We start from the raw sequence: 144,179 nt of genomic DNA, 5'->3' as shown, positions 1-144,179 counted from the left end.
AATAGTCAAATGACACATCAAATTAGTAGTTTTTTCATACCATGTTTCAACCTCTGCCTGACTTACAAAGCCTGACATTTGATAATACAAATGTACCTTAAGTGCATTTTCTTAAAAGTAATTGTTTCTATGAAAGCATAACATTTTGACCCTTGAGTAGTTGTCTTTGTAAGAATCAGACAAATTCTGTATTCTTTAATATCTGATACATCCTTAAAAAAGTTACAGATTTTAACTTTCGCTATTAAGTTTCCTATAAGTCTATATGATGAAATGTATAATTATTCATCCCAACCTGTCTACTCTTGGGAGACAATCCACATTGAAACGACTCGGCTATTTCCGCGAGACTAAAAAAGTTTTCTTGTAGAACGACAAAGCCCGAGTAGTTCCGAAAACTTGAAGTTGTACGCCTTGGGGTGCGTTTATGGTTCTAGTTTGAATCCCTGCAGTTGTTCTTTAGTAACTATCGTTCAATAGTTGTTAAGTTTAAAAATCAAGAAAATTTCTGTTTCCTTTCACACAGTTCTGTAAAACATGTGCACTGACCAACGTGGGTGAATATATTCGCCAATTAACTAGAAAAATATTGAATTCCTTCCTGTATTATTTGAGACCACAATCAGTCAATAATGTGTCGCACAGTATTTAAAGGACAAAATTAACTTTTTCGGCGGCTTGTATTTTGTTTGTACAAGTAGATTTCATTTTAACACATTCCACTTTTGGTATATAAAAAGAACTAAGTAATTCTTACATAATATCCATTTGTGTCAAATAGAGTTATTGTGAAATTTTGAGAGCAGTTAATACCCCTTTTCCTATCCATGTTTGTTAATATTTGAACATATATGTAATCCACTGCATTTTATAATCCTTTAAATTTGCATGGTTACATATCTGTCAAAACAGTTTGGTTTACATATTGTAATAAGGGACAGTTCGGAAATCCGATAGTTAAGGTACGGACGCCGTATTGTACTTGCCAGACTTTCAATTGGAATATTTCCGTTGGTTTTGTATGGAAAGCCATATGTAGTTGTGAACTTGAATTACAAAATTGTATGCTATTTTTCTGAAATTCGGACTACAGATAATGACATTTTGTGGATACCACATTGTAGTATGTTTTGAAACCTTTGCAGTGTATTCTATTCAATAGAACATTTAACTTATGATTGTGTTTTTCGTTTTAACCTCTACTGCTAGTTTCCCCGCAGTTCTACATTGCGTTTAAACCTCTACCGCTAGTTTCCCCGCAGTTCTACATTGCGTTTAAACCTCTACTGCTAGTTTCCCCGCAGTTCTACATTGCGTTTTAACCTCTACCGCTAGTTTCCCCGCAGTTCTACATTGCGTTTAAACCTCTACCGCTAGTTTCCCCGCAGTTTTACATTGCGTTTAAACCTCTACCGCTAGTTTCCCCTACATTGCGTTTAAACCTCTACCGCTAGTTTCCCCGCAGTTCTACATTGCGTTTAAACCTCTACCGCTAGTTTCCCCGCAGTTTTACATTGCGTTTAAACCTCTACCGCTAGTTTCCCCGCAGTTCTACATTGCGTTTAAACCTCTACCGCTAGTTTCCCCGCAGTTCTACATTGCGTTTAAACCTCTACCGCTAGTTTCCCCGCAGTTCTACATTGCGTTTAAACCTCTACCGCTAGTTTCCCCGCAGTTTTACATTGCGTTTAAACCTCTACCGCTAGTTTCTCCGCAGTTTTACATTGCGTTAAATGCGCCGATAGCGTTGAACCCCGGAAGTTATGAGATATTTATAAGTATTCTAAAAACTTTATTATCCGCTGATGATAATTTGTTCTTTCTGTATTTCCAAAGAAAAAAAGACTTAAAATTATTTATAACGGGATTAGGACTTTCACCTCTAGTAAAATCACACATCCAAACAATATTGTTTCATTTCATTTCGTTTTTATTTTGTTTCGCAAAGTGTAATCTTTACATTTTTAGGAATTTTTCTTTGACAATCAATCATGAAAATATAATTTCAATCGTATATTGTAAAAACGGGCAATGTATTTATACGAAATAATTAATTCGATACATTTTAATATTCATCCGCCAGATTTCTATCGCGGTGGAAGCACTTTTAAGGTGGTTATCAACCGGAAGTCATTTTGATCGACATTAGATTGTTAAAAGCCTGAGAAGTCACATGACTTCCGATTAAAAATTGTCCAGTGCAATTTTATCATAACCGCACACTGTTATCATAGATTCTTTGGGTTATTTGTATTAGGAAACGTAGTTTGACCAATACTATTGACAATCCTGACACATGAAAAGATTGCGAGAGTCTGAAGTACTTATCTTTAGAAGTAAAAACCCCCTTTTTACGAAAAATGTGATTTTGAGCAGTAACAAAATCAACGTTTACTTTTTCTGCTTTTATTTTTGTCGGTAATTTTCAATACTCGACAACGCCAAGGTGAGAATGATGCGTTCGGCTACATGCGAATGGAATCTGATGTAAGCAACAGGTGAAACTACAATTTTGACTCTATATCATTAGCACATGATTACAATAATCTATGGTGACATCTATGGAACGCCTAAACTGTCTGATGAGATAAACATTTGTTTACGTGTTGTCAATTTTATATTACTTGCTGTGGTTTTATTATTACATGTGGTCATTTTGTATTTACGTTATGTAGGAACATCTTTACATTATGTCGTTTTGTCTTTACGTTCTACCAACGATCCGGTGTAATTTCAAATCAGTCCGTAAAAGGCAAAATAGACGTCACAACGCCGATGCCGATTAGAAAAATGCTGAACGAAATATACTTGGGTAGTCTATCCAGTCATCCGAGAGTGTTTATTCTATAGTAAAAATCGCTTATTTGTTATGTACGTTCAATATTATCACAATTGATACACCTGGGACTCTGTTGATGATTTGTGGCGATTTTCGTAGTCAGAATATATTTTTTGAATTCCAAAAAACATGGGAATTTCGACTCCGCAAAAATTTGCATAAATTCGAATCTACAAGTTATTGCGTGACTAAATTTATTTTCTACATTAATAAACCACCAAAACTAATTTTCAAGAAAAAAGATAAATCCACATAACGTAAAATATATGTTGACATAACGTAATCATAAAACAATAGAACGTAAAGACGAAATGGCAGAACGTAAAGACAAAACGGCATAATGTAAAGATGTTCCTACATAACGTAAATACAAAATGACCACATGTAATTATAAAACCACAGCAAGTATTATAAAATTGACAACACGTAAACAAATGTGTATCTCATTAGACAGTTTAGGCGTTCCATAGACTTCCCCTCATACATCGCGTCATTTACGTCATGGTATCATATTAAGCCATGAAAAAAAGACGCTTGTCGTAATTAAATTCACACTCGCCACAAATCAATTTATTCCAGTAGGTCTTTATATCGTTGTTTTTGATTGTTGGCAGTAGTCCGAAGGTTTGTGTAGTTCTATTTGAAATGGGTGAGTGGAACCATGACCTGTTTTCTTGTTTTGAAGATAGCAAGACATGTATTATTGCATATGTTATTCCTTGTTACATTTTTGGTAAAAATGCCGAAAAAGTAGATGAGAGCTGTGCTTTATGCAGTCTTGCTTTTGTTGTTCCTGGTCTAAATTTATTCGCTGTGACGAAAATCAGAGGATTAATTCGTGAAATGAGTGGCATTGAAGGAGGTTGCCATAGTGACACGATAGTCTGGAGCTTCTGTGGGTTGTGTGCCCTTGTCCAAGAAGCACGACAGGTGGAGTGGAATAGAGAAGGACAACTCATGGTTCGAGAATAAGGAGAACCTTTTTGGTATCCGCGTACAGCACGTAGGTGATTGATTTTGGAGGAACATGGCTACTCGTGTTGCAAGTGTCTGTTGATGTTGTTTCCGGTTTTGACATAACATGTATATATTAACAGATTTTATTGTTTGCGAAATCAATTTACAAAATTACCTATTGAATATGACTTTCTAATTTATCTCTCCATGTTGTATACTTGTTTCACTGGGGAAAGTATTGGATAATTTTTAACTCAAATTTGTTTGCAAGCATATGTTTGTGAATGTACAATGTATTTTTCTTATATTTTTTATATTTTTATTTATTGCAAGCACATTTCAAACTACTAAACCAAACAAACATGTACATGTACATGAACAATGAACAATGTACCTGTATGTAATTAACAGGTAAAGTTAAAATTTTTATTTGAAAATCTACATTGTTGATTAATGGGAGGAATATTGATTCATAACTTTTTTCTTTCCATGGCTGATTAAAAAAAGATGATTGTTTTGCTCAAGAGTAATCAAGAGAACCAATGTTGTAGCGGTAATCAAAGAGTAATCAAGGGAACCAAGGTTATAGCGGTAATCAAAGAGTAATCAAGGGAACTAAGGTTATAGCGGTAATCAAAGAGTAATCAAGGGAACCAAGGTTATAGCGGTAATCAAAGAGTAATCAAGGGAACAAAGGTTATAGCGGTAATCAAAAAATGTAATCCAGGGACAAAGACCAGACATGGAAGAGTAATCAAGGGAACCAAGGTTATAGCAGTAATCAAAAGAATGTAATCCAGGGACAAAGACCAGACATGGAAGAGTAATCAAGGGAACCAAGGTTATAGCGTTAATCAAAAGAATGTAATCCAGGGACAAAGACCAGACATGGAAAAGTAATCAAGGGAACCAAGGTTATAGCAGTAATCAAAAGAATGTAATCCAGGGACAAAGACCAGACATGGAAGAGTAATCAAGGGAACCAAGGTTATAGCAGTAATCAAAAGAATGTAATCCAGGGACAAAGACCAGACATGGAAGAGTAATCAAGGGAACCAAGGTTATAGCGTTAATCAAAAGAATGTAATCAAGGGACAAAGACCTGACATGGAAGAGTAATCAAGGGAACCAAGGTTATAGCGTTAATCAAAAGAATGTAATCAAGGGACAAAGACCAGACATGGAAGAGTAATCAAGGGAACCAAGGTTATAGCGTTAATCAAAAGAATGTAATCCAGGGACAAAGACCAGACATGGAAGAGTAATCAAGGGAACCAAGGTTATAGCGTTAATCAAAAGAATGTAATCCAGGGACAAAGACCAGACATGGAAGAGTAATCAAGGGAACCAAGGTTATAGTGGTAATCAAAAGAATGTAATCCAGGGACCAAGACCAGACATGGAAGAGTAATCAAGGGGACCAAGGTTATAGCGTTAATCAAAAGAATGTAATCCAGGGACAAAGACCAGACATGGAAGAGTAATCAAGGGAACCAAGGTTATAGCGTTAATCAAAAGAATGTAATCCAGGGACAAAGACCAGACATGGAAGAGTAATCAAGGGAACCAAGGTTATAGCGTTAATCAAAAGAATGTAATCAAGGGACAAAGACCAGACATGGAAAACAGACATACACAACAAAGAACATAAAGTAACTAAAATAATTTGGAATAGCTTTAAGAAAACAATCCCAGTTCCCCGACCTCAAAATGACTAAAGGACGGGAAAACTTTACTTTCTCTTGAAATATCGTTTAATTCAGAAATAATTCTTGGGAATATGGTGTTGTTCTTGTTTACACGTGGACTGGGTCTTTATATCCGATTATTTTATACTGAGCGATGGCGAGGTATGAACTACGAATATAAAGGCCAACTAGTGCATAAATGAATACAACATCATACTAACATGAATTATTTCTATTCTAATGTGACATAAAAAAAGACTATTTCTGTATCTGAATCGCCCAGGGGCAGATACATGTATATCGTTTGATGTTCGTAGGCAGTCACATTGGAAACTCCTTGACATCTTTAGAACTTTAAAGCTATCAAGCTTAAGGAAGTAAAATGTTTAAATGGGTGTTGCTTAGCTAAACTCTTGACATTCGGATGTTAGCGAGATGAAGATCATCAACGGAATATCCCGACCGGGATTTATCTTAGTGATCATCCACCGAGATAACTATAGGTTGCACAAAAATGATACGTCAACGTAGGTAATTTCATGTCAATTTGGGGAGATGAAACTCTTTACACATGTACATGTAGAAACTCAGGCAAGCAGGTGATATTGCACGTAGGAATTCCGGCAAGCAGGTGATATTGCACGACTGACTACGGCTGTTTACATTCACTATAAAGAAACATTATATGGCAAAATTATTAGAATCGGGCCAATATCAATTTTTCAATATATAATATGTAGTCGGAAAAAAGTTTCATGTTTTGAATTACGAGTAAATAACATCGTAAGAAATTGTGTTGAGTTCTATAGAGAAAATTCAATGTTTTATCGCGGAAAAACAAATGGTAGCATGCAATATGATGTTTTGTGGAGTACTTAAAAGAGTAGCCTCGGTCAATATCTCCTTAAAGTGTATCATAAAATATAATATGCCATACACTGGACTGCTATATTTGTATAATATCGAATGCACTGAGCTGCCATAATTGTATAAAATGGTTGGAGCTGGTTAAATGTGACAAACCTGAAGGATGCTTGTTTTTTTTTAATACGACCGCAAAAAATGCGGTCGTAATATTGGTATGGCGCTGTCTTTGTCGTTCGTGTCGTGGTCGTCCGTCGACACTTTGTTTTCTTGCGATAACTATTAAAATACATTAAAAGCATAGGAATGATACTGTTTCACAATATTCTATACCACAAGAACAGACTCGCAATGATTTTTTTTTTGGGGGGGGGGGTTAAAAACTTGAATTTTTCTGGAATAAGTGGCCAAAAAGGATCAGATACATGCATTTCCCTAACTTACTTATTTTTGGTCTGATTTTGTGATTGGATTCCTTATGAAAATGCCTGCATTTGTCAATCATATTTCAGATACCTCTTACAGTTTTCGATGTTATATGGTGTCAGTCAAGTGGGCTATATCCCCCCCCCCCCAAAAAAAAAAAAAAAAAAAAAATAATTTTTGGTCCAGTTTATAAAAAAAAATATTGCATTCCTTGAAAATCTCTGACTGCCTTGGTCAATCAGATTTCAGATATCTCTTACGGTTTTCCAGTAATAAGTGGTCAAAGGGGTCACACCCGAAAAAATCAACATTTTTATTTCTGTTCTCATTTCGTAAATTTTTAATTTAATTTCAAATTTTGTGCTATATTGTATCCAAACTAGTTGTTGTGTCCATAATGAATTTGTAAAAAAACTAATACTAATAAGTGTCCACATTTGCTCCAACTGTTCTTGGTTTGACCACTGCGGTCGTATCACGCTTCGCCCGGCGAAACTCCTTTTTTTAAATTAGGGAGACTATAAAAAACAGTTGTTGAGTGTATTAAATGGACATATCATTTCAAAACCAATGGACGCAGTATTTGACTCCGGTAGATTTGACAATTGCGGTCCTTTTGCCTCTCACGAAATATCACTTTCATTAACAGAACATCATTAACACACATCAAAGAAACGCTTCATTGTCTGTAAATCATCATGCCTTGTATTAGTTATCATATTGATCAGTAAACAGGTAAATTTGTTTTATTTTATAAAATCGTTGCGATGGCAACATGAAGGAACCATAAATTGGTAAAACCGATAAAACGTAGCTTTTACCTGATCTACGTATTGCACAAAATCTAGTCCGTGTAAATTTACAGGGTAATCCCATTTTACAAATCGGTCATTGTGAAATATGCGGCGTACAATTTCACCACATTTGCATTTCTTTTCTCACAATAGGGTCATTTTACCTGGTACAAGTGCGTGTCATATAAATGTAAGAATGTTTCATTTTTATCAAAGTTTTCTCCGCCAATGAAAAGACGTGATATCGAAACTTTTAACTATATACTTATGACTATCTGAGTTGGCGTGTGATAACACACCTAGCCACGGCTTGAATTAGTTACAGTTTGGGAGCTTGCATTTTTACTTAATCCTCAATATGGGCGAATGGCAGCATGGTCTTTTTGGATGCTTTGATGATTGCAAAACATGCATCATCGCATATATCGTACCATGTTACGTGTTCGGTAAAAATGCAGAGAGAGTTGGAGAAAGTTGCTTGATGTGTGCCCTGGCCTTATATGTGCCGTTTCTAAATTTGTATGCTGTTACGAAAATAAGAGGATTAATTCGAGAAAAAAGAGGTATCGAAGGGAGCTGCTTTAATGACTTGATAATGTGGTGGTGTTGTGGTATTTGTGCACTTGTCCAAGAAGCTCAGGAAGTTGGCTGGGACCAGGGAGGTCAGCTCATGGCTAGAGAGTAGACACAGAAAGGTAAAGATTCAACTAATTCAAGCTGTGAAGAGAGGAGATACAAATATATAACTGACATTTGTTGCGAAGCTCATAATAGCTTCTCGATTTCTGCGAGCGTCATTAGTTGCTTCTTTCTCTTTATTCACTTCTTAGCTATAAACATGAAACTTCTTAGCATTTTAAAAACTGATCAAAATGCAGTAACCATGGCTTCATTTAGTTTCTAAAGATGCATGTGCAGTGGTATGATTTTTATGAATCAAATTATTTTCTATCAATAAATTTATATAGTTACAAAACTGAACATTAAGCAAAGTGTTGCTTGTTTAAAACGTGTCTACTTGGATAATCGTTCAATTTTGGACGACTCCTTGTATGAAACTATCATCTATAAGATTGATTGCTTTCTAAAGTAATGCATTTATACTTAGCGCGATTTTAGTCAAAGAAATTGGACACCCTTATCACATATTACAAGTAACCGGAGCGTACACATTTTAATTTATTTAGAAAATACAATGAATGATAAACCGGTTTTTGCAGTAAATTTAATGCGGTCATCCATACTGATGGAATGCGAGACGACATTATCATGGGAGTGACCCATTTAATTGTTGTTATTTGTTTACGATTTATCAACCTGGCCTAGGCGTGACGACGACCTAAGAGGTCAGTTCAGTGCCCGAGAAAAGCACAATGTAATTATATATTATACACGTATGATTATGATAGTTGTTGTTGTAGTAACTAAAGGATAATGGAAGAAAATATAACATTTATTATTGTTTCCTGCTACCCTATCTACCATAGTTTTGTGTGTCTATTCTTTACATTTTATGGTCATTTTGGCCCAAACGCTGTTAAAGTTCAGATTGTTTCCCGATTAACTCCATAATAAATGTTGTGAAAAATGAAATAATTTCCCTACTACCTATCCTATTTTTTTGTCTTGTTGAAATGTGGATCCGGTATTAATGTGTCAAAACGTACGATAATTCCTGGAAACATAAGTATAAGATATTGAGAAATATATATTTGGCTTTCATGATTAATTTATGTAATCCATGACGTACTATATGTCATAAGGGGGTTGAATAACACCCAAATAGTCACGAGTGATATTTTCGACTTATAAATGATTATCGTAGAATACATTGATGCATTTCATTGATCTACAAAGTTTTCTATTAATTAAACTGAGTTTTTTTTCACAACTGCGTGAGTATTTTACACGTGACATGTGAGCACAGGAACTTGCTCTCTCTATAAAATATGCACCCCAATACGCTCCCATTATCGTCGTGAAATTAGGAACGCACAAAATAATTTCCATTGATCCATGTTTTCTTAATCATAATCTTTACAACTATTCCTACGTTTAAAGAAAGGAAGCGAACAATAACTATTGACAAATCACAAATGCATTGATTGCTGTGCCTGTTGTTAAAGTCAATATACTTAATAAAAAGTGGCATTTTCATTTAAAAGTGAGCTCGAGATATTTAGCATACCTATCCCAAATGAAATCTACTGTAGTGACGTTTGTCGTGCAGCGCTTGAACGATCTAGAATGCTTGATTGAGGATGTAAAGAAACTCAATTATTTCTTTCAATCGTCCAATGAAATTTCTCTCCATTAAAACATATTTCATATATTAGAGCATTTGTATTCGACATCTTTAAGTTTACCAACCCACCGTTCGATAACAAAATTACCAACATCTCTTAAACAAGATGGGTGAATGGCAAAATGGTCTGTTTGGATGTTTCAACGATTGTAAAACATGCATTATTGCATACTTTGTGCCGTGTTTCGTGTTTGGTAAAAATGCTGAAAGAGTAGGTGAAAGTTGTGTCATGTGCGGGTTGGCCATCATGGTTCCCTTCCTAAATTTCTATGCAGCCACAAAAATCAGAGGAAAGATTCGTGAAGCAAAGGGAATAGAGGGCAGTTGTTTTATGGACCTCGTTATCTGGTGGCTTTGTGGTATATGTGCCTTGGTTCAAGAAGCCCAAGAAATAGGCTGGGACCAAGGGGGACAGGAAATGGTACGAGAATGAGGAAGGACGAAGGTAAATGTTTGTCTTTTCTTTGCTTCTTTTCTTTTCTGTTTTTCGTTTTGGTTCATAATTTTGATACTCGGGTTACGAGATCCTTAAAAGGTGAGGACTACTTTTGATCAGGGTTTTAATTGTGTTTCAATGTAAATACAGTTTGTTTGCCTGAAACTGTTTCTGGCTTTGTCTATATTTATTCATTTGGTATGAAGCTAAAACTTAAATTGAACCACCAATATATACTTTGCCTTACATTTCGATTTGATAATGGACAAACTTATTTATCAGTTTTACGAACACATCTTCAAATATTTACATTAAACTTACTTGATTATTTATTTTACTATGTTCAATCTTTCAAAGGTCAAGTTGTTCGATTTACAAATTTTCATAATACGAGGTTAGGTTTAAACTTTAAACTTCGTTGCTTAAATGGGTATTCAAGCTTCGAAAAGGCTATGTTCTGTCGTGATAACAGAAAGTTATCATTTAATAAGATATTGATATAGTTCATCTCTCAGGTTGAACCGGCGTGTGTTGTGTCATAGGTCATGATGGATAATTCATGTACACGTTTTACATTTTCATAAGATTTTGCATTAGGATATAGGACAGTAAGATAAATACATGTATATTGTGTAACCAATTACTATTCTATAAAATAACATGTATGTACTTGGTTAAGCTGATACAGAAGTAGATTTTACAGATGTATTTTGATTTTCTTTTTTCGGAAGTTATGAAAATTTGTAACAATATTCACTGGGGGGTACCTGTTCGTGACTAGGGGAAGTTATACAAGTACATGCATTTTTTTGTATTATTACTATGTGTTACTTGCTGGTTTACAAATTTTAAGTTGTCATTTTCGAGATTTCTTCTTCCATTATGTAGCTAATATGACATATATATATACACGTTTTTCTTTACACTCATACTGCGTTTCACTATAAACCTATGATTTGACGATTAAACAAGTAATGCTGCATAACACATTCATTGTCAGAAAACGTAAAAACAGCGTTGCCAAACCAGTTTTCCAATAAACCGCCTTTAATGGTTTCATGTCAGTTATAAAGATGGCTAAGCTCTACATGGAGTGTCAACATAAATTTATTAAGTTTATAGGTAATAAAATAAGAGTTTGATAAACTAAATAAACAGTTCGATTTTTCCCAGCGATTGAAGTATCCTGAAACTTCAAAATTATTAGCCTAGCCTAGTAAACAACACTGTTTCCAATAGCAACGCGGTAAACATCCCAATGTAGTCAAGTGCAATGTTTCGGATCGAATTTTTTCATCGATTATTTGCTTTAATTATTATTTGCCATTTAATGTACTTGTTGTATTTATCAAAAAGTTTTTTTTTAATATTTTTTTTTAAATTTTTAATCTAAGGAAAAATATAACTTATTGTCTTTATTCCTATTTTGTCTATTTAGATGTGCTGTCTAATCGAGATAGCTTTAGTCACAAACATATACATGTATACTAGTATACTAGTAGCAGGTTCATTTGGCACTATACTTTTCTCCCTTAAAAGTTTTATTAATGTATCAGCTCGTAAAAACCAAAAAAATATATCATAATTTCAGATTGTTCGAACATGGTGGGCTTAGATCTGAGAACTGAACGAGGGACTGTATTAATGATAATAAGCGGCAATCCAATGGCTGTGACTCTATTTGAGTACGACCATGAACAAACCATTCAGATTCTGTTTCAACTCTACGTTTTAACTGGTTCATTTATTGAATTTTGAGGGGAAATTATTTCATTTTTATACAATCAAATTTTAAAAATGTTTTCTTTGAGGCAGTTTGAAGTTTCCAGCCGAAAACAATTTTGCCCAAGAGATATATACATGTAGATGTTTTTTTTTCACTTTAATCAATTGGAAGAATATTAAACAGTTAAAAGTACTGCTCTGTTTAAGAATCAGGCGAAATGTTTATTAGGTGTTGCACATGAAGAAGAAAAAAATGCAGAGATTTTAATGCATCATTAAAGTATTTATACCTCATAAACTCAAGAAATAACCATCAAAGTGTTTATAATGTTTGCCTTTTTAAGATATTGAAAGGTCAAAGTTAGTTAAAACGCGCTATGGAAAAACGGTGTGGAATATTCCCGCACTTTTGCCTACGTCTATTTGTAAGCAGTCAGAAAATGTCTACATCACAGATACTTCCGAATAAATTTAAATAGCTTTACAGTTATTTTCTACATTCATTGAATATATTTGAGACAAAAATAGACTAAATTGAGAACAATGATGCCCTCCCCCCATTACCTGATTATTATGTAGAATGGTGCTTAAAGCGCTAATGTCCACGCTCTTAAAAACCTATTGTACCATTGTTTGAAAACTTCCACAAAATGTCAATGAAAAGTCTTTATCTTTTTAAATATTTACAATAACCACCATTTGAAGGTTTTGAATCACAATCAATTATACAAATTATCATATACATCTTTTTAATCAGGTGCCTTTTAAAATTTGTAAAACATTAATATTTATTCACAACGAGTCAATATTTTAAGCTGCTTCTGGTATGTTAGAAGTTAAATATTGGCTGAGAGTTGACTCTGTGTTTACTGAAAAGTAATTCTTATTATCACGAAAGTCTTATTACGTGACGTGCCGCTACTGGTGATGTCGCAACTATCGGAACTGGGGGTGCGGGCGGTTGGTTCGGGAGAGGTGGCTGAAATTCCGCTTTTATGGAAAAAAAATGTTAATTTTGTGCGAATTATGGACAAAAATGAGAAAATCATAGTAGCTGTAGTCCCCTCTTTTAATACATTTTATATAGCCCCCCTCCCTTTTAGTAGATTTTGGATCAGCATCCGTGTCATCTTCAAACATTTCCCTTTAATCTGTAAAGGTCAACTTAATTGATATTAACCCTATCTACAATATATTACGGTTATTAATTCAAATTTAACAAGATGCCTTGAGTGTCTCTAAGGTAACAATATTTAAATTTAAAGATAACTTGAAACCCTGTCAAAATTTAAAATGACAGGTGTTTTACCTGAATGATCTACTTCCACGATGTGACTTGGATATATATTCCTCTGTTAAGTGGGCCGGAACTCTTATTTTTAATTTACTTGCTTCGGTGAAAGTGATACCCAGCTTGCATCTTTGTTTTCGTTTAATCATGCGACTTAAAGCTAAGGAAGATACTTCACCTTAAACTTTCACACTTCAAAATGGTTTAATATTCGCCACTTGTACATTATAAATATTCTGCATTTGTCTTGAATTTTGAGTCTCCTACATTTTGCAGATTCTATTAATTCAATAATATATTATTTCAATAGGGTTATTTTGTTCTTTTTATGTATGGGTATAAGAGATAACATTTTGCTATATAGTCCTTATAATTTTTAGTGCAAGAAAAAAATATTTACGCTTAATCTTTTGATGTGCTGAATCATGAAAATAATTACGAAATATAAGACTGATCCTCTAGTGTTCTAGCAACCATAGTCCGATTTGAATGCATTTGTGATAAAAATCATTATTGTATTAGTCAAACCGTGTGTTTGGAATGGATATGGTCAGTAGATCAAGAAAGTTAGAGAGGTGGTTCGGGCTATGGTGCTCATTTTTGTCAAAACTTTGCACTCACAAAAAAATAAACAATTTCCAACACACAGTTAGGCGTGGGGTCTAGCCCCGGACCCCCGAACTATTTTACGATATCACACAGGCCTAATTTAGATCTTCGTCTAACAGTCCATTTCAAATAATATCATATAACTGCAATGACAATCGCCCAACATAACAAAGGGAAAAGTTCTAATCTGAGAGATGTTTAGAGACTAGTTCGTGTTTATGCCCTTGTTAAACCTCGTTTTAAATGCAGGACAATATGTTCACGAACCATACACTGTATATTTACCTTAGTGCCAAGGTTAGTGTGTAGATTTTGCCTTTCAATAATAGCAAATGATTATTGGTTAAAACAAGTATTGAATTACTAAATCGTTAATGATTGCTCTTTGGATTTCATGTTGATAGCCAATGAAATGCCTTTATACCGAGGGTATAAAAATGTCGGGCTTTGTCATTTTGGACCCACTAGATTTTGAAGTTCTAATATAAAAACATTTAAAACATTTAAAAAAATCAAATTCAAAAATGGGTGAATGGAAGAATGGGCTGTTTGGATGTTTCGGTGATATTAAAACCTGTGTCATCACATATTTCGTGCCATGTTATGTGTTTGGCAAAAATGCAGAGAAAGTTGGCGCTGGAAGTTGTATTGCTTGCGCGCTAGCTCTATACGTGCCCGGTTTGAATATTTGGGCAGTGACAAAAGTTAGAGGACTGATTCGAGAGAAAAGGGGCATTGAAGGAAGTTGTTGCAATGACTTGTTGATATGGTGGTTCTGTGGTCTGTGTGCTTTGATACAAGAAGCAACTGAGGTCGAATGGGATGTTCCCGGACAGCTGATGGCTAGAGAATAAATCAGTTAGAGGTACACATGTATTTTCTATTATTCACAGTTCGGATGTACATGTATTTTACGAAATTGGATGGTTACATGTTCTAAAAAGTTAATGATACTCGCTTAGTACATTTGTATACGAGCCAAGTGTCCTGTTCAGAAACACAAATATAAGTGTTCCTTTCCCAACAGTGAACAAAAATCATATTTAGATCAAATGAGTTCACTTAAGTTTCGTATTAATTTCAATTTCTATTAGAAAAAATGAATCATAATAAACTTCACTGCTTTTCTTTGGTTTATATTCCCTCCGGGTGTTTCACAGAATGATGAATGAATAATTCAAAAGCCTTTAAATATTAGATACTTCCATCAATATACATCACTGTATGAACCTGACATTTCCAAATACTATGACAAAATATCTACAGTATTTAATATTAAGCACTGAGGAATATATTTGAACGTTGTCCGAAATTCCGTTATAGAAGAAACATGTAAATAATTCATATTTTAATTTCATTATTGCGTTGGGTAAGTCTTGGTTTCCAAGATAACAAAATAATAAGCAAACCATTATGTATAAAAAAGAGGATCTAAAATAGATTCAAATGTATTTAAGAACCAGTCCACATTAATTGCAGACTCTGCAAATAGTAATGTGATTCATGGTATAGAAAAGTCACCGAACAAATGATGCATTTTTCAATCTACATATGCTACATAAGACTCACAGAAGATTGTGCATATAGAAAAAATGTCGCGTTTTTTTCACAAAAGAATTGCCTTGCATAATTAAAACTACATTCACAAGACAAGACCTCGTTTCATGAATGCTTTTATAAGAGTTAACTTGTGCTTTACTCAATAACCCTTTTTCATATTTATGGAATGCAAGCCATTTTAGCAGGTATTTCAGTTATATGTTATACATTTTGTATATACGTAACCCACCAGCTCACGACAACGTGGTTGGCAGTATTATTGGGGAAAGGAAGAACAGTAAACATTTTTCTTAGAAAATTAAACTATTTTCACTTCGGTAAGTATCTAAATGGTTTGAAACAATTTTTCTTAAAAAGTATCCAAGTACCTACCACAGCTTCAATAAATCAAATATTTGAATTTGAAGTCTACTTTTGTCATTTGCTCCAATCGGACAGTAAACCAGTATGTCGAGTTGGAGAGTTATTTCCCCCTGTAAAACCTAGATTTCTGCTTCCTATTAACAGTTGATTGACTTTCATTTTGCAGTGGCGTAGGAATTGATGATAAATTTAGAAAAATAGATTTAGTAACGTAAATGTGTCTAAATGTATGAAATCTTATTACAAAAAATAAAGTACCATAGAATAAAAGGGTGCAATATATGCTATGTTATACGAGGGCAGAGGAAAAGAAATGAATTTGTAAGTCTCTCTACGCAAGAAATATACTCTGTCCTATGAGTTTACAATTTCACTGTTCCGATCTTTTCATCATTGCAACACCTTTTTCGAGCATAGACAATCCCGAACGAAAGTACATTTTATTGGTCGAGTAATTTTTTTTTTAACGTGAAATGTTTATCGGGGATATCACGAAAAACAATGAAGAACCGATTACCTATCGCAGTTTTATTTATTATTAATGCGCATGTATGTAATAGATGATAATAAAATGAAACATTTTTAAAAATCAATTTCCAGCCAGACAAGTTTGAATTTGCACGTCATTTTTGGGGGTAGACTCCACTCTTTTCCAATTTCCCGTTGTCTCCATCCCTTATCCCGGTCTTAATATTATTTTCATAGTCCCTATCCTATTCCTCATACCTATACTCTCGACCAATTTCCCATCCCCATACTCTTCCATGGAAACGCAAGTCACCTGATCGCAATTTTGTTTCCCAATTGGCCAAACACTGTTAACTTAGTGGCGTTCGAAAAAAACTGTATCGAAAATTAAAATTGTGTGCCATGTGTTATTTCCTAAATGAAATGTAGAAAATTATAAGTAAAAGGAAAAACATTTACTGCGTCGGCTATCCATTTTAAAGATAGTAATTGTTTATAATTACCACACGAGATAAAATACTCGACATATTTACAGTTAACTTGAATATAACTGGAAAATTTATATATAAATATATACTGCTAAGCAAGTAAAGAGGTGATGGGTTAGGCTTTAAAGTGATCATTGATAACACGTCATTTCCGAAGGGGTTTGCACCAATATAAAAGGCTTGAAACAGAGCCTGTCCCGGATTTAAATTCGATTCAATCTGTTTCAGTGTAATCAGCAGGAAATTGGCATAAAAAGTAAAATGGGAGAGTGGAAAAATGGATTATTCGGTTGCTTTAGTGATATGAAAACCTGCGTTTTTGCATATTTTGTACCCTGTTTCGTTTTCGGTAAAACTGCAGAAAAAATTGGAGCCGGAAGTTGTATTCAATGTGCTCTGGCTATGTACGTGCCTATTTTAAATATCTGGGCATGTATAAAAGTTAGAGGCATGGTTCGTGAACAGAGTGGAATAGAGGGAAGCTGCTGTAATGACTTTATCTTTAAGGCGTTGTGTCCAATCTGCACATTAGTACAAGAAGCAAATGAAGTCGACTGGAATAATTCTGGTCAAGCAATGGCAAGGGAATAGGTTGACTTTCAGGTACATTTAACCTAGGAATATCAAAATAATCATGATTTAGAAACTCTGAAATCTAGAAGTTAAAGGCTGCCTTGAAATACTAAAATTTTAAATTAATTTGGGCCCAGTTTCATACGAAATCTCAATTTGAGATTCCTTCGAACTTTTTGTTATCTCAACCTTTGACAAAACATCACTTGAAGTTGAAGATGTGAGGAAAACACAAGAATTAGAGGGAAATCTTACTTTGAGTTTTTTCTTCTAAAATAAAACTTATTGAATTAATGTATGCGTAGACACATACTTTTTTAATATAACCTAATTGTCTGGCACATGTCAAATCTAGAATCATTCATTAAAATTTAATCTCTTCACTACAAAAAGCTTAAACATTTTTGCAAGAGTAAATTGCCTATTTCGTAGAAGAGGAAAGATTGTCTAAAGCGTAGTAGAGGGAAGATTGTAAAATGTGAAAAAATGTCGGCAGTTTCTAATCGAAAGGCAAAAAAAAATGCATAAAAAGTTACATAATACCAGTAAGTGGATTTACCTTTGTCCTAAATTGAAAGTAGTGACTACTCGACAAAATGTGTCAATGATCGTTTTTCATATTCACGGAATGCAAGCCATTTTAGCAACTTTTTCAAAATGACGTAACTCACCAGCACACAACCACCTGGTTGCCGGTCTCACTGGGGAAAGGGACACAGTAAACATTTTTCTTAGAAACTTGAATTACTATTATCACTTCGGTAAGTACCGGAATGATTTAAAAGTAACCAAGTACTTACCGCGGCTTTAGTAAATTGAGTATTTTAATTTGAAGTCTATTGTTTTCCATTGCATTTCCAATTTGACAGTAAACCAATATGTCGGATGACAAATTTGTAGAAAGTTACCCCTCTTTGGTTAAAATCTTAAAAATGAAGCTAAAGTCGGGAATATGAAAAAGGACTATTTGCACCATTCGGTATGAAATTTGTCTATGATAAAAAGTGCGTCAAGATTAGCCTCAGAGTAATTGAAACCGTTGAGTTTGATTTAAGGACGGACGGAATAGAAAATAAGCACAAATCTGAGAACTCAGTCTATTATGTGCGAGTTCACGTACGTAATCGTGTATTTTTGTTTGAATAATAAGAGTAAGCTTGTTGTTGACACAGGTTCCGATTCAGGTACTGGGGCTAGTTACAAGACTATATATAAGCACATTAGCACGCCCCGATATTTATGAATATTCATTGCCAGTTGCTTAATCTGGTTCCTAAACTGGTTCTCTGGTCAATGTCAAAAACGACCGACAGAGCGCTACAACGTACCTCTTTCAAAATATACCATACACATGTCTATGTGTGTTTTGCTTGTATTAGAACGGGAAGTTTACATTAAAAGATACACCGATCGTTTAGCATTGAATTTATATAATATTACCCAGTTTCCGATTCAAACACGGGATCGACTATAAAAAGTCATATATATTATCAGGAGCCCGATATCTATACAAAGTCATTCGGGTCATCACGGTTACGAAAGAGTACGCAATCATATCAAGGGAACCAAGATTTTAGCGGTAGTCACCCGATTTTAGAGCATGTCGCATTCGTATCATTTAGGATGTTGAAAGGAAGCCAAAATCAGTGACAGTGAATATTTGACGATTAGCGACTTTTAACACTTCAGTCTTTGATTTTATTAACGTAAACGTATCCGATACCGATTCAATTTCCGATTATTTAGAACCCTCGAACCGCCACATAGATAAGACAAACTTGAACGTAGAAATAAAGCCATAACCTAGTTATTTTGTATTCTGAAACACTATCATGGATACTTACTTGTTGGACTTCCTATATATTTGATTTTATGCTGCTTGAAACACGTTATTTGCATAAGTTTTCATTTTTATAAACTTTTGAACAACGATTTAGTGTATTAAGCGTCAGTCTCTGTCTGTAAGAAACAGGCAGTTGATTTGACTATTTGCACCATCAGAATCAAGAATAAAAGACAAAATTTTCCATATCATTTAGAAAATTGAGGACTGGTATAATTTCATTGAATGCACGAAAAATGAACATTTCAAGGGCAGATAACTCTGTCAAAATCCTCATTTTTCTTACATTCTATTGAATATTTTCTAAGCAAATATTGTGGTGCAGAGATCAAATAATTGTCATTTCAAATATAGAGAAAAATGTATCGTCAGATCGGTGGGGTTTTGACATACATGTTTCTGATTTTCTCCATTTTGCCCGATTCTTATAAAAACTTACATAAACGTATTCAGTACATACTTGTAGGTTTGCTGAGATAACTTTTTTGTGGTATAGATGATCATTTACTTATTAAGCCTCAATGCTCATAACCGAGTTGATCAATTGTGCCGAACACTTCTCGTATTAAGGCCCGGGACATGTTTGGACGGGTTAGTTTTTTGTCATAGAGACATATCAGTTAAGAAACCTAATCAAGTCCTTTAAACCAATAAAACTTGATTTGATCTTCATTGTATTTATAAATAAAGCCAATCTTCATGACCTCAAATATAAATTTTTACGTTTATCGGACTGTTAACAAAATCAAACAAAGACTAGCTGGTTGTCAAGGGAAACATAGAAAACATCCTTGTGTAGGCAAGCAGTGATCAAGTTTACCTATTTATAAATGAAAAGCACACTTTCAATGAACGTTACTCAATATGTACTGGTAACTCATATGCAATACTAGTATATGTTTGATATTACAAAGTATTTAGGTTGCTAGTCAACGCATTGGTAGAGGGTAAATTTTGGGGATACATTGTATTTTTAAAACATCCAATTACGTTCAGTGACTTTTTGGCGACATTGAAGACATGGCAAGTCATGAAAGTTGGTAGGATATTTAGTATAGTTTGACGCACCAAGTTACACCTGTTTTACTACTATAATTGTGAATGTATCTAATTTTGGGATGGTTTAGTTGAGCAATTAAAAGGCGAAAACAAAAAAGAACTTGCGAAAAACCTTTGTTTACAGTACCTTGTTGTATTCAATATAAACATACTTTGAGCAAACGTTCAGTGTTCGAAAATGCAAACTTTATGTACTGTAAGTCAACAAAAAGGTATTTACTTTTATTTTATTTCAGTATTAGGCTTGTTTTTTAAGATCAACGATTTTGTTGTTTATTTCTTACAAAAATCTTAAAGTAAACGCTTCTATCAAAAACTTCATAAATTTTAACATGCCCTGCACAACTGTCAGTCAGTTTGTAGTGGGTATTTTCTTTAACTATCAGAAACAAATATCAAGTCTTAGAAAACAATAGCTAACAAAACAAAATGAACAATACAAATTATATAATATTTCAGCCAAATAAGAACAAAGCGTTTCGATAGTACTATATTGGATAAAGGCATGTATGTTAAAACGAAAGTTTTCTTCCGTCGTTTGATGACGAATTAAGCACATGACGTTTATTATTATTTTTTTTTTTTTCATTTTCAACTTTGTTTTTATTTTTGTTTAGTTTTGTTTTGTTTTTATTTTGAATGAACAACAGAGCTGCTCTGGTCGCTGTGTAAGACTACATACACAAACATGTTGTTTGACAATTAAACTACTTCCGGTTTTTAGGCCTTTGCTACTATGATATAAAATAAATGGAATATTAACGATTTAGAGGTCGTTGAACTGTTAGTAGGTCATTAATACAAATATGACAAATATCGTCAATATGTAAATTGTTTGGTTTTCAGGTTTAAACCCTCCGTAAATATGTTTTAGTGGCTGCATGGACACTTGATCGGTTTAAGGTTTCTAACCTTGAGATTTAAGTAGCACTCTTTATAAAAATTAGGCTGGTTTTGATTCTTGTATGTCAATATCCTACCAACTTCACATTTATTGTTTATACAGAAGCTGTTACAAATCACATAACCAGTCTCAGTTTGTCATTCGGTGCATTGTTGAACTTTTTATATAAAAAAATATTTAGATGCAAAATTTATCGTTTTTAATTTAGTTGATTTAAGCGGGAGATGAATGCATGGCTTTCTCAAAAATACAGATCTAAATACAGAAATGACGATTGTTACGTAATTATATGGAATATGTAGACCGAAAAAGCCGGTATCGTTTTTGTGGCGGGTTTCCCAGCACCGTCATCCTCCCAAGTCAGGCTTTTGAGTCCGCCCTCGCTCCTTCAAACCCCTGACATCACTCATTCACATTTAGCGGGTATCGCCCAGCCAATTCCGATTGGTTGCTTCTCCGGGTGCGAAGCACCAGTGAAAATTGATTTGACATAAAATATCCGTGGAAAGTAAACAATGATACGAGTAACTGATAATTGTAAGATGTCACAAATGATTCAATATGACCAAAAAATGATAACTATAGATTCTGTTTAGAGTCTTAAGCGAAAAAAATGACGTTATGTGTATGTAGCCATTTTGTAAGTTATATCGAAGAGTTTCTATTACGAGTGACTAGTACTTTAACCAATATTGAAGACAACTCAATATTTGTTCCTTGTTTATTGAAGAAGGAATAGGGAACTTTTGCTATAAATAGGTTAATCTTTTAAGACACAATGTGTGTTAGATTACTGTAGTGTAAGTAGTGGGTAAATTAATGACACACATATGTACTATATACATGTACATGTGTAGCATTGTAATGTCACATGAACCTCAGACAAATTGTATTTAAGGACTTCTCATGCTTGCTGTTCGTTGAACATTGGTGGTATGTACACATTGGTGGTATGTACACATTTGTACTACACATCATGTAGTGATAAATTAAATGACTATACATGTACAAGTACTTTTGTAAAAGATTATAAACAATAGAGTTTCGAAAACCCTAAATAGTCATTTGCATCCTACAATGATTAAAAATAACTTTTGGGTCAACCAGAAATTTCAATATTGAAGGTTGACACTGAACAAGTTTCACAATAAAGAAAATATGAAAATATGTGTGTTTAAATTGATTAAATGGAGAATTTGTAAGTACAGTTAAATTTTACGATTCCAGATGAGAGCTTTATTATTGGTTTCAAAAAGCCCTATGATCTTCAATATAAAAAAGAATGTCTTTCAAGCTGAACCTGGCTTAAGGAAATATGTACTTGCAATTTTTCTTTTAGAAAGTTACGATAGATCGCGAGGTCAATGGAAGAGATATTAAATTTCTTTATGGTAGTATTATCATCTTTCCTTTTTTTTCTCTTTTCAGATCAACTGCAATCCTTGAATCTGCATAACTCTACAGCACTGGTGGAAAATTATATAAATTGACGTTCTTATCTGTGATATTTAACAATCTATTCGATTTCTATTTTTGGAACCTTAAAAAATTAGTGTATATTTTGATTGGGATTTGAATAGCCTACCTTGATTGGATTACGCATATTTTGATGCAATCGAACACACCCTCCTTTCTGACTTCTATAAGGATTGTATGGGATTTTAAGGCAACTCTGTCCGTATAGTATTTTTTTATATTTCTTACTATACTGTTTTTATTTTGTAATTAACAAAAAATTAAAATATTTGTTTTTTATAACTTTATTGCTTTGTTTGAAAGCGAATCCGCATTAATTTAGATTTAGTTCAAGGACATACAAAATAAGCTTGCTTATGTTTCCTTTGTATCATAGTTTTATTGATATTACGTAGATATGTAAATCGGAAATTTACAACAAAAGCAAACAAGGGAAATGTCATATCCGTGAGTAACACAAATGATTAAAGAGTGCACTTCATCGACACGGAAACAGATACTTAAACAATTTACCAATATCTACATGCAAAACAAAAGTTTGAAAAGGCAGAATTTTCAAGGCAAGGCAAGCCACAAAAAATGATAAAAAAAAAGGCGGGAAGATAGAAAGAATGTATTTTTTAATGCTGCATTTACGAATGAAAAAAAATAATACACCAGTATTTTAATTGTTTTAGAAATATGAAAATTTCTTTAGATAATCTGATCTTTAAAAAAAATATCGCAAACATTAAAGATCTAAGTAATCTCGTCATCAGTTCGCTGATTAGTGTTATATTATTTGAATTGAAATTCAAAACTATACATACATATACATCTAACGTCATCTTTACAAAATAAGGACAACCGAAAGATAAGAAGAATCGGTTATATATCCACATACCATAAAGCAATTATGGTCAAACCTACAGAGTTCACTGGCTTCTTAGATTTGTGCCAAATTTTGCAGTTGTATCATTATGATAGCAATTTCTTCCAAAATGATGAACTTCTATGAAATATTTTCTATCGAAAACACACAAGCATATAAATTGGTTTGCAAAGCTTCAATTTCTACAAAAGAAACGAGTTTCTGTAAAATATGTTGTGTTCCATACATATGTAGCCAGTTCGTAATAGCGACCAAAAAAAGAATTACCAACAAAGCAATTGCATTTTACAGTAAAATACCAAAAATCAGTCAAACAGAAGGGACCCACTATTATATACTAACCTGTATATAAATACATATTATTGCATATTTTATATTGTGCCCAAACCCAGCTTGGCCTAGTAGACATCATCCAGTTGACATACGGCGTACAATGTTATATGTCATGAAGTTCAATTTATTGTTACTGGTATGTAGGACACGATTTTCGAAAATGATTCCGTGCATTAATCAATGTTCTTTTGTGTTATTTTAATAATAAAAAAAACATGTCTTTTTATTATTTTGATATAAATGTTCCCATACCAGTATGTTAAAATTTCATAATGCGTGTTTTGATATTTCGAATCCGACACATATTTTGAATTAAAAATTCATGGCAATGAATAAATGTCTAGTGAGTATAATTGGAGTAAACGTTGACAAGAGAGAAATGAATTTTTACCAATTTGAAAATAAAAGGGAAAAAAGACATCGAACATTGAGTTTCAACAAAAACACTAAAAAACATGAGCAAACAAGATCAAAGCATGAGATTCATCTGTTTATTAAAAATGCTGCGTCATTGTAGATTCTGCGTTCTTTTTTTTAGTTTTAACAATGGTGATTTATACAAAATGTATACATTACATAGTTTGTGAAAAAACTCAAAGGGGACAAATAATCTGTACATGTACTTTCGAGTTATGTATTAAATACGTATTACGTACAAATGGGTCTTGACAGCTGGAAAAACACATTACGAACACAACAGGTCACAAACACACGAGCTGACAATGAGATCGAGATTTAAATGGACATGGTTGTGTAATTACGTTTAATATTTCATGTCAACGAACTCGAGGTTACAAATGAATTTATCGGTTATTGTGGAATTCAAAGAAACATCTTTGTGGACTCTTGTAAACTGCAATCGACAAGTATATTCTTAGCAACATGTAGTTAGTCGTTTTTTGAGTAAAATTGAATATCACTTCTTTGTTCTTGAAAACGACTTTTTAAGTGGCCTGTTGAAATATATTAACTCGACTTCTTTGGTACACAAGTCTAAGGCAGAGTAAGTGCGCCATAATTAAAACAGGAAGACTTGTTTTTATTCAATTACAAATTATGCGTGAACAAAACAACAGGAAGATATGAATTTATCAGCATCCTTTCGGAAAACCACAAACTACATGAATGTCGATCTTTAATTAAAAAAAAAATAATCCCTCCGAACTAATAGAGGGTACAAGCGATGATAAAAGTCAGAGAACAAAACCGTGATAAAAATGGCCTTTGCCCAATACAGTACCAGTGTTTGGAATTAAGGACGTCCGCTTGTCCCATTTTGGATTTTTCTTGGTCAGATTTTCGGGATCACCGGGTTTTACCCCAATAAATGCTTTAATTTTGTTCTTGTCCATTGACCCTGTGCTTTTTCTCTCATGTCATTAAATACATCGTTCTGATTCATGTGACAAAATATTTTCAAATTCTAGTTATTTTTTTTTATGGTTTAAAGAAGGTTGAAAGCGTGCTAATGCATTTCAAGGAAAAATCAAGAGGAGTCCGTTTTCCCGTTAAATTTTCAATGTCTTATATCTCGGAAACAAGATCATAAACACACAATTTTATTTAGTATTTTGTTCTCAAGACATTTTTTTTGTCTATAAATTTATACCAAATGATTAGAAAGCTTGTTTTTTTAAATAGCGCAGCGAACATCCTTAAGTTGTCCATGACTTTTATCAAAGACATTGACCCAGCAATCAACACAACCATCCCTACGACAAGTTTAAAAAAGACTTCGTTCTAACCCCTATTTGCACCGAGTTTATCTTAGCGGTTTCAAAATAGAAGATCAAAGGATTAATCGCAATTAGGATCATTATGTTGAATATCAAAACAGAAGTGGTTAAGTCATTCGTTTAAAATAAATAACAAACAAAATGAACTTTATATCAGCTACCATGTGAAATAGTAAAAAAATATGTTTATGAATCGATCAGTAATGTTGTTTTGTTATTTTCTTGAATCTGGAACATAGAAAGAATGGAGTTGTGGGTCTAGACTTGTTGCCATTGGTTACATTGTTAATCATACATGATCTGTTGCTTTTCTGACGTACTCAATTGTATGCAACAAAATAAAAAAAACACTGTGCATTGCAGATATCCAGAAATAGACCTCAGAAAAATCCCTAATATAAGAGATTGTGGGAAAGACTGTTGACCGCAATAACGTTGAACTGTAGATTATCTTTTTGTCAAAGTGCCCATTGTGTCGCCTTGGTATTTTAGTTAAGCAAATGTTTGCTGCTCGTCACGCGAGACGTCTGTAATAGTCTTATTGATTACTTCAGGAGTTTATTGTAGTAACAAGAATCTGTTGTTTTGATGTCACTAAGCTACTGAACATCTGTTTATAGAAACATAGTAAACAAAATGACTGATGTGACAGAAAAGCGATTTGTTGGGTATATTATTCCAAATATAGAGCATTACTGTAGTATTATAATACTATGCTCGAACGGTTATTATAAAATAGTACTTCCAAGTGTCTTTGTATAGAACACTTTAAAGTGTAATGAATACAACTGAATAGTAATTACTTTTTATCTAAAATCTGTCCTGGTTCCTTATTTGCATTTAAACATATGAAATATATTACTGATTAAGTAATACATACTATCAAACGAACCGAAGATATTCAATTTCCACTACTATAATTAGCATGAAACAAATCCCTATTACAACGTAACCGTTAAGTTTACTTTGAAGATAGGTAAATTCAAAGCCGGATCCAGACATTTTGAAAATGAAGAGTACCAACTGGGGTTCCTGAAAAAAGAGTTGTACTAAGCATTATTTTCCATTTTTTGGGTCAATTTTACATATGAAAAGGACACATTTTTAAAGAAAATGGAGGGGTGCCAACCCCCACCATCCCTACACCTGCCTCTGGACCCGCCGCTGAAATTATGTTTTAAAAACAAGTTTTAGTGGATTTTTGAAAATCGAAGGTGTTATTGCCAAACAGATTTCTAAATAAATTACTGACTGACTAATTCTCACTGGCCATATTGTAATTTTAATGAAGCAAAACGTAGTCTATGATATTTCTATTTGCAGTTAAACATTTCATTATCATATAATGTATTTATTGTGGCTACATTTCATGTACAGGTATATATGCACGTATCAGATAGATCTTCGCTTATTATTCAATTTAATCTCGGTAATCGGACCTACAGTCGATAGTATGTTTTAAGTGCCTAGAAACGCGAGGTCGTGTTGTAGCAGCATCACAAACAAACCACCAAGTTGAAGGAGAATGAACTTCGCGAGGGTCAGTATTGCAATATATAAGGTTCGTGCAAAATGAAAATAAAAAAAAAAACAAACCAGAACAAACAGATTACGTCAGATAATGTCACGAAGAAATGGCTAAACTAAATGAAGAATTATACTGTTTTGTCCAAAAGTCGAAATAACATTTGATTATTGTAAAATCCATATTCAGCGAGTTTTGAAATAAATAATACAATATTATAGCGTAAGGTTTTACCATATTGGCTTAGTTATTGGTCCGAGGCTATAAATATTGGACTGAGGCGTAGCCAAAGTTTCATATTGCTAGTCGAGGACCAATAACTCAGCCAATATAGAAATACTTACGCAATTATACCTTTATTGACTAACTTGTCGGATACGTCATATATGAAGTTTAACCAGGCCAATATGACGTATTGTACAGGTAAAGGCCGTATTGGACGACTAAATCCCGTACTGGCGCTCTTTAGTATTTTGTAGTGTATTGGCATTTTTTATGATAGCTTGGCTAATAATCGAAAGTTAGTCGATAATAACTTTTATTTTTGAATTATCAATTAAGTTAAAAATTGTACGCTTTGGCAAGAAATGTAACAATAGAAGCCGAATAACAGTAAAAGAACTTTTTTTTAAAATTCTATTCAACACCCGGGAGTGTAAGACCAGAAGCATTGTGAATATACTTTCGAACGTTTGTTAACTAATTAGTGACACGAGGCATTCCGAATAAATTATAATAGTTAAATGTTTTTTCAGTTGTGCCACTTATTTAGACGGAATGATATTTAATACTTTAATCTCACAGTGGTGAGACATATGACACTTTTGTAAGACATTGTTAAGTATGTAAATAAAAACGACAAGCACATTTTAACAGTGGAATGTTCGCATTCATCGGAAAAACCTAGTAATGCTCACAATGAACACAATATTAATTTTCAGCTTTTTTTTCTAATTTGGAACAATTTTTAAAAATTCCTCTAGGTGACTATACAATACAATATGTAATTAGCACGAACGAAACAAGACTAGATTAGTTAAATGTAAAATCATTAAGCCGTGGTAGACTTTATGTCACTGCATCCATAAATTTTGAAGTATACTTGGTTGAAAATAGATTATTTGTGGGCGTTATTTGGTTAGATGTGAAGATGAATCGACCATGTAATATTCTCTACTTGACATTTTCAAGGACTTGAATTTTTAAACAATCAGCTATTTTAATTACTGAACCAGTTATCTATTGACTTACTATACAACTATATATGCAATTGCAAGACCCTTCGAATTGTCTGTTCATTAAAATATCTTATTCTTTTGATATTAAACAAACATCGGAATTTTTCCACACAGAGGTATCCCTATCAGGTTTCACATATTAAAAGGCAAAATAACGACATAAAATATTTCTACGTGTACACGTGTGATAGGGCAGTGGTTAGACATGCTTGATGAAATAATGTTAGTCGTTGATAAGGGGAGTAAAGTGTATGGACATTTTGAGACTTTATAACTGATATTTCATCATATGAACTATTGATTAAATTAATGTGGGGACAACAGATAATAAAGCACATAATAACCATTTGTACAAATCAAAAAGGTGGTACATGTACATATGACATACACAGATACCTAAACAACCATTAAGATGACAAAGGTGCATGAGGAAAATGGTAGTTGTACAGGTTCATTTACAATTAAGAGGGTAATATCAATAAATAAATGACAAATTAAGTAGCGGTCTTTGTAAGAATCATGCAAAATATGTAAAATGCAATACACCCCCCCCCAAAAAAAAGGCTACATATTTTTATTTTTGTAATTAAGTTGTTTTATGGGTCTATACTATGAAATGTGTAATTATTTATTCAAATCTGCCTGCTCTTAGGAGATAATCCACATTGGAAATCTAGTAGATTCTATTGTATTTGAGTGCCATTTACAGAGTTACCTCCCTTAATTTTGAAATATACAATGCATTATATATAATTTTTATCTCCTACGAGCACGGGTAAAATGAAAAACCACATGTTTATTTCTGTTTACTATAACATTTCAAACAAAATATCAAAAATAAAAATATGTAGGCTTTTTACCTATGAATCACATTTTGCATGATCCTTAGCTGGAGTGCTACTTGAAAGGGATGAAATAAACATAATGAATCAATGATAACATAGACATGAACAGGGGGTTTGACCAATACATAATTGTTTTACATAATAGTTAGTATATATAGGGAGATAGGGAACTTTAAGGAAATATTAAAAAGACAACTTAGAGAGAACTTAGAGATTCAAGTTCAAGAGGGTTCGCCCTCAAGAAGGGAGTCTTCTAACTCTTTCGCTCTTCTTATTGTTTATACGTTGCTGTTGTATTGTGATTGCTGATAAAAAGTACCAGTCGTACGTCTGCTTATTGATCATGGCCATGGAAGATAGCAGTAACAGATTTTTATTCTGTTATACACGTAGACCTATAGTAGAGTGAATATGTAAACCTTCTTGGTTTCGTGGTAATATTGCTAAATTATTAGGGCATATCAGTGCAAATGGAATCTACACTTGCTTGCTTAACACGAAACCACAAACCCTCTTGAGAGCAATAAGGTCGTGTAACTAAGAAGCTGAACAAAAAACAAAAAAAAATGTATTATTACATGGATTGGTCAGTGGTTGCTATTCTCACTTATCCCTTCAAAAAATATTTAAAGCAAAACGTTACTCATGCTTCCATAAAACAGTCACTTTCTGGATCCTCTGCTTCCCAAATGCAGAGGACTGCAGCTCAAACACCAGTAATGTTATACAGATGATGAGAAGGATACGAAATCTCTCCCTTTTAAGTAAATTGATCAATTGAGTTGTGTCAACAGTCTTTTAAAAATCAGTGTTCGTGTCTCAGAAGAAAACGAACAAATGATAGCCTGGTACTTCTCTTTTTATCCTTGTTTCCCCTATAAAAGTCTCTGGATCTGCTCTTGTGCTGTAATTTACTGTCCCTTACTTTAAGAGGTCGGTACTTCATGTGCTCCACATATATTTAAAGAACATTGACACAGCAGCGGTGGGCCCACGCAAAGATAGTAAAGATTAAAAAGGGTACGCTGTTATTAGTAAACCTGAAATTACAAAATTTTCCCAAAAAGGGGTCCAATCCCAGTAACCAATACCCATGATCCACCTATTCACAGTAATAGTAAAATTCATTAACACGCATGTTCTTTTATGTCTTTATTTTTAAAACACCCGCAATATTATTGCACAATCGTAAATATACTAAAATATATTAAAATGACGTCATGGTCCAATTCACCCACTCAAAGGTTAAGATCGGAAAACCCATTATCTGTACTAGATTTGTGTAGAAAAATGTATGAAATCGAAGTCAAGTTTTACGTTAGTCATAAAACGCCCATAAATTATTCATTTCACTTTATTATAAAAGGCTGTTTAAGGATCTTTAAAGCGTGTTTTCCCCGTTTTTTTAACAGTATGTTTATAGCACAATTTCCCTTTTAACGATGTTCTTATTTCAAATACAATATGTATATGCTTGTTAGAGACTTAAATACCGACGCATGTATAAATGGTGGAGAGAAAAACTAGTGAAAACTTGGTGATCATAACGTAAAATTTTTAAGGAGATATATAGCTAAATATAAACATGTATATACCATATTTATGAACCGAGGCAAAGTTAACATATAATAAACGAATGAAAGTACGCTACAGTAATGTAGTAATGGGGTATACTGCAGAGATGTGTCCACCTTCTTAATTCAAACTCCAAAGTTAAAATAAAACTATACAAGAATACGCATCAAGCTATTATGTAGTGAAAACCGATCAAGACAGAAAGTGATTGTTTCCAGTTATTTTAAGGAGCGGCCATGTGCTTATAATGATGAAGATTATGATCGAATTGTTTACATTCCATTTGATTATTTTTTTGTCGTATTTTGTTGTTTTCCGATTCGATTTTTTTGTAAAGGGGCCTATTTCTCCCCTGAAGCTATTTGTTTTCCGCAATAACGTTTTTTTTTCTTTTCAAATTTTATAATAAAGGTCCCAAAAGATCACTTATAAATATAGCACTTAATTGGGGATTGAAATTGTTTTGTTTGGTTCAAGCAGGTATAAACTCACGTAAATGAACCAAAATTGATAAAAGCAGGTTGGTTTTACATTAGTGAGTTGCGGGGGGGGGGGGGGTCCCCAATCAAAATCAACTAGCACTTAACTTCCATAAGGTACAGTGCAGACTTTTAGCCAAATAACAAGTGAGAGAAGTGCTATCGCCATGTAAAAACTGTTTCTAGGAGGGTGACATTGATCATTGATAGTTAGTGCATATATTCCATAGATCTGCAGTAAATTGTACAATATATCTATATCATAACTCAACGGTAGTGTGAGAAATATACACCGAGGCATGATATTGAAAATAAGATATTCATGGATTTATGAAAATGAAAGTTCAAGCACCTACTCCATAGAACTGTACACATCGTAACTCGTCTGTGGAATTGAGAAATCTACATCATGGCGGATTACAAAAAAAAAGGAAAAATATGTCTGTTTAGGGTTTCATACCTTAAAAAATGAGTACGTAGCCATTTCTTTTTTTTACAATATTTTTTTTTCCACATTGACATATCGCGTCATGTGAATCTTCAAGATTTTAGCAAATAAAAAAATACATTGTTTGCGAGTCTGACAAAATGTCCATAAAATGCTAGGCAAAGTTAGGTAGGGAAATCTTATTCACATATTTTTTTTCATTTGGCCTTAATATGGTATTGAATGTATCTGAAATTAAAGCACACTGGTTTTTAAATGAAATGTATTAATAATAAGGTTCGCTTTTATTAAAGTTGCACTTGCATGAATAAATGTTAATGTATGCAAATATTTCAAAGGAAAAAATAGACGTTAGACAGTAGCAACAATACAAATATTATGAAACCAAGGTCTAAAGTGCGTAATCTCAAAGGGTTTGATTTGTTAAAATGTCACATCATTGGATTTAAAATCCTTTACACTTCAAAAAAACCGCACAAATGAACAATATATCTTCATGGACAAAAGAAAGATTTATCGTTACGACTACTGAAATATAAGACATGTTTATTGTGTAATGAGAACCCTTTTGTCAATCTGTCTTGTATTGTATCATGGCGATTGATTTCTTATCATCGGGTATGGGCGTACCTTACGTCTGTTTTAAGTCGATGCTCATGCTTAAACACTGAAATGTTGAGTGTGCATACATATGTCCTTAAAACATGTCAGCACTCTCATGCATACTTTTCTCGACAGATTCAGATACAGTTTACGGCTATGAATTGTAGACAGAGTAATCAAGGGAACCAAAAATTTTAGAGGAAATCAAAAGAATGTAATCCAGGGACAAGAACCAGACAATGTCATGGAAAATAGACAAAATCACAACAAAGAACATAAAGTAACTAAACTAATACATACAAAGTAACAAAAGTAAAAACTGGGAGCATGGACAAGGTGCACCGGAAGGGTAAGCGTACTCTGCTTTTCTAAAACCACCCACCGAGTTGCTCATAAAAAGTCGTCCGGGGTAGACGAAAAAGGAAAGAAAAACTATGACACGTTGAATAAATCAGTTTTCATGGTACATGATACACCGTAACGATCCACGAGTTCATTATGACGACCATAAAACTTCCGTAGTTCTGACTTCAATCTTGTAGCAACATAACTCTGTTTCAGAAGTCTGATTGTAAGAAGTCCAGCGTAATTACGGCAAGCTCTGGCATAATGTATGAGTTGTGATATGAAAACTAAGTTCGGAAATCCACAATATCGTTTAATTTTGTTCGAGTTACATATGTTGTGTACAAGTTGAAATTTTGTACAATTTGCCGCATGCGCAAAAGTATTGTACATGTTGCAACTTGTATGATCCGAACATACAAGTTGCAATCTGTACAACTATCTCTGTACATGTTGAAACTTGTACAAGATGTGAATCATTATCATGAAATTGGTTGTAATTTGTACATTTTTCTAAATGTTTAAGTCTCAAAATATACCTATTAGAGAATGCAAAAGTGTGAAATTGATATAATTAATAAACACAAACGTTACAAAATGTAATAAATTGATGACAAATCATAAACATTCACAACCTATCAATAATGGTTGTTCTACTTTATTCTTATGGCATTTACACCCCCCTCCACATTACCACTGCGCTTCTTACAATGACAATAGAAACACCATTGTCCTCTACTCACAACCTCTCTCGAACTGCATTCAACATTATAAACCACAACTGCATTCAGTTTCATACCATCTGAAACTTTGATCTGTGACCACATTCATTACAACACCTTCAATGTGTCTCTGATCACCCGGTGCTTTATCAATTGATGGGATTGAGATGATTACGTTACCACAAACGCTTAAGAAACACATACATGTATAAATACTTTTTCTTTGTTTTTGGGTTTTTTTTTGTGCGAGGGGGTGGGATGGGGATGATGTTTGGGTAACTGATATTTTATATGAATTTGTGACATTCACCGAGGCGAACCCTGCCACTATTTATTCAATTGCTCAATTCAGGTGAAAACAACGTAAAATTCGTGTGAAAATCGAGTGAAATAAATTTGCCTGTATCAAGTCTTGGATCTAGCGTTCATTTTTAAAACTTTATAATCACAGGAAACAGTCATCTTTAAATTTGGATGTGATTTTTCAGTTGTCGATTGGTTCTAGGAAACGCAAAATGAACGATGTACCAGAAAGATCTCACATACAGAAATTCGTGTTCTGATAAAAATACGGCTACATCTATTTATAAACATCAATATTTAACCATAACGAACTGACTACTAGTATTCGCAAGAAGACGTTTATCGTACTGGTGCACCTGGTCCATGCTCCAAATTTTTAGTGGAGACCGGGTTGCTCATTAATTAGAATTTTTTTCTTTGTACGTCTTTTTTTTTTTTGGTTATCTCACGTTCTTTGTTGTGTGTATGTGTGTTTTCCCAGTCTTGTCGTTATCCATTTATTTTTTTTATTACCGTTCGAATCGATTCTGGTTCCCTTGATTTCCGTTCCAATTATTATTCGTCGATTTACGATGACTTTTATATATAGCTTAAAAACTTTAAAACTAATATGTAAATACTTGAATGTAGTTTACTCATGTGAATCTACTTCAGATCCCACAGACTTAGTAAAATTTCTACTTAACTCTTATATTTCTGTTTCCGTTGGAACACTCACATGATAAAATAAGTATAGATAACGCCGGCGTTGACAAAGTACCAGTCAAAGTAAATTTCAGGCGCTGCCGATGGTAGATGAGATTCCCTTCGCAAAAACGATGCTTTCTAATTATCGACATAGTTTCACCTAACTATAGCCATTTCTGTATACAGATCTGTATTAAACAGAGAACCTTAAGTTTATCAATTTCTTAAATCAACCAAGCCAAGAACGATAACTCTATAAACTATAAACGCGCTAATAGGAAAAGTGCGTGAAACAACGGAATGACAAATTTAAGATGTAGAAATACAAGTAAAACGTATGGTTTTTGAAAAACATGCTTCATCCCGTCCGGTATTTATAAAGACTTCAATCACATTACTTTTCAACTGTGTGTCTACATTTGAGGAAGTACGTACTACAAGTACACTTAAATGAAAGCATCGTACTCTTAACGACATTGACACACTTAAAGCTCATTTCAATATTCTTATATGTGTGAAGAACAATAAGTAGGGTTAATCTCGTGATATTACCAATTGTTGTACTTAGTCATATTTATTTTTGGACGAACTTTGTCATCGTCAAATCAACAAAATGCATCAAACAGACTAACAAACAAGCTATAATGTAATTAAACAGTATAAGTAACTAAATAACACTGTAAATAACTAACAGTGTAAGTAACTAAATAACTAACAGTGTAACTAACTAACTAAACAGTATAAGTAACTAAATAACACTGTAAATAACTAACTAACTAACTAACTAACTAACTAAAAAACTAACTAACTAACAGTGTAACTAACTAACTAAACAGTATAAGTAACTAAATAACACTGTAAATAATTAACACACCAACTAACTAACTAACTAACAAACTAAAAAACTAACTAACTAACTAACAGTGTAACTAACTAACTAAACAGTATAAGTAACTAAATAACACTGTAAATAACTAACTAACTAACTAACTAACTAACTAACTAACTAACTAACAGTGTAACTAACTAACTAAACAGTATCAGTAACTAAATAACACTGTAAATAACTAACACATTAACTAACTAACTAACTAACTAACTAAAAAAACTAACTAACTAACTAACTAACAGTGTAACTAACTAACTAAACAGTATAAGTAACTAAATAACACTGTAAATAACTAAGACACTAACTAATTAAAAAACTAACTAACTAACAGTGTAACTAACTAACTAAACAGTATAAGTAACTAAATAACACTGTAAATAACTAACTAACTAACTAACTAACTAACTAACTAACTAACAGTGTAACTAACTAACAGTATAACTAACTAAATAACACTGTAAATAACTAACTAACTAACAGTGTAACTAACTAACTAACTAACTAACAGTGTAACTAACTAACAGTATAACTAACTAAATAACACTGTAAATAACTAACTAACTAACTAACAGTGTAACTAACTAACTAACTAACAGTGTAACTAGCTAACTAACTAACTAACTAACTAACTAACTAACAGTGTAAGTAACTAAATAACACTGTAATTAACTAACTAACTAACTAACAGTGTAACTAACTAACTAAACAGTATAACTAACTAAATAACACTGTAAATAACTAACTAACTAACTAACAGTGTAACTAACTAACTAACAGTGTAACTAGCTAACTAACTAACTAACTAACAGTGTAACTAACTAACAGTATAACTAACTAAATAACACTGTAAATAACTAACTAACTAACTAACAGTGTAACTAACTAACTAACTAACTAACAGTGTAACTAACAGTATAACTAACTAAATAACACTGTAAATAACTAACTAACTAACTAACAGTGTAACTAACTAACTAACTAACAGTGTAACTAACTAACAGTATAACTAACTAAATAACATTGTAAATAACTAACTAACTAACTAACAGTGTAACTAACTAACTAACTAACAGTGTAACTAGCTAACTAACTAACTAAATAACACTGTAATTAACTAACTAACTAACTAACAGTGTAACTAACTAACAGTGTAACTAACTAACAATGTAACTAACTAACAATGTAACTTACTCACAGTGTAACTAACAAACTAACTAACTAACTAACAGTGTAACTAACTAACTAACTAACTAATTAACTAACAGTGTAACAAACAAACTAAATATGACTATGTAGAACTAACCCCATAAAGGATACAAAACACAACAAACCAGCTACCTAACAGTGTAACAAACAAACTAAATATGACTATGTAAAACTAACCCCCTAAAGGAAACAAAACACAACAAACCAAAACAAAATTGAAGATCAGAAAAACAAACGACAAATCTTACAAATATGATATGTTTCAACTGACAGCACATAGACTGACAGAACATAGACTGACAGAACAATGTTTTGAGAAACAAAACAAAAAAAGTTTGGTGGTGATTTATGTAGGGTTGACATGATGATTGAGAAATCAATGACTAGACTAGAGTGTAGTACATTCAATTTACTCTAATATAGAAAAATGACGCAAACTGAAAAGAAATAAAACGTAGGTCTGAACAACAGCTGTCATTAATTCTAACCACACCAAATATGTTTACAAACTGTCGGGAGAATCAGAGCGCTCACGTTTTAACCAGATTATATTTTGAGAGCTACAGGTACAGCTACAGTATAGATCTATGGTCAATCAATGGAGTTAGGGGTTAAAGAGGAATAACTCTAGAATTACACGCATAATTGTAATAATATCACTGTGGTTTATTAATTTGGAAAGCACCCAAAATTGTTCTTTTTAACTTATTTTCATAATGTGATTTTCTTGTCATAACACTGAATTTCTGGACATAAGAAAACATTATAAGATATCTCATAAATTTAAGTTTATAAGATGTTATGGTTAAAAAATCAATGCCTGCATATCTTCAGTTTATACTGAAATGACGTCTGACAAACAGCTAATATATTCAACTAATAAACACCTATTTCAGTGTTTTTTCCTTCCAAATGCAATCATGTGAAAACGTGGTTAGAAAATATATTCTTAGGATTCATTTTTATCTTCTGATCTTGTGTTGTGATATAATTATCAATTGCATACAAGATTTATGTATTATCCTTACATTTCAGTCTTGTCTGATAAGCTGGAAAGGCAAATTACTTTGTCTGTAAGATGAGCACCATTTCAATATTTTAGAAATAATAGATGAAATTTTAATATTTTATTGTTTTCATATAAGAAGCTTAATTGCTTCTTCTATACTAAAGTGTTGTATGCATATGAGAAGGCTGGGGAACACTGTTAATTAGTTGATTGATAGTCATTTTGTCAAGGATTGATTGATATTCATTTTGTCAAGGAAGGCTATTTATAACCTGAACTTGACTTAGAGATCGTCGGCAAGTGGGATTCAAACGGAAGTGGATATTGCCACATGGAACTACCTAAATATTCCGCGGTCTGTTCTCTTTACCCTCCCCTTTTCCACCTTGCAAATTTACATTAGTATATCGCTCCGCCGCCGATCAATATGTGATGCTTTATTTTTCGTAAGAGATGGAAGTATTATGACATCAAAGCTTTTGTAATATTTGTTGAATTGCAATACTTCTACGATTATGTGCTTATTTTAAACTATTTTAATTTTGTTTTAGCGAGCAGGACTATTTTTTCTAATTGACCTGACGCAGGTCAAACACGGTACCTCCAATAACCGATAACATTATGGTGTCGGAAGGACAAGTGATTAATTTCAAAGTACTGATGCCATATTGATTATTACACTTTCGTTAGGTATCTAGAAAGTGCTAGAAAAAAAACCTTATTTGCAAGTGTGGGTTTTTGGATGGCGGAAGTTTTTAATGGCGGATTTTTTTTTATCTGCAATGTACACTCTTTGAGTTGTTAGTATATTGTTAATGTATACCATTACAAGATGGGTCCTGTAGGTTTGAAAGTGTTAGTTGTTTGTCAATCTTACCAAGGAGTTAAATATAGACTACTATCATGACTGTAAAAATCTATTGCGGATGTCGGGAGCTTCTAATAACGGATTTTCGGAGCTGCAATGTACGTTTTTTGTGATGTACAAAAAACGTAAGATTAGTATAGTTTTAATGTTTATGATTATAGTGAGGGTGCAGGGGGAAGGGGTGAAATCCCTCCTTTGTATGGGAAAATTTTAATTTTCATGTGTAAAATTGACAAAAATGGCAAATAATGTCCTAGCACCCCATTTTTCTGAGGAACCCAAGCTGCCACCCCTCATTTTCAAAGTTTGTGGATCCGCCTCTGCCAGATGGGTCCTGAAGGTTTGAGAAAGTGTTCTAGTGTTTGTAAATTACAGGTATTTTTGTGAACAATGTTTCATAAAAAATATTTTACATATGCTAAGGGTTTTCAAGTTGTTCTATATTTTAACACATTGTACTGTTAAATACATGTGAATCCTATATATATCATGTGTGTTTGATTTGATCCCAGGAATTTAAAATGCAAGCAATGTGTACATGTACATAAATAAACATACAAATGTACATATAGCAAACAATATGAAGTATTTAATCTAGAAAATAAATATTTGAATCATGGAATTGTTTAATTAATATGATTTCGAAAGCAGAAACATAAACAATGTCTGTTTCAAAGGTAAGAATGAAAGGCAATGTAATTAAAATTAGATCTTAATTGCTCCCCCTTTTTTCTATGTCACATGAAGTCATGCGACAAAAGAAAAGGGGGAGCAATTAAAATTTAATCTGAATTAGATTGGGATGAAATGAAGCCATGTGGCATATTTATCACATTCAGTAGTTGATCTTGATCTGTCAAAAAAAAGGGATATCTAGTAAAAATTAGGTATTTATATGTAGCCAAACAAAGTTTAGAGCATAAAGAGTCGCCGCTTATGACATTGCTGCTGAAAATTTTCCTAAATACGTTAAAAACGATTTATTTACATTTTTATTGTATTAGAAATTGCCCCATTCTCAAATTTTCAATCATTATCACTGTGGCTGACCTGTGATTTAAACACCCTATATCACACCCCTAAGCCTAGACCTATATTGCATATCTTATATCACACCCCTAGACCTATATTGCATATCCTATATCACACCCCTAGACCTATATTGCATACCCTAAATCACAAGCCTAGACCTATTTCGCGTACCCCTAGACCTATATTGCACACTGTACAAATGTATATCACACCCCTAGACCTATATGGCATACTGTATATCACACCCTTAGACCTACATGTATATTGCATACCCTATAGCACACCACTGGACTATATCGACCCTTAGTCAGACATAATATGCACATCATATACTGCATATCCCTCCCCTAGACCTACATATATATATGGCATACCCTATATTACACCCCTAGAACTATATGGCATACCATATACCACACCCTTACACCTACCGGGTATATGGCATACCATATACCACATCCCTAGGCCTATATGGCATACCATAAAGCACACCCCTAGACATATATGGCATACCATATATCACACCCCTAAACCTATATTGCATACCGTATATCACCCTGCGACCAGTAGCCCTAAGTGGGTTGACATAGGAGTCTTTTGTTGAAACCGCATGTGATACAGATTTTGGCATGGAATATTCAATATGAAATGTACATGTGTATTGTATCCATATACATGTAAGTCATAATTGATTATCAATATGGTTCTTTTTAGTGCATTGTCAAGATATACATTTAGAATGCAGATCTTAAAGTTAGATACAGGATTTTCACGACACATGAAGGACACTGTCAATTAGGTTAGAAATTCTATTTCCATAAAAAATTGAAAATAAGATGGATATCAAGGCACCCAAAAGTAGACCTTTCCTAAGAGCTGATTTTCAGGGACATTCATACATGTACAATGTATTAGGTAAGTGAAGGTATACATAAGTTTGTTCATATACTTCCAATGTACATAATGATTTAAAATTTCCAGAACTGGTGATCGGTCTACTGTAAACATTGCTAGTGTAGAACAGTTGTCATATGTTTGCAGTTTACTTTTGTATGTCTGTGAACAGGAAATTTATACTGAAAACTTCAAAAATACATGTGCATGTACTCTAACTATGGTTACTGGCATATGCAGTACAGCATTAGTTAAAGATTTCATACATGAAATTATGATATTTGTAATATAATAATACATGTATCAAATTTGTTATTTACTTTACAGTGTGACATTAATTGCTCATAATTAAATCAACATACAGGGATGGATCCAGATATTTTGAAATGGAGGGTCCAGACATCATTATACATCGTCAGTTAACTAGAAACCATACATGGGAGAAGCCCTAAAGCAATATCGTTAGTAAACTTTTCAGTTGCTGTATTTAGAAGTTTTGTCTTGTACATGAAATGGCTTTAATTTATTGTTTTAAACTCACCACTTCAAACCACTTTAATGATCTTCTTGGTTATGAGGGGATGTTGTTTTAACAATGACAGGAAAAAAGTAACTTATTTTACTCGTACTTATGTTACTGTTATTGACAGTTATTGAAACAAAGATGTGCTCATGAAGTACACTGTACTACATTTTCGTAAAGTTTGTTCTGTTTTATTTAAGATAAATTTGAATTATTTTAGAGAAAGAAGTGTTTATTTTTTCTTAATTAAGACACGTGATAGAGATATTTTAAGAATAACATTTCAGAACACTAAAATATAATATATATTTATTGTATTAACTTTTTATAATGTAGGACAGAAATTATAATGCTACAGAAATACTGTTCGCTAAATTTCAATCAACCAGTACTGACTAGATGGCTTAAAAACCAGTAAAAACCTGGGACAATGATAACCACCCAACCTCTTGCCTGATTTTGCACACAGTTATATGTACATGTAACATTTCTCATCAAGAGGAGGTTTCTGTACTTCCATATGATGTGGCTAAAATACATGTATATTTTCATGCATTTACATATCTTAACATTTTGCGATCATCAAAGGCATTGTTATCATCTTTTCCTTGATTTCTTTTCAGTGATAATCCCTTTTAAAGTTTCACTAGATGTAGTGAGAAGAAAGCAAAAGCAAAATGGACTATTTCATGATTCTCAAGTGCAGGTACATGTCAACATCTCTTAATAAAAACTACAAATATGAAGTCTGATTTCGTAGCACTTATTTGTTGGCAAAACATAGGAGTTACTTGTATTTTAATATAATACATATTGGAGAAACAATCATGCAGAAAAAAATGAAAGAACTGCACATAAATTATTGAAGGCAGACAGGTATAAAACACTCTGCTTCAGCACAATAATGTTTTGGAAAGTAGAAAAGATGGATTTATATTCAAAGTGCATTTGTTATTATAAAGAAAGGCAAAATATTTCCTGTATTCACATCATCTCTTTATCCTTGACTTTCCATCTTTATCGAAATCTTAAATTGCTAAAATATATGAGGTACAACCAAAGTTTTTTTTAGTTTAAAGATTTTTAAACTGCATAGTAGTTTTGATAACAAGAGTTTGTATCCTTGTTTGAATTGAAAAATTCCTAGAGAAAGGTAATTATTTATTGTAAAAAAGTGTACAGTTTTGACATTTTCAACTCAGGGTCTAATCTACACAACAATGATAACGACAAGCTTTAGTTAATTTTGTTTGAAAACTAACAATATTGACATATTTGTTCATTTCATCTATTATAAATCACTGTCAAAGAGAGCACAAACAAGGAGAAGTTTTTTTGCTCATTTTTCCCTTTAGATTAGGTGCTTGGTCAACCTAGCTCCCCTAGTTCACATGATTCATTTCTACTTCATGCTTCTCCAACCCGAAATTTCAAAGTGTGGATTTTTTCTTTCTTTGAAAATCCATATAATAGTGATAGTCAGTGATTCACAGTGGAGATCATATTTTTGAAGAAATGCTGGTTTAGGTGTAAAGTGTCAAGAAATTTGAGGACATAAACGTACAAAGCCAGAAATACCAAAAAACAATAAAAGAAAAGAAGATCCATAAATGCATTAATAAACAAGAGTATTGATATGCATTTCATTAAAACAGATGGTGCTCTTGACTAAGTTTTTATCGTTTTTTTAGCTTGCAATTTGGTTACATGAATATTTATGATGTCTTCCTTGACTCTGTGCCTCAGCACTTCGATTTGCAAATGCTATATTACATTTTTAGTTGATAATAAATTTTCAAATAGATGTACTGGTGTTTTATTATTTGGTTACACAGAAACCTAAACAAGCTTGCTTTAATGGGGGTATTACCCCCTTTTCAAGTCCAAAGTACAATTTTACTTTTTGGTAAAGTCCAAATTCCATGAAATTTGATGTACAAAGAACGACTGTCTTGAAATGTTAAGCCCATGGACATGTGTGCCTGTCTAAAGTACACTCTAAAAATGACCCAAATCCCAAGTCCAAAAAAGGGGGATTCCCTCTTCAATGTTTTGTGTTTGAAATGAATAACTATAGATATTCTAATTAAGGGTTTACCTTGAGGTAAAAAAGCGAAGATTAGTTTTATGCGATTCAGAAGGCACGGGTTGGACCATAAATAATTTATGAATCAATATTTTATTTTATTTGGCCTGATGTATAATTTGATAATTTGAAAATTTGATAAAAGCTGATTTGTAGGCAGTAGTATAGTACAATGGTCGCAAACACTGTGTACAAGATGTTTTTGACGAGATTTATGACTAACAGTATGCATGTATGTAACATTTACAAATACCTTTAACTTTTGGGTATTTTCTACAATTTTAAGATGGTTTTGTGTGGAAGGGAAGTGGCCACAAAGTGAGTCTATTGACTCAAGATATAATTTTACGCGAGTTAAAACTGACAATTATACACAAAATATTTGAAGCACGAGAGTCAACAAGCATGTGGCCATTGTTGAAAGTGTGAAAAATTGCAAAAAATTTGGTGTTTCCAGCTTTTTTCTACAGATTTTCCCAATCTCAGCCAAGTTTGAAGGGCATATATGACTGTCTATGTTCAAATTATTACCATCAACCAATCAAATCAACTATAAAACACATTAAAGAGCTGGAGAAACAACATTAAATTTTGTTCATGTAAATTTTGTTTTTGAGGCCAAATTTTGCCTTTACCGAACCAACTTCATTATCTTTTTGCGATCAGTTCTTGATATTTTGATAGTAACGTACAATAAATACATGGATTGTTAAATAATTTTGTGTTGGTATGTGAAAAGAGAGAAATTAATGACGAAGAAGACTAAACAATTCAGAAGATATTTCATATGAGTGTTAAAGAGGACTAGCCTGGTTAAATATATTTCATTTTGTTTTTAATTTTAATTATTTAAACAGTAACTTCTGTGAGTTTCAACAAAAGGAAACCAATTCATTTCGTGGATATCACATTTTTGAATGTCGTCACATTGTAAACAAATGGAAATACTCGTGTTCAACGAAAACGGTTTGTGCTGTATGTGGTAAAAATTATCCTTTAAAATAAAAACTGGTTGATGTTTGCGCTGTATGTGGTAAGATTTTCCTTTAAAATAAAAACTGGTTGATATTTGAGCTGTATGTGGTAAAATTATCCTTTAAAATAGAAACTGGTTGATGTTCGAGCTGTATGTGGTAAAGGTTATCCTTTAAAATAGGAACTGTTGATGTTTGAGCTGTGTTACAGAGTTGGCTTCAACTCGGGGAACTTGTAGAGCGAGTTAGCATTCAACGAAATACTATTTTCAACTTCTCGATTTTATTTTTTTATTGCGCCATCATTTACGCACTCAAATCATCAACAACATAAATTATGTACAACACGTTCCGACACCATAAAAATACGGATTTACTAAAATGTATTTATCACGGAGCTGGACAGTCATATTCTTACTTAAAATTAAATAGTATAATTCAGAAGAAAATATAGATGAAAATGGATGAACTTACAAAAAGCATGTGCAAAAATATATATTTTACATCCCCCGCCGAAACAAAAAAAATATATCATTTTTTTTAACATTGAAAACAACAAAATCTGTCTTCTTCTGCAAGGTTTCTACTCCAACCATCTCACATGTATACTAGTATTCAAGAGACTATATTGCGGAAACTTATCATGTAGCACACTATAGAATTTTAAAACAATGTAGTTAATCTTTGCAGTCATATGATGCCATTTGGCCGTATCCTCCTTTCCGCCCTTGTGTGTACTCATCATTTTCACTAATTGAAAAAGTAGTGTATTTCTATGAATTATTCATAAATAATTCGTATATTCATTATTTGTTTGCAGACTAGATTTATATAAGTATTGTCTCAAGACAATTGAGAGCAGGGTTGTTTTTTTTTTTATCGTAATGCGTTTGTGTTGTGTCGATACCGCCGCCATCCTCGGCTTGGACCAGTCGTATACTTGTCCACCCTACCCTGGATATCAGATGGTCTATCCACCCCATCCAGGATATCAAATGATCTGTCCACCCCACCCAGGATATCAAATGGTCTATCCACCCCACCCAGGATATCAAATGGTCTATTCATGACATTTATAGTTTTGTGCTTAAAATAAGTTTCCACAATCTGTTTGTGGACCATTCGATATCCTGGGTGGGGTGAATAGACCATTCGATATCCTTTGTGGGGTGAATAGACAATTTGATATGCTGGGTGGGGTAGATAGACCATTCGATATCCTTTGGTGGGGTGAATAGACCATTCGATATCCTGGGTGTGGTGGATAGACCATTCGATATCCTTGGTGGGGTGAATAGACCGTTCGATATCCTTGGTGGGGTAAATAAACCATTCGATATCCTGGTTGGGGTGAATAGACCATTCGATATCGTTGATGGGATGAATAGACCATTCGATATCGTTGATGGGGTGAATAGACCATTCGATATCCTGGGTGGGGTGGATAGACCATTCGATATCCTTTGGTGGGGTGAATAGACCATTCGATATCCTGGGTGTGGTGGATAGACCATTCGATATCCTTGGTGGGGTGAATAGATCATTCGATATCCTGGGTGGGGTGAATGGACCATTTGATATCCTTCGGTGGGAGTGTTGATTTTGTTGATTTTGTTGTTAAAACATCTGGCCATATTTTAAAAAAAAGTAATAATTTGGCCAGCATTTAGAGTAAAAACATAAACAATTACATATACAGGGAAAAAAGATGCAGCAAACAAATTATTGTATCATTGGCACTTGGGACAGGAGACTCTACTAGTATATGAAAAAAAAACTCTTTGCTTCGTAAATTTTTACGTTTGTCGGTGCCTAAGCAGAAATCTTAAAACACGCAGGAAATAAGACCTTTAATTATTATTTTCATTAAATAATGCAATTTTGTAAATTTAGTCGAAAATGCCGATATAGTTTTTGTAATCATTTTGAGAAAAATCTTGTAACAAAATTCAAGATTAAAAAAAGTCTATTGATCAGGCTCCGGCACATATTTGTAACATAATGTACCAATGACATTTAAGTCTGTCGGATTTTTCACCAATAAACGTGACAATAATATTGCAATCGACAATGCTTTTAAATATTTTTTTCTGTGTGTTTTCCTTTTGGTTTCTTTAAATTTGTGTTGCTGTTCAAGTCTTTAGTGTTTAACCTATTTGTTCCAAGTTTGACTGTTGGGATCCGGTTATCGCTAAATTAATGGTTTCTTTTAATTTCACATTAAAATAACTCCATTTTTCACAGTTATGGTTTGTTGTCTAATCCCCCCTATTCCACTTACTTCTCTACTCATTCACCTACACAGAACATATATTCACTATCATCATTGGTAGCCTATGGAGCTAATATATAGATAAGGTGACCATTGCATCTTCATTCGTGCAGAGGCTGTTTAGCGTTGGTAACATCCATGGCTTGGACATTTTGAATATATTATTTGCTATTTGTATTCTGGTATTAAACAAAAAAGAAAAAAAAAAAAAAAAAAAAAAAAAAAAAAAAAAAAAAAAAACAAACAAAACAAAACAAAACAAAAACAAAAACAAATTGGTATTTTTCCCGGTTACTTGGTGCTCCTTATTTTTCCCCATCTTGAATTTTCCTTGTCCATATCTTATAAATAGGGACACTTGGTTACAGTAACTGTTGAGATTAGAGTACTATTTCAAAGATAGTGTAGTAAATCGGGAAGCATTTATATGTCTGCGGATGAGATTTTTATTTGTCTTTTTATTTATTTTTTGTAAGATGTAACATTTGTTTATTGTCGTTTCATTATAATCAGAGGAATCTATAGGCGGTATGGATGTTTTCATTATAACGACTATTAGAATTATTTTCTGTAGAATGATTGATTGATAATTGTTTAACGTTTAATGGCAGATATTTAATGCATTTTTGACCAGCTTTGTATTAGTCCCGACACACTGAACCGGATTTTTATTGTGTTAGCCACAGAAGCAACAGCCCGCAAGTAGATCTGCCATCCCACTGGGATGACTTCGAGCCATCCATTCGTCCCTCTGTCCCCTTAAGGCTAAAAACCACTAATTCCACTTTCCATAGGCTTCTATGCTAATTTCACAATATTCAATGGCTTCTCTGGACTTTACCTTAACTTTAACCTGCAGAGGACTATATATCAGCATGATTCTACATATGTCAGCTCACAATCCTCAGAATGGCATGTGGGGTTAGCAGACTTGCAGTGCAGTACTGGTCACCGGAAGTGAAGGGTCTATAAATAGCATGGGAAATCCCAGTGTTTTCACAAGATAGGGGTATATTTAAAAATCATTATGGAGATTAGGCTTAAAATCACAAGAAGCAAAATGCACCTATAAAATGTACAGAAATGTTTTTCCTTTCAGAAACTGTTTAAATTTTTTAAATAAGATGAGAACTTTTTTCACAGCACTATGAGGAACAGGGGTAATTTCTGCGTAGGACTATTTTTGCGTACGTTCTAAATGCTCATTGGTTGAATTGGTGGTCTGTAACCTAAACAGTCACTTTTTGTCTTAGAAAAAATAAATAACTATACAGGTATCTTCCTACACACATACTGAATGCATTTGCAAAGTTTCAGTGAAATGTGACAAGCACTTTTTTAAATATTTGATTTTTAAATATAGGGTAACCAAGTTGTGCGAGCAAGAAAGTGACAATATTCTACCATACTTAAATGCATTAAATATTTGCAAAGAACTTTTTCTGACTTTTCAAATAAAAAATATCAATCACAACTTGTTTTTTAACAATATTAATGAAGAAATAGTTTTAAAAGTAATCATTTTCTGAGAAATTGGTCTATTTTTAAAAAATTATTTCTGACATGCCTCCCCCTTTTTCTTGATCACATATCAAAAATCCTAAATCTTTAAATTTTCACAAAAGGTGATATATTTGGCTTTAAATTTGTAAATACAGTGTTTTCACATTAAAACACGACCAGTAAAGGGCACCTAAAGCAAAAAAAGTACTCAATAATGGATTTTCCATGTTGCCATAGGGGAATGCTGATATGGCCTTAACCGCAGTAATGAAAGTGAGTTTTTCCTCATTTCTAACCTAATTTTTGCTCAAATCTACACAAAACTTGATTTCAAGTGCTTATTACCACCATATTTAGGTAAATATAGCCCTCAAAGTTTAATATTTGATATTTTTACTAAATTTTCTACACTTTTTACAAGATAGGACATAAAAATCAGCCAAAAAGACCAATTTTCAATAATTTGGACCTATAACTTAAAAAAATGCATATTTTGAAGGATTTTTGTAGTGTATTCCTCTCATGGCAAAGTTAACAAGATCTTCAAGTAGTTTAAAGCTATTTCAAAAAACTTTTCATTTTGCCATGGCTTCTACTTAAGGCTAAAAACCACTAATTCCACTTTCCATAGGCTTCTATGCTAATTTCACAATATTCAATGGCTTCTCTGGACTTTACCTTAACTTTAACCTGCAGAGGACTATATATCAGCATGATTCTACATATGTCAGCTCACAATCCTCAGAATGGCATGTGGGGTTAGCAGACTTGCAGTGCAGTACTGGTCACCGGAAGTGAAGGGTCTATAAATAGCATGGGAAATCCCAGTGTTTTCACAAGATAGGGGTATATTTAAAAATCATTATGGAGATTAGGCTTCACATCACAAGAAGCAAAATGCACCTATAAAATGTACAGAAATGTTTTTCCTTTCAGAAGCTGTTTAAATTTTTTAAATAAGATGAGAACTTTTTTCACAGCACTATGAGGAACAGGGGTAATTTCTGCGTAGGACTATTTTTGCGTACGTTCTAAATGCTCATTGGTTGAATTGGTGGTCTGTAACCTTAAATACCTCGTGCTTGGCGCAAAATATTTAAGTCTTTGGTTTCTTTGAAGCAGAAAGAACCTAACAACAGGGACAATAACCTCTAAATTTGCTAAGCAAACAGGATGTTACCTGCTATGTCGTGCTAAGAATGTCCCTACTACATTAATAGTTTTCAGTAGCTAAATGAGGAACGTGAAAAGGGAAACACGGGACAAGTCATCAAGCAAATGCAGTTACATACCAAATACATGTATCTATTAATCCCACCCAAAAGAAGCTAATTAAGAAATCCATTACCAATCTTATTAGTTGAGTGCATGTATAGAAACCCTTACTTTTTATATGAGGTTATAACAATTCCTCTTTACCCTTGGGTCAGTAGGAGCTTACAATGCGAAGGGAAACGAATACCATGATGAGTATAACAAGATATAGTGAATATGTTAAAGAGACAACAACCCCATCGAAATGAAAAAAAATGTCTACTCATTCAAATCTGAGTTTTGGTAAAGCTTGTACTGCGTTTGTCTCATAGGCACATTACCACATTTCTGTAGTTGACAGTGAATCAAGAACATATAACACATTATATCAATATAATTTTACAAATTTATTATGAATCTGAAGCATAACGGGATCTCCACTTCATTTAAAGCTGTTTAAAATGTCACACCAACACTGACCAACCATATCCAGACACACCATGATAAGTTATTATTGCTTGATTTTTTTTACAATGAGCATGTATTTTTAATACAGTAAATTTACTTGTACAAGTAGAAGAAAACAGTGTAAACCTCATGTATTTGAATCTTAACCAGAATTATTTCCAAATTTTCAGTCACTTGTCTTTATCAGACAATTATGTCAGATAATGCAGATTAGACTGATCCAGTACCCTCTGGTCATGTACTGAAAAAAAAAATGGAAATCAATGGAGCGCCTCCCTTCTTTGGTAAATTGGCTGCCCTCTTTCAGGATTTCTGGATTCACCACTGCAGATCTGACAAACTTTAGAACTTGACATTTGATAAGACAGGTTGATGGAAAGACTAGTATGATAGTATCAACAGTAGGACTAGGAATCAAAGAATGTCCTAGACTTTAGATAAAACAGGCTTCATGTAAATATACAGAGAACCCAGATTAAACTGGCTCCTGATCAAACCTGACACATGTTTAAATCAGTGGTTATCTAATCTTATTTCAATATACATTTAACCCTGATTAAACTGGACCTCTGTCTTAACCAGAAGCGATCTGATGTCATTTATTTTAGTTAAATTATGTGTTGTTTCAAAGTTCACAGGGAATTTGAGTAAGAAAAATTTCACTATACAAACATAAATATTTTGGCCACTATTGGAAAAAATAAAATTATAAGCCAACCACAATGAAACATCAAATCACAAGTGGCAGATAACAAGTACCTGATTGGGGATATATTTAAAAAACACTACAAAAACATGACTGTGGTTCCTTCATTACAACCACATGAAAGGGGAATAACTCACAATAAGGAGGAACAAATTCCTACTTCAAAATAGTATAATAAGTGAATCTGTTGTTTTTATTAATACAGTAGAACCTGTCTAAACCAAACCCATTTTGAACTTTAAAGTTGGTTTGCGTTAAGACAGTTACTTTCTTTATCAAGGTTTAAAATATATACTAACTAATATAAGGAACTTATAAGTGTCTGTTTTAGACTGGTTTTTAGATTACTCAGGGTTTGATTTACACAGGTTTTTAGATTACGCACGGCTTCTTTTAGACAGGTTTCACTATTTTCATGGTATTTGGAAGAAATAGCATAAACGTCAAAGGGGACATAGCCTATGGTTTAATTTTCAAATTTAAAAAAAATTCTTTAATGAAGAGTTATATCCCCTTAATTAACAAATTAAAAAGAATAAATGTCAGATATTGACAAATATCACATTTGTAACAAAAACTGAAAATGAGATATTTATGAATAACAGTAAACAATGCATAATCATTACATTTTAATATTTTAATGGTCTTTTGAAGACCAAATCAACAAAATAACAAGTCATTAAGTAGCAATCTATACTATATATAATAAAACCAGTAAAATTTGTTGATATGGACAAATATGACTGATATGAACACTATATACAAAATAGAGATCTATAAAAAGCAAATATCAAAATATGTAAAGCATTATGCATGTTATAAATATGACAAATTCTGCTTCAAACTAAACACAGAAGGAATTGTTGTAAATCTGAAAGAGCTAAAGGAGCACTAGGTTTAAAATTAGTTTTGTACAAATAAGAAAAATAATTTATAGCATCAGCTGTAATCAAACTTTCAATTCACAAATACATGAAATACTTAACCTGCCCTATGTAAAGAACTTTCTTTCCCAATAATACAAAATAACATTGATATGCATATTACTTTTCTACATGTATGTTGTTAAATATCAGTCTCTTTAAGAATCAGGCAGTAGATGTAACATAGTATGAAATAATCCAGCATTTTGACAATATAATATGACAAATCAAGGAATAATCTCATTTTCCATATCATTTGTGTGAAATAAGTTGGAATTTCATTGAAATGCACTGATTTCAAGGGGCAGGTAACCCTTTCAATACCTTAACTTTCTTACAATCTGGTGGAGTTTTCCAGTATTTTCAGTAATGCTGAGATCAAATTGTGGTGTTTCAAACAGAGAAGAAATTCTTGAGTAGAAAATCCCAGGGTTGGTTGGTTTTTTACATGAATGTTTCTGATTTTTTTTCCGGATTCTTATAAAGATTTGTATTTAAAAATTGACATGTACCTGATTAAATAACAAATGTGGATAAAATGCTTTGTACATTGATATGTCAAAATAAAAGCTCATATTTATTTGATATGACAACAATAAAGTTTGGACAAATTTCTTGATATATTAAGTGAATGCCATACAATTTAAAAATCAGCTTATGACACCACTTAAAGAATATTAAAAACCAACAGTGTTTCAGGTCCAGCCCTTAAAAGGTTTTATTTGACAGTAAAATAGGCAAAAATGCCATCAAAATAGCAATTTTTTCTGAAAATATAAGTTGCAAGGACAATGTGGTGGTTGGGCACCAAGCATTTCCATGCTCTGCATCCTGTTGCAATTACAAGGGATAAAATTTGGTGCATAAATGTGTTGGTAAAGTTTCTCCATTATTTATTATTTAAGACTGAAGTTTTCTGGGGGAAATCTATAAATTTATAAACAGGGATAGATGGCTCAATGTAATTCATAAATAAGTGAGTTTTGCTCATTTTAACCCTTGCACAAAAATTAACAAACAGGGGAACCCTGGTCCTCCAAACAACACCACTCTATCAAAGGTTTACTATGGGTAAATATCTATCAGTGGGAAGTTTTGGCATCAGTACAATTTATCATTCACAAGTGAATGCTAATATGATGTTTGATTTCTAAAACAGGCAACTATATATATGGTCCCTATGAGATTCGTAGATAAAAAATCAAGGTCAAACTCTCAAAAAAGTTGTAAAATCATTGTACAACCCTTACGATCAGTTTCAAATTTACAACTTTTTGAGTAAAACCATCACTGAAAATTTTGTGCACATATAACAGTGTAAATAAAAAAATAATATTAGACAGATCAACAAATAATCTAAAAGATTTAAATTTAATAATTGCAGTAACCAGTGTGCAATGAAAGACGTTCCTCTAACAGTGAAATTTCGTCAGTAATTGTCCGACATTCCTCGTCTAATTTAGTGTATTCTCCCTCCAAGTGTTTTCTGTCTAAATCTCTCACTGATTGGTCCTTTTGATTTCTAACTGAAATCCTGAAAAAAATAGTTTTTTTTATAAATTGTATTTCCCTAAAAAGTGACTATGTAAAAAGAATCCTGCTTGACATATAAAGTGGGTTCACATTGAAACTGCAAGCACATACAAAGAAAGATAACTCAAACCTGTAAAGGCTTAAGGTCTCAGTTTTAATATTCCCATAGAATTCTAAAGTGCAGTGCATATTTTTAGAATTTTTTTAATATTATGTAAATTGATTCAATAAAACTTTCACTTAGATAGCATTTTTTTAGGAAACATGAACAAATAATTTCCTGCAAAAAAGTAGGGTGAGTCCATGAAGATCGGACAGAAAAGTAGTCTTGAACTATAAATAGCCATATTCACTTTTGTTTTGCACCCATCAAACCAATCTTTTCAGTGGAATATTTTTATGCTATAATGTTAGATTTTCTTAACAAAAATTTTGTCATCTTATAGTGTTATGTTTGCTCAATATATAAATCATTGTTTATATCTTTTGACAAAACACTAGTTTGTAAAGAGCAAAAAGAAAATGCACTACATTTTTATACCCTCCATGTTATGATGTATATCTATGCACATCTACATATGACAATATCATACATTATGTAGTTTCATACAAAATCATCTCCAATATACAAATAGAGTCAAACCTATAGTCTTCAAGCCCTAGACAATATTGGTATGCACAAAATGTTAATACAATGTATTTCTAAAAAAATGTATTTCAACTAATGCTTCCAAGCTTGACCATCCTAATTCAACAGAATTTCAATCATACCTTGTTTTCTTTAACTCTACTAGATGAGTTCTAAGTTGTTCTATTTTACACAGGAGTGCTTTAGGACTTCCATCTAGATCTTCCAAAATTGATTCAGACTCAAAAATTGCACTATCACACTGGTCCCTTGATTTAGGGTCAACAGTCAAATGAGTATTGATATGAGAGTGTCCATTGGTCCATTCAAAATTGGTACTGGTATTTGATTGGTAGCAAGTTTGAACAGAAAAATTTGATTGGTTTATCACAGTCTGGGTAAAATCATAACTTGATGATGATTGGTTGAAAATCTGTACTGGAATATTTGATTGGTCAGACACACTTTTGGCACTTGTATGGTTTTCATACCCATCATCTTTATGGTCAGAAGTATCAATGGCTTGAACTATTGAACAAAAGTCTTCAAGGGGGCTAACTTGGATATCAGTCCCCTGGCTTAGTGTCTCAATATTTTCACTTATGGAATGTAATTCACGATCGTGGTGGGTTTTACGCTCAAGTGAATTGTTTTCTGAGCAAACCGCACTATCAGTTTCATCATTATCTCCTACATCTGCATCAAAATGACTATTGATGTTGTTAATTTTTTGCAAAATGTCAGCAAACATGCTGTCACCTTCAGAACTATATTCACCTTTAGATGAATTATCTCCCTTTTCAGAAATGTCCTGTTCTGAAAATGTGAAGACTTGATCTGGTCCCTTGTTAGTATCATCTGATTTTGGCTCGTGACACAATCGAGATGCATCAGGTACAGATCCAGAAGAACTTTTCCTTCGAACTTGAGAATACAGATCACCAGTTATCTCCCCTGGAATCTTTGGCTCATTAGACATTGTCTCCTCCTGAATTTTAGGTTCCTCTGGAGTAAATGGAATTTGATTGTCAGATACAAGGGTCAAATCTGAGGTCAAATCGAATGCCGAATCTTCATTTTCCTCACTGGATGCCTTTTGCTTTTGGTACTCTAGGTTCTAAAAATTATAAAATTTACAAATGTAACAAAATTTTGTGGCAAAATAGAAAAATGAGGACATTTTTAGGTGTCTAATCATATAATACCTTACTAGAGGCATTTGTATGGTTTCTATTCATGTCATACCTAAAAAATATAAAAAGAAATTTACAATTTTATACTATCACAGTTTAACCTGATCAATTATGAGGCTCATTTGATGCTGCTTTGAAATAAATAAAGAGTATCTAAGAATATTCTAATTTACACCTCCCATTTCCTTAAGATTAATTTTCCTCTAAGACAATACTTGGATTATTTTTGTAAAAGGACGTTCTAAATATCTTACTACTATATCTTCCTTTCATTTTTATTTTTTGGAAAACCTAAAATATTAAACATAAATTTTGCAAATATTCATTTTGTAAAATGAAAAAAAAAAAAAATCTTCAAATTTCTCAACAGGAGGAGGTAAAATATAATTATGTATAATGGTTTATCAAGTTTGAAGATGAAACTGATATGCCTTTCTAAGGGAAGAATTGCAGGTGTGTATCCAGAATTTAAAAAAAAAGGGTAGCTTACAGGCTTTCGTGTACACACTTCTGTTCAAATTTTGCAGGAAACTAACAAATTCTTAACAAAAACAAGAATCTCCCAGGAGCCAGAATTGCTCACCTGGTTAATTTTTTGTCTTTCAAGGGCAATAACTCTAACAAGCAGCTGTCCAACAATTTTACTCAATGAAGACTTTGTTAGGACTTATCATAAGGATCATTTCATTAATGAAAGTTTTATTCTATCTATTATGTCTTACAAGATATTGGCTGAAAACTGCTAAAAACATAATTTTTTGCCACACATGGGCAACAACTCTAACAAGAACACTTCCAGCAAGTCTGATCCCCACAAACTTTCGGCTCATTAGGATCATTTCAGCAATTGAAAGTTTCATTCTATCTATCATAGTTTCATCTAACAACTTTCATCCTTGGAGATTATTGAAGGCCTCATAATAAGGTTCATTTCAATAAAATGAATTTGGCTAAACCTAACAGTTTAGGAGATATATGAGAAAAAATTTTGACGAATCACAAAGTTTGGTTCCAGCTGGTCAAGTAATGTTAGAGGAGAAGATTTTTGTAAGAAATAACATTAAAAATAGCCAAAAAACGTCAAAAAGGGCAATAACTCCAACATAGATTAACACCAAGAGTTGACCACAGATAGATCTCATCATGCTGAACACTTTTATTCTGTAACAATTAGGCTAATTAGGCTAAAGCTAACATTTTTAGAGATATATGGGAAAAAACTACTGTATGACCTTCAGTTCTATTTGAAGTAATAGTGGGGTCATGTGTTTCCATGGAGATCCCCATGCCAGATCTATGTAGGATACCACAAGGAGCATTCATACTAAGTTTGGTTCAAGTTGGTCAAGTAGTGTCAGCGAAGAAGATAGAAAGAAATAACATTAAAAATTGCAAAAAAAAAGCATTGAAAAAGGGCAATAACTCCAACATGGCTTTTTAGATTAACACCAAGATTTGACAACAGATAGATCTCATCATGCTGAACACTTTTATTCTGTAACAATTAGGCTAAAGCTAACAATTATGGAGATATGTGGGAAAAATTACTGTCAGGCCCCTTTCTTCTATTTTTAGTAACACGGCCATGTTTTTCAACAGATCAATAATCCCCACTTCAGTTCTATGCTGGATACCCCAAGGAACATTCATAGCAAGTTTGGTTTCAATTGATCAAGTGGTGTCAGAGGAGATTATTTTTGAAAAATTGTTAATGACGTAGGATGACATCAACGAACCCCAAGTGATGGCAATAACTCACTTGGCCTTCAGCCAGGTGACCTAAAAAGGGGGTGGGTCCAACTCAAAGGAAAAAAAACACCTCCCTGGATCAGCTACTAATTTGAATATCTATAAAGCATAACATTTTTAGGATTATAAAGCAAAAATAAGCTCTGGTCTGTATGGAGAAAAAAATCAATTTTGTTCTAAAGATTATAAATAATATCTAATAAAAAAGATTCAGTTCCATATTATTCTATATAAACAAAATTTTAATTTTGTAAGAATTGTTACAATTCAATCTCATTTTAAATGAAAATTCTAAATAACTTCAAGTATGTATCTTTCTAACAAAATCTGTTAACTAAATTCACACCAAATATCAAAATTATATAGCATGAAAACTTTATATTTAGATATGGTAAATGTGAATGCTGTGTGCTGAAAAATGTTTTCAATGAAAAAATATCTGGAAAAAAGGTACTGTCATGAGATGATTTTTCTGTGTTAAAATTGTAAATAACTACTAATACATTTCCTAGTTCTAAGTAAAGCTTGATTTAAAGGGAGGTAAAAAGAAAGTCAGCCTATAAAATACCTGAGTTACAATTGCTGTTTCATAACAAAAGATCATTTAGAATATCCTCTGACACAAGTTTGAAATAATCTGAGTGCCTTATGAAATATTGTCCATAAAGAGATTTTTCAGATGCCAGAGAATTATCATTATGATCTACTGTTATGTTAGCATAGTAATGTTCCTGGAAACAAGAAAACATATAATGTATGGCACTATAAAAAAAAGCTTTGTAGCATAGAAAACAGTATAAAAGCTGTAATGTGCTTGAAAGAAGCTAAATGGTAAAGCAGTCCAAAAATGGTAACATGAAAATTATATACTATGAGTCAAAATTTTCTGCAAGATTTCTGTGTACATAAATGTACAACAACTGTTGTAATTCACATTGGCACAAGGAATATCATACAGGAAGTATGAACTTCTTTTTCTTTGGGAGCATTTCAGGTTTCCCTGGTCTTATAAAATGCTTCATTGGGTGCAGCTTGACATGACTGCAGATGTCCCAATCTGAAAAGTTGGGGAATGTATGGACACTTTATCCAAGTACAATGCATTTTTTTAGTTTGACTGGGATTAAGTATTTGACAGAGCATATTCTCAGACACCAAGTTAATGTGCTAATAGAACTTATAGTATATTTTTAGGAATAATTCTTATTGTAGAATAAGTCTTACCAGTATTACAGTTTAGTTACTGATACTATTTATATTTTCCTAACACAATCTAATTAAAACTAGACCTACCAATTGTTCCATTCAGTTACTGCATGTATAGGATATAATAACACTCCATTCCAATTTCTGTTCAGATGACCTTTTCAGAATCCTCAGGTTTTTCCCCTTGAATAATGCTTTCAAAATCATGAATGATGAAACTTGATTATCCTCAGAACAGAAAGTAGCATGGAGTGTTCTTAGATCCTACATGTAGTGACTGAATGGAATGATTGATAGTTCTAAGTTTAATTAGATTGCCTAATATTACAACATTCTTGCCATTTCTGAAAAGTTTGTATGCAGAGTCAGAGCTCGTAGAAATACTGTAGTGGTGGTCAATTTTTGCCACAAATATTGAAGTAGACATAATTATGTAGCTTCAGAATATGACAGTAAACTTACATCCTTAATTGATGAGTATCCTCCAGCATCCGATGTGGGAGATGTCAGATCTCGGGGATTGATATCGTGATACGGAGATTCATCTTCTACCCAGAATTCCTCTAAACCTTCTGGTAATGTTTCCGTAGATGTCTCGCTCATCAGAACTTTAAGCCATCCTCCCATTTCTTCCCTACTCAGAGGCTAAAAAATTGGAAATGGAGTTCATATTTTTTGGAATCAAACAACAAGCAAACTATAATTTAATTCTCATTGTGATAAAATATATTTCTCTATAAAATAGATCAGCAATTTAAAACTAATTTTAAATTGTAATTTTTATATAAATAAAATGCAAGTGCTATGTTATAACTGGAGTTAAAAAAATCACATTATAGATTATGACAATAGTGGAGTTAAAAAAATCACATTATAGATTATGACAATAGCACGATTTGTACCTAGCTGTTAGATAAAAAAAAATCACACATTAGCTGTGAACTTATATTAAACCAACCTCAATGGTGATCTTCTCTCCACCATTTTCCACCAACATTAATCCAAATTCACTCTTAGTTTCTGCCACAGCTCTTCGTAATTTACAGAATCGTAGTAAAAAGTCCAATTCACAGACTGTACTTGACTCATGTCTATAGCACTCAAATGAATTATCTCTAACTAGACACCACCTCTTTCCCCACTTCCTTCTGTTAAAGTTGCTATATACAGATAGGTAACCTAAAGAAAAGAAAAAAAAACAGATGATATCATATTATTGGCATTTTCAGGCATCAGAAATAAGTTATCTATGTCTGCCAGAAATCTAGTACACTATTTAAGTATTGACAAAAATTATATGGTCATTATTATGAGCTTGTGGATCATTACAGTGTACAGAGTTAGAAATAGCAGCCTGCCTGCCAGCCCGCTATTTTTTGGTAGGACTGGCTAAATTTATCAAAGATCTATAAAGCCATACAGTTATTGTATTGAAAAGTTGTATTCAGGACTCGCTAGAATTTGAGTGAGTTTCCTACCCTGCAGTGTACCAATCAGCACAAATAGGACTGATTTGTTCACTGTGTCTTCATTCACTACCCAGCACATTCTTAGACAATCTTAGCAACTCACCGAGTGTTTCTAGAAAAGCAGAGTAATATTACTTGAATCTTATATAATTATCAATCGATTCCTTGTTTCCTTGATTTCCCTTTAATCATATTTTCTGTCATTTACTATGTTTATACCCTAAAATGGTTTATACTTATTCCAAAGTTGTACTAGCCCAAGGGAGATAACTCAAATTTAACTTACCTGAATGTGTGACTGGTTTTCTCTGTGGGATAGGTGGGATTTCTGGTAGGAATACAGGAGTATCTGGTGTCATCACAGGGGAACAGGATGATTCAAGGGAACTAACTGTGCTTGGTCTTCCTCTCAGATTAGATAAATTGGAACTTGAAGAAATTTTTCTACCTGTCTTCTTTCCAATGGTGTCAAAGAATTGAGATGCACGGACAGCAAAAGATCCTATTCTGGAAACTTTTGGTTCTGTGAAATTTAAAACAAAAAGGTTCAAGTTGTGAAGAAAAATATTAAAACCCTGTGAGAAGAAACTAGTTCTATAGACAGACAAACAGTGTACTGATCTGACATAAGACCAATCTATACAGCTGACCTGACGCAAGACCAATCTACACAGCTGACCTGACATAAGACCAATCTACACAGCAACATGAAAATGTGAGACTGTGCCCAGCATTTTATAGTTTAAGCCAAATCCTTAGATCTCAATATTTGATTAAATTTTCTATATACCACAAAAAAGAATTTTCAATTAACAAATGTAAGCATGAAAAACAGTTGATTGAATGAAAGAAGGTAAAATAATGTCCACTTCAAAACATCATTATGTTAGAGCCATCATACATTCAATCATATTCAGATATTTACAGAATATTACTAGCAAATGTACAGTCAAAGCATTCTGCATGCTAAAATAAAATGACTGCAAATCAAAAACGAAGTCAAACTACTTACATGTTGCATATATTCAACATTTTACATGAAATAAAAATTACTAAAGTAAGTATGACCAGTTTGAATAACCATACTTTCTGATATATGAAACCCTACCAGATAAAATTCTTGTTACTGGTTCAGAATTGTTAATCTTAAGATATTTTCTCAGTGCATACAATTCCTGCTGGCATATGAAACCTAATAAAGTCATACCAAAAAAAATTTGTCTCTGCTATTGAGAGTAATAAATTGTCTGCATTTTGACATCCTATACCTTTTGAAGTATTATGAATCTGACAATAGTGATAGTGCAAGACAGAAAATACCCAACAGTCAGATTTCTCTAATGAATCTCCAGAAAACAGTAAAATCTTACCAGAGAGGTCCGAGTTATCCCAATGAGAAATTCTAATGATGTACTTACTGTTAAAACTATTGGACCTAACAAATTCTTGGTCTAAACCATCATAACTAGTGTTGAGTGATCCCTGGGAACTAGTCATCCTCATGTCAGTCTAAAACACACTATCTCAATTAAATGCAGACACAAAAATATTATAACTATAATTACTCTGAATCTTGGGACTCCTCATTTAAACTTGTGCTTTTTAACATTTTTTCAGAATCATAAAAATTGGATCAACAATATTCTTTTCTTATTCATTCTAATGATAACACCTACAGAAATTTTCCTTTTTTAGGCTCTAATTTCTGACAGGGTGTGGCAAAATCCTAAAAAAAAACTACAAGGCCCTTCCCATGTCCCTAGGAACAATGTGTTGAAATTTCAAAAAGACTGGATACATTTAACTCAATTTATTTTAAATCAACTAAATTTTAATCAAGTTATTGTAATAAAATAAAGTTAATGTATGCCAATAACAACAATGACTGGGTAATACCATTATATGACTGAAATTTTTTTTGGTGGTCATATTAAAAAAAGGCAAAAACAGTTCTTATTTACACTTCCTTATCTTTGTTGTTTGCAATGACTCATCAAGAACTTAACTCCCTTAACCTTGTTTATAAATTGGTCTCTCACTTAATAACTTCTTACTTACTCTGCTTCCGTATATCTGGTTTTTATCTGCCCCTGTACACAAGGTACTTCTGGCCAGGTGTTGGTAAACCGCTGGTGGAGGCCCTCCTTCTGACATAGCATTTATATACTGCAGATAAAAAAGAGAAACAGTTTAGGTAAAATTGCAACATATGTTTTAAAAACACATGAAAACATATGTTTGTAAAATGGTTCTCATGTGTTTAGGACAACCATAAAAAATATTTGAATAACACATGTTTCTGACTTACAAATTAATGCATGAAAAAAAATTAACAAATATTACATGGTTTTTCTCTGTTTTAAAAAGGACTTTATACATAAAAATGGTACAGTTTTTGTATTATTTTTGAAAACATATGATTTCATGTATTTTTAAATGCAAAAAAAACCATATATTTACTGGTTCTAAACCTATCTTGCCATTTATTTCAGAACATATGTTGTAGTTTTGTCTGTGTATTATAGTATTCTGAAAGATGAAATTTTTTCTATCCATTTAGAACAACAGAAGGTTAACATGCATGTTTTGTTTCCCATCAGTAACATTAGCATTAAAGTTTTATGTTATCTATAGCTGCATAAAAAATCATGAAGATTTCAAAATTTAAAACTCAGATTAAGTGTTTCCAAAATGATTTGATTAGTAGAAATTTGATGATTTTGTTCAAATCTTTGCACATTTTTCCATATATACAAATGTATATTGGTATATGATATTGTTTTACCATTAAAAAGTTTTCTTACTATATAGTTAATCTCATGAAAAAATAACTTAAATGAACATAATTAGATGTTTAATTGTGCGTTACTTGACATTTGGTGGATGACTATCTCAATGGCAATCATACCACATCTCCTATTTTCATATTACATATCTACGTATATCAGCATTTTTCTGTAAGTTCATTCACTAAGAATTAACATACCTCACACCACAAAGAAGCCCATTCCTTAGTATCTACAGCAAACAAATGGAGCTCTAAGGAAGGATGAGTTAACTTGATATCAAATCCTTTCCGATTATCTCTTTCCCAGAATGTTCCTAAATATCCTGTCAACTGAATCACCAGTGATGGTTTATGTTCACATTTTTCTGGTTTATAACATACTAAGCGTCCTTCAGACAAGGCACATATTTTTTTAGTCCAGGATAGCTTCCCTTTGTAGAGGAGCTCCCCTGACAATGTCACCTCCTCCAAACATTTGAAAGGCACATTAAGGTCCCATTCCTTAGAAGATCGAGACTTGGATAATTTTTTATGCTTATTGGATTTCTTGACTGGTCTGAAAAAATAACAGCAAAATTTAGTAACAATTAGGACATATATGGCCAGTGCTTGGTAAAACAATGATACAGCCTATGTGTTGCACGAAATCATGGCCATGTCAGTTGTGACATAGGTAAAATTGGGTAAGACTTATCTTTAACTGTCACATGTTGATGATGTTGGTCATATGTTTATCACTATTGTAACAAGGCCGTGGTCTAAGCAGCTTTGAAGCTCTTCATAACAGTACAAAAAATAATTACATGACATTTGAATTACCGGTATTGCTTTCATGTTTTATAGAACAATTTAATTTTGGAAAAGCTGTTTTCATGGGTTTAATAATGACTTCTATGTAAATAAGAACAAATTGCATTCCTGTTATACAGAATAGATATAAATAGCTGCAGATAAAGCACATAGTATGCCTATCCTTCACTTTTTTGGTCTTCAAGTCCTATGACTCAATAATGAAAAACTTAAAAAAAAAACAGAGAAGCTTCCTTCTATGTACAAATAATTATTAGAAATCATCAAAGTGTTTTTGAGAAATAATCCTACAGGCAGACAGAGATTAACCATATCACGGGCAGGCAACTCTGATCAAACACATTGAAATAGCTTCAACAATTTCAATTTACAAGTTCAAAGTTTCTAAAAATGTGAGAATAGGTGATAAAACACAGAATCATAACAATATTTAATATAACAATTGAGTTTAGCTAACCAATATAGATTGCTAAAGAAACATTGAGTTATCTCCCTTTGACCACTAAAAAAAGAGGCTTACTTTGGCAGTGGAACATTGAATTTGGATGTATCTTCTTCTTCATAGGATTCATATGATGTTCCATCTAAATCATCTACAAGAAAAAAAATATATAAAGAGAAATCCTGATTGCTGATATTTTAATTCTCATACTTTTAGGTAGGATGATGTGTATTGAGTGTCCTGTGCTTCCTATAGTGCCAAGAATAGCTAATGACATGTACTAGTGTAATAAAATTTTGAAAATGTAAACATGAGTACTGAAAAATAGCCCTATCATAAGTACTCAAGAATATATATATAGTTTGTTCCATCTTAAGGGTAAAACCTTACATGCACTTCAATATTACATCACAATTCTTTGTATCTGGGGTACAAACAGTTACATATTTAACTGTAGGCTGGTATCTTTTTTGATCTACGTTGAAAATGCTTGATCATTACTTTGCTTATTCTATTTCTGAAATAATTTATAGATGTTTCTAAGTGTTAATTGTGTGCTGTTTTGGTGCTTTTACAATGGTTGTCCGTGTTTTCAATATTATAATGAAGAAGAAAACATTACCATCTCCACTGTTAGCAACTCATATGATAAAGCCATTAGCGAAAGCTTGAATCTCAGTAACAAAGCTACTTTGGACTTAAAAATTGCATAAATTAAGTAGTCTGTAAGCTAATTCACACTAGGGGTATCCCAACACCCAAACTTAAGTATAAGCCCCATCCTTCTAACAGGGGATATGTACACAGTGAAATTTTAATTGATTATTCATAAAAAAAAAAAAACAAAAAAAAAAACATAAAAAACTACAACAAAACAAAACAAACAATAATTTTCTGTGAGCGATGGCTCACTTATGATATCCCCACTTTCAATCAGGATATAAGGAAAATAAACAAAGTCCATGGTAAACAGGAAGTTGTTATCAAATATTTCCAAAAAGGATCCCACCATATGGCATACCTACAGGAAGAATGTGTTTAAATTTCATCTGCTCTGATGGGTAGTTGCTGAGAAAAATGCAAAGAAAAAAAAGTTATGGATGGACACACAGACAAAGGTAAAACAGTATATCCCACTCTCCTTCTGAGCAGGGGCATAAATCTAAAAAAAAAACTGAAGTTATGGTTTGTTTTAAAAGAAGTGATTTTTACACAGACTGCAATTACTTGCTTCTTTTAAGAAAAGGTGATGTCATATCTAATATCAGGTCATAAAATATACCTGTATCAGTTCACAAATACACATGTATCAGTTCATAAAATATACCTGTATCAGTTCAAAAATATACATGTACATGTATGAAAAGTCACATGGGATAAAATCTTCCTAGGTATTGCATGATCAAAAATATTTGCATTAGAAATATGATAACTTAAAATTCAATACTCTGTATTATGTTTACATGTTTTCAAAACATTTAAAAGAAAAAAACATCCTGAGAAAGGTCTTCGAACTGAGATGACAACTTTCCTGTAATTTAAGCTCTTGTTGGCACCAGTTCTAAATTATGAATTATTCAGGACTGTAACACAATAACACTGACATTTAACAAAAAACCAAAGTCCTTTTACATGCTATTTCCCACATGCTCATGTAATAATACATGTTAAAATTAAGATGAACGCAAGGGGAATTACATATTAAAGCTCCTTTAGAATCTGAAGAATCACAAAAAAGATGTTTTCACATGCACTGTACATAGAATACAATCCAAGGACAAATTTGACATCCCCTTTGTTTACCTAATCTTAATCACCAGTGACAACCATGTTTTAACAAAAATAAAATAAAACAGTTGAGATTGTCCTGTTATTGCAGATATGAAAAAAGCAAGAAGTGTAAAAAATGGGATGACTGTTTCTCATTGTAATAATAGTAGATAGAAACCTATTGTTCATAGTTCAATCAAACATAATTTGAGCATTCCTCTATGGATTATATGTACTTAACCTAAAGAGGTCAAAATAAAGTACATGTGGTCATTTCTCATTGCATGGAAAAAGGGGGGATCTGATTTGTTGATCAATAGCTTCATTTAAGACTTGTGATGGTTTAAACAAGGATGTTTTCTCATGTATTGAAGACGGAACTATGTCCGCGTGTTAATTTATGGATGTCGCAAGTGTTTGGGTCAGAATCCCATAGGCATTTCCTACATATATTTTTTAAAAATTTGAATGAACCAGTATGTTTTTCCTTCAAGGTTTATTTTTGTATTAACATGCATCTTGTCTGCTATAATATTTGAGTATTCAAAGTTCTCTGATAGTTGAGCACTGCTAGTCAGTAAATTGATACCAGTAATATTTGTAAACAGTAAACCATTGATGACCTACCTTTTCTTAATTTCTACCAGCCTAATAGTACCAATCCAGCAATATAGCATTTGTTTTTAATTCAAAGCCTTAAAGTTGGATTATCTCCCTTTGCCACCAATCTTGCTTCATGCACATCTACATTATTTGTAAACCATCATATAAAATTTTATCAAATTCCATTGAATGATTAATGCAGAGTTGCATTTACAAAATAAATGAATTGACAGATTCATATATTAACCTAAAATTAGTTCAAAATGTTTTTTCTTTGCATTACTACTAATATGCCATACAAATTGACAGTCTTCGTAAATGAATACACATTATGGAAGTAAACAGAGTGAACAATACTCTGACGTCAATAAACGAAATAAATAAACCTAATTAATGCATCATAATTAATGTAATTTCAATTGCCACTATGCACCATGAATACTTAAAACTCCATGTCATATTAAAAAAAGAATTTTTAATTAACTCTCACGATCACAGAGGAAGCTCAAAGAACTTCCTTATCTTTAACAACTGAGACAAGTGTAGATTAAATAGTCTCATTTACTACCAATTTCTAACTAATAACATTCATTTAGTAATGGCTTTCTATTATTCTATAAAGTAATGAATGTTATATTTTTATAAAATCTATTTTAAGGAGGACCTGCACCTTCTACATATAAAACCTATTTTAAGTGACATTTCAAAGTAGAGCGAAATAATGGTCAGATTAGACAGGTGGTCTTTATAGTCAGGTTTTTTTTTTACATAAAATGCATTACATTTAAAGGAATAATATAATCAGCCATTTTGGGTGGTGGTTAAGAAGGTCTGACCAATTCTATAAAATATAATGAACATTTGACAGCATCAAGTTCTGAAGTTACAGTACAATAAATATTCAAATTTGTAAAAATTATCAGTGAAAATCTTCATAAAAAGGCGTTAAAATCATTCCAACTTATAATGCAGTGAAAGGAGTTTTACAATAAGTTGTATCACATGTATAAAGCAGACTGGGCAAGATTGTAAAAAGAACTGACTGCATTTTAGATCTTGTGTTCAAAGCTATCTTTTTACATAAAAAATTAGATTTTGGTCCTTTTATTTAGGGCTGTAGCTAAAATTTTAGGAAGGTTCCCATGGAATTATTAGTACAAAATGTTTCTGACTTTAAAAGAGCTTCATTAACTTTGAGTAAGTTTTAAAAGCTTTTAACATGTATTTGCTTCAAGGGGGATGGGGTTTATTGCAACCCTTAAACCTGTCTGCCCATGGGTATGTTTTTGCTATCCTCTGGAATTTGCAATTGTCCGCTTCATTCATGATAATGGAAAATTTTGATGTCTAGTTGAGGGGGAAGAGGGGTGAGGAGGGCAAGTTAGGGTTCCAGATCAATTTTCTTTTCTTTTCTACACAAAAAGTTACTTTGTAATCACTCTGTCTGTCAAACAGTATGTGACTCCAAAAGTCAAAAGTTCCGGGTTCAATATATTGGTGCACTTTGATGTTACATGAACATGTTTGCGTACTTTTTCTACGCATGTTGTACAATTATGATGCCATAGACAATCATGTACATGTTTGAATCATCGGTTTGGAAATCTATATCAACATGTTTGTTTTTGTAGGTATTGCATCACAATTAAAGTTTTATACAAAATATTTATCTTTAAATGACCCTTACAGATCACACTGATGAATCATTTGAACAAAACAAAACAAAATACAAGAACACGTGACTTTTAATTCCAATTTCATTATATATAGGTTTCTTTCCATTTAAGAGGTAATATTGGACGAGCTATGGAGCTTTGTGGGGCGAAAGGGAGGAGTCCTTTTACTTTTTCCCATTACCGGTAAATTCATATCATGTACATTATGCTGTGGTAGAATCCCCCTTTCATTGGAATGATTTGTTTATTTCGTGCGCCCCGTGCAGGTCCGGGTGTCAAAAGAATAGGCCTGCAGCAGCGCTAAGCTTGTCGTAAAAGACGACTGAATAGTGCTCAGAAACCTAGCCGGGGGCTAGGTGCTCTGCCCACAGAGCAACTGGGATGTGTGCCCCAGGTGGTGGAATGGGGTACCCCTGGCGTGTGACATGCTGGGGTTGTCAGGCTATAATACGGAAAACCTGACCGCAAACCATAGTGGTGCACCGTGTTGGGAAAGATGCCACGTTCCTCGCACGTTAAAGAACCCTGCTGTGGTATTCGATAGGAGTAGGAACCTTTGCGCTCCGCCACAGGAGGCTAAATTGCCCTACTTTACCCATCCCCCCTTTTTGCAGTGGCAATCAAAATTTGTCGACCCAATTATCCTTGTGACCCATCCTTTTTTTTCATTTCATGTACACTTTGTCATCCATTTCATGTTCATTGTCTGAATATAGCTGAAATATTGCTGCTCGGATGTTAAACCCCAACAAACAAACAAACAATTTATTTCGTGCAAATTTGGCAAAAAAAAAAAAAAAAAAAAAAAAAAAAAAATAGCTGACCCCCCTTTTTTTTAACCCAGCTTGACCCCCCCTTTTTTTGAATCTGGATCCACCACTGTTTTCTTATATGGACTACAATATACATCATTCAGTTGTACTAATTTAACTGTACATTTTCCATATTGTACCTATAATGTATAATGTAAATCATGTATATTTGATTACAAGGCAGTTATAATTGGTAATAAAATATCATTATATTGTACAAACCTAAGAGCCCAAGGCCCTTCTATTTAGTCAAATGATTTTATTAAAATGACTTAAGCTTTTACATCCCTCCTGTTTGTCAATTCAATGTAAACTGATAATTTGACATTTTAATACCAAAATCAGTTATTGTCTACTCTGAAAAAAAACCTGTTAAGTCTAAGAATAATCTTATGGTCCATAGTAACACCAACCAAAATCTTATGGTCCATAGTAACACCAATCACAATCTTATGGTCCATAGTAACACCAACCAATTTTCGAAAAAAAAAAAAAAAAAATGAAGATTTCATGGACAAAAATTGTTGTCCCCAAATTTTTGCTGGGTACATGCCAAGTACATCCCAGCCTGAATCAATGCCTGGAGTGTGCTGACTTGCCTTGCCTGGAGTCTGCTGACTTGCCTGAGGGTGAACCTGTTCTTTTGAAGTTAAGTGTTTTTCTTTTTTTTTCATAAAATCAACTAAAATTTTGCAACATATAAAGATGTGTGTCCTTGACTCCCAGGACCTCCTTGTGAACCTCTTTAAAACAGTTTACAACATTAGCAAATTTCCACTGTTGGTTCATGCTGATTGAATTAATAAAAGTCATATATTTGACTGAACGGTTCTAAATATTATCAGTTATGCAATGAAATTAAATAATTAAATTTAATATCAATAGTGTAATCCATGATTTAAAAGTTTCATGGAGTAAACAATTTTCCTGCAATCATATAAAATAAACATCTGTGTGAGAGACATTTGACTGGCTATTTTTACCTCATAAAACCCTAATCTTCTACCTTAAGTCATGATTTTCTCACACAATGATGAAGTTTTAGCCTTAAGAAAGGTTAAAACAGACCTAATACTTATTTGTTTATTACAAGAAAATGAATAACATCAATTTCAAAGTTTAAATGGGGTTAATCCTAAATTGGGAATCCCAAGAAAACACAGCTTTAGGAATAAGGTTTTGTTGACCTTATTGTTTGAAAACATGGGCAAATTTACATGGAAATACAATTACAAATTTTGCATATATTACACATACGTGTAGCTCCAGAGTTTCCGGAAATCAACAGGCTTAAAGATTGACAAATATCTGAAAATGCAATTAACAGCATAGTGTGTTGTTTAAGCCAATTGACAGGCTCACACAAGGTTTATAATGCTATGTTGTACGATATCAGAAGATTTCTACAACTAACCCAAGGCACATCCAAGGTTTCATACAGATTTTTTTTTCTCATTTTTATGAGGGGCAAAAAAAAAAATCATAATTTGATTAAGTTTTCCTTATTAAAATCATTTTCCCTTTTGATTTCATAGTACTTCCAAATTTTTTTTTCATAACACAATGTCTATAAAGACTTTATTTTCAGACATAAGAAGAAGAATGATGATTGTTACAACAGACTGTATGTCTTCCTGGTGAAATCTGTTCAAGTCAAATAACTGCTATAAAATTGGTTGAAACAAAATGATAAGTATACATCATAAATGACACACCAATCTTCAAAAATTAAATGAAATCATAATCATCACAGAAGAGTTGCATGCAACAGGTACTATATTAGTGACAGATGCCTGGACTATGGCCATTACAAAGTCCTTTCATTGCATAGAGTTAAGATAGAGTCATTTACCTTCATTTTGTGTTTTCCAAATTTATGGCTACATTAACCCATACTTAAAGAAAAAAAATTACCTGACACAAAATCAGACCAACCCAGCAACTAAATATCTTGTTTATAATGTAAAACAAAGGGTTTTAATAATTCATGGAGAAATTGACCCATAATATAAGTGAATAACTTATAGGATGATGATCTCAGAGGTCCTAACAATTAGTCTTACAACCCTACCTGATTTATCCACTTAGTTCTATGTATTATACAATTTACAACCATTACATTAAGTTTAATCAATCTCTTTCACTGACCATTACATTCAGGAGATCTCATATCAATCTTCTATAGAGAAACAACCAGAGGATTTTTTTTTTCATCCAGACATAGCCTTTTGACCAATATTTAAGGTCACACAAATATAATTAAGAATTTCTAGGTTGATATTAACCTTTTCAGACATTTCAAGGGATAAAAAAAAATAATTAAAGTATCCAAGGGAGATTACTGCAGCTCCAATCAATCCCATATCTGACATTAACTGTCAACCAGTGTGTTGGGTTGTAAAGTTAATTCCCTTTGCATAAATGTTAAAAAAAAGTCAGTCAGGAATATAAACATGGATAATTGGGATGAAACAAATGTATTTTTTACCTTGGTAAAAAAATCCTAAATTCTAACCTTACAATTGTCCTTTGGTCAATCAACTGAATGACTTCACAATATAAAGACTCAGGATAAAGAAGATCTTATTTCTATTCTACTGAACATATGTTGACCTTTGGTGACCTTAGGTTAAATATGACAAAGAGATTTTTCCTTTATTCTATTTTTCTTAAGAATTGTAGAGTATCATATTATGATCTTCTTAATAAAAGTAATGCTTTATAATGCTAGATTAATCTATACCAGTGTTAAGCATCTTCCTTTTGGAAAATCTGAACATCTTAATTTCAATCAAAATTTCAAGGAATAACTTATTTGCTAGCCACAGCCATATTATTTGGGTTGCAAAATTTAGAATTTAAAGTATAGTAAATTTCAGTAGCAAGATATTTATTCTAAACATGGATGCACATACATGTATATCATTCTTATAGCGAATACAATCCCCTCTAGAGAAATGATGTTACATTATTAAGAAATTAAGTGGAAATCACAGAAGCAACACCTCCCCCCTTTTTTTAAATTCTTGGATCATCTGTTCTTGCCACTACACACTTAACTACTTTTTTTGGTTTAAATGGGTTTGGTATACCCAGGGTCTATTTGTACAAATAATGACATGAAAAAAAATAGCTTTTATTGAAAGGTCTCTGATTAATGCATGTTTCAGTTGAGGTAAATTTCAGTACAAATATAATTTACATATCATATATATTTATTCTTTCTTACAAAGGCTTTGAAGCATTATACAGTAATATAATGCCTTTTCTCAAGAATATGATGACACAGATTGAGAAATCATGCACACAAGATCTGATCAAATATTTTGGATTACCCATGTGCATTGAATTGGGACCAAAATTACGTAATTTTCAATTGGACCAGTATTTTACATTGTCACCAATTTATCTAAAATTTGACTTTAAATACTGGTTTAAGCTATATAACATTAAATATAACACATCAAACTTTTCTTATTTCCTTTTTTTTTTTAAACATGCATCATATTTTAGAGTTTTAGTCTTTTGAAATTTATGTAAATGTCGTCTAAACTGCACATAAATCAAGAAAGTTTAAAAACCTTCCAAAAGCCCCAAGTTCGTTTTTGTAAGCCATTATATACAGAAATAGACTAGCTTGTCGCTTGAGTCAAATTTCCCTTTTTAAGGAAGTCAATAGTTTTGCTGTGATCGTCTACCTTTCACAGATAAAAGACCAATTTTACAATGTATCATAACTAAGAATAGCAATGAATACTCAAGTACATGATTGGAAGGCCTTGTTAATCAAGTTCAAATTTTGCAAAATTTCTCATTGAAATACTAATTAATATCAATCAGTTTACTCAAATGAGTAGATTCTTTTTATAAAGATGTTTATACCATATCAACACTTGGATCATTAACCCAGAAGCAATAAAGTTTATCAATGTGATTGGTATAAACTAAACACTTATTGTTCTGTAAATATTAAGTACACCTAATTCGAAGTTCATGTTTTAGCTGATAAACTACATAATGAGTAAACAAAAGTACTTATACTCCCCAACATAGGATACACATTGTGTATATCAAGTTGGACTTCTTTAACTTGATGGTTTTTTGACATGCTTCTTTTTTAGTATATAAACATATAGGTAATAATAGATAATATGAAAGGTTATTTATAGAAACAGTGGTCAGTTGTTGATTGGTACAGTGATACATGAGGGTATCACCCCCTTTTTGGACTTGGGATTTTGGTCATTTTTAGAGTGTATTTCAGACTTAGGCACACAAGTCCATGGACGTAACATTTCAAAACAGCCATACTTTGAACTATTTGGACTTTACCAAAAAGTAGAATTGTACTTGGAACTTCACCCAAAACATGGAGTGTAGTTTGGACTTGAAGGTGTTTGTGTGTGGGAGGGGGGGGGGGTGATACCCCTATACATAAGTCAAGGCTGTAGTCTTTGAATTTGAGTTCTGGGATAGTTTGTATGTCTTCCATTAAGATATTGCAGGGCAGTGTCATCATAGTTTAACTTGTACATGATAGGCAATAACAAAAATACTGCATCCAAACAAAAGTCACTATTTCTCACCGACCTTTTTAAAGTTTTATCTGGGTACTAGGGTACTCATGAGTATCAGAACCAAGTACTTGAATGCATCTGCGGTTACAGCATATGAAGTACATGTATGTAGTAAATTGGTTTAACAGCAAGTATTGAGATCAGTTATTTAGAAGTTCTTCAAAACTGGGCAATGACTTGAACACTTTCAAATGTATTTGCTGTTTAAAGTTTAATTTTTTATTTTATTTTTTTATGTTATAAATTTAAGATAGATTTGACTTCTTTGTAGAATGTATTTTTTGTAGACATGGTCTCCAAATCATTAAAAGGGTGTACATTTTGGGAATACTTGATTGTGGTAAATATGGATGGTTTATAATATGAATTTTGCATGTTTTGCAAAGATATCATATGAGGCGATCTTGCCCCAAGCTAATTGATGAATGATGATTCTAGAGAGTTTACAAAAATGTTACATACAATGGAGGATGGATGGATGGTTACTACATCACTTATGGACTTGATCTGACCTCTATCAATTATCATACAAGTACATCTGAACTCTACCAGTTATTATACATGTACATCTGTCCTCTACCAGTTATCATACATGTACTAGTACACTTACCATGACTATAATGGTCATCATCAATTAGTCTCTCCAATGACCCTTTGAAGATTTCAGACTTGGGTGTCAACTGTGGTCGAAGAGGTAAGTGAGGTTTAACCTCTTCAAGAATGCTGCCACAAGATGACCGGCTCTGGGCATCTGAGGCTGTTCTGTCTCTACGTGGGGGCAGTGGAGGTGGGACTGGACTTGTTGACAAATCGTCTCCTTTGTCCCCAGATGAATTAGAGGCTGTGGTTTCTTCATAGTCATTTTCTTTTGGCAGGTTTTCTGGCTCTGTTCCTTTTGGAACTGGAATCTCATAGAAATTTAACTCTGGATCTATTGTGGTACTGAAAGAAGAAAAAGTACTTTTTAAAATGTTATTTGCTTTGAAATTTTTGTAAATAAACAAAGAAACATGAACTTGTGTTTCATTATTCATCTCATATTCAAATTATACACAAATCCTTTCTCAATTCAAAATATTGAAAACTCAGAACACAGGGTACAGAACAAGCAATTGTTGAAAACATCAATTTTAGTTATCATACAAAAAGCCAATAAAATTGAAAATTGCATTGTTGTTTTGAAAGGATATAAGCTAAAAAAAATGCTTCACATGATGCAGGTTGATATGACCACAGAGGTTGAACCTGAACCATTGGGGCAAGTACTGACAAACAATTTAAACTTGATACAATTTTTAATTTTGATTACAATAAGACATTTGAGGCAGGATAAGAATTTGAACTGAACTGAAGTGGCCCCTTTTTTGGCCCCTTATTTCTAGATTGTTCCAGACAAAACCTCCGAAGTCAGTCCCAATCTTCCGTAAGAAAAATGGCACCTCGTGTTGAAGTGATCTACAAGTTATTACCCAAAAATCAGAAAAAAATAATTGTATCTGGCACCTTTGTGGCCTCTTATTCTTATGTTGACTAAAGTCACAACCCAAAAAATCAATATAAGTCTTCTTTTTGTGGAATAATGGCACATTGTAGAAACATTAATACATATTCAATTTCATTCAGTGATGTAGTAGTAGCAATATGGATGAGAGATTGATTTTCCTCCATGTATAGATGGGATGAGGGAAGGAAAGGATGTTCAGACGACTTTACCACTATGAACCCCCCTCTTTGCAAGTGGCAAGTGGATGGGGTGGGGTACAGCAATACATCAATGTTGCAGAGGACAACTGTTTTTGTCTAATTTTGAAATCAATACCTGAAGTGAACCATAAACAGTAAAGAAGACTGAGGAATGTCAACAACAACATACATACATGACCAAAAACCTTAAAAAAATAAAAAAACATAAAGTGTACTTGAATTCATGTATATTAAATCAGAGAGTTGGCATATGCACTTGTACTTACATAGCCTTTATTTGAGGGTGTTAATTCTAGTCATTTGTAGAAACAAATTACTTCACTTGACATATGTGTTTTTAAAGCTGTGAAATCTTAACCCTAGCATGTTTTGTGGGAAAGACCTTTTAATTATTTGGAGTATCTTGTACCACAAACTATGCATACAAATTAAAGTTGAAATACAAATATTTATTAGCAAAGCAAGGCAATCACTTTTTTTTCAACTTCTTTTTAACAAATCTAATTATTGGATTTTAATTTGACTCCCACCAACAATCAGGATGAAGTTGCTTTTCTATCTAGATAAATGGTTTCAAACTGCCTTAAAGGTACTTTAACAATAGATAATTTTTAGTTGCCCAAAATTTATCAACTATTTCATGACTTAATGTCCTCTAATCTAAACAGCTTCCTTCTGTGGAGGGTACTCAGGGCTGCAAAGCTTTGAAAAAGCTTGATGTCTGAGATTTGAAAAAAGTTTAAAAGATCAAACGCAAAAAAGCACTGATTAAAGGAAAATGCCACAAAATCAGCTCATAATGTGTGCTTGAGACTTAATAAACAGGACTGGGTACTAACTGTAACTGTCTCTCATTAACTGTCACTAAGAGTAACCAAGGGAAGCAAGGTTATAGCAGTAATCAAAAGAATGTAATCAAGGGACAAAGACCAGACATGGAAAACAGACATACACAACAAAGAACATAAAGTACCTAAAATTATACATAAAAAGTAACAAAAATAAATGAGCAGCTCGGACTCCACTAAAAACTGGGAGCATGGACCAGGTGCACTGAAAATTTTATGAAAATGTACAAAAGCAAAACATTTTACTTATTTATTTTAACAGCATCTGTCATCTTCGTCCAGGTTCCAACCACTCCATTCACAAAAATACACGTAGAAATTTATAAAGGGGGTTGGGGGTGACAGCTTATGTTTGCAAGAAATTTAATTTTTTTGCTAATGATGCCTAAAATTTCTTTTTTTTTGCCCTTGATACTAACTATAAGAATGATAGTTAAATTTGTGTGACATAATTAATACATGTATAAACTTAATTAGGGTCAGTGAAATAACATTCATTACAAAGTGAATCAATCAAACAATACATGGATAGTACAACAAAACTATAACAAAATACACATTTCTGCCTTACATCATAATGCCTTAATCAAATAACTTGTAAAATGTAATGTTTTGAAGGGAACCTAGGAACACACATAGAGTGCTCTAATTACATAACGACACATATATTGGAATACCAATCATTATTTTATGTAATAATATATCATATTTGATAGGGTTTATTTTGGACATATATTGTTTCCACTAATCAAAGGGAATATTAATTTATGGAACAAGGTGTTTTATAAAGTGTTCATAATCTTCATTGATTGAAATGTAATTGGAATTTTATTAAATACTTGTTAGGTAGTTCTTTATAGGCAAACAAAAACCGCTCATTAAAAACGAAGTTTATTATTTTAATTGTTCAAATATTATGTACATGTCAAATCATTACCCTATTGCTTAGCTATGATTAGGGTAATGATCCCCTAAAAGAAAATATTGGCTAAGTGAAAAACAAAATGTTTGAGGTAATATTCATCAAGATTCCCTACAAAAAAATCATCAATTTTTCACCATTTTTAAGTCGCTAATGTTGTTAGCAACTTCTTGCACTCACAATTTCAGTACTTTACATTTGCATATGATTTGCATAATTATATATATTACTACAACATACTATGGTGCTGATGGGGGCCGTGTTTACCGTTAATTCTAGTTTCATATGAGATCAAAATGGACCTCTTAAATATCGTGCACATGTATTCTACATGTGTGTTTTGCTTATATGAGAATGGGAGGTTTACATCAAAAGATAAAATGATCAGTTAGCATTGAACTTAACGTAATATTACTCAGTCTCCCATTCAGACACAGGGACTATATAGGTGGTGAACATTATCTGGGTCCTGATAATGTTTATGAGCTATATAGTCATTGCCATTTGTTTAATCTGGTTCCCTGGTCAATATCATAAGCGACTCAAAGATCATTAAAAATTTGAAAGAAACTTATGGAGCGAAAAACATTACCCACACTTCCTAGTAACCAGTTGTTTTGATTGAGAAACATTCCGGAATCATTGTTACAAAAGAATTATCATATCAATGGAACCAAGATTCTAGTGGGAGTCAACTGATTATAGAGCATATTGCATTCATGCCATTTTGGATGTTGAAAGCAAGCCAGAATCGGTGGCATCAGGGATTTTATATTATACTCCCTAGTGGCAGTCTTTGAACCCAGGAATCATGGATGCCTAGGTCACCTTATGCATTACTTATTAAATGGGATACAATCTTCAGTGCAGCACATTTTAGTCAACAAGGTTATAGTTATTTAACCTATCCAACCCCAAAATCTGATTAATGCAATTTTCCACCAATTAACAAAAAAAAAAACAAAAAAACAAAAGAACAAAATAAATGATAATTCATGTCTAAGAAAAAAACCTAATGGACCACATACAAATTAAAAAAAAATTTAAAATCTTTTCCATGTCACATAATAGATAATTCATGTCATAAAAACAATTTAAAAATGTAAAGCAAACTATTCCTTCACTTTTTAATGACCTTTTAACAGTTTGTTAGCCCCTATTTACAACTAATTTCAGTAAAATATTACAAGAACTTTACCTCTGCCTGAACCTATTACACCATGTAAAGTCACCAGTTCATATTTTATGTGACATAAACAACAAGTTTGTGGACTACTAATGATAATGCCAAACCTTGTCAAAAAACAATGATGAGTTTCTATATACCTTAGCCTTGGAATAGAAGCAGTTTCTATACCTGGGCCTTGGAATAATAGCAAATTATTTACAGATGTAAAACAAGGGCAAAAAACCCAATAGATATAAAAAGGAACTAAGTAGAATATTACACAGACAAATTATTTGCTTCATTGAAAATACTGTATTACTGTATGTTAAAATATTTTTGAAATGGAGAACTTTAAAAAAAGATTTTAAATTTAGAAAAAGTTCATGTCAAGTGGGTGAACATAAGTCCATGCAGTTTCATTTTAAATCTCAAATTTGTTTTTCCATTAAATAAAATTTCAGCATTTTCCAACAAACTTATGAAATGGTAAATATTTTCAAAGTGTTAATTGTCCAGTAATTCATCAGGTTATTGTTACTAGTATTCAATCAAATTATGAGCACCATCCAACACTCTTCCCTAAAGTTAACTATAGTAATCCCTGTAAGTATATCTATTTATTAATATTAAATAAAGATACAACATAATCTTCCTTGACATTCTGCCTTAATTAATATATTAAGTCACACATTCTAAACTGACAGTTCCTGTTAAGGAGAGAGGTTGGGATTATTAATGGATTAATTATGCAATGTGGCAAAAAAGGAGCAAAGCTGTCATTTCTCATCCCAGTACTGTTCCCGGCAAGAGCCTGGCAACCATATATTTGGAGATGTGGTTATTAGTAACCTTAGAAATACCGTTTGTTTTATATGAGATTTTGTCTGTTTCTTGCAAGACACCCATCATGCTGCCCTACGAAGGTCAGGTTATAGAGAAACATTGAATTCAAGAGAAAAGGGGGATTCCTAGGTATGTTTTCTCATTTTTGTCAGATTTTGGCAAGAAATTAATAAAATTTTTACAACAAAAAGAAGATTCTGAACTCTGAAACCTGCCTGGACCTGCCACTACAAGCTGCATGTGATTAACAAAGTACTGTCTTCACATATATGTACCACTGCCAGACCTTTATAAAGAGCTGGTACCCACATAAACAATACTTCATAACTGATAAATTGCAGAATTTAACAGTTATTTGTCCACCCATTTTAAAACCAGCAATTATTTACTGACCTCAAAAATATGACATGAAATATATGGTTGACATTAATTGTGAAAGTAACAAAATAAACAACTTTTTCACACTAATATTTTAAGAACAGCCAACTTAATACCACAGATATTTCAATGTCCATAAGGATCAAACCAAAAACATTTTGAAAAAAAGTGCCTTGGGTGACCCAACCATATTTATATCTGACAAACTTTGTTGCCCACAGTTACAACTAAATCATAGTTGTAAAACATTAAGTATGTTATGAGTTTTATGGCATAATTGTCCCCATTAAATAATACATCAAAAAGTTTTCACCTTATTTTTTGGTTCAAAACTGCAGTTTATATAACATTTATGGCGAATTTTTTTTGCAAGACTTATATCATAAAAGTGTAACATTCTATTTGGCTTCCTTACTAGAACTCATCAGAAAAAGTAATACTAAATTGTATGATGCTACACAATAATAAACAATGGAATTAAGTCATTTGATCTCAGAATACTTCTGTAAACACCACATTATTTCACACTGAAAAGTGAAAATACGAAAGTTCTAGCGAAATGTGGAGAATCAAAGAAGGAAAATCCACAGGCCAAAACTTGTCTGACCAGGACATACATCAAGGAATACACACAGACATTTGCAAGCAGAACGATCCTCACAAAAAACCAGGGATGAACTCAGGTGAGCCTTGCTAACAGACATCTTGACTCTAAAACACAAATACAGCACTTTCCATATGGCTTCATATGACAGCTCATGTTCTTCTCCAAGACAATTAAGATGTACAAATAGCTTTGGTACAGGATTTTCCAGAGTTAAATTTGATCTTATTTTTTATTAATTTTATAAAAGCTATGTGACAGGTTACGTATCCAGGAAGTCTACTACTCTACTTCAGTTTATGAATTAAATTGTTTGTTTTAGGTAAACTTACATTCTACCCCCCTTTTTGCTTTCAACAATGACAGCTAAATATCAGCAAAAAAATACCAAAGCCTCAGCATTGGGATGATTAAAAATACATCAAAATCCAGAAACATGACCTAAACAAAGCCTCAGCAGTGGGATGATTCAAAATACATCAAAATCCAGAAACATGACCTAAACAAAGCCTCAACAGTGGGATGATTAAAAAAACATCCAGAAACATGGCCTAAACAAAGCCTCAGCAGTGGGATGATTCAAAATACATCAAAATCCAGAAACATGACCTAAACAAAGCCTCAGCAGTGGGATGATTCAAAATACATCAATATCCAGAAACATGACCTAAACAAAGCCTCAACAGAGGGATGATTCAAAAAACATCCAAAAACACGACCTAAACAAAGCCTCAGCAGTGGGATGATTCAAAATACATCAAAATCCAGAAACATGACCTAAACAAAGCCTCAGCAGTGGGATGATTCAAAATACATCAAAATCCAGAAACACGACCTAAACAAAGCCTCAGCAGTGGGATGATTCAAAATACATCAAAATCCAGAAACATGACCTAAACAAAGCCTCAGCAGTGGGATGATTCAAAATACATCAATATCCAGAAACATGACCTAAACAAAGCCTCAACAGAGGGATGATTAAAAAAACATCCAGAAACACGACCTAAACAAAGCCTCAGCAGTGGGATGATTCAAAATACATCAAAATCCAGAAACATGACCTAAACAAAGCCTCAGCAGTGGGATGATTCAAAATACATCAAAATCCAGAAACATGGCCTTAACAAAGCCTCAACAGTGGGATGATTAAAAAAACATCCAGAAACACGACCTAAACAAAGCCTCAGCAGTGGGATGATTCAAAATACATCAAAATCCAGAAACACGACCTAAACAAAGCCTCAACAGTGGGATGATTAAAAATACATCAAAATCCAGAAACATGGCCTTAACAAAGCCTCAACAGTGGGATGATTAAAAAAACATCCAGAAACACGACCTAAACAAAGCCTCAGCAGTGGGATGATTCAAAATACATCAAAATCCAGAAACATGACCTAAACAAAGCCTCAACAGAGGGATGATTCAAAATACATCAAAATCAAGAAACAAGACCTAAACAAAGCCTCAACTGTGGGATGATTCAAAAAACATCCAGAAGCATGGCCTAAACAAAGCCTCAACAGTGGGATGATTCAAAATACATCAAAATCCAGAAACATGACCTAATTAAAGCCTCAACAGTGGGATGATTCAAAAAACATCCAGAAACATGGCCTAAACAAAGCCTCAGCAGTGAGATGATTAAAAAAAAAATCAACATCCAGAAACATGACCTAAACAAAGCTTCAACAGTGGGATGATTAAAAAAAAAAACATCCAGAAACATGGCCTAAACATGAACACATGGAACGAATATTTTTAATATTTTTATTAAATTAGTTCATAAAAATTTGAATCTTCTGTCACTGCTAGTATTTTATAACTGTCTGATTGAAGTCAGATACTTCTATAAGTAAACATGCCTATCTGTGTGATGGAAGACATCCACTCAAGTCTTCAATCTTCCAAAGTTTGTAAACTTACATATACATCTTCATTAAACATGGACAGCAGTGGCCTTGATTTTAAAAAAAATCAAAGACTTTTCTTATATTGGATTAGTCTATGATTGCCATAGTGTAGGATTCATTTATAGTAGCATCAGGGATATCTTCTTGGACATTCTAAAAATATATGTCTTTACTGGCAATATTTTGTAGAAAAATTTACCATGCTTCTCCCAATATTTTTCCTCAATCACCTACATGTACAATGTAGAACTCAATTATCCCTAAAATGTTTCTCTTTATCTAACATAAAGAAAAAATTATGGGTTCACATACCAATATCAAGGAATGTTTTAGAAAACACTATTTTTTATGAACAATTTTCTAAGAAATTGTTTACCTATGTTTTTTACATGTCTAAAAGGGGGGAGGGGGTGTTTTACACTTAAGTTCATCATTCCACGACAGAAGAAAATTTAAGAAATTATCTATTTATTTAAAGAGCCTAGCTGTATGTAATTATTACCATCAGCATATATTTAAGGAACCTAGCTAAATGTCATCACTGCCACCAGTATATATTCTAACATGCACAACCTGTGTGATTTCAAAGGAAAGAGATGGATGGCATGTTTAAAAGTGTAAAGTAATAAAATTTAAGAAGTCTTTGTCATACCTATTGCTCTGTTGGTGGTCAATATCATCATATAGTTTCTTTCTCTGAAAAAAAAGGAAACACACCATTAATTAGCATATTATATCGGACATGACTGGGTAGAGACAAAAATATGTATAGTTAGCCAATTATTGTTTAAGTTCATAACTATATAAGGCTTGGTTTAGGAAGGGAGCTTTTACTTAGACTAGCATAATTGCAAGAAACATATTTACTGGTTATAAAAGAGGTATTGAATGATGTAAAAGGAATTACATTTGGACTATATTTTTGAGTAGTGTTCAGAAGTAGCAGGGAAGTTCCAGTGATAGACTGGTAACATCAGGTATTTTGATAAATCAAAAACCTAAAAAAGTTTGCATTGACTCAACCTCCTTTTAACTTCCTATATATCTGTCTTTGATGAATGTCTGTTATCTGTTATCAGTAATGTTTTTAATGGTTACAATGAATTAAAATGAGCAGTTTTTCTTAATTATCAGCAAAGGAGATATGATGACATTATCTTTTTTGTTTAAAAATATTAATATACATTCTTTTTTTACTTTTGCCTCTTCTTTAACTGTAAGAACTTCCTGAATATTGCATCAGGCAATTAAGAACATAATTAAAATGATAATTATGAATGAGTCATAAAAAGTAAAATACTGCAGACACAATTTCTTTATCTCATAACATGTAAAAATCTCAGTTATATATCTAGTACACTCCCACACAGCTAACTAATAAAACATGTATTTAAAATTAATTAAGTGCCATTTGCAAATTCTCATAGCACAAAAGCTATGTGACCTAAATTTCATTAATAATGACATCATCTACAGCAGTTCTAGTGCTATTATCTGAAAACTTCTTGTATACATTTCACTAAGTTAAGACCTTTGGGCTATAGTACTACAATTGGTCAGTCTGTCTGTTCATCTGCTACTGCTCTGTCATACCATAGCTAGGTTTTGAATTAAAGTAGAATCTTTTTTGCAACTCCTTATATTTTCATCTATCTGAACTTTACGGCACGTAGATATAATCAAAATACTTAAACTTGTTTGGTTTGTTTGTTTGTCCATCAGTTATCTGTCATATCCTAGCTAGGTTTTTCAGTAGAAACTTTTTTGCAACTCCTTATATCGTACTAGCTAACTTAGAGCTTTATTTGGGACACACAGATAGTTGCCCAATAAAAGCATTTGTCAGTCTGTCCGTTGTCTGTATGTCTTCTAATCTGCAATGTTTTAGCTGGATTTGGGTTTAAGAAGAAACTTATTTGCAATTTTTGTACTAAACTAGAGCGTTTTTTGGGATATATAGATATGTGTCCACTACAGGCCTTCATTTGTCTGTCTGTCTGTCTCATGATTCATGCCTTTGGTTTTAACAGGATTTTAGTAGAAACTTTCAGACAGATAAACAGATATATTTTCTGCCCTATCATCAGTCTGTCTTCCTGTTTTGTGGTAGTTATATCTATCAGTACTGAAAAGTGAAAGAAGGAATAATTTTGACAACCTCGTGAGCAATCCCATCTATTTTCTTGCTGGAGAAAAAAAAATCATATGATATTAAAACCATTATATATTTTCTTTACAAAAATTTTAGAAAAATAAATCCCATCTATTTTCTTGCTGGAGAAAAAAATCATATGATATTAAAACCATTATATATTTTCTTTACAAAAATTTTAGAAAAATAATTTTAACTCTTCAATTATTGTATTCATAAACATAAAAATAAGTAAGAGTCATGTCCTCTATAGAAAATTAGTAAGAGGCATGTTCTCTGTAGAAAATTAGTAAGAGGCATGTTCTCTGTAGAAAATTAGTAAGAGACATGTTCTCTGTAGAAAATAAGTAAGAGTCATGTTCTCTGTAGAAAATTAGTAAGAGGCATGTTCTCTGTAGAAAATTAGTAAGAGACATGTTCTCTGTAGAAAATTAGTAAGAGGCATGTTCTCTGTAGAAAATTAGTAAGAGACATGTTCTCTGTAGAAACTTATTCTGTGTGTGATCTAACTAAAATCTCCACTGCAATTCAGGATCAAAGTAATACAGGTAATCACCTGAAGTAACTTCCAAGATCAAAAGGAATGTGTATTGCCAGGGCAGGTATACATTGTACTTAAGAGAGAATTTGTCAAGTGTAAAGAGAATTTAATCTAAAAAAACTTTTTGTAGTATAAACTAGCATTCATATTTGTTCAGTTACATGAGAGCTACTGGTATTTATTGATACATGTAAATACTACCCTAAAAATTCTTACTGGATCAATTTATTTTAACAATTAAAGTTTACTAATAGCTATGTTTAGATAATGACACTCTGTCATAGGCAGACTGTCCTTTTTAAAGACATGTGGTCTTTTTATAGATTTGCTTAATGATTTGTAGAAATATATAGAGAGAATTTAGGAATTTGAGGACTGAAGACATCAAATCTAGAAAAAGAATTTGCACTCTCAAATAATTCTGCAACAAATGGCAAAAATCATGTCCAATCAAATATCTTTGTGATTAGAAATAAACACACATCCTGACATAAGCTAAGTCTAAATTAAGTACTGCAGCACTCTCATCAGTTTGCTTGATTCACTTTATCAATGTCTGTAATGTTATCTTTGTCCATTAATTGATAGAGATTCAGTTCAATATTTATTTATAGAACTGTGTTAAAGAGAAATCAATTCTTTTATTGCACCAATTTTTGCATATTCTATATGCAGCTTACCATGTCAATATTGAATCAGTCTTAAATTAAATTTGACATTCAATTTGTTCATTTTCTTTCCATCACAATAGATGGTTAATGAGTGTCAAAGAGGTACTTTTCAGTCAACCCTGTCCAAGGGGGCAGGGGTATATTCTAGGATCATTTTTTTGTGTCCTGGATTTTTTTTATTCAGAATAATGTCTGACCTTTTGAAAATTTTCCACTGCATACTTGAAATAATAAAGTTGATTCATTTTGGCATGGTCCAATTTCCCTTGAACTCAAAAATGGCTAAAGATAAGTCTACCCTGTAAAAAACTTTTAAAACTTAATTCTGAATGGAACACATTGACATCCGAATCGTAAAAATTAGATCAGCAATCCTTCTTTTCTATTGATTTTAATGAAAAATTCCATTTTCCCCTTTTAACCCCCTATTTTCAAAAAGGTGGGACAAAAACCTCCAAATACTATAGGGCCCTCCACCATTTCCCAAGAAACTATGTTTTAAAATTTTAAAAAGGTTGGATATGTTTTACTTGAGTTATTATAAATAAACAAAAGTAAGTAGACACCAATGAGGCAGACAACGATGCTCACAACGACAATGAGAACGACAGGGTGACACCATTATACAACTGAAAAAATTTCTTGCTCTCAAACAAGGTAGTCACAGGACTATTGAACCAATGTTAGTGTCCAACCATGACCCCTCCTTACTGTTCGAAAATTTAGTTAAATTGATGCATTATTTGGGCAAGATATGCAATTCAAAAACCAAGAAAATTTTGTTAAATTGGTACATTAGGCAAGACATGCAATTTAAAAGCCAAGAAAATTTTGTTAAATTGGTACATTATTTGGACATGACATGCGATTCAAAAACCAAGAAAATTTTGCTAAATTGGTACATTATATGGGCAAGACGTGCAATTCAAAAGGCAAGAAAAGTTTGCTAAATTGGTGCATTATTTGGGCATGATATGCAGTTCAAAAACCAAGAAAATTTTGTTAAACTGGTACATTAGGCAAGACATGCAATTCAAAAGCCAAGAAAATTTTGTTAAATTGGTACATTATTTGGACATGACATGCGATTCAAAAACCAAGAAAATTTTGCTAAATTGGTGCATTATTTGGGCAAGACATGCAATTCAAAAGGCAAGAAAGTTTTGCTAAATTGGTGCATTATTTGGGCATGATATGCAGTTCAAAAACCAAGAAAATTTTGTTAAACTGGTACATTAGGCAAGACATGCAATTCAAAAGCCAAGAAAATTTTGTTAAATTGGTACATTATTTGGACATGACATGCGATTCAAAAACCAATTTTGCTAAATTGGTGCATTATTTGGGCAAGACATGCAATTCAAAAGGCAAGAAAGTTTTGCTAAATTGGTACATTATTTGGGCAAGACATGCAATTTAAAAGCCAAGAAAAATCCTTCATTTTTTCTGGCACCCATTTCAATAACTTTAGTCCCTCTATAAACTTAGGGTAATTAAAAGAAACTTTTTTGTACAGACATTTTGTATATAGTCATAGCTACAGGTTTTGTATTTCAAGTCCCAATGACCCTGCTGACAGGAGAATTTTATTGCCTCCTTAAATTTATTGCATTACAGAGATACCATGTTGTCCACATCCTATTGAATCTATATTTTTCTTAACATTATCAACAACAGATCATCATAACTGTGAATAATATCACAATGAAATACAATAAAATTGTAATAAATATGGCTATAACAAGGAAATTACTTGTATATTGGACAGGGTATTACGTTACTGATATTTGTACAAAGAGGATGATTATTAAGATTTACTAATTATTGGTGCACTCCTTGTAAAAATAGTCACCATGGTAAAATACTTTATGAATTTCCGAGACAGGAATGGCAGGATGAATTCCAAGGGTATAATATTTCCAGTATCGTGAATATAATTCATTGTTCCAGAATTCCAACATATAGAAACAAAAACCAAGTTCTGATAAAAACCTTGCAGACAACATGTAGTTATTGAGTCCCCTAAGAATAATGCAACAATGGTACATGTACAACAAATGGTTAAAAAAACTTGTAACCTAAGTCTCAGAACTATATAGAATTTATTAATACATGTACCTATCTATACAAAAGTTGTTAAAAAAGTCATCTTAAGTTAGAATTAACCTTGAAAATTCTCATTCCAAATGCAATTCCATAGCACTTAGTAAATAACATGGGGTCGGCACTTTTGAAAGAGTAATCAAGGGAACCAAGGTTATAGCGGTAATCAAAAGAATGTAATCAAGGGACAAAGACCTGACATGGAAAACAGACATACACAACAAAGAACATACAGTAACTAAAATCATACATACAAAGTAACAAAAGCAAATGAGCAACTCGGACTCCACTAAAACTGGGAGCATGGACCAGGTGCACAGGTAGGGTAAGCTTTTCTAGAAACACCTGCCGAGTTGCTCCTAAAAAGCCAAGTCCGGGGTAGACAAACGAGGAAAGGAAAACTATGACCCGTTGAATAAATCAGTTTTCATGGTGCAGATGGATACACCATAACGATCCACGAGTTCATGATGACGACCATAGAATTTCTGTAGTGATGACTACAATCTTGTAGCAACATAACCCTGTTCCAGTAGCCTATTTGTTAGAGTTCTAGTGCGATACAAAAAGTCTGCATAGTTTCGGCAAGCTCTGGCATAAGGTATGAGTTGTGATATGAACATGTGTTGCAGGGATGTTGAATGTGAAATGTGAAATAAAAGCAGACTGAAAACTAACACATAACCAAATTTTAACTTCACAACCTGATCTCCAGATCAATATAAATCTCAGCATTCCAACTCTATCAATAAAAATCAATATCTGACAGCTGTATATATATATATGACAAAAAATGACATGTTATCAAGTTTCATTATAATCAGACAAGTAATATAAATAATTGAAAGGGCAGATTCAGCTAGTAATTACCAGTATAGAGTGATCACTTGAAGGATATATTCAAGGTCAAAAACAGAGACATTCTATAGAAGTAATATGATTGTAGAAGCACTTTTCATTGAGCCAATTTATGTGCAGATTCTAGAATAAAATCTGAAAACATCTGTTTTAGAAGTGACAAATTTTAAGTTACCATTCCGGTCAAAATTTATATCTGAAAACCAATAATAAGTTTCACAAAAATGCAAAAATTGTAAAATTTATATGATGGTTTGATGTCATTACATATTCTCCCATTGTTGTACCTGAAATTAAGATCATTAAAAATACACTGAAGACTTTCTCTGAAACCAATCACAGACATCTTTTGAAGATTTACAGTATAAATTCAGAACCTGTGTTGACCAAACATGTACAAATTAAAACAAGCTGATCAGTCATAAGGGTATAGTGGGTTATGACAGCAACATACAACAACACTTATGATTTGACAATATCTTCTATATAATAAAGAGGATCATTTCAATTGTGGTTTCTCTATTATAGAGCTGCACAGTTTCCATAAAATATAGCACTACAATGTTGATTAAGTAAAGTTCATAAGATTTTTCCCCAAAATTACAGTGCATACTAAACAAAATGAATTTAAGAAAGCACATTTCTTGTAAATACAGCACTGGACCATTTGGGAGAACATCAAATTTCTAACACTTTATAACTTATTGTTTATATAGTAGAGATAATGTGTAACCTGAAAAAGGATGGAGTAATTATACGTTGTAGAAGTCCTCCACTTCCAATAAAAAAGTTGTTTTTTTTGCTTTAAATGTTGTTTTTCTTAAACATCTTTATTGAAGTATGAAGGCACTGACTTAACAAAAACTTTGTTATACAAATTTGGCTCAAATCAGTGAAAATGCTAGGCACAGCCTGGCTTTACCCACCTTTCAAAGCCTAATCCCTATATAACCTTTATGACAAGTCAGTCCACTGTTATTGTCTGTATATATATAGATGACTGACCTGAGGCTGGGTTGTCCCATATTTTACACCTCTGTATTTGCACCTTATATTTTACAAAGCAGAGCAGTTCTAGTCAGACTTAAATCAGACCCTCAGTAGTTAATAGGTCACAGGTTAAATTTGTGTAGATTACTGTTGTGAGTATATTTCTCCTTCTATTAGCACCTTAGTTATTAAAAAAATACCAAAGAGAATCTTACCAGTTCTTCTTCACTAGTAGCTCCTGACAACAGAGAACGAGATAGTTCCCGTTGGTATGCCACAAAATCTTCATCTTCAATAGAGGTAGGTGATTTTATTTCTCTCTCTGGTGATTGGTGGATTTTCTCTGGAGATTCATGGATTCTTTCTGGCAGTTTGTGGATTTCTGCTGTGGTTTCTAGTTTTGATGCTATAAAGAAATTTTAAAATTTGTCATGAAAATAAAGATGAGTTTTGAATCATTTCTATGTATTTCTAAACTTGGTGCCATATATCTTGTAATTCATTGTAAAAGTACCAATCACATATCTGTATCAAGTTAACACAATTTCTGATTTTGCAATACATTAAAATGATGCCTAACTACCAGTGCATTTATCATAAGGTAAAAACAGAGTACTGAGTACAATAATGGCATATTTCATGCTTTCAATATGGTTCAAATCAATAAGACGTCAACCAACAATATATTGCAAACACCTTTTTGTCTTTTATGAAATTTTTCTGATTGATAAGCAGATGAGGAAGTTCCGATATTTTCTCTTTTCGAATGTTGATTATTTACTTAAATTTCAAATTTATCAAACAAAAATTAAATTTATTCTTACAATACATGCACTGAGTTACTTGCAAAAACTACAAAAAGCCATTTATTATGAGCTATCTGCATTCTTAAATATATAAATTTATTACCAAATGACATTATAAATCTCATTTCTATTCAGCTCATACTCCTTTTTTTGTCATATAATATGAAAAGTGTAAGTAACTATGTCTAAGACAAACAATAAAAGTGAAATGCCAGGATTTGAGATTTTGAAGGCAATTCTAACACTGGCCATGGAAATGGGGGATCCCTGACAAAGGGGATTCCAGCTTATCTAGGAATAAATATTTGCCCCCATGAATGCACAAAATTATAAAAAATGTTGGAGCAATCTGGATCAGTTAACATTTTAACTCAAATTTCACTCAAACATCTACATGCACATCATAAAAAAGAATTTAACTAGATAAAAAAACAGGGACATTAATGAAACATTGAGTGATACTCTGTCAAGTAATGGTGAAAAAAGGGGGATGGCCAAATATTCAAAATGGCCTTATAAAAAAAAGCTACAGTTGGATAGAAGAAAAAGTTAGGAATTGAACTGTATCTGTATTATACTAAACAATCAATTTTCAAGTTATCATCTGGAAACCATCTGTGATCCATAGAGATGGACGGACAGAGAGAGTGTAAACCTAAAGTCGGCAAAACCCTTGGCAAAGTCACCTGTTGGGGACTATATTAACCAGATGCATTTACAATAACTAGATATGTGTACATGCAAAATTACCAGTTTCATGTACATAAAGCCTTTGGTCAATTTAAATACTCTGAAGCATTAAAAACAAAAGATGCCCAGAATAAATGGCTGTGACTGTAATAAGTAGTTTCAGAGAAATATGTAACAAAATAGGCATGGATGGACAGACACCATGATCACTAAATACTGCTTGCATTCCGCAAGGGGAGATAAATAAAGATACGAGATCTTTCAATTCCAAACTGGAAAATACTGGCAAATAATAGCCTTGAACATCCCTTTTTTCTGGAACTTCTCTGAAACTCCCAGTGCATTTAAGGGACTTCAGTGGGTACTAAGCATAGATCAGTCCTTACCATTGGATCTTGGTGGCACTGATGGAGGAAGTTGAAGAATGTCAAGTCTTTCTACAAAATAAAGGCGCTGTTGTTCTGCATCTTCCGAAAGGTTTTCACTGGCTAATGTTTTACACAAGAAGTCCTCTATGCCGGGCAAGAGTTCTAAAAATAGAAAAAGAAATTAAATTAATTTCAAAGTTCTATATGTCAATTTTATATTGTTTTATCAATTAAACCTCAATTATACAGGTAGTTTTCAAGCAAGGGTGCACTTGATTCCTTCAATCAAAGGCACTGTACCTACTATGAGGTGTTTAACATTCTCCACAGCAGGGTAATACTGGGTGCACTGGATTCTTCATTGCCAAAATCTAATTCAAACTTTTTAAAACTTCAAATGAAATAATTGCTATTTATTTATCCCACATTAAGCATCATTACAGAACAAATAAAATGCAACTACCATTCCATAACATCCGCCAGATGCAATTGGAGGACTTACCTGGTACATAATTTAAAGGAATTAACAGTAAAGCCATAAAAATATACACAAACAGAACATCAAATTGAAATTTTTTTTCAACATTATCAGTTTTTGTACATCTTTACCTTTACTTTAAGGCATACATGTACATGTACTGAACAGGCATGTACAAATACACTTCCTATTTTTCACATTTGTTTCACAAAATTACAAAATTCAGTTGACAGGACATTACATTACGTATATATATATGGATTGATTGAGGTCTTGGGACCTGAATACCTGCAATTCACAGCAGATCTTTTATCAATGTGAACCAACTTTAAGTAATCTTGAAACATGTTAAAGCCATAGTCCCTGATCACAACTAACTATAATTCATAATATTAGGCTGAAGTGAACCAGTGACCCCACCACCCCACTTTAGGCATATACATTGTTTGAAAAAAAAAAGAATATTATGACTACACTTTGGTTAAGGGTGGTATCTGGTGATAAAAACTTACAGTCACATTGCCCCCTATGTCCCACTCCAAACTTCTCAGTTGTTTGAAAACATTAAACATTATATATGTAATATAATAACTGTACTTTAGATAAGGATAGTCACTGTGACAGCACAACCTCCTGCTGTCCCATTCTGATCTTGTTGTATGAAAGAAAAATACATATTATGATAACTACACTTAAGACATGGGTGGTGCTTGATTACCTAACAATCACAGATGTTATAGGTAAGTCATAGGTATGGTATGTACACAGATGGCTGCAAGATATAAACATACAAACAATGAGGAAAGCATATGTTATCTTAATTTACCTATAAGTTTGAGCTATTGCCCCCTCTAAGACATTTACCATCTACCATATATAACTTGATGGGGTTGGGACCCATGCAATTTTTAAGTAATGGTAGTATTCTAAGGTCAGAGACAGGTCAGAATTGTAAAATGTACATATCCATAGCATTAGTTGGAAGGTGCAGAGTAACCTGTCTTAACCCTGAATAATCAAAATATTCTATCTAAACAGAACTCTGAATAATAAAAAAAACCTGTCTAAACTGAACCCTGATTAATCAGGAAACCTGTCCACACTGAACCCTGATTAATCAGGAAACCTTTTAAAAGTCCCTTTTATGTCAATTTAACTGTATTTTGAACCTTGGCAAACTGAACACCTGTCCAAACCAAACCAAATTTCAAATCCAAAAGGTATTTAAGGGATTTGGTTTACACACATTTCAATGTATATGAATGATGAAAATAAATGTTTAAGCTATTACGATGGAGCAGGGGAAAGACATAGTTTAATAATTAATAAAAAATATTGGCATGAAATCTTGATTTACCGTAAAAAATTTCTGTATCTTCTCTAACCTACTTTGTAATTCATCTAACTCATAGAACCCCTTCTAATCATCAATCCTGGACTCAACCCTGGTCAGTGGATATACAATTTAAATAAAAAATTTGAATACATACAGTACCATACAGCACCAGTAAGCAAAAAGCTAAATTCAATGATTATCCATCTGTCCATCTGTCCCCCCCCCAAAAAAAAAAAAAAAAAACAATTTTGCCCCACATGTAATAAATCATTAATACCAGCTTACATTAATTTTTAATGTATAAGTGCAAATCACTACAATGGTACAAATATCTTGGTAAAATGTTTTGCTTATGACATAATATTACTTAACAAATGTAAACTTTTAGGTTTTATAACATATTACAAAATGTATATGACAAAAAATGACATTTTGTACATGTATCAATTAAGAAAGAACAACAACAGTCAAACTTAGACAAATCCAATTTTTCGATACATGTATCTAAACACTGAATATTACACACAAAAAAATGATTCATTAACACACATGTAACTTTTTTTTTCAAATTCTACCTTAAAAAAATCTCTGTCATAGAATGAAGTACTCTTACCAAACCAGATATATTTCCAATGCTTATTTTCAACCTCCTTTAATTCCTCTGCCATTAGAAACGAAACATTATACTCCAGTCAAAACATCTGTCTGAATTCTCTATGTGAAGGAAAGTCTACCGATTTATCTTATCTTTCTCTGCTAGGCACATTTTGAAAATAAATTTATGTTGCTTCCGGAATGAATAGTTTTTGCATGATGGTAAAGATATTTAGTTGTGTAAATGATTTTTTAATCTCAATAGCATTCTAGTGATAATTTACAACCATAAAATGGCTCATTTTATGTGGATTAGAAGCCTTGCCAATGTTTCTGGATTTTTTGCTTGAAAATAAAGGTCTGTTAATATACTTTAATATCCTGCTTACATTGTTACAGTTCATGAAGAAAATCTAGACATTAAAATGTCATACTGACATAGGTAAATTTTATATGGCTGTAAATATGTGAACATAATTAAACTAAGGTTGATTGATTGATTGGTTGTAGTTAATAATCATTAGCAGATATAAAGTTCATGAACCTTAACTGAGAAAATTTAGTGGATTCACCTTTGCACTGGACCAGCAATAGTCTGATCAAAAATAGCAAATACTTTACACCTCACAAAAGAAGCAGACTTAGGAAGACCATGTCTCTTTGACTTGTCAGACAAGTAACATTGTCCATTTTGACTAGGATTCTATATTTTGACTAAGTAGGCAAGTCACAAACTCCACTTTGACTTAGAAAACAAGTCACAAACTCAACTGTAACTAGGAAGACAATTCACAAACACCACTTTTACTCTGACTACATGTAGGAATAGCAGTTACATACTCAACACTGATTAGAAAGTAAAGTCACATACTCAACTCTAACCAAAGACAATTCACGAGGTCATTTTGACTAGGAAGACTTCAATGCATCATTCTGACACCAAACTAGTTATTGCTCTGGTACATCCAGTCACGGACTGAGGTAAGAAGTTTATGTAGAAGGGGTTGTGATTTCAATTCAAGACTACCCATAAGGTATATGAATTTCAGTTGGATTAATTTCTTATTAATTTCCTGATTATTGATACTACAAATATCGTTGTAATCACTTAATTGCATCCCTCCAACACATTTTTGGCCAAATGTTTAAATTGTCAAATACATTTGTACCTTAGTGTTTAAAGGTACCCAAATGACAATCAAAGTCATACATTGTAGTTACATGTATTCATTTGATGATGGCACAAACCAACCTGTTTTTTTTTTTTTCAAATAGTTTGTTACACAACTTCATTCATATATATGTTGTGGGTTGGCAGCATCTTAGGTACACTGACTGTATGTACTTGTATTTTGCAGTTTTCTCTAAAAATAGATATATATTTCCTATTTTGGATTCACATGTCTAATTAGTGAAATATTAAGATTATACATCAAAGGGAAAAGACACAATAATGGACCAAAGACACAACAATGGACCAAAGACACAACAAAGGACCAAAGACACAACAATGGACTAAAGACACAACAATGGACCAAAGACACAACAATGGACTAAAGACACAACAATGGACTAAAGACACAACAACTATTCAAAACTAACTTTGAGCAACAGACAGACAGACAAAAACACCATGTCTACAGTGGAAAGTTAGAGAAATAATAATGTGTAAGAAATCTCAGCTCTGACAGACAGAGAGATGGACAGACATCCAGACCAGATACAACATAAGATGTTACCAGTGAAAACTTTTGGGGAGCTGTTACTACTAAGGTAGTACCCAGTACCTTGACTTGCTACAAGCTCCCCTTAATCATATATATGACACAGAAAATCTATGCTCTCTGATAATGCCACTAATATTTGCTGTGATCTCTCCGGTAATAATCAGTAGATTTGCTATCAGAGGGATACATGCAATCAATAAACTTTGTCAAATATCCTTTGCTATAAAGAGCGGGATTTGCTACACAGTACCAACAATTAGATATCTTAAGAATATGATAAGACCCATGTCCTCTAAATCATGTCATACCCCTCTATTTCTGCCATACTGATTGATCATGTTCAAATGGGGTGATTATTGAATCATTTTAGCCAACCCAGTACACAAATGGCAGTCATTGCTCCCATTATAAATGACAATACAGTGATCTAAATTAAAAGATCAAATTTCTCTCTTTACATAAGTCTGGACACCTAGTATAATTACTCCCCAGTCTGTATGGGTTATCATACCTGAAGCAGCAAGGCCATAACAATCATATAATCTGTTTCTTTGGTTTGATTGGTCTTTTTTTAAACCATATATTACTGTAGCCACATATTGACAACTTATTTTTGAGAAAGAATGAAATTAGCCGCACAAAAAAGGAAAATAAAATATAACATTCTTTTGATATTTTTTGGAATGAATTTCATAAAAATAGAAAAAAGTCATATATGTACTTTTAAGAAGACTATATGTGATTATGATTCATTCAAAATTGTTTTAAAATGTCTGAGAGAAATATGAACTTTTGGCCCTGTTTTTTTTTGCTCTTTTTGCAAATATAATACGTGATGAAATTGTCTGAGAGAATTATGGACTTTTGGCCCTGTTTTTTTGCTCTTTTTGCAAATATAATATATGGTAAAAATGTCTGATAGAAATATGAACTTTTGGCCCTGTTTTTTTTGTGCTCTTTTTGCAAATATATTATATGGTAATACTTGTAAAACCCTCTGTCTGACTCATTAAAAATGTACCAGTAAATCACATGTCAAATATTTCTTTAAGTATTCTCTTAAAATCATCAATGCTGCCTTCCTCACATCTGTAGGTCAAACTTGATTACCCAATGAAGATTGCTTTCTTTGTTTGTTGAGGTTTAACGCCCGAGCAGCAATATTTCAGCTATATTCAGGCAATAACGAAATAAATGATTTGGAGTGGACTTGAATTTAAGTGGATGACTTATCTATTCTTGTCAAGTTGATTTATTGCAGATAAAATTATATTTAAAGTTATCTGATGCACAATGTGAAACCCAATACTACCTTGTGGTATAGGCAATCTTAAACTGTTAATTTTATTCTAAAGGGCAAGTGTATTGTAAAATATTTATACTTATAAGATAGAGTTATTTCCCCTATTGTAATGCAAATGTCAGGCATAACATGTTATATGTATGTTAATTTTTTTTAACAATTAAGTAAATTCTCTTAAATTATAGCCAACAGAACCCCCTTTTTCTGAACCATGTTCAAAATCTCTGTATTAAAACATTACACATTGCAGTCACAATCAAATTTGAAGCTTTTTACAATAGTTATAATAGGTTTATGGAAGAGTTTAGACACTTGCACCTATTTGACTGAGTATATGAAATAAGCTACTGGTATATATTTTGGGTTCTCGTGTATCACGAACAAAAATTCACATGAAATACTGAGATTTGATGCAGTTTTGTCAATCAACACAACTTTAACCTAAATCATTCAAAAAAAGATTTTAAAACAAAAACACAATGTAGTTCATTCATGAAATTTATAATTGTCATTTCCAATTCATAAAAACAAAATAAGGAAATGGTTAAGGCGGGGTTCCCCCACATTTCCTTTACTTTCAACACCTCACGTTAAAACAACGTAACTGCCACAACTTAATAAGTATTTTCTTGATCAATAAAAACCATGTGACAATTAGCGCCACTGAAAGCAAAAATTGTTTAAATTTGAGACAACAATTACAGGTGTCATTTTCAAATAATATTTTCCTAATTAATTAACGTCATATTTTAACCATTGTACATTTTATGGTGAACATCAGAATGCATTCAGAATAAGTCTGCCTTGACATTGTGCATGATAACCGCATATGAAAAGAAATGTTCTAAAGACACGATTTTACGTAATAAGGCACGAGACAAAAATAATACTGACATAATTTCCTTACATGTAGTTTAAGCCCTTTCAAATGTATTGTCATGTGTCTACACTGTGTATGTGTATTATTACATAATGTCAATATAGGGGCCATGGTTGAAATAAAGGAATATTATATTTTACTTTATCTAAATTTGTATGTGTTATGTTAGAACTGAAAGGTGCACCGACAAAAAATATGTAGTTTTCAGTTTGACAACCATTTCTTATCATTAAGATGACTAGCCTATTTTCCATTATCACACTCTGGTGAATATGTGAGTTTACCAACTTCAAATTAGGAGTTCTGTTTTCTTTTTGCCACATTTGAACAAAATGAGCAAATGATTATGTCTAATAAAATAAAAAAAAACTGAAGACCAACTTTCAAACAAATAAAATGAAAATAAGACAAACAGGACCATACCAATACATCTTACACAGATGATTACCATTCATCAATATCTTGTTTAAAAAGTGACAAAATGTACTTAATGATCAAGTGTCAAAATGATGGAATATTTTTCAAGGTCATTACAGTCAAATTGAATCTTATCTTCACATTTATAACACACAAATCCATTTATTTTGTTAACAGTTTTAAAGGTATAGTAGGTAATTCTGAATTATTGCATCAGCTGTATATTGTTTACATTTTAGATTTAGAATTTTATGACAATTATTAAGTGTGGGATTAATTTTTGTGTTGATTTGAAAATTGCTAAAAATATTTCAAAATTCCATTGTGATAACATATGTTTACAAATTCATCCACAAGCACAATTTATATAATTCATAAAACTGCTGCAATGGCTCATGATTTCACAGCAATGAAATCAGCGAAACACTAGAAAAAAATCAACAACATTTTTTCAAGTAGACGTAAGTCTCCCGAAGCTGTTACAAATGAAGCATTTAGTTAAGTCCCATAACTCCTATAAAAATAATGGTGTTATATGCTAAAACCAACAACATACCATATCGAACCACCTTTCAGAATTTCAATGAAAGTATTAAGTTGCCCCAATAAGTCATATTTATACCTAGTACAGACAGACAGACAGTTAGAGACAGACAATATTATACTCCTAATATGTATTTAAACAAGAGAAATCAGGGAAATGTTTTGTGGTTACTTATACGACCAACTTGATACTATCTTATGTGAACCACTGGATAAAATGCATTTTCAGAAATAACAAGTATGTATAGTCACAAGTGTGCCATAGAAACCCTTTAATACAGAAAAAAGTTTCTGTGCAAACATAAATTTAATCAAAGAATCTAAGAGATAAAAATAATGGTATCATAATTTTAAATGTGCACTGTGTCGACTGAAAACCAATATACCCTTAATATTGGCGGCAAATTATGAAAATACAATGAATTTCCAGGTGCATAAAAGTTACAACCCAGGCCATATTGCACATTATGCATGCAGACATGCAGTGATAACAAAATGCATATTGTTAAAAAAAGACCTTTGATACATACAAAAAGATAATATTCTGTCAGGTTTATCGCCTTGTATAGGATTTCACGCAGCCATAACAGTCATGCGTCTCTATTTAAAACAAGACATTTAAGGCAATTGACACTTATGGATGTCCAATTGAATTCAGGAAAGCTATAAGTTTGCAAATTAGGATATTTTAAGCAGCTTTCATAACGAGACATGCTGGTATACTAGTCATTAAAGCAGGAGCATCTGATCACAAGTATTTGAATAGTTTTGGTATATTTCGATGTTGTCAATACTAATGACTATGTCAATAACTTATTTTTTTCAAATTAGGTAAGGACAGAAAAAAATGAAAACATAAACTGAAAAAATCCACCACATACATGAACATGAAACAATGGTCTTCTTCATGCTACTACTTGTTGGTACCTGGTATAAAAATCAAAAATTGAAAAAGCCAAACCAAAAAAAAAAAAAAAATAATCCTGTAAATTATTTTATTTTTCGAATTTTTTTTTACATAGAGTTGATCAATCTAGACTTTATCAGTGCTTGAACCAAGATGGCAATAAAATGTTTAGGGTAAGCACAAAAACACGAAACAGATAAGGTACTGGTACTGTAGCAGGAAATAGACAAAATTTTTGCGCCAAACTGTAATTTTGTATAATTAATCATACTTTTAAACTATTAAAATATGTCAAAATAGGTTCCTTCTTTAAGTTTTCATATTAAAAGAAAATATGAAGTGTCTTTAAAAGAGCCGGGATGGAAAGTATCAGTTTTATTACAAAAACAAATGAAAATCCTATAGTATTTAATTAGATTTAATGATGTGGGTCAGATTACTTTGAATGCTATGAGAGAGACATGAATCTCCACTGCTACTGTAAGAGCTACATCTGATTAATCAATTCACAATAACAAGTCTAGAAATGTAACTTAAGGGAGGATATAACAGGGATTTAATGACCCCTGTGAGAACCAAACTGACCATTAATAGGAAAAGTTGTGGCCAAGGTTTCCATAGAAATTATAAATCTGACCCATAAAATTTCCTAAAAGACACCGCAAAAGGTTAATCCCTAAAATCCTTAAATTCTCACAACCTCTTTCACAATAGGAATTACCACAGTGAAGAGACTAACAATATTACCAAGTTTCATTAAAATCATAATAGCGATCAATTTAAATCCAGTGAAAACTGGGAGTGTGTTCAAAGCATCAGCATCATAAAAAATGTCCATTTTAATTATTTTTCAACATCATTCAAATATGGGGATAAATTACATTTTAGAATTCCCAACAGCAATTTGACATGACCACAAAATTCACATCTGATTTTAATGATAATTTTACTACCACCTGTCCCTGGGTGGAAAGATAACAGCGACTTTGATGTCTAACTTTGACAAGGTGTTAATGATATTCTACCTGCAGAAATTTACAAAGGTACATTTGTTTACATGTTTGTAAGGCAGCTTATAGTCAAGAACACCAAGGGGAGGCTACTGATAAAGGAAAATGTCAAAACATACACCTTGAATGAAGACACCATAATTGTGAATCATTATCCAATTCGATTATTTGATTAAAGTACATTTCACTTGAAATGTCAATATCAGTTTTTATGTAACATTACAACAAAATCTGAAAATCTTATTGAATATCTTTGTTGTTCTGGAAGACAGTATCTGAATATCAATATTTTCATGACAAGCAGTTATGTATTATGTAGTAATCAATCTACATGTACTTATATCCTTACACATGCATGTATGTGCTTCAGAAGAAAAGCAAGTACATTGAAACTGGTCTAAATTGAACCCCGAATAAATAAAAAAAAGCTGTCTAAACAAGTTCCTCTTTATCAGTTTTAATGCAATTTGAACCTTTGAAAACCGAACATCAGAACAAATTTTCAGTTAAAAAAAGGTTTAAATGTACATGTAATCAATTTTTTTAATTAGTTGAGTTTGCATATTTGTGCAATGTTTATATTGAACAAAACCTGTTAACTTCATATTTTGTTCCACAATTTTTGCATGTAATACTGCAACTATAACTAGGCAATATAACTGTATTGTCGACCATAGATTTGGTGGTGATGGGAAAGGAAAGCCATTGTAGGAATATTTGTCACATCAAACACTAATACAATTGTCTCCATTCAAATGAAACTGTCAAATAATAGTTCTGTGATAACAATGATTAAAAATCTTTAAATATAAATCTGCATGTAATAAATTTGAGTCAGTCAATGGTGGAATTGACATTCTGAAATTTACAGTGTTATATTATGAAATTCCATGTGACAACAAATCCTGTATTAGTATAACTTATAGTATACCTCTACAATAATCCATCTGGTGACCGATCTCTCTCCATGATCCGAAACTCAACTGACGAAAAAACCTAGTCATTTTTATCCCGAAATATATCACTGAAAGTTTGTAAACACAAATATCCAAACAAAAGCCCTGAAACCAACTCTTACAATGTCATTATGTTGGTATGACCACAATGTACCAATTTTATTACTATAGTGCTACAATGTGTCTAACTTGCCAATCATGGTAAAAAAACAATATACTTGATGCACCCTGAACGGCCAGCTAAAGACATTAAAGGGGGTAATCAAAGGGGAAATTCTTAATCTAAAATGTTAAAAATAAACAAACAGAAAACAAGAAATAATTCAAGTATTTAAAATATTGAAAATTTGATTATATAGTTATTTTTGAAAAGGACTGATTGATTTAAATCGAATATTCAAAATTTGACAAATGACAAAATTCAAAATATATGCCCCTTTGAACTTCCCATAGGCCACACCTCTACTATAGGATTATGGTTACCTCCAGCTGACCATAATAAAACTTGGTATACCATGTCCTGAAGGTTACATGGTAAATCATTGGTCTCCTTGATCTCTGATCTACAGCTGGTTCATAACAATAAAAGAACCACTGCAAAAACCAGTGAGCGAGGCCACATAAAATGAAATACATAAACTTTTCACTATGTGTGACCATGGTCCTTCTAAAACTGACTTGGGAAAGTGATTAGGCATTATACATGTTGATGTTTAAGAAAATAGTAAGTTATTTGAAGACAACAATTCATATTCAATTTTGGTTTGTAGCTAGTTTCTAGCATTATATCTAATACAGTAAGCAACAAGTAGGCGTGTATTTTTAATTTTTCAAATTTATTCAACATTAGGGACAACTATGTAAAATTTTAAAATTTATCTTTGTTTACTAGAACTGTAAATGCTTCAAAATTAGTCATTAAGTGCAACTATTTGATTTCAAATGCATGTAACTATCAATTACAGAAATGTAGGAACATAGAAAATTAATCATAATATTTCTCTTGAAACTTTAGATAACTTGGATTTAAAGTTAGAGAATGGGCCATTTTAATTATCTTCAGAGTTTCAATAGACCATTCTTTAACATTCCTGAAGAAAATTTCTAACTTGATATGACAAGTAACAAATGGTGCATGGTCTCTTATAATCTTTAGATCACTGATAGATAAGTACATTGGTTCATTTGGGACAAGATGTTTTTTTGGCTTGGCCTGACAATAAAGACATCAGTGTACTGGTTATATATAGACTTGGAGAACCCCTGACCTGGTACAAATCACCCATCAACACCATGAATAGTAAATAAAAAAATCATAATACAGTGAAAACTCTATTAGGTTAATAAAATATAGATTACAAGTAATATCTTCCTTCAGGTGTTTATATATTTACATAAAATGTTTTAAAATCATATAGAAGAAAAATTAATATGTATAGAATTTTGAATATTAGATACATGTATTTGATACATGTAGATTCTGAAATAGCTTAAAAATAAAGACTGGGATATCTAGTTTCTAAAATCTATGTATTTCCTGAAAGGTTTTAATTTGAGCTGCAACTTAGGGCAATAAAGCCTTCATTGGAAGAAGCCCTTGAGTCGCAGCTGAGGGCAACAACCTTCACTGGACGAAGTCATGTAATTGAGCAAATCTGTAATATTTCAGAACCTCTATAAACCTTTATATATATATTGTTTCATGGGTACAACACAGACTACATTTACAAATATAGTACAAATCACATGGGAGCAACAGGGAAATCCAAGCATTCCACATTCATGTTATATGGTTGGAGCATCAGTGACATCCTATTTATTTTATGAATCTGGATATATATAAAATTATAGATAACTAAAGTACATTTCAGTCATGATAAATTTCATGCAGTTTCTTTTTCTGAGTGATGAATTGAGAAGGAAATACCTTATGTCAGTATACATGTACTAATTTAAACTACATGTACTACAAGTATATAAATGAGTCATCATGCAATGATTAAAAAGTAGAAAAGACTACAATAGAAAGAAGAAAAAGACCTTGGGGAAAATCAGATATAAAGGGGAGATAATCACTCTGGTGACCATGATGATATGAAATTTTATATCATTACTTAATATGCACAACTTCAAAAGAAGTTCTCCATCATAATTCTAAAAATACATGTATGTACATTCTATTAAACTTTAATACAATTCACATGAGATTTTCAGGTGGTTGCTTTTATTATTGAAATTCAAAAATATGGATATTAAAACTTCACAAAGATAAATTGCATGGAGAAAATTTAAATCACCCTACACCTACTGATCTGCATGGTGTCAAAAATTGATGAAGTTTTTCATTTCTTTAAAGAATAAAAATGATGAAATTTATTATACTGTAATTCTAAATTGCAATGAAACTGACTCAGCCTGGCATAATTCATATTTTGAAAAGTCTCCTTCTCAGCTGATTAGTTTTTATTATAATGTACTAGGTAAGAAAGAAGGAATGTATCACATGGGAAGAAAGAAGGAATGTATCACATGGGAAGAAAGAAGGAATGTATCATATGGGAAGAAAGAAGTTGTTGAATATTAGTTAAAAATATCAGAGTATTATGATAATAGAAGCCCTGGTGAATCAGACCCCATCAAGTTGGTTTAGTCCCCCGTTTTTCCATCAGGTAAATGTAGATCCGAAGGGAGGAGTTGTGATCGCTTCTGCCTGCTCCCTTCCCAGACCAAAATATATTATGAATTTAGAAGGATATTCACTTATTTGTAGCATACTTGGATGGGATGAGGTACATGTAGCCTGGCCTGCTCCCTTTAATATAAAATTGAAATATAATTTCTAAATGATAAACATTTTGGGGTTAAAACGTAAAATATAGTCCAGAAAGCAATATATTGCAAAAAACATACAAGAAAATTTGTCATTAAGCATTGTATTATTTTCATAAGTGAATATAAGCTGCATATTTTGACAATACTATGTATTCATTTAGGAAAAAACTGTGGGTCTCATGTAAGGACACCAACTATTTCAATTGGCTATTCAGTTTGTGTTTAAAAAAAACAATAATTAAGTGCTGTTCAAGTAAAATGGTGAAAAATGTTAACATAAGTAATCTCCAATCAGCACAATTTACCAATACAAAAATCATTCTTTAGAAATATTATAATTCTCTTCTTAGTTATTCTCTTCTTAGTTATTTCCAAGGTTCATTTTGAATGAACTAAATTCCACCCTGGATATCATTAAAATGACCAATAATTTTTGACAGTTTTATTCCTGCTCCATGCTGCGGACAAGATGGTTATCACCTTCTAAATGATAATTTCTCTCAGTACGGACAATTCAAGTGTTAATCATGATTTCCGTGTCAGGTCACTTATACAAGATTTTGACCACATCATTACCCAAACTGCACTTACTGGTTAATGCCAAATTAAACCCTAACCATGAGGCTCGGCCCTAGGCTTCTGTTGTCACACAATAAAAACCACTGAAAAGGGGCTAACAGATCTAAACCTTTACACAGTTTATTTCAATACCCATACTAAATAACTTTGCACTTGAAAGTAATCCATTAGCTTCAAATAGAGCATAATAGTTCTTACAAGAACAAGCAGAGCAAATTTCATTATAATCTCTCTGATAGCATCAGGGGTAGCTATAATTATAAGCTGTGAGCAGCCAAGGTGATTATACCAACAAAGGCTGCCAAGATATTGTCAAGGGCGTGTTTACTTTTTGATTGTAGTATCTTGTCTGGAGTATAGAGCATACTACTCTAAACCTTAATTCTAAGGGGTGTTTATTTGGTGTAATACCTTGTCTGAAGTATCTAGAATTTCTTCTATTTATAACACCTGATAATGTGATAGATTTCACAATTTCAATTTATCACTACAAGTAGCATTTATCTTGTATTAATGTACTTCAATCTGAATGTAAAGGTCATATTTTAGGAGCACTTTAAGTATTTATAAATGAAAGACTAAATTAATCACATTCCTGCCATTGAGGTTTCACACTACTGGTCTTATCCTCCTTGTCAAATCCTCCCCATTAAAGGGAAAGTAAAAACTATTCTTGTATTACTATATGATATATGGATAGGGACAAGCAAATAATCTACTTTAATGAGGGCAAAATAAGGGGCGGGCTACATTGTATATTGAAATTAAATGTTTATGAAGAGTTTGATTAGGACATGTAAAAAATTGAGGTACATGTACATGTATGTTTTGAGCACAAATAATAATCACAATGCATGTATTAGTCATAATTTTGGAGAATTAGTCTTGAAACTAATGTGATAAACTCAATCTATAGAGACAAAATTTCCCCCCTCAATTGGGCTTTATAGGTAAACTACGTAATTGTCTGTCACATTAACTCCCAAAGACCCCTTGTAGAACCCCTTTAATTCTACCTGCAGCTTCAACACTTTCATCATTAAACAGAGTAACATAAATTGAAAATTTATGCAGATTTTGCTCATGTCAACCACATTTTAGATTTACTTTAAAAGTTATGCACACTATTTACAAAAATAGTTAAAACACCCATTTTAATGCCTGTTTAAAATACCATTTAGATTCACATCATCATAGTTTTTTCACCTTTTTGTTCATTCAAGGCTGTTTGTTTTGAATATGAAATGAACGATTTGTCCTTGGGTAAAACCTTAATAAAGACATGTTCACAAAAATGAAACAAGCCAGCTCCTACAGATTGCATCACCAATCTTGTTAAAGACCAAAAGAAATATCTAAAATTCTCCTGATTTTTTTATTTTGATAAAATTGTAGGAATTAAGCAAATGTTTGAAATCATTACTCAATCTTTATAATTGGATGAAGAAACTCAAAATACAAAGAAAAACAGAGCTCTCTGGGGTGGATCCAAAAATTTTAGAAAGGGGTTCCAATTCACAGGGGAGGCTATTATAAAAAGTGGTTTAGACACCAGGAATATCTCTGGATCAGCCACTGGCTCTGTAGTACATGTATGAGGTGTACTGACATGTACATTTGTACAGTTGCACATCTATTACAGATTCTTATCAATCTTGTAGGATTGTAACTAAGATCCATTTGCAGGAATAGAAGTTAGTCCTAACAATAAAGCAGATGCAGATGCAGAAAAATGGGGATGATTCTGTAAAATAAGCTACTGCAGATGAACAAGGTCATTGAATAAAAGTTCCTGAAAAATGTATTTCATTTGTAGACCAGTAGACTGTTTAAACAGTGATCAAGGGAACCAAGATTTGAGCAAAAAAAAAATAATGTAGTCCAAGGATAAAGACAAGACAGGGAGACAAAGAATATCAACTAGCCAAAATAACATGTCCAAAGTAACAAAAGTAAATGAGAAACTCAGCATGCTCAGAATCCACTAAAAACTGGGAACATGGACCAGGTGCATTGGTAGGGTAAGCACCTTCGTATTTAAACATGAAGAAAAAATAAAGAACTTCACAAAATGCAGCATGATACATCCACAGTGGCCAAACCTTGAACAGTTGGGGCACGTGTGGACATAATATCAGTTTTTGATACACTTAGAATAGGGACTCATAATTCATTATGGACACTTTTTTGGACACAATACAGCACAAAATTTGAAATTCAATTAAGAATTTTCAAAATCAGACCAAAAACTAAAAGTTGATTTTTTGGGGGGTGGCCCCTTTGACCCTTCATAACTTGAATACCGTTGGAGATATCTTAAATCTGAAAATGCAGGCAGGGATTTGCATAATATTTGTTTTTGACACACGTAACATTGGGACTTGCATTGCAATATTGCACAATATTCTTGAAATTCAATTCAAATATAAATGTCTGCTTCAGGGTGCACTCATAGATCACTTTGTACCTCAGTATCTCAAAAACAGTGAATTAAAGGGTAAATTTGGTCAGCATACTTCTTTAAAAAGCTCTTGTATTTAGGAGAGGATTGTCATATATACAATCAAAAAGAAAATAATTTCAAAGTAGCACCAAATATAAAAAAATGTCCAACTGTTGAGGTGTGGTTTCCTTTGGCCCCTTATAACTTGAAAACCGTAAGAGACATCTGAAATCTGATTGGAAAATGCAGGCAAAAATTTTCATGATTGCACCAAACAAAAAAGACATTTTTTTAGTGTGTTGTTCCCTTTGACCCCTTGAAAGTAGAAAACTGTAAAAGATTCTTAAACCTCTTTCAGAAATGCTGGCAAGGACTTTTATGAGGAATTTAATAAAAACAAAAATTCAAAATACGTCCAGAAATAAACGAAATATTACCAAGAAATCCAAAAAAGAATTTATTTCTTGACCTTTGTGGCCCCTATTTCTAGACCTTAAACCCTAAAAATCAATCCAAGCATTCCTTTTTGTGGTATGGCACCTTGTTAAACAATTTCAAAAAGATTCAGTCACTAATAGTCAAGTTATTGTCTGGACATCAGGAAAATGCATGTTTCTGGCCCCTCCTTTTTGGTCTCTAATTTCTGAAAAGTTCAAGTCTAACCCCAAAAAAATCAATCCAATTCTGACCATTGTGGTATAGAATATTGTGGAACAATATCATAGACATTCCTATGCTTTTATTCGAGATACATGCATATATTAAATTCCATGACATTTTTGTTTTAGGCCCCTTTTTGGCCCCTAATACTATAACAGTTGGGCCATAACCCTAAATATCAATACCAACCTTCCTTTTGTGGTTCAGAACCTCATTATAAAATTTTATATATTATAGATCAATCAACTAATACCAAAGGTATGGCAAATTTTTTCCTGTCATAAAAATTTTGACAGACTGGTATGATACATGTATCTGTATCTGTTAATAAAATTTCAGTGGCCTAGCTAGGCCATACAACAAAATACATATTGTTTCCAATCAGTGTAATTTGTTTGCCTTCAATGGCCCATGATATATTTAACAATTATTCATCTTCATAGTATGGTAATGAAATGACAAACAAGACAATTCAGGTGCACCCTTGCATTTTTTTTCTTTCCAGTCAGAGACAGGTGTGAAACAAGGCAACTCAGGTGCACCTCTGCAGTATGGAGCATCTTTACTTCATCAACAAAGTAACTTGCGTGCATATTTACCCCAGACATATAACATATCTGTTTATAAACTGCAAAGGTTAAAGAAGATGATAAAACTGAAGTCATTCAAATGTTATCAAGGGTAAAATACATGTATCAAATTTACAAACTAAAATGGATACCCTCTAGTCATGCATGGTAGAACAACCACACATTAATTTTCTGTCAAAATAAAATTTATTTGATACTTACTGAAATTTAATAAATCGGGTCCTTATAGCCACCAGGTGTATGGAGAATAAATACACACATCTTCATGTAGGAATATTCATATATTAACATGTAAAATTGGATGTTTTAGTTTGTTGTACATGAGGGATCAACTATTTAATTTCCATCCCTGGATAATATTTAACTATACAAATGTAGTTATGGTACAGATTTGTTTTCCTCATTGAATAATAACAAGAATAGGTATATATGTCAAAGAGAACCCCCCCCCCCCAACGGGACCAAAATTTCAGCCCATGGCAACCCATTGGTCTTCAATGAAGGATGAGGAAACCCTCTCACTATAGGGCACAGGCTGCAGCTGGCCCCAAAAGCTTTTTGTAAAAGGACAATTAAACTACTCGTCCTGGATTTTTCTTCCCACTAAACTGGTTCAGCCTTTGAATTCTGCTACCCCTTATTCCAACTGAAAACCAACTTTACACATGTCTTGCCCATGGTAAATATTTTGAAAATTTTAGGCCACACGATCTCTTCAAATTAGTGAGGTCCCTGCAGGTTCATTTTAGGCCACACAATCTCTTCAAATTAGTGAGGTCCCAGCAGGTTCATTTTAGGCCACACAATCTCTTCAAATTAGTGAGGTTCCTGCAGGTTGATTTTAGGCCACACAATCTCATCAAATTAGTGAGGTCCCTGTATTTTAATTTTAGGCCACACGATCTCTTCAAATTAGTGAGGTCCCCATAGGTTAATTCTAGGCCACACGATCTGTTCAAATTAAGGTCCCTGCAGGTTCATTACTATCAACTGTAGATTTAGGTTTACATTCATATACAAATAATGTAAGTCATGGACCTTCAACATTTTTCAATCTTTTTAAAGAGGACTTTTTGCTTTCCAAAAGTGGGTCATCATTTTCAAACTTGGGAAATACCAGGACATTCCATTCTTGTTGTACATGTACTGCATGTACATCTTTGAACCCCTGACAGTACATGTACATAAAATTAGAATACACATGTATGCTACGCAGGGCCAAATATAAGCTTACTCAGACACTTATACATATACATGTACAAAATGTTCTTTTTCAGTCTCTATAATCATAAGCATTAAGATACAAAATGTAAATAATATACATGTACACGACAAGACTTTCTGTCACAATTTTAAATACTTGAGACAATATAAAATAAAATACATGTATGTACAGTTAGAAGCAAATTAATATATTGATCAATCGATTGATTAATTGCAGTTATTTTTTTACAAATATTCTTATTGAATTGAACTGCTGCATACTATATAAACACTTTAAGATGGAATTTTAAGGAGCTTGCTGGCGGAAGTTATACCATACAGCAATAATACTGACTTCAATTAACAATTACAAGGAAATAGGAAGTCATTTTAAACACTATCACACCACTTCAATTTGTTTCTCATTAGCCTTATTTAATTAAGATGATATAACTAAATCAGAGACCTCAAAAGCCACAGAAGTTCAAGTCTATATTTACAGAAGTGTAAATTACAAAATATTGATTGACAATTATTGGTTATGAGGTAATAAATTACATAACTTGATACTTAAGGCCAGGTGATATTGACATTCAGTAATCAATAGACTTATACAGGTAAACAAAGGATGTTTGGATAGCCCTTACAATTGTGGGATACAGTTACTAGCAATATTAAGACTGGCAGTTTAAAAGGCAGGATTTATTAAACAATGAATTAACATTTATATTTTACTATGCGAAAAATGCATATACATGTATTATGTCTCTATCTACATATACATGTACTCCTCACATGTACAGGTATTATGATTCATGGTATATTTTTTTCATTCTAATATTGATTTCTATAGACTTTGAATATCTTCTTGTAATATGTACATGTATATTGGACCCTCATAAGTTGATTTTTCACAAAATATACATTAGAAAATTTGACTTTTAGGGGCTAAGAAATCATATGTACACATCTACCCACATTTCAAAATAAATACACATACCCAGTAATACTCTTTTACCCCACAAATCTCTTTCAGATTCTTATTAGTTGTTATATACATTGTATAAATACATATAAGGATTATATAAAAATTAAAGCAGTCAACTTTTTATCAGCTCAGTCAGAGATCTTTGAAATGCAAAAAAGGGTCATTTATTTTGTAAGATTTAATCAGCAGGAGGAGAAATTATATCAGGAACATTTTTTGACACTAGTATTGTAATGTGTTACATTTGAGTGGACACATGAATTAAAGGAATTTATTTCATGTGGTGGCATTAAACTTTACACAAAAAAGTTAATAAGGAGATAAAAAATGTCTATACATTGTACATATATACACTGTAGTTAAAGTAACAGTTACTACATATTTTTATTAAACCTTTTAGTTGAATTTGGAACATACATGTACATGTACATTTCTTGTATGTTTCTTAACAGAATTATGTCAGATTTTCATTTAGCTAACCTACATGTACATTTATTTCCAAGATCTTGAAACTTCCAATAAAAAAATCAAATTACATGTACACTAACATGATTGTAATTTGGATGTCGGTAAAAGCTCAACAATGCTTATGATTATTATGATTATTTATTATTATTATTATTATTATTATTATTATTATTATGTATGTAATGCTGACTAAATAAAACTTATTAATTTTTTTATATTTAGTCAAATAAAGATGTACTTCTTGATGTAAACAAAAAATTTCTTCAATTTTTTGGGTTGTATACATGTACTTTATCAAAACAGTAGGTTAATAAAAATCGATTGTTTCCGCTATTACAAAATACCAGTACATGTACATGCACAAATGTACATGTATAACCAAAATGTAATAATACTCACAATTCATGGTATAAAAAAAAATAAGAATACATGTACATCAACATAATACTCTTGTTTTTGGGTTTTTTTTCTCAGTCAAGATTAGTTCAGGCATTGAAAATTTATTGTTGTAAGTACAAACTTGACAAATTAGATTTATCTGTTTAATAACTTTGTCAGAAAACACCTGAGGTTAAACTTGGAAAAAATACATGGCAATTGTCAAACCATTGACATCTGTTCTTTATTGTGGAATAATATAGGGACCAATAGGTTCAATGTATGCATACCGTAAAAAAAAAAACAACTTAGGAAAGTTATATTAATTTGTTAAACATATACAAAGTATATTTACACATTACACTGGATGAAATACATGTACATGCATCTGAATGTTTTGCATGTTACGTGTAGAATTGATGCAACTAACAAAAATATTTAACCAATTATGGAATGGAAAAATACCTGCTTTTACTAAACATTATAATTAAATGCTAAACTTAGCAAATTTCTTTAGACTTATCTTTCAATAAAATTTTAAAAGAAATTAACATTTGCATACATGTACATGTACATGCACATGCAAAATAATACCTTTTGCAATTGAAATTAATTAAAAGGACTGTAAAAATTAAAAAGAAAATTTTGAGAGATTATAACACTTAAAAAGACATTTCAAAACTTTCTTAATGTTTAAAAATTAACATCTGATAATTTTAATGGTATATGAACTAATCCATGCTACAATGGACTTAGAGTAAATAGGTCAGTCTTTCTAGAAATCATGATATAAAGGCCTAAATGGTGTTTGAGTTAATCTTTAATGGTCCTTTTATGGACTTCCATTCAGTGCAGATCACTTCAAATAAAATTGTAGACGAGAAATGTTCACCTTATTTAATTTGAGTATTCTTACACCAATTCTATTTACACATGATTTGATGCCTAGGCTAAACAAAAATTTATTGTCACAATTGAATTGAAAAATGTCTTATAGCTTTGGTTTATCCCTTACAGACAAGCAATTTGGCACTATCAATGGTATGAATCTGTGAACTTTCAAAATTGGCATGTTTAATTATAAATGGAATTGAAAATCCGAATTTCAGAATAAAGTGGCAGGTGTGTTTTTTTACCTATACAATGAAAATGTAAAATTGAAAAAAAAAATATTCCCAACTTTTTTCAAAATGCAAGTACATGTAATTGAGATTATAAAAAAATGAGTATTTGGCATACTACATGTACATGTATAATCATCAGCTTAAAGGATGTCCATAATACTATTTTGTATGTGCTTAATTCAAAACTCTACTTAAAGTTTTAAATTTCAGTTTAATTCAATACAATAAGAAAAAAATATTTCTTATTGCTCAATGTTTTCAAAATAACAATTTCAATGAACAAGTATTTTTCAAGAAAGACCGATCTTCTCCAAAATTTTGAATGGACACAACAATTTAAATGTCAAAACAACTGAACAATTCTTACCGTCAAGTTTTTCCATTTGTCCAAATAAAATATTAAACACCATAATTGAATTTCCAATTCGTTCCTTCACATGTTTATCCCATGTTTACATTTTTGTTATCAAAGTTAAATACACCATGAAAATGAAAGTAGTCACAATGACACTGTCGGTTTGCTTCTGTGTCGATATCAGCTGATTCCATGCGTTCTACTTAAAAGAAGAATTTTTCGTAGGATAATAGGATGACGATAAAGCTTCCGAATGGGCAAAATAATTTCCCGCGAACATTCTTTTGTAATTTTAAGCGAGATAACTCTAATCCAAATTCCAGTATTTTAGTGAAAATACAAATCGACTTGAATTACCTAACAAGTTGAAGTGTAATATTTCTTTTTGTGCATGTTTAAATTAAAAAAAAAAATTACCAGTAATATTTTTCATGCCCGGATCATTGTAAAGTTTAGAAAACTTCCTGCGTCTACTACATTGTACTTACCTAATAATATTGTTCAAGAATTCTTGATAAAAATATTACCTACAAACAGAGAAATATTCAAAACAAAAAATAATTTGTTTATCTACGTTTTGGGTTAAATTTTTAAAATTGCATCTTTGTAATGATATAAAAACAAAAATGCCGACGAAAATTTACCCACTGAGAACGGGACACAAGTAAACGCAGACCCTGACATTGTAAGGATGAGGAAAATTGAATTATGATCAGACTTCTATTGGACAACTCGTATCCGATTGTACACGTACAATATTTCGACCATTCATGAATCCGTCACGATCGACTTTCAACTCAACCCCTGTTCATCCCAATCATTGGACGGCATTTTTAAATATAACGAGAATGGATTTGGTGAACATGTTAAAGAGACAACAGCCCACCGGGATGAAAAATGTCAGCTCAAGATCATCCATGGGTCTTCAGTGGCAGGCTGCAACTACATGTAACTATCCATTGCAAACGTACAAGACATAATCACTTGGCGGGCATTTTGAACAGAGCTGCTGTTGTGAACTCGAACATGGCATCGCACCTGACCGAGGGAAGTTATGACTCAAATGTAAAGTGCCTGTCATTTATTTTTTGTCTGCGTGTTTCCTTGAGATTATCAAATCACGACTTGCTTTGATATTCACAGCGGTACTGATTTTATTCTGTAGTCGATCTAGCTGCTTATGAGCGGGTCCACGCCTGCTATAAAAATGTTTACAAGGTATTTCTTTTTTTTGTAGATACATATAGTGTTAGGTTATAATTCACATATGTATACACTATATGGAAAAACAATAATTTACACTAATGCGTTCCTAACCTAGTAAACACCACGTACAAAAATCTGTAGAGTATTTTCATGTGTATACGTCAGTATTTTACCCATCGATTTTATCCATCAAACAGCGCAGAACTTCAGCAAATCATACTACTCCATACTTGTCTACTTCACTATCAGGAAATACTATTATAATTCAATCAGGAGGTCTATAATTATATAACGCATCAAATATTTGTTTGACTTGTCTATGGAAGTCGAAAAAATACATACTTTTTGTACATTTGTTTTTGCAATAGTTGCAAAGATTTCCTTGTTGGTAATTGTAATATGTATTATTTTTTTTCTACCTGTTCGGGCCCATGACTGGTGAATAAATCTATACGTGGCGTTGTTTAACGGGAGGTAACTCGAGATTAAAAAAATAGTATTTTCAACGTTATTTTTGTTTGTGCACATGTTGGTATTCATAAAGAAACAGCACACAAAGTTTAATGAAATATATGGCATACACTGTTCAAAAATACAAACATTGGCAGCGGAGGTACCGTTAAACCTATCACTTTGTCAACATGTAATCTGAAGTCCTACAACAAATGATAAAATCATCACTAATATCTGCACAGTTCTCAACAGAATGTAATTTTCCTCTTTTACATTCGATATAGAATGTTCCTAAAACTTTTTATAGGAAAAGGAACACAAATTGACACCGTCCTTTAATTTCATAACAATCTATACTATATAGTAGATTGTGTTTTCAATAAAGTAATAAATAATAATGCATATATATGTTCATTTGATACTTCGGTATTTCTTTCTCACTTGTGGACCAAAAGTCTCAAGTGTATTCATCAACCCAGTACGAATTATTATATCACAATGTACCTAACCTTGCCATAGCACAAAATTCGGAAGGCCTAAAACAAAAAGGCTGCATTCCTTTTATTAAATATTTGACTATAATAATGTAGCTCCTTTAGATTTACTATGGTAGAACTTATCAATGTTGGATTTTTGCTGCCTATTTCTGTTTTGTTTTTGATTACTTCCTGTAAACAATGTTGAATCTTGAACATTTTTTACCGCTATAACATTGGTTTCCTTGATTACTCTTACTTAGTAATAGGTACAAATACTGCTGATGAGAGGTTATTTCTGGAAACACATGTACATGTATGGCATGCTGAAAGTTTATATGGTTAGGCATCGACCATTTATCAACGAGGGGGTAGGGTGCTGGAATCTTTGAAAAAAAAAATGTTGCACATTTTGAAGAAAAAATAATGTACTCATCCATTGTAAATTAAATAGCAATAACGATTCTATATTTTCTGCATTACTTAACATGGTAAATTTCCAAATAAAAATATGGATTTCGGTTGCTGCTGAAATATATCAATAAAAATTTTGCGCTTGTGCGAAAATAATTTCTTATCCGACATCAAATCCCAGCCCTCCTCAGGTCGGTTCCTTGGTATTTTTGTATTTCATACATCCCCCTATAAAATGTATTATTGGGGGATGTATGAAATACAATTTCTGCCCAGTTCCAGTTCCTGGCATTCGTGGACTTCCATCTACGCTCACATGTTGAAAAACGTAGAATATTTATAAAAGGTACGACTGATTACTGACAGAAGATGCAGGCTCTGAATCCCCTTCCATCAAACACCACTCTAGTAACTTTGGACGTTACATCTCTCTATACCAACATTCCTCACTCTGATGGTATCGAGGCTTGTAGAGAAGTATGGGACTCTCGGGAGGTGGATATGAAGTGGACACATGACAAAGAAGAACTAAACAATTTTATCGCACGTGTCAACAATCAACATCTTTAAATTAAGTTCACTCACGAAACATCTGCTACTAACATCTCATTCCACGATACTTCCAGCACCTTATCCACGGACCTATACTCCAAACCAACTGACACGCATCAATATTTTATGCATAAGAGCTGTCATCCATCTCTAGGTCAACTGAAGAACAATTTAAGAAGAAGGGGATATAGATACAAGACCATCAAAGAAGGTTAAAAAAATTTACAATATCCAAAGAAGTAGTCTGTTACAGAACAAGGCAAAGAAAAAATGTAAACGAACCCCTTGTGTTCTAACATACCACCCCTGCCTTAAAAACAGCCACAATACCATTCGTGAGCACTGGGCCTCTGTCGAGAGAAACTAAACATTATCCAAAGTTTTTCCAAAACCACATATGATTGCTTTCAGACAGCCAGACAGTTTGCGTAGTCTGCTTGTGAGGACTGAAATATCTAAGCCCAACTTGACTCCAGGCCTCTGGCCTTCAAAATGTTGGTGAATCTAAACAGCCTTTTCACAAGCGCTTGAACGGACACAGGAGCGACCTAAGAAAAAAGCCTTTACTCCCAGTGAGTCAACACTTCAGATTACCAAACCACTGCCTCGATGATTTCAACAAAATGAAAATCTTCATCGTGGAACAAAACACGATCTGGAGCGGTCTACAGAGAGTGAAGCGGGAGGGATTTTGGATAAAGAACTCCGTGTTTTACACCCACACGGAATTAACAATATCATTAAGTTCTTCCTATTTTGTAGTTTCTTATTACAGTGTTAGTAAATATTTCTTAGTTTTACAATTCAGTGTTCAAGATCAACACACAACATGTGTCTATAACACAATTAACTCAAGGAATTTGGTCATTTATAATTTTAAACCCTAATAAACAATTAGTGAAAAAACCCAATATCCTTTCTTCTGAACATAAGCCGTTACAACATAACATGCTGTTACTGTAACTAAAGGGCACAATATCCAGTCATTGACGACAAGCGAACCGATTGATAGGTACGGTGTCGTTAAATGGATAATAGTTATTTGATATTATTTCTTTCAAATTAATGTAATTTTACAAAGTCTTGATATATAGTATGTACTGACAAACCACCTGTTACTGCATACTTGGGTAATCGTTTTTGAGTATTTAATTTGACTAATTGCTGTATAATTTTCATGACAAGTTTAATTAGAATGGAGTTACATAGTCTAAACTTCTAAAGGTAAGTTATGAATCTAAACAAAATCAAAAGATCATGATATAAAATTTATGATTCGGGGAAAAAACTAAAAGTGTAGCACTTTTGGAAGGCATATCGTACACTGCAATGCTATGTTATAATTGTTTCCATTTTATTATAGTTCTTACCAGTCACCGATTATAGGTATCGGGGTCTGTCGCCCTTTTTACAAGTATCGGAGTCTTTCGCCCCAATTACAGGTATCGGGGTCTGTCGCCCTAATTACATGCTTGCACCGAGTCCGTTCGCACCGAGTCTGATGTAATTGAAATTAAGTTCAAGTTTGCTTCTTTGAAATGATAGGTATCATGAAGTTATAAATGATTATTATAGTTAAGATGATAAGAAAAAAAAAAAACAGATGCAGTAACTTATTAACGTAATTAAGGGTGAACGGACAAAGGACAAATAAGTAATAGGGCGAACATGAATCAGGGTGATCGGACCGAATTCGACCCTGGTTACCATACTTACGTCAATTTCATAACATATATATGCTACTAGATTAATTTCAAAAGTTTTATGTCCGTCACTGTGGTCTACTTATAACCGAAGTGGAGTATCCGTTTCCAATCATCTTCATCTGCCAAAGTTATTCTTCCTCTTCCACCGGACTTGACATTACAACAGTTAAATCATTCCGAAGCACTTGAGTACAAGCAAGTTTTTGATGTGGTTTGTGCCTTTAGTTTTATTGTGGATTACCTAGCGGTTTTTTCTCAAATATTTTTTCCCACTCAACCAGTAGTGGTACATGTACTGCTTTTGAAACCTTCTGTCTGTTTCACGTTAATAATTGGACCAAACGATACATCCAATCATCAAGGGGAATATGCTTAGGCCAAATAAAATATATGCGTGTTAAAGTTGTCCCTACCTACCCTTGTTGTTGGTGTAGACATTTTTTATGGATATTTCGGCAGAAGCACCGTTAAGCTCATTAACCCAAAATACTATAAAACAATATTTAAAAAAAAGACGAAATCCCTATTTACCTACACAGTTTTTAAGGTATGAAACCCTAGACTGGCCTTACTTTATCTTTTGCATTATTTTAATGTCTTTTGATGATCAACAACTACCTTTAACTCATTTCAACATTCATATTTCAGAAATGTTCCTGTAAAATGCCAACCATAGGCAACAAACCTGTACCATTTTGCAATCGGTGTTATGATGCTAAAGTTGTTAAAAATGCAAGCTACAAATGTTTACAATGCAGAGAAAAACTGTGTCCGACATGTGCTCAAAACCATCTCATACTTAGGCCATGCTTAGCGAACCGTGTCATGGACATGCGCACAGGAAAATTGGTAGATACAGTCTTTAACATAGAAATGGAAGTTGATGAAACCGATGGTGTCAGCAAAACGATGCTGGCAAAGCGGAACCCTGACCATAATTCATTAAAATCACCCTTTCAAGTTGTAAGAACGTTTGGAAAGCCCATATACCAACTAACAATGAGAAAGTCAAACAAAATTGCAATTCCGTTGACACTTTGGTCTCAAGGAACCCAAAGAAAGCCATTAAACGTCGGATACAAGGAAGACAACATTTGGAGACGCGCTGAAACATTCCATAGTACTGATGCGAAGAAAGAGTTTGGAGAATTTAATGAGAACGGGGATTTCTTTGCAAGTACATCCACTAGCAAAGAGAAAAAACCCAAACAATCAATCCTTAAACGGACATCGTCGTTCCAGTCAGAATCAGCGGATGGTATTTGGAGCATTGAAATACCTGTATCAAGTTCATCAGGCTCACTAAAGAAGGAAGTCCGTTTCAGTTCAGATATGGACCAGATTAAAGAAGAATCAAAGGGGATACTTAGAGAATATAGCTCTAATTTTTATCACATGTTAGATACTAAAAACACCAAGAAAATGATAAAAGACAAGGTTTCGTACTTCCAACAACAGAAAAAGAAACCGAGAAGCAATTCACTCCTGAATCCAAATATGGTTAGTCAGTCCTCCATAGTTATTGGTCAACAGGAAATAGCCGGGAAAATATCAGGGGTGATGTTTCTTAATGATATATACCTCGTTGTTATCGACAGAGTAAATAACAAAATGAAAATATTCGATTCACGGGACCGTTTCAAAATTGTAATTGACAAAAAAATTCCAAAAGGTGCGTGGGGTGTAACATCACCAGAGGATAATATCATTGCCATGACATGTAGGAGCAAGGTAATATTTTACGGGTTGTTTGAAATTTTAACACCGCGATATGAGAAACAAGCAGACCCACAGATCAAGCCGCTAAACGTTGAGTACCGTCTACGAGCAAGTTGTTACGGAATATCATTTTGTGAATCACGTGATCTGTTTTTTGTTTCCTGTAATGTGTTCTTTTCGGATCCCTCTATATTTATCGTCGATACTAAAGGCTATACCCAACGTATTATCCGAACGGTAGACGATGACATCTCTTCGTCCATTCCCTTCTCGGAAACTCTTCTAGTTGATTCCGATAGGGGCGTCATCTACATTGGTGATCGTATAGGGAAAAGGATCATTTGTACTAATTACGAGGGGAAACTAATTTGGGTTGTCTCCCTTCCTGGTACACCTGAATCGATGACGTTAGTAGGGGATAAAATTTACACCTGCACCGATAGCAGAAAAATATCGTTAGTTCACAGAGATGGACGATTCGTTAAGGATCTTTTTCTGTTAGACTTGGATTGTAGACGAATTTGTCATCATAGTCCGACAAACCATTTAGTTGCTTTGACTAAGGCTTTCTGGGGAGTAAGTCATTTTATACAAGTTTACCAGTTGTAACACCCGCGCTGTAGCATCAAGCCCATTATGATACTAACAAGTAAATATAAACTGATTTCATATTTCAGTTTTTAACTCTGCAGGTTAGTACATTGTACCCAAAAATATTATACACCAATAAACATCTATTAAATGAGTACTAACTAAGTGGTAGATGATGATTGCTGTAACTGATTTCAAGACATTAAGTACGGTATCATATAGAAGTCATACAGATATGTAAGGGAGGGTAACACACTATTATAATAAGATTTGCTTTCTTAAACTATTCACTTAAGTACCAGTCTTTGTACGAATCATGCAAATTCTGTAAAATGTGATACACCACAAAAAGGCCAAACATTGTTATTTTTGTTATTAGTGTGCTTAGATTTATAGTTATATATGATGAAGTGTGTAATTTTTTTATTCCAATCTGTCTGCAATTAGTAGATAATCAACATTTATGTAGATTTCCAACCACGTATCACATTTTGCACGATTCCTAGCTGGAGTACTACCTAAAAGTTGCTAATCGTCAAATATTCACTGTCACTGATTTTGGCTTACTTTCAACATCCAAAATGGTACAAATACGAGGTATCTAGGATTCCTAAACTCCAAACGTTTCATATCTGGATCTGCAAAATGTACCACCAAATCTCTTTCAAAACTTTTAACTTCTATACCAACAACTGTCAAAGAGGGTCTGCAGTCCTACCACAACACTTGTTACTCCCATAGTAGTATTAATTCAATGCGGATCCTGAAAAATTCGAAAGGTCGAAAGGAGACTATCAATTCAAGACTATTATCTGAATATAATAGCACTAAAACTTATGATTTTTCAACACTGTATACTTCTATTCCCCATACTCAGTTAAAACCCCGACTTAAAAACATTGTACATCGTTGTTTTTCCAAAAAGATGGTACACCTAGATACAAATATATAGTTCTTGGTAGTCCTCATACTTTATAAGAAATAATTCCAAATCATCTTTCAAATATGCAGAGGAAGATGTTTACAAAATGCTGGAATTTTAAATTGACAACATATTTGTCCAGTGTGGTGGACGCGTTTTTTCAACAAACGGTCGGCATTCCAATGGGAACAAGTTGTGCTCCTCTACTTGTTGGCCTTTTCATTCATTCCTATGATGCTGACTTTACAGCTGATCTGATTCGAAAGGAAGAATATCGTTGAGCTAGATCCTTTAATTTCAGTTTACGCTATATAGATGGCGTATTATCTTTAAACAATCCTAATTTTTGGGGATTTGATACATTGCATCTACCCCAAAGAACTTGAGATAAAGAACACTGTGAAGCCGGTCTCATATCTTGACCTACACTTAGAAATCGACGGTAAAGGAAATCTATTGACCAAACTTTACGACAAACGTGATGACTTTTCATTCAGAATTGTCAAATTTACTTTCATTTCTGGCAACATCCCTTCAACACCTGCGTATGGAGTGTTCATATCACAACTCATACGTTATGCCAGAGCTTGCCGAAACTACACAGACTTTTTGTATCGCGCTAGAACTCTAAGAAATAGGCTTTTGGAACAGGGTTATGTTGCTACAAGATTGAAGTCATCACTACAGAAGTTTTATGGTTGTTATCATGAACTCGTGGATCTTTACAGTGTGTCCATCTGCGCTATGAAAACTGATTTGTTCAACGTGTCATAGTTTTGCTCCCAGTTTTTAGTGGAGTTCGAGTTGCTCATTTGCTTTTTTTACTTTGTATGTATGATTTTAGTTACTTTATGTTCTTTGTTGTGTATGTCTGTTTTCCATGTCTGGCCTTTGTCCCTGGATTACATTCTTTTGATCACCGCTATACCTTACTTCCCTTACAGTCTATTAAATTTGTAGATCCTTCTACGAAAGAATGAAAGAACTCCCTTTAAAATATCCTGTTTTCTTGTGCTTTCTTAGGAAAAAATATCTTAAAAGATAAAGGGGATAACATGTAGTGAAACAAGTAAAAATAAACCAAGATATGCAATTAGTAATATTTGTTTTTGCAGAGACATTCCATATTTAAAAAAAAAATAAACACATTTTGCAAACAACATTCACAAATAATTGGTCTCCCCCGTTCTCACGATACTTTCTACGTAAAACATATCCCGGAAGGACAAATACCAATATATTATAAATACTTCAAAATTCTTAGAAGAAAAGGTAAATTATATATAATATTCAAAACACACAAGGAATCAATCCTTCACATATGCAACACAAAGACATTGAAAATCATTTCACATCAATAATACGTTTGTTTTTTTTCATGATCCCATTTATATAAAATATCATAAAAAAAACCTTTCTCAACTCAAATTTCAACCAATCATATCTAAAGATTGGAGGACAAACTCAAGAAAAATCGCATTTGTTTTAATGAAAAGCAGCCCTTATCAACTTACGGAGTTTTTGTTAAAAACTTGCAAGTTATTAAAAATGAAGTAGGATTTTAAATTCTGTAAAGACAATTATACGATAAACACATACAAGGGACCAGCCTTCAAGAAACATTATAATTTAGTTTAATAACACAGTTACCGAACTGATAAGATCAACTTTGATTTTAAATTGAATTAGAAAAAAAATTATCTATGTTTTCAAATCATTAACTGAAATCCACGAATGAGCAAAATAAGCTTGCAAGTCAGCTTGATTCCTTTCAGTAGGGTGTGCTTTAGGCATTACAGTACTCTTTTGTTCCGATTAAAACGTTCAATTTTTTTAATTACCTTTGATATATTTAATTACATTGATCAAAGCATCTGTGATGGTGTGCACGGTTTCAGGAATTTATTTTGCATGGACATAGACAATAAGCAGCGATTAATACAAGAAGTTCGATAATTGTGGTCCTGACCGACTTTATAAGTAGCCAGAAATAAACTCAACTCATGAGATATCATTTGAATGGCCAGTGAGATAAGCATATTTTAATGACATGCACAGTAAATGTAATTGTAATATAAACGTCGTGAGAAAAAAATAATGTTATCTTGCTGAGTGTCCACTATGAAACGTTCAATTTTTTGAATTATTTCTAATATATTTCATTATACAAAAGCATCTGTGATGGTGAGCACGGTTTCGGAAATTTTATTGCATAGGCATAGACACTATATTTAGTTTAATAACACCATTACCGAACTGATAAGATCTAGGCAGTAGTCAAAAGGAAAGTCCGTAAAACAAATCAATATCAATATAAACATTGGGAAAACGACCTCAATGTTCCTGACTTAGTGCAGGTATTTCAAAATGAAAGTTGTGGGTTGTGAGTTTTTTCATAGGGTGATAAACCTTCTGACGTGAAGAGGAAGCTGGTATATTCTTGCAAAAGAAGGAGAAATTTATGTTTTTAAAAAACTTGTTTTGTTTGTCATTTAATTTTGTTCTGCTGCCATGAAATTCGAGTCTAAACATGACGCGAAGAAAGCTGTATCAATATTTAAACGGAATCCATTCTCCAAATGTAGGATTATTAATGGAGAGGAGATCGTCAATATATCGATGTGTGAAATTGAAGGAACATTCTTTTCTTCCGCAATATTTTGATGGAACTCCGATTCAAGGAATAAAGAAACCGATCGGCTAGGAGAGGGCACAATAAGTGCCCATTAGAATGCCGATACTTTGTTGAAAGGTTTTCCCTTCATAAGTGACAATTATGTTGTTGAGGACTAACTCATGATCACCTTATGTTCGGTATAGCAACTTTTATCTCTTTGTATAGTGGTAAAACATATAGTATCGTAGTGTATAACGCAAAATGTGTGATATTGACATCATTTCAACTCGAACCCTTCTTGACTTTCAAAACGTTTTTTCGGTTAAGACTTTTGTTTGGTTTACCAAGGTTCAAAATACATTCAAATTGATTTTTCCGGATTATTCAGGGTACGGTTTAGACAGGAGTCAATGTACATTGTAGAGTATTTATACATATATAGGTGATTCATAGAAATATATTTGTACATTATAAAATTCTAATAGGGTACAGATGAATATCTTACCATATAAATGGTCCATACGCGGAAGACTATGCTGTTTTAAGATATTGCACTTTATTGTTTATCATTAATAATTGACGCACTTCGGCTAACAATATGTGCTAGTTCATACTAATATTTTTTATCAGGAAAAATAATCAATATGTACTTGAATGCATGATAAGCAGCATTGTTGGCGCCACCACAAAGAATAGGAAGAATAAACAAATGACAATACCAGATGCAAAGGCCGGACCAAAAAGTGCCTATCCAATTATATGATATAAATGTACACATCCTATATATTAAAACAAAGTTGTAGGAGGAGTAAGATAATTATATCTTCTGTCAATCTAAAAGTTTAAAATAAATTTGTGACAAAAATTATGTTTTTTCCTCCCTCCGCTATATAGATGACATTTTGTCTATAAACAGTCCTAGTTTCTATACATCGCATCTACCGAAAAGAATCTGAGATAAAAGACAATTCAGCCTAATATTTTGACTTACTCTTAGAGATTGATGGAAACGGATGACTCATGACTAAACTATACGACGATCACTCATTCCGAATTCCCAACCTGCCTTCCAAAATCACTTCAGCACTTGGGTATTGAGTTTCAATATTACAACCCATATGTAATGTCAGAGCTAGGCGAAACTTCTTGTACCGTACTCGTATTCGACTTTTTACAATTAGGCTTCTTAAACATGGTTATGTTGATGACTACAAAAGTTTTGTAGTCATCACCATAAATTTTGGGATTGTTATTGTGCATTATCTGCAGCATTGCAACTGATTTGTGTAATGTGTCAAAGTTTTTCCTTTCCTCTGTCGTCTACCACGGAAGTAACATTTGTTTACAAAAGCAGAGGATTAATACCCTATTGTTGTACCTGGTCCTTGTTCTTAATTTTTTCTCATTTATTTGTTCTTTTTAAGTGTTATTTTTTTTTATTATTTCGTGTTCTTTGTTGTGTGTGCCTGTTTTTTCTGTCTAGTCTTTATCTCTGGATTACCTTCTTCTGATTAAAGCTGTCTTTTTGGTTTGCTTATTTACTATTTCTTATACACAAAGATCAAAACGAGCTTTTAACCTCCTTATATATATGAAATGGACGTTGTATTAGTGGTAAATAGCGTATGACGTTCCACGAGGAAATAGTTCTAAGTTACAAGCCGGTATATGACCTAGCAACAGCCGGGTACTTGTATACAGGATTTGTAAAGACGTCCTCCTAGCCTATCGAAATCATACAAATTTACTAGTATGGGGATAGTTCTATTTCTTTATACAAGTTTTGGTAGCGCTCTTTTACATTATTAAATACACTGATATTAAGATTCAGTGTGTTTTTAATATTTTTGCTGGAAATGCACATTTATTGTTTTTTAACATTCATAATGTAAGTAAAGGGAATTAAAGAAATGGTTCGGTTATCCAGGTTTTCGAAAAAGTAATCATAAGATTATGACGTTATGTATATATTTGTTCAAAAATCAAGAATGATTCAGCGACCTGTAACTTTGTATGTACGCTCAAACTTATAGATCAATGAGTAATCAAGGGAACCAAGGTTATAGTGAGTTAATGTGTTAATTCATTCCAGTCAAAAAAGTCCATACAATAACACATGGACTATTGCAGTTGGAGCTAAAATTGTCCCTTAGATAACTGATACTAGAAATTCTGTCAAAGTGAGTTAATGTGTTAATTCATTCATCCATCTTAAGAAATACTTATAATTATTTCAGTCGTTTGATTTAAATACTGTATGTTATGTTCAAAAACCCATTTCAAAATGATTTCATGGGTTATTAAAATGACAAAAAAGACGATCAAGAAGTGATTTTTTTGTCTCTTAGAAACGAATTATAAAAAGAAAAAAAATAACTATAAATCATTGTAAATCATTGTGTTCTAATTCGACAGTGTTTAATCCACAATGCACACCAGAATATTTCGACATTTTTATTATGCTGATTCATAAGTACAAAATAAGCTCTTCAAGCAATGGCATGCTCTAACACAATGTACACATAATGACAAAATCATACTTGAAAAAGAACTGTGTAGTTGAGAATTTTTAATAATCTGTGGATCAATAATTTAACTCGACAAAATTTACGTTAAATTTCCAAAATGTTTTCCGAAGCTATGTATAAAATGTATATTGATCAGAGTGAAGGACCTAAGATTGTGAGATTGTGTGCCATAAAGATTGCGTTAATTTTTACCACATATTCATATAGCTACATCTCCTCTAAATTTAAAGCTGTACGCATTATTTCGTACGATTTAATAAATATTGCAATGTTATGTCATGACATACAATTGCAGTGATAAATTGTTTGGCTTCTGAAAATCTTCATGAATACATTGTAGTTATTTGTACATTTTCCTTTAAAATGATAATAAATGAAGATAAATGATAAACTTACCCAAATTAAACAGAACAATGCAACAGACTGAGTCACTACATGCAACTGTATTGCTGGTTTCGAAAAGAAACCAGGACAATTGAAGGATCAGAGGCATCTTTGTGTCGATCGACCCTGAAACTAGAATTATTACTGTAAGAGTACTGTTTTTTATGTTGTGAATTATTACTGTAATAGTACTGTTTATTTATGTCGTGAATTATTACTGTAATAGTACTCTTTTTTATGTTGTTTAGGATCACGGTTTTTATGAAATGAATAATATGCAGGTTTTTGCTATCTTTCGCATTTTCGCAAAATTCAAAAGCCTCTTTTTAAAGAAAGAAGTTTAAATTGAATTAGGGGCCAAATTCGGGAACAACTCTTGCCTTATTGTATTAATCCAGAGATTGTGTTAATTGTTAGCACATATAGCTACCCCTTCTACAATATGTAAGCAGCACACACACTTTCATCCTTTAAATTTTGCAATTCAATGTTTTGTATATGCCCGGACGAATGTTCATATATTTGTCTTTAAAAAGATCATTCCTAAACTGGCGATACGGGCAATCCTTTCAAATTGTTGGGAAAACGAGACACAATTTTGGATCTGAGAAATGCTTTCACATTTTAGGAAAAAGAGACGCACAGTTTAGTTTTCTATTTATACACATACAAGATAAAATATGCAACTTACTTCGTTTTTGTGTAGATAAGATATCTCTTCGAAATAACTGAACATATATTGTTGAACAAAAGTCAACGGTATTGTACAAAACAATTAGTATGTTGCCAAATACAGACAACAGAGGTGTGTTGACATCTGTTGGTGGATATAGCAAGCTTGGTTGGTAGTATGATATATTATCAAAAACATAGAATAACAACCAGGATATAGTCCATACTGGATACACCCAAGACGGTCCCTACTAGAAAAATCAATAGAAAAGAATCAATCAAGATACACAAATTAAACTATTTAATACATTACAAATATAATATATGTGCATTGCCGGAAAATATCAATGTATACTAAGTTTAGATAGTTTTGTAGCAATAACATATTAGTTGATTTTTTTTCTGCAAAGTTCATGTGGTTTTTATTTATCCTGCAACTGCTTTTTGTAGTAAACAATCTCAATTTATTCCAGTGTTAATACGATAAAACGTATTTTTTTATGCTCATCTCTTGACAACGGACCTATTAGGACGTTCACTAAAACTGACGTCACTTCTTCTGCAAAAGGTGTTGCGCAACATGAAAAAAATATAAAAACGAGATGATGTTATGCAACAGCACAAATACATCTTTGGCTTAGTTTACAAAGTGTATTTGTTTAGCAGAAGCTTAGTTGCACGATAAATATAATACCTTAACTTTTTTGGCAACTCGGTGGGTGTTTTGAGAAAAGCAGAGGACGCTTACCCTACCGGTGCACCTGGTCCATGCCCCTAGTTTTTAGTGAAGCCCGAGTTGCTCCTTTACTTTTGTTACTTTGAATGTATGATTTTAGTTACTTTATGTTCTTTGTTGTGTATGTCTGTTTTCCATGTCTGGTCTATGTCCCTGGATTGCATTCTTTTGATTACCACTATAACCTTGGTTCCCTTGATTACTCTTTGATAAGGATAAGCTATAAAACCAAACAAAAACGCAAAACACTTCTAGAGACAAAACACTGGGAGTGACAACAGACATACCACAGAAGGGTAGTCATGTCTTACACAGCCAGCGACATTCGTTTCATTGCATTCGAGTACAATCCGGAAGTGACGTGATTTTTGGAATTTTTAGTCCAATATAAAATTACTGTTCTCAAAATATAATCCTTTGGCAAATTTGAGATTACATTAAATTCCGTAAAGGTAACTTTGAAGCCTCATCATTACACTACAACTTGTCCTTTAAAACATGTATGAAAGCTTAATTACCTGTGCGACGACAAAACGCCTGGGACTTTCGTTCTCAAAATTTAGTTTCTCACAAAAATGATTGTCATTAGATCCCATTTTTGATCAACTGCATTGCTACAAAAAGAAAACTGATATTTAATGAACATTGACGTGTGTATATATGTGTGTGTTGAAATATATATTATTGATCAAATATCTTAGAAACGTTTGTATATAATATTTTTCATATATTTATTACAGGCTTGAAAAAAAAGTACAAAAAGTATAAGATTATCGTTTTATTATTTTATCATTATTTTGAAAAAACAAAACAAAAACAAAACAAAACAAAAAAACAAAATAAAACAAAACAAAACAAAAAAAAACAAAAAAAAACAAAAAAACAAAAAAAAAAAACAAAACTCTGACTCCACTAAAAACTGGGAGCATGGATCAGGTGCACCGGAAGGATAAGCGTCATCTGCTTTTCTAGAAACACCCGCCGATTTATTCATAAAAAGTCAAGTCCGGGGTAGACAAACGAGAGAAGGAAAATTATGACCCGTTGAATAAATCAGTTCTCATGGTGCTGATGGATAAACCATCAGATCCACGAGTTTATGATAACAACCATAAAACGTCTGTAGTGATGACTTCAATCTTTTAGCAACAGAACCCTGTTCCAGAAGCCTATTTGTTAGAGTTCTAGCGCGATACAAAAGGTCTGCGTAGTTTCGGCAAGCTCTGGCGTAACGTATGAGTTGTGATATGAACACTCCATACGCAGGAGCCGAAGTTCTTTTGGGTAGATGCGATGTATCAAATCCCCGAAATGAGAAGAACAATACTTAATTAAATCATTTCCATTTAAAGAGACTTAACAGCGAGAAAAACTATCGACAGAGAATCAATGTCTTCTTGTTCTCGTTTTATCCATTTTCTTGCATAGTCCTCGACGGCATCCATAAGAACTTTAAAGTTATAATTCCAATTTATGGAGCGTGGTTCACGATACTTGGGACCTTTAGAAAGGATATTACGCATAGATTCGTTTTCGATATGGTTAAATCTCCCGTATTGACGTGACAAGAAGGACCATATTTGAATGGAGAGGTTTTGCAAGAACAGTCAGCCTTGAAGTCCTCAATCTCGAGGTTCTGCAATAGCCGTTTATAATTGAAAATTTTAGATGCGATGGGTGAATTATGGGAATATAAAATAATTGGTATGGATTTGCCTGAAATTTGGGGGAATTTTGTTGGTAGCGTTTCACTAAAAACTGGGAGCATAGACCAGGTGCACCGGTAGGGTAAGCGTCCTCTGCTTTTCTAGAAACACCCGCCGAATTGCTCATAAAAAGTCAAGTCCGGGGTAGACAAACGAGGGAAGGAAAACTATGACCCGTTGAATAAATCAGTTCTCATGGTGCTGATGGATAAACCATAACGATACCTTATTAGACCTAGACCACAATTTTATCCGATGGAGCAGTATAGCGAATAGAGTCGTCAAATTTTGAGAGTTTAATATAACATATATCTATATATATATATAAGTTGAAAGTCGACCCCTTGTTGAAAAACGCATCCACCACAAAATGAGGTCAAGTTGAAAAATAGAAACGTTTTAGAAATATCTCCTTTCAAATAATATAATTTTGTCTATATATATATATAGACAAAATTATATTATTTGAAAGGAGATATTTCTAAAACGTTTCTATTTTTCAACTTGACCTCATTTTGTGGTGGATGCGTTTTTCAACAAGGGGTCGACTTTCAATGGGAACAAATAGTGCTCCTCTACTTACTGACATATTTCTTCACTTTTATGAGGCTGACTTTATAGCTGATATGCTCCGACAGAAAGAAGATCGTTAAGCTGTATACTTTAATCTCAGTTTCTGCTATATAGATGACGTATTATCTTTAAACATTCTTAATTTTGGGGATTTGATACATCGCATCTACCCCAAAGAACTTGAGATAAAGGATACTACAGATACTGTATCTTGACCTACATTAAAAAATCGAATGTAAGGAAAACTATTGACCAAATTTTACGACAAACGTGATGAATTTTCATTCAGTATCGTCAAACTTCCTTTCATCTGTGGCAACATCCCTTCAGCACCTGCGTATGGAGTGTTCATATCACAAACCATACGTCATGCCAGAGCTTGCCGAGACTACGCAGAAGTTTTGTATCGCGCTTGAATTCTAACAAATAGGCTTCTTTAACATGGTTATGTTGCTACAAAAGTATTATGGTCGTCATCATGGATCGTTACGGTGTATCCATCTGCGCCATGAAAACTGATTTATTGAACGTGTTTTACTTTCCTCTTTCGTCTACCCCGGATTTAACTTTTTATGAGCAACTCGGCGGGTGTTTCTAGAAAAGCAGAGGACGCTTAGCCTACCGGTGCACCTGGTCTATGCTCCCAGTTGTTATGGAGTCCGAGTTGCTCATTTGCTTTTATTACTTTGTATGTATGATTTTGATTACCGCTATAACCTTGGTTCCCTTGATTACTCTAGGTCATATACTTATCTCTAACAATTTATATGTTTGTTCGTTCGGTATTGCCGCTTGTTCCCTTTTTCTAGATTTTAAATTCTCGGAACAATTTGTTATTTTGTTGTAATTAATAATGTTTTGTCAGTTTTGTGTATTCTGTTATGACATCAGATTTTCCTGTTGAATTTAAATCTAATGGAAACAAAATGGAGAATCAGAGGCATGTTTCTAATTAATTATTCATATTCATTTTGGAAAGATCAAAAATATGTTTTAAATAGTCTTTATATTACTAAAGATGTTTATGACCATACGAGATTAGTGGTCAAACTGCATGTGGAGTGCATGAATATTGAAATAGTGTGGAATACAGTGTATTAAATTGCTTTAGACAGTATGGAAATGGTATGATGTTCTCAAAAATACAGATCTGAATACTGAAAGGACTATTGTTATGTGAAAATGTAGCATATGTAATCTGGAAAATAATTGTTTGTTAGGTTGTTTTTCTACACCGTGAATCTCCTATATCATAGGCAGTGTCTGATTTGAAGATGGATAAATACTTTAACAATAATTTTTCACATGCACGTGATACATTTCATTAGCAATGAACTGCTCTCACGCAAAATCTTGAGGTAGAAGAAATCATAGTATTAAAAGCAATAAAAGCAGATGCTATACATTTGCCCTTTAAGAAAACAATAAAACATATACACAGTATTGTATGAAGGAGGGTATGGGTGTATTTTTTGTATTTGCTTATTAAACATGTTGAAAGAAAGATTTCATTTCTAGCTTGGCGGCCTTTTTACATATTAGGTCACATATTTTGATTTTTGATGTTACCTCGTTTCTAGTTATGTTAAAACAAGATTAGATGTTTCCAATTTTTCACATTTTTTCAAAATATCAAAACTGGTGATTTTTGTTATTGCTATGATTACCACATTGCATTCACATTGTGTCTTTTTCAGATATTTAGACCGAAAATGATTAGTAGTGAGAGATGTTTGTTGCTGTTGTCATGATTAAAGTAATTTAGGTTGTTTTTTTTTAATTCATTTTCCTTCACATTAAACAAATTTAGAGCCAATTTGGTAAGTACATCATATACCAGTAAATCATCAACTCATCAACTGCATAATTCTTAGCTGGACTGCTTCTTAAGTTTTGCTACTGCACAAATAAACCACCAATGATTGTCCTACCGTAAATTAGGATAGTTTGGCCTTGTGTTATTATTGCGGTTGCCTGACAAAACGTGGATGTTTAAATTTGGTTTGTTTTATTTTCCTTTTCTTCGGAGTGAACAATCTTTCCACATTCTAATCTATCAGTGACATCCAACTTTTCAGATTCTCTGGATAAAAAGAAAATAACAATAAGTACATATATAAGATGTTTTTACTAAGGTTTATGTGGTTAACTAAAGGTAAGCAAAAAAAAAAAACAAAAACAAAAAAAAAACGGATATGTTCTTCATCGTTTGTTGTTCGCCCAGCAATGACTATACACCAATATTGGTAGTCTATTTTCGCACTGTGGCACTTTCAAATGAGGCGCGAATTAAACCAAGATAAAACAATAACAATTTACGGTATTTGTTAAGATTTGAGATTTGCACCGATCTCAAGATTCAAATCTAAATTCGACATATTCTTATAGTTTGTTTTACTGTTGTATTTTGAAACTTTGTCTCGGTTGAGGGGAGAGTTGACCACTGACAAATATGTTTTACCCCGCAACATACGTAATATACCTGTTCCAAGCCAGTAATCTGTAATTCAGTGTTTGTCGTTTGTTTATGTTCTTTTTGTTATTCGTTTGGCGCTATAACTATCTAGATTAGGTTGCATTTCGTCTTATATCCATTCACCCTTTGATTTGGTGCGTTTTACAGCCAAACATGTATAGAAAAGAAATGGTGTTAAATTGTTTGACATAAAACAAATAAACATGTAAAAATGATAAAACCTGTCGATTTGTCGATAGAAAGGATATCTGATAAACGTTTGCATAATGTGATGTCCTTTTTGAAATCAAAATCAACGTATATGTTTTTTATATCTATTTATTCATATTCATACACCGAAAAATGGAATGTACTACCCCTATTCTCACTGATACCTATAAAGATTGTATTTTGCACCAACAAAATGTGATAGACATAATATAGATCAAGCGAATAATTACAGTGCATTGAACCTTTGTGTAGGAGCCACTCTATTTATAAAGAGGTACTTTCCCTTGAAAAAAGGACTGCAAATGAGGTATCATATCATTAATTTGGTTTACAGTTTACTCTATCTTCTCTGAGAATTTGTTGGACATACAGAGTAAATAAGAGATTTTGTATATGCAATCTGATAAATAATTAATACTCTTAAAATAATTTGTATAGTTTAATTCGACTGTCAACGAATTCATTTTGCGCTGAACACCTCGTGAAACGTGTAACGTTCCCAATCCCACGCACATGAAACACACAAAACAGGAAACACGATCCCACGAAGCACGTATACGAAGCACGCGATGCACGAAAGCCACACAAAACATGTTGCACGAAGCACGATATACGAATGATCGTGTCCGCCACTAATCATTATTTATGATATACAGTGTACGTGTTTGTCGTATTTTGTTGATTGTTAACCAACTTATATGTAATTTTATATTAATGTGAATTATGCTTTAATAAACACATTCGATATACACAATTGTTAAATGTCTATAAATGGTTTGATATAAAATCACGTAAATTTTCGTTATACATCGTACATAGCGAAAATATAATCATTAGTCTGGAAGTATGAAAATGTTGTCAGACCTTAAAATTGAAGAAAATTAAAAAAAAATAGTTGATAAAGTTGTTTTCCCATACAATCATATCGCTTTTGATATGGAATAAACAGACCTTTTTTATGTGTTAAATGTCCATATTTGTTGAATTTGGATCATTGTGATAAAAACACTATATTCTGAAATATTTTTTTCTATTTTAACTAAAGTGATACTAATTTTTAAAACATTGTTTTACAAATGTGTATTGCATTGTTCATATAAAATGGGTACATTTTATTATATATGGTACATTGCTAAAACATTTTCACTTGTCTTTGAGTATGAAAATATTGAAATTTCATAAAAGTAAGGTAAGATATACTCACATTGTAGATGAAATAGTATTTTTGACTTATGTGACATCATTTTATAGCTAATTTTCCTTGTTCCAGGAGAAAAAAATACCCAAATTGGATAACACATTGGTAATAAGTACTCTTTTTGGAAATAATTAAGCTATTTAACTAATGCGATACCATCTTATTAGTCTAAACAAATAACATTACATTGTTGATATGAAATATGTCCGTTTTTATTAAACATGGTTCATTACAAAAACAGTTTCACTGGACTGGAAGTATTAACATTTCATAAAATTGGAGTAAAATATACTAAACTTTTAGATAATAAAGTATTTTGGACTTATGTTATACCATCTAATTGGTCTGAATATGAAAAGAAAGTAACTTTTATGTGACAAATATCCATATTTGTTGTATAAGGATCATTTGGCACGCATTTTCCTTGTACAGGGAAACAAATACCAAAATTTCATTAAATATTGGTGAAAAGTACATTATTTTGAAGTAATTTACCTATTTTAACTTATGTAATACCACGTGATTTGTCTAAAAAAGAAAAAAATTGCATTACTGATATGAAAAATGTCCATTTGTATTAAACATGGTACATTGCGAAAACAGTTTCACTGGTCTTGGAGTATGAAAATATTGAAATTTCATTGTGGTAAAATATACTCAATTTTTATATAATAGCTAGAGTATTTTTGACTCATGCGATACCATCATATTGTTCTGAATATGAAAAGAAAATAATTTGTATATGAAACATTGTTTAAAACTATTTTAACTAATGCGATACCATCTTATTTGTCTAAAAAGAAAATATTGCATCGTTGATATGAAAAAAAAATGTTTATTTTATTATGTATGGTACACTGTGAAAACATTTTGCTGGTCTGGGAGTATGAAAATATTGAAAATTTATAAAATTGGGGTAAAATATACTGCATTTTTAGATAATAGAGTATTTTCGACTTATGCGATACTATGTTATTGGTCTGAATATGAAAAGAAAGTAATTTATATGTGACAAAATTCCATATTTGCTGTATATGGATCTTTCCTTGTTCAAAGAGAATAAAAATACCAAATTTCATAAAGTAATGGTGAACAGTACATTATTTTGAAGTAATTTAGCTATCATAACTAATGTGATACCATTTTATTAGTCTAAAACGATTACATTTCATTATTGATATGAAAAATGTCCATTTTTAGTAAACATGGTACATTGCGAAAACATTTTCACTGGTCTTGGAGTATGAAAATATTGAAATTTCTTAAAATTGGGGTACAATTTACTAACTTTTTATTCTCATACGAGAAACAAAAAGCTATTTAACTTTTCCCCGACCATTTCGGAAGGCCTTTAAATTTTGGCAGAATTCCATTACATGTAAAAAACAATGTACCATTGTTTGAAACCTATTATTTCGTCCATGTATTGATTCCGAATTTTTTTTATTTAAAAGCAACGTCACAGTGATTTTGGGAAAGGAAACGAACTTACAACGGTATTCCGTAAAATTGATCTACCATAGGAGCTATTTTCCTCATCCAATCTGAATACAGGACCATTGCTCGAAGAAGGTTGTACGATACACGAAGCATGCTAAAATGGGAATGTTACACGTTTCAGGAGGTGTACTAATTTTCGGTTTAAAAATAGCTGATTTCCAACACTATAAAATTTTTTAACATGATTTTCCCAGGAGTTTCACACAATTTTCTCCTGAATTGATAAAAATAATCAGTTCACGTACAATTAGGGGGAATTGAACCTTTATGTTTTATTTACGTGAAATATTCACATGAAATTCGTGTCGAGTGAATTTCACGTGAAAATTATGCTTATTCACGCGAAAAATATTTCTTATAAAGTTTTTTAACAACAAAAATGCCCAAATGACACATTGGTATTGTTGCACATTATCTGTGACTCTTTAAAGAAAATCTTTTTGAAGATTGTTTTGTCTTTAATTTAAATATATGTACAAAATATATCTCAATATGCTGTTTTGTTTTAATAAAGGATGAATTCATATGTCAATATTTTATTTTTTTTAAATTTGTACAAACAAAAAATCAATGAGGTTTTACCAATATTGCATGCAAAACAAACATTAACCTTAAATTGATATTTTATTATGAAGTGTTATTTTCAGTATATTCGACATCAAATTTGTTATAAAGGTATTCATTTTAACACCATTATCTGGAGATTCAGTGGAACATAATGAATTTAGCACTGATTTTCATACTTGTCATCACTGGAATTATTCTTACGGATGGAAAACCGGTGAATAAAGCAACAAGTAAGAATTCAATATTAAAAAGAAAATAAAAACATAATTTGAATTTGCAAATTCATAAACTTACAAGCTAGTGTTCAGCTATCTATTTGAATTGCAAATGATATTTTATGATCGACATTCAAAAGTTTTAATTACTAAATTGGTCAAGAAATTTGTCTTCATGATTGCTTTTCAATCAGTAGTTTATCTATGGATGAGGGTGAATCATAAATTTGTCAATTAAATACAGGATTAAGGATACGCTGATAGTTACACATTTATAATATAATGAAAGTGAAAACTTTTAACGCTCCCAAAGAAACATCAATTAAAACACCTTTGATAATTTTTGTGAGCTCTGATTTGATATATTGTACTTATAACCCACAAATATGGTAATTTGTGTGATGTTATATAGTTTTAATTGTTTGTCATGGTCTGATATGTCGATCTATTGGCCGACCTATCCAGCATTCGTAAGAAATGATGGGTTGTCATGGTCCAAAATGTTTTGGAATTTAAATGTCCGGCACTGTTTAACATTATGGTTCTTATAAATTGCGAAACGTCTTTAAGAAAATCTTTTATTTAATTTAGTTTCGTTTAATTTGTATCGTTAAATTTGTTTTTTTTTTTTATTTCATTTTGATTATTTTATTCGAATTGTCTCGTTTTGATTATTTCTTTTATCAATTATAAATTAATTTTTTGGTTCCCAACAATTATGGGTAATATTGATTACGTAATGTTCGCAAACATCGGGGCGCAATACTGCAGACTGGTAAGGCCAACCCTATTTTGGAAAAGCTATGACTCGATCTGTATTTTATCATCGAAACTAGCGAATATTTCCCGAGACTGGTTTGGTTCTCAATCGCATATACACAAGTATACGCAAATGAAGCTACTATGATGCTGTTTGCAGCTTCTGAAAATGGAGGTACAGACCGGATATTGATGTTTTTCTTGCCATAAGCATGCAGAAACAAGTTGATAATACAACCTTTTACGATGCCTTCGGGGGTGTATTAGGTTTTTGGCGAATTAGATAAAACAAAGCATTTATTTTAAGTTTATATTTACATTTGAAATGATGCCGAAGTTTCATAGCCCGACTCTCTTACAAAGGAATTTAACATTAATTTATTATTTTATTCCTTCATGTGAAAAAAAGGTTTAAGGAATATAGTACTTGTATGGAGAGTACTTCCCATTCTGTGGTATAAAGAGGAGAATGGGGAATTTGGATGGGAATTTTGAATGGGAAGGAGGGGGAAATCAGTTCTTTTAGTATTTGTTGATTTGATAACTGTTAAAATTTTGTTTATTAAAAATAACAGTTTACATGTAAAAGAAATAAAAAAATATAGAATTTAATTTTATAATGTACATATTTGATATTAAACATTCAATGGAGAATCTACGGAGGAATTTTCATAACGGAAATGGGATGGGGACAATGGAGAATGAAGAATTCGGGGATCGTATATGGTGTTATTGGGACTGCCTATGTATCTATCCCATAGTCTGCTTGTTTGTGAGTCTACAAACATTTAACTTAATTCACATCATGTACCATATTTTGATCAAATTCAATAGATGATTAGAGACGACATAAAACGTTAACACAAGAGATTGATTATTGGTCAATAATCCCAACGGGAGATGAATCAACATAAGGGATTTTTACCTAAACCTGATAAGCATCACTAAGTTAGAATCGCTTACAGGCTTTGGGAAATCTCCATGCAAAGATTGAACATTACACTTAAATATTCCGAAAGAAAGAGTTTATCTGATGACAGCAAATGCCTAACTTAAGGGGTTTTTTTAGCACATCTACATCCAATACTTTTGTTTCGTTCTTTAGTCTCAGTTTCGTGTATAGATGGGTATTAAGGAATATAATTATTAATTTTGTCCCAAACACCCAGAAGTAGAGACTTAACTTCCTAGGTTTACTTGTAAAAATAACGCGCAAATTTCCGGAAAACAGTCAAATAATTTTGCTGATATTCTATAGGGTGGACGTACTATAAAAATTGTATTGAATTAAGACATTTTGTTTTAGGTCTCTGTAGGAGCAAATATTGCAACATCAACGTCCGACACGATTTAAGTACACTTAATGCGGATCATTCCCTCGTGATCTTGATCGTGTGTTTCTGATTTGTTCGTACATTGATATTGAAATTCATTTCGTACAGGTGTGACATTCTACGGAAAAGCTGCCGAGCGTATCGTCCAACTTGTATCAGACAGCCTTAAATGTAGACATCATGAGTTATGCAAAAGTATGTATATGACATCATTAAACATGTTTTTCCTTGATTTTTTTTCGTATATTAACCTTATCAACATTTTCTATAGTTAACGACTCTATCAAATGAAATGAATCCAAATGCCAAATATGATTTTCACAGCAATAAAATACCAAAAAAAACTCCCCAAAAAAACAAATACAAAAAACAAAAACAAAAGCAAAAATAAAAAAAAAAAAAAAAAAAAACAAACAAAAAAACCCCTCTTAAAAAATTGAGTCGTTTTCCAGCTAAGAATCATGCTAAATTTGATTCATGATTGAAAAGTCTAAATATAATTTTGGCATCTTCCTTACGTAAACAGGTAACATCTAATGACTGTTCATATAAACCCTGTCATATAAGGTATAAATTGTATAGAATGTGTTATAAAAGTCAATATTAAGGGCGATAAATCTAATGCTTACACTGAAATACAATAGAAACTATTGAATGTTCGATGTGAATTATCACTTATTGGAGACAATTTGAAATGAATAATTATACCTTTCATCATACAGATTTATAGAGCAACTTAATAACAAAATAAAAATATGTATCCATTTCAGGATGTATCACATCTTATAAAATGTGCATGATTTTTTTTCATAGACTGCTACTTCAATACAAAATAACTCTTTCCTTAATCTTGAAAAAGACAGAAATTTTTTAACGATTTATTTTGGTCAATATTTTATTCTAATATCTGTCTCTGAAACTTTTATATTCCAAAGTTTTAAACAATAAGGGACATGTCAATTTCCCGCACCCCGTGTTCCCTAATTTAGAGATGTATACACGTACTTTTCGTATATCTTATTTGACATCTTTTTAGCACACAGACCGTCAGACTGTAGCAGTTTGGATAAGACAAAATGTCCTACTGGCATTTATACAATTTACCCCAGAGAAAATATCAAGTTCGATGTTCTATGCGAGATGGACAAATATGGCGGTGGATGGACTGTACGTGATACGTTTCTGATTCTTTACGTCAAATACTGAAAGAACAATAACAACCACATTTATTAACCTAGAAAATTTGAAAATACAGTTTTTAAAACCAATGAAACAGAGATATGTCCCCTTCCCCACACCCTATAATCATTGCATGGGTTAAACTGTATTATTAAGAGTCCACAAATTAAGTTCATGATATTTACAAGAATAATATATTACGCAATTGATTACCCTCTACATGACATGTGAACATATATTTACTTCAGTATGTGCATGGACTTTGAGTCTATCAGTTATGAAAATGTATTCGTTAATCTAAGAATCTACTAGCATATATATATGTAAGTGTGGATTGGATATTTAATTGGTTGTTATTTATCTATGTACCTCAAATGTTCGATCCCAGTCCAAGTCGCCAAGTAATATACTGGTAAGACTTCACATAATTGTCTTATTTGTTTTAATGCACACTTAATTTCATCAGGTGTTCCAGCACCGGCAAGACGGGTCTGTTGACTTTTACAGAACCTGGGCAGCATACAAAGAAGGGTTTGGTTCTTTGAAAGGAGAGTTCTGGCTAGGTATGAATGTCTTAATAAGTAGTCATACAGCATATGAAATCAAGCTACATATGTTTTTTTAATACCAAAGATCAACGCATTTAATTACATTTGAAACCTCTCATTACATTTGATGTTAATTTCTTAAAACCTTTTTACTTTTATTTTCTTATTCAGGAAATGACCATATCCACCAGATTACGTCATTAGGTTCTTATACTCTTCGAATTGACCTTGAAGATTTCGAACGCAACCATGTATATGCCAAGTACTCAAGTATAACTTTAGGTTCAGAACGTACTGGATACAAACTCCATGTCAGCGGATACAGTGGGACCGCAGGTAATAAACTTATACAAAGTTATTCATTTCATTTTATCCATTGTGGTGCACTTAAAACCTCATTAAAAAGAACATTTTTGAAATACATTTGGACAAATCTAGCATACACTGTTTACACAGTTATAATATTTTTCGTTTAAAGATAAATTTATACAATTTATGTCTGGGTATCATGTTCCTATTTCTACTCTTACCCTACAAGTTCACCTGGCCTATGCTTCCATTTTTTCAAGTTAATCATTTAATTTTGTTTTCCAATTGGCAAAAATGAATTTCCAATTGGAAAACTGGTTTTCCTGTTGGAATAAATGTTCCCATTTTTTTTCGTCAAAATTTAAAGAATATGTTCACTATCTTCTCAATAAAAATATTATATTTGATTTTCCAATTTAATTCTGTACAGTTCGGTGTATAATATAATATACTTACTCTAAAAATGGCGATTTGGGGATTTGCACAAATTAGAATTGCAAATTTTGATTAGAAAGAGTTTAGGGTTCCTTTGATGATTCATTCACGTGGTTTGTATACAGTATATTTAAAATATGTAATATAGGGTGAATTATTGACTTTATTTTGTACTACAATATAACACTTTCTATTCAGGAACAATTTGTACTGTCATGATTACATCACAAATATAAATAAGAAATCATAAATACTTTTTTTCCTCTAATAAGAACATTGAATCGGTAAAAATATTTTATTTTCGTTTAGGGGACGCCTTACGTGAACAGCACAATGGCAGTAAGTTTTCAACGAAGGACAGAGACAATGACGTTTATAAAGATAACTGTGCGCAGATGTATAAAGGAGGATGGTGGTACAAAAATTGTCACTATAGTAATCTGAATGGTCTGTACCTTATTGGGAAGCACAAATCATCTGCCGACGGTGTCAACTGGCATCACTGGAAAGGCCTCCACTATTCCCTTAAAACGACTAATATGATGATCAGGAGAAATTAGACAATAAATAAATAAAAAAAAAAACGATAAATGATTGCATAGAGTTTTGGTATATACTTAAATGCTTACAAAGGATTTTTCCATGTCAAATAGAGAAATATGTTAGTTTTATTCTAATTTAAACATATTGTTGATTTTGTATATGTGCAACCTTAAACGTGCTGTAGTGAAGTAGTAGATGGTAAAACGGCTTTCTTCTGGACACATTTATAATAAGTAAATAATAATGATAATTATAATAAAACAACAAAAAACAACACAGCCATATAGTGTAAAATACTGGATTAAAAATGTATTGTATGAGCCTAGTCGTACATTGAAGACCAATGAGTGGCCTTGGGTTGAAATTTTCATCCCGTTGTTGGGTTGTTGTTTTGTTTTTTAAATATATACCATAACTATACTCGACATCACGTGTTGCTCGTTATTGTTTTGAATGTCTATTTTCGTAACATTTGCGATTCTGAACTAGAGTTGTCTTCTTACAATTCATATTGTGTTAATTTACCAATGTCTGAGTGTTTCTGCATTTTAATCAGCCAATAAAAATCCGCCATTTTGGTTTCTACTAGACTATTTGATTACAAAAAATGTTCGTAAAATTTCGGAGATCTCCGATTAAAACCGTCATTTTGAATGATAATGTGGTGTTTATATTCTTTTCCCTTGTCAGGGGAGGGTGGACTGGGATCGTAATAATGATTTCTCAGCAGATCCTGGAGTAAAATTTAAAAAAAATGAACATTAGGGAATTTCATTCGTGTGTGTAGATGTTTTAAAACATATATTTACTGTCGAAGTACAATAGCATGCTTATTCAATTTCAAGAAAGACATTACGGTATCTACCTGCGGCAAAATCAGTGGTTGACTGATGTCCCGGTGGTTAATGGAACAGCACCGAAGACATACACTCCTTGCAAGGGCATGTTTTGTGTTGCACCTGTTATGCAGCCACCGATCACACATATCATAATGAAACCAATCACTGTGTTTGTCCTTCCGAATGGACTTTGGTGGCTCGGCGTTGCCACAGGTGCTGCACAAAATCTCACCAGCAGGGTCGATGTCATCAGAGATATAGCAATAGTCACTGTCATTTTCTAAGTCACCAGTGACCAGTGTGGTGGACGTGTTTTTCAACAAACGGTGGGCATTCCAATGGGAACAAATTGACCTTTTCCTTCACTCTTATGAGGCTGACTTATAGCTGATCTGATCCGGAAGAAAGAATATTTAGCTAAATCCTTTAATCTCAGTTTCCGCTATATAGATGACGTATTATCTTTAAACAATCCTAATTTCGGGGATTTGATACATCGCATCTACCCCAAAAGAACTTGAGATAAGGGATACTACAGACACTGTGAATTCAGCCTAATATCTTGACCCACACTTAGAAATCGATGGTAAAGGAAAACTATTGACGAAACTTTACGACAAACGTGATGACTTTTAATTCATAATCGTCATTTATCCTTTCATCTGTGGCAACTTCAGTTCAGCACATGCGTATGAAGTGTTCATATCACAACTCGTCCGTTATGCCAGAGCCTGCCAAATCTACGCATACGTTTTGTATCGCGCTAGAACTCTAACAAATGGGCTTCTGGAACAGGGTTATGTTGCTACAAGATTGAAGTCATTACTATAGAAGTTTTATATGCCAGAGCTTTTCTTTATCCTCCCTTATCAAATAGGTCTGACATCTGTCCAAAGTCTGACCATCAAAATGAGATTCGGCCTCCTGAAGAAGCTTGATGCAATCTGATTTTTGCAGGTAGTATTTATACTAGCTACATAGCCTTTCAAGTTATACCAAACGATTGGATTAAGCTCATAATTGGTAAGGTGGTAATCGTAAAACCTCATGACCATGAGCTGATGCAATGCCATCAATCACATAGTTTGTACGAGGCTTATTTTGACTTACAGGATCACTTAACTCAACCTTTTTTATTTTTTATTATAACGAACATTGTTCTTTTCCAGCCATGCCGTGATATCTGACTTTTTGGAGTTTTTTGTTGGCACCCTAAAGTGAGGATTCAAGTGGTAGTGATACGGAGCATTGCCCATTATGATCACAAACTCTCTAAAGTGCTCCTTATTCATCTCGTCATGATAATCCTGACTATTGGTTTTAGATTGAAAGTTTAGATTACACCCAGGGATGAGGCCTTGACCCTTGTAACCTACATCAAGGATTATGAATCTCGTACCTTTACCGGCAGGTATTTTTCGAGAAATTCCGTTACGGTGTTGCTCAAAACCTTGGAAGTACTGGGAACATCCGGGACTAAACTGCTTTGATCACACGATTTGTATTCAGCCAAGACCCATCCAAGTATACGATATTGCGGCATTGTTGCCTAAACTTGCGTATCTTATGAAGGTATGCATGACGCCACTGCACAATGTCACGACGCTCTGAAATTTTATTTTAAAAATAAATATTACACCTGTTCATTTTTCTTTGGATAAAAAAGCATGTCTATCATCTCCTTTCATAGACAAAATGTTGTAATGGAAATGTGACTGTCTTCTACTTGTTGAATTCCGATACTGAAATTGAATCATGAGGAATACTAAAGTTTGTTTTTGTCTGCAAAAAACATATGTTTCCTTTCTCCCCAACCTCCTCTCGCAAAATGTTCTGAGCTTTTTTGGTTTAGTTGGTTCATTAGTTTCAGAGCAGTTGTTTTGAAAATACAATAAATAAAAGTCTTATATTATAACATTTAATTTATCATATAAGTGATCTGTAATACCAAACAAATGTACTAAGCTATTTACATGTACAGAATTTTTATTGATAAACATGTAGAAGAATCAAATATCTTCATAATTTGTTTTCATTTGTATTGGTTAAAAAAATCATCTAATTTGTCCTATGTATTGTAACACATGAGATAGTGATATTGACGAAATTAAGAATTTGCATTCAATACTAAGCAAAACAGTTTGCAAGGTTGCAAAATTTGAAACCAGAACATTTTGGGCAAGTTAAAGTATATACTTATTAACCTTTTAAACAATTTATTTCGGAGATTCATATTATACATGCTTGATACAGATGTCTTTAAAATGCAGTTTCTGACGTTTTTTTATCCTTCAGGTATATGATACCTTATATCACCAGTTTAGGTCAGAAACTTCCTTTGTAAATTTCTGCCTTGATTAGTTAAATATTTGCTTTTAGGATATTTAATTTTGGCAAAATGTGTCCAGAAGTATTAAATGTAGTAAATATGCTGCAAAATTCAAATAAAAATAACATTTTGTTTTAAATCTTATTTACATCTAGGATTTTTTGAATTGTAATTGCAAATTTATTTTGGACGTGTTTTTTTTTAAATATGAAATAGGTGAAATGAAACAAAATTTGATATCCCACAGAATACAAATATGCATATCTCTGAAATAGGTATTAAAAAAAACCGTTTAGTTTAAACATTCAAAATAAAAGACATTTCTAAGTTATGACCTCACCCGGTTCAAATGGCCAACCCCCTATGTAGTACCAAAAACACACTGAATCTGGACCTATGAAGTGTAAGTGGATTATTTGTGCATATTCTGATTAAAAGTTGTCAAAATAAAGCTGAGAATGTGCACTTTAAAACCATATATGTAAGTGAATGCAAAAGTGTATGAATATTGTTGACAAGTGTAATTTGTTAGCAGTAAAGGTAAAAATGTGGATTTTTAGTATTATTCATTCGATTAAATTTTGTGAAGAATTTTTATAATCATCGTAGATCAATTTATTGGTTAAAAATAAATCCCTATAGAGTCATTTTTTCTGGGTACTGGTTATTCATAATGTCTTGCGAAAAAAGCAGGGTACGGTATTCTCTCTCATTTTCACAAGCAATGTTTTACTAAGTCACAATATTGTTCAAAGGTCTAATAAGTATTGTATGTATGGAAACAGAAACAAGTTGGTGTTTACAAAGAGGAATCATTAAGAATTCCATTAATGTTATCTCGCACCTTTTTTTTATTATATATTCATGTGCCTTGCTATGGCAATGCGACTGAAATAACTAATTACAGATCCA

General features: G+C 32.5%; 3 protein-coding genes, 3 long non-coding RNA genes and 1 pseudogene across 9 annotated transcripts; 5 read left to right on the top strand and 2 right to left on the bottom strand.

The window, feature by feature from the left end:
• The first annotated feature begins 3,224 nt into the window (after nucleotides 1–3,224).
• On the top strand, nucleotides 3,225–22,950 carry LOC148600950 (uncharacterized). Its single transcript, XR_015917245.1, has 2 exons — nucleotides 3,225–8,263; nucleotides 22,621–22,950. It is a non-coding gene; the product is annotated as an uncharacterized LOC148600950 (long non-coding RNA).
• Nucleotides 22,951–38,322: 15,372 nt separating this feature from the next.
• On the top strand, nucleotides 38,323–41,806 carry LOC148600949 (uncharacterized). The gene is made up of 3 exons (XR_015917116.1): nucleotides 38,323–38,475; nucleotides 40,097–40,297; nucleotides 41,423–41,806. It is a non-coding gene; the product is annotated as an uncharacterized LOC148600949 (long non-coding RNA).
• Nucleotides 41,807–49,282: 7,476 nt separating this feature from the next.
• Nucleotides 49,283–111,777, bottom strand: LOC148600947 (uncharacterized). 2 transcript variants are annotated; one of them, XM_088554174.1, is made up of 14 exons: nucleotides 111,584–111,777; nucleotides 89,819–89,962; nucleotides 88,152–88,342; nucleotides 81,274–81,317; nucleotides 72,852–73,183; nucleotides 62,882–62,954; nucleotides 61,750–62,107; nucleotides 60,822–60,929; nucleotides 60,182–60,272; nucleotides 59,050–59,286; nucleotides 58,253–58,473; nucleotides 57,757–57,939; nucleotides 53,290–54,263; nucleotides 49,283–52,519 (listed from the first exon to the last, which is right to left on the bottom strand). In XM_088554174.1, exons 1-14 carry the CDS (start codon nucleotides 111,624–111,626, stop codon nucleotides 52,357–52,359), a joined length of 3,162 nt encoding a protein of 1,053 aa, XP_088410300.1. In that variant the 5' UTR covers nucleotides 111,627–111,777; the 3' UTR covers nucleotides 49,283–52,356. The 2 variants fall into 2 exon arrangements, with proteins under 2 accessions (XP_088410300.1, XP_088410299.1); XM_088554173.1 differs by lacking the exon at nucleotides 111,584–111,777 and adding an exon at nucleotides 92,228–92,387.
• Nucleotides 92,376–96,180, top strand: LOC148600948 (uncharacterized). 2 transcript variants are annotated; one of them, XR_015916960.1, is made up of 3 exons: nucleotides 92,376–92,430; nucleotides 93,032–93,189; nucleotides 93,647–96,180. It is a non-coding gene; the product is annotated as an uncharacterized LOC148600948 (long non-coding RNA). The 2 variants fall into 2 exon arrangements; XR_015916961.1 differs by having other exon boundaries at nucleotides 92,418–92,566.
• Nucleotides 111,778–115,606: 3,829 nt separating the features above from the next.
• Nucleotides 115,607–119,101, top strand: LOC148600946 (uncharacterized). Of its 2 annotated transcripts, none has more exons than XM_088555932.1 (2): nucleotides 115,607–115,684; nucleotides 117,027–119,101. In XM_088555932.1, exon 2 carries the CDS (start codon nucleotides 117,042–117,044, stop codon nucleotides 118,704–118,706), a length of 1,665 nt encoding a protein of 554 aa, XP_088412058.1. In that variant the 5' UTR covers nucleotides 115,607–115,684; nucleotides 117,027–117,041; the 3' UTR covers nucleotides 118,707–119,101. The 2 variants fall into 2 exon arrangements, with proteins under 2 accessions (XP_088412058.1, XP_088412057.1); XM_088555931.1 differs by lacking the exon at nucleotides 115,607–115,684 and adding an exon at nucleotides 115,749–115,896.
• Nucleotides 119,102–134,849: 15,748 nt separating this feature from the next.
• LOC148600945 (ryncolin-1-like) lies at nucleotides 134,850–140,524 on the top strand. Its single transcript, XM_088555124.1, has 6 exons — nucleotides 134,850–135,007; nucleotides 137,194–137,280; nucleotides 138,122–138,252; nucleotides 138,731–138,827; nucleotides 138,984–139,148; nucleotides 139,866–140,524. The coding sequence occupies exons 1-6, from the start codon at nucleotides 134,929–134,931 to the stop codon at nucleotides 140,114–140,116; spliced, it is 810 nt and encodes a 269-aa protein (XP_088411250.1). The 5' UTR covers nucleotides 134,850–134,928; the 3' UTR covers nucleotides 140,117–140,524.
• A 1,547-nt stretch (nucleotides 140,525–142,071) lies between these two features.
• Nucleotides 142,072–142,549, bottom strand: LOC148600944 (uncharacterized; annotated as a pseudogene).
• Between the last annotated feature and the right edge of the window lie 1,630 nt (nucleotides 142,550–144,179).

The sequence above is a fragment of the Perna viridis genome, chromosome 12 (assembly GCF_037379345.1).
Source record: "Perna viridis isolate PV_CMFRI_1.1 ecotype Kerala chromosome 12, ASM3737934v1, whole genome shotgun sequence".
NCBI lineage: Eukaryota > Metazoa > Mollusca > Bivalvia > Mytilida > Mytilidae > Perna > Perna viridis.
The sequence above is the reverse complement of the archived record's forward strand: the minus strand, read 5'-3'. Positions and strand labels throughout refer to the sequence as shown.

What these genes read in the sequence shown, in the direction of transcription:
- LOC148600947 (XM_088554173.1), bottom strand. Translation starts at nt 92,282, where the DNA reads ATGGCAGAGGAATTAAAGGAGGTTGAAAATAAGCATTGGAAATATATC. An exon ending in AGTGCCACCAAGATCCAATG is followed by an intron (nt 88,343 to 89,818) that starts GTAAGGACTGAT and finishes ATTTCTTTATAG; the next exon opens with CATCAAAACTAGAAACCACA. An exon ending in TAGGTCCAATAGTTTTAACA is followed by an intron (nt 59,287 to 60,181) that starts GTAAGTACATCA and finishes TAAATTTCACAG; the next exon opens with AACCAAAAGTTTCCAGAATA.
- LOC148600946 (XM_088555932.1), top strand. Translation starts at nt 117,042, where the DNA reads ATGCCAACCATAGGCAACAAACCTGTACCATTTTGCAATCGGTGTTAT.
- LOC148600945 (XM_088555124.1), top strand. Translation starts at nt 134,929, where the DNA reads ATGAATTTAGCACTGATTTTCATACTTGTCATCACTGGAATTATTCTT. An exon ending in ACATCATGAGTTATGCAAAA is followed by an intron (nt 137,281 to 138,121) that starts GTATGTATATGA and finishes ACATCTTTTTAG; the next exon opens with CACACAGACCGTCAGACTGT. An exon ending in GAAAGGAGAGTTCTGGCTAG is followed by an intron (nt 138,828 to 138,983) that starts GTATGAATGTCT and finishes TTTCTTATTCAG; the next exon opens with GAAATGACCATATCCACCAG.